The sequence below is a fragment of the Choloepus didactylus genome, chromosome 1, assembly GCF_015220235.1.
Source record: "Choloepus didactylus isolate mChoDid1 chromosome 1, mChoDid1.pri, whole genome shotgun sequence".
Taxonomy (NCBI): Eukaryota; Metazoa; Chordata; class Mammalia; order Pilosa; family Megalonychidae; genus Choloepus; species Choloepus didactylus.
Window position 1 is genome coordinate 3,911,415 of NC_051307.1, and position 144,179 is coordinate 4,055,593.

Genomic DNA, 144,179 nt, shown 5'->3' on the forward strand with positions numbered 1-144,179 from the left:
TAAAGGTCTAGGAAGAGTATTCAAAGAAATTGTTGGGGAAAACTTCCCAAATCTTCTAAACAACATAAATACACAAATCATAAATGCTCAGCGAACTCCAAATAGAATAAATCCAAAAAAACCCACTCCGAGACATATACTGATCACACTGTCAAACATAGAAGAGAAGGAGCAAGTTCTGAAAGCAGCAAGAGAAAAGCAATTCACCACATACAAAGGAAACAGCATAAGACTAAGTAGTGACTACTCAGCAGCCACCATGGAGGCGAGAAGGCAATGGCACGATATATTTAAAATTCTGAGAGAGAGGAATTTCCAGCCAAGAATACTTTATCCAGCAAAGCTCTCCTTCAAATTTGAGGGAGAGCTTAAATTTTTCACAGACAAAGAAATGCTGAGAGAATTTGTTAATAAGAGACCTGCCCTACTGGAGATACTAAAGGGAGCCCTACAGACAGAGAAACAAAGACAGGACAGAGAGACTTGGAGAAAGGTTCAGTACTAAAGAGATTCGGTATGGGTACAATAAAGGATATTAATAGAGAGAGGGAAAAATATGGCAAACATAATCCAAAGGATAAGATGGCCGATTCAAGAAATGCCTTCACGGTTTTAACGTTGAATGTAAATGGATTAAACTCCCCAATTAAAAGATATAGATTCGCAGAATGGATCAAAAAAAATGAACCATCAATATGTTGCATACAAGAGACTCATCTTAGACACAGGGACACAAAGAAATTGAAAGTGAAAGGATGGAAAAAAATATTTCATGCAAGCTACAGCCAAAAGAAAGCAGGTGTAGCAATATTAATCTCAGATAAAATAGACTTCAAATGCAGGGATGTTTTGAGAGACAAAGAAGGCCACTACATACTAATAAAAGGGGCAATTCAGCAAGAAGAAATAACAATCGTAAATGTCTATGCACCCAATCAAGGTGCCACAAAATACATGAGAGAAACATTGGCAAAACTAAAGGAAGCAATTGATGTTTCCACAATAATTGTGGGAGACTTCAACACATCACTCTCTCCTATAGATAGATCAACCAGACAGAAGACCAATAAGGAAATTGAAAACCTAAACAATCTGATAAATGAATTAGATTTAACAGACATCTACAGGACATTACATCCCAAATCACCAGGATACACATACTTTTCTAGTGCTCACGGAACTTTCTCCAGAATAGATCATATGCTGGGACATAAAACAAGCCTCAATAAATTTAAAAAGATTGAAATTATTCAAAGCACATTCTCTGACCACAATGGAATACAATTAGAAGTCAATAACCATCAGAGACTTAGAAAATTCACAAATACCTGGAGGTTAAACAACACACTCCTAAACAATCAGTGGGTTAAAGAAGAAATAGCAAGAGAAATTGCTAAATATATAGAGACGAATGAAAATGAGAACACAACATACCAAAACCTATGGGATGCAGCAAAAGCAGTGCTAAGGGGGAAATTTATAGCACTAAACGCATATATTAAAAAGGAAGAAAGAGCCAAAATCAAAGAACTAATGGATCAACTGAAGAAGCTAGAAAATGAACAGCAAACCAATCCTAAACCAAGTAGAAGAAAAGAAATAACAAGGATTAAAGCAGAAATAAATGACATAGAGAACAAAAAAACAATAGAAAGGATAAATATCACCAAAAGTTGGTTCTTTGAGAAGATCAACAAGATTGACAAGCCCCTAGCTAGACTGACAAAATCAAAAAGAGAGAAGACCCATATAAACAAAATAATGAATGAAAAAGGTGACATAACTGCAGATCCTGAAGAAATTAAAAAATTATAAGAGGATATTATGAACAACTGTATGGCAACAAACTGGATAATGTAGAAGAAATGGACAATTTCCTGGAAACATATGAACAACCTAGACTGACCAGAGAAGAAATAGAAGACCTCAACCAACCCATCACAAGCAAAGAGATCCAATCAGTCATCAAAAATCTTCCCACAAATAAATGCCCAGGGCCAGATGGCTTCACAGGGGAATTCTACCAAACTTTCCAGAAAGAACTGACACCAATCTTACTCAAACTCTTTCAAAACATTGAAAAAAATGGAACACTACCTAACTCATTTTATGAAGCTAACATCAATCTAATACCAAAACCAGGCAAAGATGCCACAAAAAAGGAAAACTACCGGCCAATCTCCCTAATGAATATAGATGCAAAAATCCTCAACAAAATACTTGCAAATCGAATCCAAAGACACATTAAAAAAATCATACACCATGACCAAGTGGGGTTCATTCCAGGCATGCAAGGATGGTTCAACATCAGAAAAACAATCAATGTATTACAACACATTAAAAACTCGAAAGGGAAAAATCAATTGATCATCTCAATAGATGCTGAAAAAGCATTTGACAAAATCCAACATCCCTTTTTGATAAAAACACTTCAAAAGGTAGGAATTGAAGGAAACTTCCTCAACATGATAAAGAGCATATATGAAAAACCCACAGCCAGCATAGTACTCAATGGTGAGAGACTGAAAGCCTTCCCTCTAAGATCAGGAACAAGACAAGGATGCCCGCTGTCACCACTGTTATTCAACATTGTGCTGGAAGTGCTAGCCAGGGCAATCCGGCAAGACAAAGAAATAAAAGGCATCCAAATTGGAAAAGAAGAAGTAAAACTGTCATTGTTTGCAGATGATATGATCTTATATCTAGAAAACCCTGAGAAATCAACGATACACCTACTAGAGCTAATAAACAAATTTAGCAAAGTAGCGGGATACAAGATTAATGCACATAAGTCAGTAATGTTTCTATATGCTAGAAATGAACAAACTGAAGAGACACTCAAGAAAAAGATACCATTTTCAATAGCAACTAAAAAAATCAAGTACCTAGGAATCAACTTAACCAAAGATGTAAAAGACCTATACAAAGAAAACTACATAACTCTATTAAAACAAATAGAAGGGGACCTTAAAAGATGGAAAAATATTCCATGTTCATGGATAGGAAGGCTAAATGTCATTAAGATGTCAATTCTACCCAAACTCATCTACAGATTCAATGCAATCCCAATCAAAATTCCAACAACCTACTTTGCAGACTTGGAAAAGCTAGTTATCAAATTTATTTGGAAAGGGAAGATGCCTCGAATTGCTAAAGACACTCTAAAAAAGAAAAACGAAGTGGGAGGACTTACACTCCCTGACTTTGAAGCTTATTATAAAGCCACAGTTGCCAAGACAGCATGGTACTGGCACAAAGATAGACATATAGATCAATGGAATCGAATTGAGAATTCAGAGATAGACCCTCAGATCTATGGCCGACTGATCTTTGATAAGGCCCCCAAAGTCACCGAACTGAGCCATAATGGTCTTTTCAACAAATGGGGCTGGGAGAGTTGGATATCCATATCCAAAAGAATGAAAGAGGACCCCTACCTCACCCCCTACACAAAAATTAACTCAAAATGGACCAAAGATCTCAATATAAAAGAAAGTACCATAAAACTCCTAGAAGATAATGTAGGAAAACATCTTCAAGACCTTGTATTAGGAGGCCACTTCCTAGACTTTACACCCAAAGCACAAGCAACAAAAGAGAAAATAGATAAATGGGAACTCCTCAAGCTTAGAAGTTTCTGCACCTCAAAGGAATTTCTCAAAAAGGTAAAGAGGCAGCCAACTCGATGGGAAAAAATTTTTGGAAACCATGTATCTGACAAAAGACTGATATCTTGCATATACAAAGAAATCCTACAACTCAATGACAATAGTACAGACAGCCCAATTATAAAATGGGCAAAAGATATGAAAAGACAGTTCTCTGAAGAGGAAATACAAATGACCAAGAAACACATGAAAAAATGTTCAGCTTCACTAGCTATTAGAGAGATGCAAATTAAGACCACAATGAGATACCATCTAACACCGGTTAGAATGGCTGCCATTAAACAAACAGGAAACTACAAATGCTGGAGGGGATGTGGAGAAATTGGAACTCTTATTCATTGTTGGTGGGACTGTATAATGGTTCAGCCACTCTGGAAGTCAGTCTGGCAGTTCCTTAGAAAACTAGATATAGAGCTACCATTCGATCCAGCGATTGCACTCCTCGGTATATACCCGGAAGATCGGAAAGCAGTGACACGAACAGATATCTGCACGCCAATGTTCATAGCAGCATTATTCACAATTGCCAAGAGATGGAAACAACCCAAATGTCCTTCAACAGATGAGTGGATAAATAAAATGTGGTATATACACACGATGGAATACTACGCGGCAGTAAGAAGGAACGATCTGGTGAAACATATGACAACATGGATGAACCTTGAAGACATAATGCTGAGCGAAATAAGCCAGGCACAAAAAGAGAAATATTATATGCTACCACTAATGTGAACTTTGAAAAATGTAAAACAAATGGTTTATAATGTAGAATGTAGGGGAACTAGCAGTAGAGAGCAATTAAGGAAGGGGGAACAATAATCCAGGAAGAACAGATAGGCTATTTAACGTTCTGGGGATGCCCAGAAATGACTATGGTCTGTTAATTTCTGATGGTTGTAGTAGGAACAAGTTCACTGAAATGTTGCTATATTATGTAACTTTCTTGGGGTAAAGTAGGAACATGTTGGAAGTTAAGCAGTTATCTTAGGTTAGTTGTCTTTTTCTTACTCCCTTGCTATGGTCTCTTTGAAAGGCTCTTTTATTGTATGTTTGTTTTCTTTTTAACTTTTTTTTTCATACAGGTGATTTGAAAAAAGAAGGGAAAGTTAAAAAAAAAAAAAAAAAAAGATGTAGTGCCCCCTTGAGGAGCCTGTGGAGAATGCAGGGGTATTCGCCTACCCCACCTGCATGGTTGCTAACATGACCACAGACATAGGGGACTGGTGGTTTGATGGGTTGAGCCCTCTACCATAAGTTTTACCCTTGGGAAGACGGTTGCTGCAGAGGAGAGGCTAGGCCTCCCTATATTTGTGCCTAAGAGTCTCCTCCTGAATGCCTCTTTGTTGCTCAGATGTGGCCCTCTCTCTCTGGCTAAGCCAACTTGAAAGGTGAAATCACTGCCCTCCCCCCTACGTGGGATCAGACACCCAGGGAAGTGAATCTCCCTGGCAACGTGGAATATGACTCCCAGGGAGGAATGTAGACCTGGCACCGTGGGACGGAGAACATCTTCTTGACCAAAAGTGGGATGTGAAAGGAAATGAAATAAGCTTCAGTGGCAGAGAGATTCCAAAAGGAGCCGAGAGGTCACTCTGGTGGGCACTCTTATGCACACTTTAGACAACCCTTTTTAGGTTCTAAAGAATTGGGGTAGCTGGTGGTGGATACCTGAAACTATCAAACTACAACCCAGAACCCATGAATCTCGAAGACAGTTGTATAAAAATGTAGCTTATGAGGGGTGACAATGGGATTGGGAAAGCCATAAGGACCAAACACCACTTTGTCTAGTTTATGGATGGATGTGTAGAAAAGTAGGGGAAGGAAACAAACAGACAAAGGTACCCAGTGTTCTTTTTTACTTCAATTGCTCTTTTTCACTCTAATTATTATTCTTGTTATTTTTGTGTGTGTGCTAATGAAGGTGTCAGGGATTGATTTAGGTGATGAATGTACAACTATGTAATGGTACTGTAAACAATCGAAAGTACAATTTGTTTTGTATGACTGCGTGGTATGTGAATATATCTCAATAAAATGATGATTAAAAAAAAAAAAAAAAAAAAAAAAATATTGAGGCCTGCTGGCTGAGGCTAGCCCGAGGCATAAAGTCCTCCCCGGAGTCTCGAGGCAGCGGCCTGGGTATAAGCCCCTTTGCGAGCTTCTGACGTGCCCCTTTACGAGCCTCTGACGTGCCCCTTTGTGAGTGTTCTGACTTGTCCCTTTGTGAGTGTGATGAGGTGCCCCAGGCCTCTTCAACTAGCCCAGCAACCGCCAGGCAGGTGACTTCACAAGATGAAGAGTGAAAGGCCACAAACATCACCTTATTGATGAATCGTTTTCCTCATATGACTATCAAAAGAATTAGATTTATGGAAAACTTACAATGTTTTCCATAAACAACAACAAAAAAACTTTTTTTCCCACTTTTTCTTGAAAACCAATGATGAACTGAAGTAAGCAGTTTAAACTAAGAAAATATTCTTGAAAACACCAACAGATCTTAATCTTCTGATGTCAGTGTGATCCCGATTTTTACAATGTGCAGGATAAATTCTTCGAGGCACCAGCAAAACATCTCAACAATCTGAATGTTCTACTTAAATGGAAAAGCAGTGAGGGTTTTCAGTGACATGAGTTTCATAAAATAAAACATCCATAAACATGTTTCTATTTTTAATTTTTTTCTTCGATAAATCAATTGCTTCACAAAAATCCCTTTAAAGACAACAATCCATGAAAACATTGTTACAGTATTCATATTTTAAAGATTGTCAGTTTCATAGATCAAACATAACTAAAACAAAGGAAGGTTGCTGAATTACTTCTGTCACTAACTGCCAGAGATGGGCCTTTCACAACTCGGGTAAAATACCTCCCGGGTCCCTCTGAGTTTGTTTAGAAGAAAGTGCACCTGTGCTTCTCCCACAGGTGAGAAGCAGAGCTTGCAACAGATTTTACACAAATAACTCATGCAACCCTTAGGAGTAATGCAGTCTGTGAGCCACTTCCCACTTCACTTTGCATACTGGATAACTTTTTTTTTCTATCTGGAATAAAAAAAAATTTTAAGCTGAGTTAGTCCGTCAGCTGGGGCTTGTTTGGGGGATGGCAAAGCCAGGCTAGCAACCTGCTCAACAGTCAGACAGCAGGACTAACAACCACACACTCAATTTGGCTCTCAAATCACATTCTAAAGGAGCCTTTGTAAGGAAAGAATTTAACAAGAATAAAGTTGGGATTTCATTTAATCATTTAAAAATGAAAGCTCAACAGGAATGTACTTTCAGATTCTCTTGACTGAGGATTGGAAAAGAAATGTTTTGAAGGTATAAACGGACAACAACTCTGCTGGCAAATGGCTTGCCGCGTAAAGCTTATTTCAAAGCTCCTTCGTTATTCATGGGGAGAGGTTACAGGACCTCAAGCTATGCCCTAAAGTGCCCTCTCTCTAAATCTTTCTCCCATCCCCCTGACTTTGGGAAGTAAGAATCTGGGGTTAAGAAATAGATTTTGGCCATCCAGGATGCACACTGCGTCCGCCGGCGTGTTCCGAGCTCAGGTCTCCAGCCAACCCGGCCTGGGCAACCTGCAGGCAACAATACCGCTCGACCTAGCGTGATCCTGGTGGGGAGTGCACAGTCTGCTCACGTCCCCACTGACTGACGCTACAGACGGGGCAGGACAGAGGGGACGGGGAGCAGAGGGGAAGGGGCAGGCTGGCTGGCTACAGCAGTCCTAGATTTAACGAGCCCAACAAAGTTGGAATCGAAGTAAAGTAAAAATGAAAAATCATCTTTTAGACTTTTGTAAACTTGACTCAAAATATTAAAAACTGCTTATAAATAAGGAATGCAATAGTTACTCTAAAATGCTATTCTCTTCCCCAAACACTTAATAGCCAAGAACTTCTTTTCAAGTTCCTCAAGTATTTTTAAACAAATTTTTATTTATTTCTTGTTGCCTTCTAAGTTACTTATGAAGTACTTTCGTATAATTAACTTTAACATGTTGGAGGCAGAGGGGATCAGTTCCAGAAAAAATATCTGCATTAGCCTAAACTATTCCTCAGTGCAGCCTTGCTCCGATAACCAGTTACTTTTGTTGAATCTCAAGAACTGATGACCTTCCCAACCATAAACCTATTATTTATAAACAAGTCGAGGTCTGGGCATTCCATTTAAGATTACAGAAAGAAATTCTCGATGAAACAAGGTGGCCTGTTTGTTCTCTCTTGAGAAAAAGTCCCCCCTGCAAGTAAACAATGAAACCCAATCAAAAGCAAAGAAAACAGAAACCAATATACTCTTTTGGTTCATCCCGTCACCAGGGAACAGAAGTCCTAAAACTGTTCTGAATCCCTATGATCCAGAGTGAAGAGCTCTGGAAATTCCAACACGGATGGATGCCGAGAAAACCCGGCCCCAGGACCCACGGCCCATGTGTGTGGAGGGGAGGGTCACATCCTCAGCCCTGCAGGGAGACCTGCAAATCCTGGCGCGGAGGCTGGAGGCCTGGGACGGACTCCAGCTCAGAACCAACGGGACCGAGGACATTTTATGTTAGTTTATAACAAACATTCTATGCATAACATGGGGTTGATTTTAAAATTCTAAAACAATACAGAGCTACCACGGTAAAGACAAACATGCAACTGTAGTCAAGTTTAAATTAGACTGAGAGAACACAAATGCCAAAGAGCTGTTAACCGACCGTGGCTGCCGTTCTCGCTGACTGACCTGACATCCTACTGAGAAAACACTTTTAGACAGAAGTTGAGATCACGTGTAAAATGCAATCTCAGCATTATATAGAAATGAAAATTTGAAGATATCAAAATTGTGTTGGATATTTATTTTATAATAGTAAATGTAAATTACTAGCACGGGATGGTGGAGAACCATGGGTTGCTAGCTAACTTTGGGCAGGCTCATTTAAATTTGGTCAATTCAGAACATTCCAAATTGAAATACTAAGCGTGTATTGTTTCTTGTCTAGAAATTTTATCCTCAAATACAGTCGTAATCCAATTCATAACGAATTTATAAAAATAGCTTTTTATCCAATAATTCCAGCAAGGTAAAAATAGGAGTTTCTTTTATATATAGCAAATGAAACAGGCTCACTGGACATGAGAGGAATTAAACTTACTTCAAGTCGCCATACATTCACTGAGAATCACACCTGGTTTATTTCTGTGTGCTGTCGTCCACCTCACGCTGGCAGTTTAAGGTGCAGAACCTTCTCTCAAACACCGGGGGCTGTGCAGAGAAACCAGCCCACCAAGACGGGCTTGAACCCACGGAGCTAAAGGAAACTGCATCACCGTTTAGACAGCGGCAGTGGACTCCTCAGTCTACGGAGGGGCTCGAGAGGTGCCTGTCACTTGTCACACATCTAGAGTTAAACCTCATAAGAACTGTCTTCAGAAGCCCACACACACACACTTGAAAGAAGTCGCTGCAACCTGCAAAGACGTTCTTTAAGCTTACTATGAAATACAAAAAGTGCACTCTTCTATATCTACATATAAAACATATTAGAAATAAAACTGTGTAAAATGTTTGCTGTGCAAACTATAAAAAGTCAGGCGCGTCCGCCCCTCCGTGCCGCGGCGCCCACTCCTGTCCCTACTGCAGGGAGCCGCTGTTCTCCAGGACCAGCCCGCCGATGTGGGTGGCGGAGAGCTCACCGCCCTCGTCCTCCGTGCTGTCCACCGACTCGTCCTCGCTCTGCCCTGCCATCATGACCTGCTGCACGGCCAGCGTGGCCCCGTCGGATGACAGGGACTGCAGGCTGTCCACGTTCATGCTCACGGGTGCGCTGATGGTGACCACGGCTCCTGGGGAGAGGCAGGGTCTGGGTTACTCAGGTGGGTCCTCTCGGAGGGAGGCGGTTCCCGGCTCCGTGTGGAGCTGCTGGCACCTCCGACCCACCTTAAGCCCCCACTTGTGAGACGCGGTGCTCACAGGGCCGAGGAACTCTTTCTAGAATTAGCTCGGGCTGTGGCTGGTGACTTGGGTCTCGAGTGAACGAGGTCTCGGTGGAGAGGGGGCTGCTGAAGAACACAGATGCCCAGGGCACGGCAGGCAAGACAAGAACAGAGGAGAGCGGACAGCACAGGACAAATACCCCCCAGGCGGCCACAAAGGGGAGCCGAGTAAAGAGGAGACGATGGCGAGAGTAAAGAGGACAAAGCAAGAAAGGCTGTAATGAGCTGACCCCCGTCCTGCCCCAACCCTGGCCAGATTTCAGCAGCTGCTTGTGGACAGAGGATGTCTCTGGCAACAGCCATGCAAACTCTGACCAGGACGTCACCTTCCAGCCAAGAACTGCCGGCTGCTCAGCACCGGAGATCTGCAGTGAATGACAGGGAGCCTCGAAATCCTGCAACGCAGCCTCATGCCCACTGCCAAGGGCAGGGGCACAGATGTTTCCTCTGCCTGTGTGCCCGGGTAGGGTGCCTGGCATGCAAGGGATTCATGGCCCTGTCGGAAACAACCTGTCTACCCTAAAAGCCACACCTAAGATGCAAATGACCTGCATCCAATGAAAAGGATTCACTGAAATCCTACCAGGAAAAATAAACATAAACACCAAGAGTCAGTCATTCCTTCAGCCAGAGGCCAGGCCTACGGGCAAGATGGGGGCTCCAGCCTGGTGGCAAAGGGGAGCCGTGAAGGTCAGCGCCTGCCCAGGACACATGCTACAGGTCCCCTTCACGCCTTGCCACAAGCTGCAGCCCCGGCCGAGGCCTAGCCCACGCCCTCCCCTCTTCCCTCCGAGGATCAGGGCCTCAGTGAGCCCGATCCTTGTCTCAACACCTGGCTCCAAAAATCTCAGCCAAACCACCATCCATGCGAAATGACAAACTGGACGTTCCCAAGATACATGCCCCACAGTCCCTTGAGGAAGGACCTACTTGGGGGTGCAGTTCTGCAAAGAAAGACAAAGAGGGAGGAGTAAAAAAACTAGTAACACCTCAAGTTTCAGTAAGTGTGGACACGTAATCCCACAAAATTTGTGTTAAACAAGAACCTCCAGGAAAAATCTGAACCTCCCCATGGAGGGGGTGGGGTCCAGGCTTCACCCCCGCCGTCTGTCTCTTCTTTTGCGAGAGCAGACAGACACAGATCCCACCCGATAAAACCCTCACGTGCAAGAAAGAGTTAAGAACGTCCACCACAGGACTAGAGAGAGGAATATAAAGTCCCAAACCAGCACGGCGGCAAAAAGGGGTGACTAAAGCATGGTCTGCCCGATGTTGCCTCAGCAGAGGAGTCCGGTCCAGAAGGAAGGGTGGGGACGCACGGAGACTGTGGAGGTGGACGGGAACCCAGCCTGCGTCGCACCTTGGGAACGACCGGAACTTAGCAGGGCCAGGACTTCCGTAGTCTTTCAAGATAAAAGCACACTTTTTAGTTTTTAGCATATTGGAATAGCTAGAAGGAAATACTCGAAACTGCTGAACTGCAACCCAGAAGCCTTGATTCTTGAAGACGACTGTAAAACCATGTAGCTTACATGTGTGACTGTGTGATTGTGAAAACCTTGTGGCTCACACTCCTTATACCCAGTGTGTGGATGGATGAGTAGAAAAACGGACAGAAACTAAATGAAAAATAGGGTGCAGGGGTGGGAGGGGATAATCTGGGTGTTCTTTTTTACTTTCATTTTTTATTATTTTCATTTTTTGGAGTAATGAAAATGTTCAAAAATTGATTGTGGTAATGAGTGCACAACTACATGATGGTACTATGAACTATATGATTGGACACCATGGATGACTGGATGGTATGTGAATATATCTCAATAAAACCGAATTTTTTTAAAAAAAGATAAAAGCATAAAAAGAAAATATGCGGTGGGGGGTGGGCAATAGCCAAAGGCAGTCTAAATTGGTGATCACACTGCTTGTGAAAGGATTCAACTCACCTGTTAACTCAATGACCCCCCCACGGGGGTTAAAAAAACATTACTAAAAGCTATAAGAAAATCTGTATAGGGGTTTGCCTACTGAGGGAAGAACTCAGAAACTAGAGTTTATGTTGGACAAACTGCAAAATGAAATTGATCAGGAGTTGGAACATAATAATTCCCTTGTTAGAGAAGAAAAAGAGACAACTGATGCAAGGAAAAAATCACTTCTTTCTGCTGCTTTGGCTAAATCAGGTGAAAGACTGCAAGCTCTAACCCCTCTCATGATCCACTACAGAGCAGGCATTGAAGATACTGAATCTTTAGAAAGTCTGTCTTTAGACCAGCACTCCAAAAAAATAAGCAAGTACCCAGATGATACAGAAGACAACCTTGATAATGAAATAAGCCAACTAATAGACTCCCAGCCATTCAGCAGCATATCAGATGACTTATTTGGTCCATCAGAATCTGTGTAACAGTCTGTTTAAACTTCCACATGATTTTGAAAACTTGCATCTAAAATGCCACAGATATAACCATGTTTAAACCCTCTTATAATGTACTTTGACCTGCTTTTCCAGTTATTTGCTTGTGTAAGAACAAGAATCAGAGATTGTTTTCCAACAGAAACGTGACGAGCTCACTGAATTGGTTGTTTCAAATTGCATTTATAGCTATGCTTTTTTGGGTTTATACTGGGAATTTATTTTTAACTTTTTCTAATTACGTAGTTATGTAAGTTAACTTTTCATGTTTATGTATGTGTGATGTCTGTTATTTTCCTTCCTCTTAGTTTTTGAATTAGTGTTAAATATTAGGATACTGTCCAGATTCTGTCCATCATGGTTATAACATCAGATTTGCTGCATGCCCAAATTGACAACAGTAATCATTGAGGGAACAGGTTTTGAATTTTTCTTTTGTGGTATGACGTTTGTCCTTCTCTACTTGCTTCAAATTTTCATTATTTTGGGTTTGTTGGGTGCTTCCTGTTTCATTCTCTTTTTGCCAAATGTAATATGAAAGCAGATATTGAGGCTTTAGTCTGTTAATGCTAATTTAGTAAAAAAATGTACATATATTGCTTGCTTTCTATGCTTCTGTGATTTTTTTAAGTTTTTGTGATTAATTTGAAGAGCTTGCATTAAAAACAAAATGTAATAGGTAATATAGAATGTGGTTGGTCAAGAATCTTCTAGAGAGAATACCAAATTTAATTACTGAAAGCAGTAACCAGTAGGATTTTGAAATATAACTTGTGTTGATGCTTTCCTTCTAAATGGAAGTTCTAAACATTTATGATTATTTTGCATCTTCAGTTCTCCTATAGGAAATAAAGCATGTGCAAGGTTAAAGTTTCAAAAAAAAAAGCTATAAGAAAAACACACTCCAAAATAAGCTATAAATTAATTGAAGAATCTCAGTTAAAAATAAAAGATGAATAAAAAAAGATATCCCAGGACATGCTAGCATATAGAAAGCAGGCAAGAAATAAAAAGATCAGCCAAAGTAGAGTTCAAGATGAAACGCATTAAAAGGCACACAGGTGGGCACGTCACACTGATGAAGTCATAAACCTTCATGTACTTTATGGTAAAGCTTCCAAGTTATTTAGAGAACAAAGAAGGGGAAACAAATATATGCACAATTATCATGGAAGGTGATGACATATTTCTCAGACATAGATCAATTATCAAAGAAATAAGGATTTAGTGGAGCCGTATTTGATATTCACCACTGGACTCAATAAATAGTCTTTTAAGATATCCACAGACTCTTACAAGAATGGACCAGCTGTTAAGTCACAAAATTCAAGCAGATCTAAAACAACAGAAATCATGCAGGCCACATGCAGGAAAAGTAGAAATCAACAATAAAAGGAGAGTTAAAACTAAAAACAAAACAAACCGACTACTCACCCAAAAGGCCCCTCTCTATATAGACATTTTTCAGTGTTCTTCAAGATTTATGAAAAGTGAGAACAAAGTATTACAGCAGAGACTAGAAACTACCTAAAAATCCACGAGCGGGGTACACGTGAAGTTATGTTTGGCAACGGAATACTGCACAGCTACTAAACACAGCGCAGCAGATCTGTGTGAGCTACACTCTAAAAATCTTCTAGCAGTAACAGTGTGATGGAAGTAAGAGGAGACAGTATTACGTCACATATTACTATTCGGGTAAAATTCTACAAGCAACATTCACTCCTTCACGTCTGTGCACAGATTAACACTGGAAGCCTTTACGGGAAACTGGCAGTGGAGACGGTCTGGGTGAGAAGCTCGGCAGTCAGGGTGGAAGAGGGGCTTACTGTTCGCTGAATGTCCTTGATGGAACTTGTTTCCCCTATAGACAGAGGCTGTCTTTACTGAGAGAAAGAAAAAGAAGAATGCCACTCTGAAAAGCTCCTGGATTAAAAGAGAAAACAAGCACGGAAAATATCAATTATTTCAAAATGACCACCAGACCAGACAGAACCCAACCCAAATCATGAAGCCATGGCATGGAAAACTTGGCTCTAAATATATATGATATAGAGAGAGGCGGGGCAAGATGGCAGACTGGTGAGCTGTAAGTTTTAGTTACTCTTCCAGGAAAGTAGGTAAAAAGCCAGGAACTGCGTGGACTGGACACCACAGAGCAATCTGACTTTGGGCATACTTCATACAACACTCGTGGAAACGTGGAACTGCTGAGATCAGTGAAATCTGTGAGTTTTTGTGGCCAGGGGACCCGCGCCCCTCCCTGCCAGGCTCAGTCCCGTGGGAGGAGGGGCTGTCAGCTCCGGGAAGGAGAAGGGAGAAGTGCAGTGGCTGCTCTTATCGGAAACTCATTCTACTGATTCAAACTCCAACCATAGATAGACTGAGACCAGACACCAGAGACTCTGAGAGCAGCCAGCCCAGCAGAGAGGAGACAGGCATAGAAAAAAAACAACACGAAAAACTCCAAAATAAAAGCGGAAGATTTTTGGAGTTCTGGTGAACATAGAAGGGGGAAGGGCAGAGCTCAAGCCTGAGCTCAGGCCCTGAGGCGCATATGCAAATCCCGAAGAAAAGCTGATCTCTCTGCCCTGTGGACCTTTCCTTAATGACCCTGGTTGCTTCGTCTATTAGCATTTCAATAACCCATTAGATCTCTGAGGAGGGCCGTTTTTTTTTTTTTGTTTTTTTTTGTTTTTTTTTTTTTTTTTTTTAAATCCTTTTTTCTTTTTCTAAAACAAGTACTCTAAGAAGCCCAATACAGAAAGCTTCAAAGAATTGCAATTTGGGCACGTCAAGTCAAGAGCAGAACTAAGAGAGCTCTGAGACAAAAGGCAATAATCCAGTGGCTGAGAAAATTCACTAAACAACACAACTTCCCAAGAAAAGGGGGGTGTCCGCTCACAGCCACCATCCTGGTGGACAGGAAACACTCCTGCCCATCGCCAGCCCCATAGCCCAGAGCTGCCCCAGACAACCCAGTGTGACGGAAGTGCTTCAAATAACAGGCACACACCACAAAACTGGGCGTGGACATTAGCCTTCCCTGCAACCTCAGCTGAATGTCCCAGAACTGGGAAGGTGGAGCAGTGTGAATTAACAAAGCCCCATTCAGCCATCATTTGAGCAGACTGGGAGCCTCCCTACACAGCCCAGCAGCCCAGAACTGCCCTGGGGGGACGGCACTCACCTGTGACATAGCACAGTCATCCCTCAACAGAGGACCCGGGGTGCACAGCCTGGAAGAGGGGCCCACTTGCAAGTCTCAGGAGCCATACGCCAATACCAAAGACTTGTGGGTCAGTGGCAGAGACAAACTGTGGCAGGACTGAACTGAAGGATTAGACTATTGCAGCACATTTAAAACTCTAGGATCATCAGGGAGATTTGATTGTTAGGGCCACCCACCCCCCCTCCCCGACTGCCCAGAAACACGCCCCACATACAGGGCAGGCAACACCAACTACACACGCAAGCTTGGTACACCAATTGGGCCCCACAAGACTCACTCCCCCACTCACCAAAAAGGCTAAGCAGGGGAGAACTGGCTTGTGGAGAACAGGTGGCTCGTGGACGCCACCTGCTGGTTAGTTAGAGAAAGTGTACTCCACGAAGCTGTAGATGTGATAAATTAGAGATAAGGACTTCAGTAGGTCTACAAACCCTAAAAGAACCCTATCAAGTTCAGCAAATGCCACGAGGCCAAAAACAACAGAAAATTACAAAGCATATGAAAAAAACCAGACGATATGGATAACCCAAGCCCAAGCACCCAAATCAGAAGACCAGAAGACACACAGCACCTAGAGCAGCTACTCAAAGAACTAAAGATGAACAATGAGACCATGGTACGGGATATGAAGGAAATCAAGAAGACCCTAGAAGAGCATAAAGAAGACATTGCAAGACTAAATAAAAAAATGGATGATCTTATGGAAATTAAAGAAACTGTTGACCAAATTAAAAAGATTCTGGACACTCATAGTACAAGACTAGAGGAAGTTGAACAACGAATCAGTGACCTGGAAGATGACAGAATGGAAAATGAAAGCATAAAAGAAAGAATGGGGAAAAAAATTGAAAAACTCGAAATGGACCTCAGGGATATGATAGATAATATGAAACGTCCAAATATAAGACTCATTGGTGTCCCAGAAGGGGAAGAAAAGGGTAAAGGTCTAGGAAGAGTATTCAAAGAAATTGTTGGGGAAAACTTCCCAAATCTTCTAAACAACATAAATACACAAATCATAAATGCTCAGCGAACTCCAAATAGAATAAATCCAAAAAAAACCCACTCCGAGACATATACTGATCACACTGTCAAACATAGAAGAGAAGGAGCAAGTTCTGAAAGCAGCAAGAGAAAAGCAATTCACCACATACAAAGGAAACAGCATAAGACTAAGTAGTGACTACTCAGCAGCCACCATGGAGGCGAGAAGGCAGTGGCACGATGTATTTAAAATTCTGAGTGAGAGGAATTTCCAGCCAAGAATACTCTATCCAGCAAAGCTCTCCTTCAAATTTGAGGGAGAGCTTAAATTTTTCACAGACAAAGAAATGCTGAGAGAATTTGCTAACAAGAGACCTGCCCTACTGGAGATACTAAAGGGAGCCCTACAGACAGAGAAACAAAGACAGGACAGAGAGACTTGGAGAAAGGTTCAGTACTAAAGAGATTCGGTATGGGTACAATAAAGGATATTAATAGAGAGAGCGAAAAATATGGCAAACATAAACCAAAGGATAAGATGGCCGATTCAAGAAATGCCTTCACGGTTTTAACGTTGAATGTAAATGGATTAAACTCCCCAATTAAAAGATATAGATTCGCAGAATGGATCAAAAAAAATGAACCATCAATATGTTGCATACAAGAGACTCATCTTAGACACAGGGACACAAAGAAACTGAAAGTGAAAGGATGGAAAAAAATATTTCATGCAAGCTACAGCCAAAAGAAAGCAGGTGTAGCAATATTAATCTCAGATAAAATAGACTTCAAATGCAGGGATGTTTTGAGAGACAAAGAAGGCCACTACATACTAATAAAAGGGGCAATTCAGCAAGAAGAAATAACAATCGTAAATGTCTATGCACCCAATCAAGGTGCCACAAAATACATGAGAGAAACACTGGCGAAACTAAAGGAAGCAATTGATATTTCCACAATAATTGTGGGAGACTTCAACACATCACTCTCTCCTATAGATAGATCAACCAGACAGAAGACCAATAAGGAAATTGAAAACCTAAACAATCTGATAAATGAATTAGATTTAACAGACATCTACAGGACATTACATCCCAAATCACCAGGATACACATACTTTTCTAGTGCTCACGGAACTTTCTCCAGAATAGATCATATTCTGGGACATAAAACAAGCCTCAATAAATTTAAAAAGATTGAAATTATTCAAAGCACATTCTCTGACCACAATGGAATACAATTAGAAGTCAATAACCATCAGAGACTTAGAAAATTCACAAATACCTGGAGGTTAAACAACACACTCCTAAACAATCAGTGGGTTAAAGAAGAAATAGCAAGAGAAATTGCTAAATATATAGAGACGAATGAAAATGAGAACACAACATACCAAAACCTATGGGATGCAGCAAAAGCAGTGCTAAGGGGGAAATTTATAGCACTAAACGCATATATTAAAAAGGAAGAAAGAGCCAAAATCAAAGAACTAATGGATCAACTGAAGAAGCTAGAAAATGAACAGCAAACCAATCCCAAACCAAGTAGAAGAAAAGAAATAACAAGGATTAAAGCAGAAATAAATGACATAGAGAACAAAAAAACAATAGAGAGGATAAATATCACCAAAAGTTGGTTCTTTGAGAAGATCAACAAGATTGACAAGCCCCTAGCTAGACTGACAAAAACAAAAAGAGAGAAGACCCATATAAACAAAATAATGAATGAAAAAGGTGACATAACTGCAGATCCTGAAGAAATTAAAAAAATTATAAGAGGATATTATGAACAACTGTATGGCAACAAACTGGATAACATAGAAGAAATGGACAATTTCCTGGAAACATATGAACAACCTAGACTGACCAGAGAAGAAATAGAAGACCTCAACCAACCCATCACAAGCAAAGAGATCCAATCAGTCATCAAAAATCTTCCCACAAATAAATGCCCAGGGCCAGATGGCTTCACAGGGGAATTCTACCAAACTTTCCAGAAAGAGCTGACACCAATCTTACTCAAACTCTTTCAAAACATTGAAAAAAATGGAACACTACCTAACTCATTTTATGAAGCTAACATCAATCTAATATCAAAACCAGGCAAAGATGCTACAAAAAAGGAAAACTACCGGCCAATCTCCCTAATGAATATAGATGCAAAAATCCTCAACAAAATACTTGCAAATCGAATCCAAAGACACATTAAAAAAATCATACACCATGACCAAGTGGGGTTCATTCCAGGCATGCAAGGATGGTTCAACATAAGAAAAACAATCAATGTATTACAACACATTAACAAGTCAAAAGGGAAAAATCAATTGATCATCGCAATAGATGCTGAAAAAGCATTTGACAAAATCCAACATCCCTTTTTGATAAAAACACTTCAAAAGGTAGGAATTGAAGGAAACTTCCTCAACATGATAAAGAGCATATATGAAAAACCCACAGCCAGCATAGTACTCAATGGTGAGAGACTGAAAGCCTTCCCTCTAAGATCAGGAACAAGACAAGGATGCCCGCTGTCACCACTGTTATTCAACATTGTGCTGGAAGTGCTAGCCAGGGCAATCCGGCAAGACAAAGAAATAAAAGGCATCCAAATTGGAAAAGAAGAAGTAAAACTGTCATTGTTTGCAGATGATATGATCTTATATCTAGAAAACCCTGAGAAATCAACGATACACCTACTAGAGCTAATAAACAAATTTAGCAAAGTAGCGGGATACAAGATTAATGCACATAAGTCAGTAATGTTTCTATATGCTAGAAATGAACAAACGGAAGTGACACTCAAGAAAAAGATACCATTTTCAATAGCAACTAAAAAAATCAAGTACCTAGGAATAAACTTAACCAAAGATGTAAAAGACCTATACAAAGAAAACTACATAACTCTACTAAAAGAAATAGAAGGGGACCTTAAAAGATGGAAAAATATTCCATGTTCATGGATAGGAAGGCTAAATATCATTAAGATGTCAATTCTACCCAAACTCATCTACAGATTCAATGCAATCCCAATCAAAATCCCAACAACCTACTTTGCAGACTTGGAAAAGCTAGTTATCAAATTTATTTGGAAAGGGAAGATGCCTCGAATTGCTAAAGACACTCTAAAAAAGAAAAACGAAGTGGGAGGACTTACACTCCCTGACTTTGAAGCTTATTATAAAGCCACAGTTGCCAAAACAGCATGGTACTGGCACAAAGATAGACATATAGATCAATGGAATCGAATTGAGAATTCAGAGATAGACCCTCAGATCTATGGCCGACTGATCTTTGATAAGGCCCCCAAAGCCACCGAACTGAGCCATAATGGTCTTTTCAACAAATGGGGCTGGGAGAGTTGGATATCCATATCCAAAAGAATGAAAGAGGACCCCTACCTCACCCCCTACACAAAAATTAACTCAAAATGGACCAAAGATCTCAATATAAAAGAAAGTACCATAAAACTCCTAGAAGATAATGTAGGAAAACATCTTCAAGACCTTGTATTAGGAGGCCACTTCCTAGACTTTACACCCAAAGCACAAGCAACAAAAGAGAAAATAGATAAATGGGAACTCCTCAAGCTTAGAAGTTTCTGCACCTCAAAGGAATTTCTCAAAAAGGTAAAGAGGCAGCCAACTCAATGGGAAAAAATTTTTGGAAACCATGTATCTGACAAAAGACTGATATCTTGCATATACAAAGAAATCCTACAACTCAATGACAATAGTACAGACGGCCCAATTATAAAATGGGCAAAAGATATGAAAAGACAGTTCTCTGAAGAGGAAATACAAATGGCCAAGAAACACATGAAAAAATGTTCAGCTTCACTAGCTATTAGAGAGATGCAAATTAAGACCACAATGAGATACCATCTAACACCGGTTAGAATGGCTGCCATTAAACAAACAGGAAACTACAAATGCTGGAGGGGATGTGGAGAAATTGGAACACTTATTCATTGTTGGTGGGACTGTATAATGGTTCAGCCACTCTGGAAGTCAGTCTGGCAGTTCCTTAGAAAACTAGATATAGAGCTACCATTCAATCCAGCGATTGCACTTCTCGGTATATACCCGGAAGATCGGAAAGCAGTGACACGAACAGATATCTGCACGCCAATGTTCATAGCAGCATTATTCACAATTGCCAAGAGATGGAAACAACCCAAATGTCCTTCAACAGATGAGTGGATAAATAAAATGTGGTATATACACACGATGGAATACTACGCGGCAGTAAGAAGGAACGATCTGGTGAAACATATGACAACATGGATGAACCTTGAAGACATAATGCTGAGCGAAATAAGCCAGGCACAAAAAGAGAAATATTATATGCTACCACTAATGTGAACTTTGAAAAATGTAAAACAAATGGTTTATAATGTAGAATGTAGGGGAACTAGCAGTAGAGAGCAATTAAGGAAGGGGGAACAATAATCCAAGAAGAACAGATAAGCTATTTAACGTTCTGGGGATGCCCAGAAATGACTATGGTCTGTTAATTTCTGATGGATGTAGTAGGAACAAGTTCACTGAAATGTTGCTATATTATGTAACTTTCTTGGGGTAAAGTAGGAACATGTTGGAAGTTAAGCAGTTATCTTAGGTTAGTTGTCTTTTTCTTACTCCCTTGTTATGGTCTCTTTGAAATGTTCTTTTATTGTATGTTTGTTTTCTTTTTAACTTTTTTTTTCATACAGTTGTTTTAAAAAAGAAGGGAAAGTAAAAAAAAAAAAAAAAGAAAAAAAAAGAAAAAAGACAAACAAGGAAAAAAAAAAAAAAAGATGTAGTGCCCCCTTGAGGAGCCTGTGGAGAATGCAGGGGTATTCGCCTACCCCACCTCCATGGTTGCTAACAAGACCACAGACATAGGGGACTGGTGGTTTGATGGGTTGAGCCCTCTACCATAAGTTTTACCCTTGGGAAGACGGTTGCTGCAAAGGAGAGGCTAGGCCTCCCTATATTTGTGCCTAAGAGTCTCCTCCTGAATGCCTCTTTGTTGCTCAGATGTGGCCCTCTCTCTCTGGCTAAGCCAACTTGAAAGGTGAAATCACTGCCCTCCCCCCTACGTGGGACCAGACACCCAGGGGAGTGAATCTCCCTGGCAACGTGGAATATGACTCCCGGAGAGGAATGTAGACCCGGCATCGTGGGATGGAGAACATCTTCTTGACCAAAAGGGGGATGTGAAAGGAAATGAAATAAGCTTCAGTGGCAGAGAGATTCCAAAACGAGCCGAGAGGTCACTCTGGTGGGCACTCTTACGCACACTTAAGACAACCCTTTTTAGGTTCTAAAGAATTGGGGTAGCTGGTGGTGGATACCTGAAACTATTAAACTACAACCCAGAACCCATGAATCTCAAAGACAGTTGCATAAAAATGTAGCTTATGAGGGGTGACAATGGGATTGGGAATGCCATAAGGACCAAACTCCACTTTGTCTAGTTTATGGATGGATGTGTAGAAAAGTAGGGGAAGGAAACAAACAGAGAAAGGTACCCAGTGTTCTTTTTTACTTCAATTGCTCTTTTTCACTCTAATTATTATTCTTGTTATTTTTGTGTGTGGGCTAATGAAGGTGTCAGGGATTGATTTAGGTGATGAATGTACAACTATGTAATGGTACTGTAAACAATCGAAAGTACAATTTGTTTTGTATGACTGCGTGGTATGTGAATATATCTCAATAAAATGATGATTTAAAAAAAAAAAAAATATATATATATATATATGATATAACCCAAGACCGAATAAATGGAAACAGAACCAGTGGGGCACACACCCAAGCTCTGGGCAGGCCTTGCCACGGAGAGGTCCCCGGGAAGGAGGCCCCCGAGGCTGGGCACTGGGCCGTCTGGAAGGAGTGAGGAGAGCCTGGAGGACTTGGAATCCATGGGGCCCGCGGACAGCACTCAGAGGCCCGTCCCTCAGTCACGGGGATCAGTCAGCACTAGACGTGGCACCCGCCTAACAAATCGTAAAAGCAAGATCTAAAGGATCAACCTGTTTCCAAGTAACTGCAGCCCGGAACAGAGGTCAAGAAGATGTACAGGAATACAAAAACATCCTCCCGACAAGGTGAAATCATGTCTGGTGTTCAATCAAAGATCACCAGGAGGTAACTACGAAGCGGCGGGAAACAGTGCACAGTGGGAGAACAATCAGTCCACCAAAGCTCCCACAGGACAGACAGAGATGTTAGAATTAGCAGAGAAAGGCAGTAAAACAGGTATTTCAACTGTGACCTACACGTTCAAAGCTTACAAAGATGCTGAGCTAGAAGACCCGAGTGGAACCATTAGAGATGAAAACGATCACTTCCAAGGTGCAGAACACAGCGCGTGGGTTCCGAGAGCGTAGAACATTGGAGGGGAGATGCCCGGTGACGCAGAAGGCCTGCAGCGAAGCAGCGTGGTGAGCTGTAAAACCCGACACGACTGCCCACAGCCAACCAGTCCCCGAAGCAGGGGTGGCTGGAAGATGTATTTGAAGAAATAATGAATGGCCCCAAACTTTCCTAACTTAATAAAGGTATAATGCTGAGTGAAAACAAGTAGGAAACAGAATGAGATAGAACACATTTATGCCCACTTAAATACGTGCACATGAAACCAATCAAATTTTGAAGAACACAAGCAAAGAGAAAGACACTCATAAAACACACCAGAACGGTGGCTGATGCCGGGGGGAGAGAGGAACAGGAATCAAAGTGAGGAAACAGAACGAGAGGGGGCTGCACAGACTGCAAGAGACAGCATGCCACCCGCGGGGTGGGAGCACAGCCCACCCATCCTCTGCACCCAAAGTCGAGGAAGAAGAAAAGCAAAAGCAGGAAACAGAGATTGAATACATTGGCAAAGACTGTCTAACCCAAGAGATGCGATGAAAGACTATATACGTACATATGTGTGTGTGTGTGTGTGTGTGTGTGTGTGTGTATACATACATGGGGGTGTATGTGTGTGTGTTTTACAGCCCCGCAGTCCCAGGGCTAGGGCCCCTCGACCTGCCGCCAGAACGTCCCGTGACGCCCACTCAGAACGGGGCACCCCCACGCCACCTTCCTCCCATCTGAGACGCGAGCCGAGAGCACGGTGTGTGCCCTGGTCCTTGGGGAACCGCGCGGACGTCCCCGCGGTGCCACTGCTGGGCCCAAGTCCGTGCGTCCTGCCGCCCGTACCTTCCGACATGGTGAGCTCGTTCGTGGGTGCTGGTGTGACGCCCGATGCGATGGAGTCGGGCCAAAACCTCTGAACTGGTCTGTTCTGGGCAGTTTTTTTCTTTGTTTTTGGAGTCTCTGAACAGCTAGAATCTAACATTGGCTGAAGAATTCGTCGTCTGGCATTGATGAACCTGCGTATCAATGAAGGAAAACCTTACATTAAAATGGCTTTTTCAAAGACCTCCTGGAAGGATCAATAAATACTTATAATAAAAAAGCTTCTTAATAAATGGCACTATAAACAACAAAACTAATTCAAATTCCCTTTTATAAGAAACATGTGCGTAATGACAAGCGTACAATCTTAAATGGCCAGAAAAACAGGGTGATGATGTTTTTAAATAATTCATTTCAATAAGGACCAAAAATTTTGTGGTGACTTTTTTTTTTCACCTCAACTGAATTATTCCATGTTTGTGAACTCCTCAGAATCCTCCAAGGAAGGAAAACATTAAAGTACAAAAATGACAGACAGACAATCTCTTACAGTCTCTTTATGCCTGAGAATATTCTGGTGATTGGTATTTATCTGAGATTAGTGGCACGGCCATGCCTTGGGGTGTGTGGGCCATGCCCGAGCCTTCGACAGGGACATGTGCCAGCTCTTTCCAGGCTGAGCCCACCCCAAAGCCTGGCCCTTGAGTCCGGGTTTCATCTTTTCGGAAGACTGTTCCCAGTGAGGAGCTATTTCTCAGACACTGAAGTCGGGAGCTGTTGGACCGTCCTAGACACACGGCCAGCACGAGGCCTGGGTGCTCCACAGTGACAGAATCCCTGGACACCTCCAGCTGCTCATAAGGACAAAGAACTCGCTTCTGTGACATGAACCCACGGGAAAAGAGAACGGTGAACATGTGCAGGCTAGCAACTTAGGCTAGACGTGGTTTCATATAAATAAAAGTGGGCAGTGAAGTTAAAACACATGGAGAGAAAGACGGCTTCTCCACTCTCTACTCCTCCCAGAACCCCCGGCTTCAGCCTTCAGATGTGACAAGAAGGGAAGGGGAGCAGCGGGGGGGGACACCTGGCCGGGCCCCCCGTCCCGCCGCTGGGTGCGCGGGGCAGGCCCTGGCCGGGCACCCTCACGGGGAGGGAGAGCAGCAGGTGTCCCGGAAAGCTCGGCCACCCCCGAGGCCAGGGCCGACCACACTCATTCCTTCACAGGGCAGGACGGGCTGTCCGTCCCCCAGGCCTTGCAGGCCAGCGCCGTTTCCTCGGCGGCGTGAGGGGTAAGCCTCCTGCCGGATTCGTGCCTCTGAACACTCAGAGCTGGCCCTCGGCGGGTAACCAAGGAGCCACGATCGAGGCGTGACGGGAACACACTCCTGGCTTTCAGAGTCAGATTCTCCTCCTGGCTTCAGCACTAACTTTTTTCACTGTTAAGGCCCTCACCTGCAAGCAAAAGAATCAGAACTGGACCAACTCCACGGCTGTTCAGCCTGAGAATACAAGATCGAAGCAAGTCTAAAAGTTTATTAGGACATCTTCTCACCACAAAAAGGAACTTGACTCATACCACCAGCTTCACTTAAATTCCTAGTACCTATAGCACAAGCACGGCCTGGAAAACAGGCTTCTAGACTAGAAGAAATCATGACAGCCCTACCTCCCAATGACCATACCTCGGAAGGGCAGCCCCACTGCTGTTTTTCAATATTTGTTGAAATATCTCTGTCTTTGTCATTCAAAGGTGCAACTAGGCAGAGGCAAACGCTAATGACAGTGAGTTCAATCTTATTCCAAGATGGAATCGTTGTGAATGTAAAAAGAAAGCAAGCCACAAAAAGTAAAGGTAGTTGCATATATAGAGTTTAAGATTTTAGAACTTAGAGAAGTAATGTTATTCAATTGTTATGAATTATAAAACTTATCAGTTGCTGTTAACCCTTCTAGATAAGACAGCTCTGTTAACACAACGCAGCAGCAAGTCAGGGAACTCAAGAAGTCGTGAGTGAAGACAAGTCCCGAGAATGCTGAACGGTGACGGGAGCCTCAGCGTGTCTGGGGGTTGAACCCAGCCGGCCCATCTCCTCGACGGACAAACCAAAGCGGGAGGCGTCACCCCAGACCACACGAAAACATCCAAGAACACGCTCAGTTATGAGCACACGGCGACAACACGCTGAAACCTTTAAATGGTGGCTATCCAAATGGAAAATAACAGCTCCAACGCAGGAAAACAGAGACAGTCAGTACAACTTGAGCGTACCTCCTCCATATGTAACTGCATAAATAGGAAGATTTCATCATTTATACTGGAATTTACCCCACCTCCAACATAAAATAGATGAGGAGGCTTAGAGGTGGGTGGGACGTGTGCTTTTCTCTCCTGTCACGAGCACCAATGCTTTGAGCTGAGAGTGCTTCCTGCGTGTGAACAAGTAATCAAAAATCAGACAAAGGATTACAGGACAGAAGGTGGGGCCACCTCAAAACCACAAGAGCTTTCAGGCAGGGAAACAGAGAGCTCGCGCCCCAACTGTTCCCCACAACGGGGCCAGAGCCAGAACACGAGGCCAGTTCGCCCGCGGGCAGGGTCTCTGGCGCTTCTCTGCCAGGCCTCCCGACCCCTGCTGCGGAGCGGGGACCCCGCACACATGGCAGGGGGCCTGGCCCCCATCAGCAATGGCCTGGAAGGTGGGCCAGCAGCAGAGGACCCCCGAGCCCAGGAGCACCGGTTCCCAGTGGCCCACCCCTCGGAGTGAAGGCCCCCGGGGGCAGGAGTGCAGATGTACCCCACAAACGCTTTTCTAACCATCAGCCCACCTGGACACAGGTGGGAACCCCACAGAGAGGCACTGATAATTAAAAACTGAAGTTCAGGGTATGTGTTGATTTATTCTTAAGTATCCGGCCACCAATTCTGGCATTCTATTAACAGTGTTGCTAGTTAAAAGGACTAATTTATTTTCAACCAAATTTCACTATTACTTAGCACTGGCATTTCCAACTGTCCTACTATAGCGACAGGCTAGCGCATCTTACCAGTTGTTAACTTGGAGTAGTGTCAAATTTGTCTGAGCAGCAATCTGCTTTTTTTCATCCTCTGTTGGGTACGGATGCTAAAAATAAAGAAGAGGGGTTGCATGAAATTCAGTTTTTAAAAAGGATATCGAAATTATCCAAGCAAAACAGAAGCATTCAAATAATCAATAGTAAAAAACTGACACATGTCAACAGGGTTTATAACCAAAACCCAACTCCAATCTTACAAGCAGCCCGCCATCGCTGTCCTGACTGGCTAACGCGTAGGGAAGACATGCTTAGTCTAGAGGTTTAAAACGAGGACTGTGCCAGGCTCAGTTCTGAGCACTGTGGCCTCTCTGATTCTGTGCCAACCTCACCGGGGCATGACTTATTAGCAACAAACTCTACCCGACCAGAGTGCACCAGCTGATGAGTTCCAATCTGTGGAACTTCTGCACAGGAGAGACACGGCCCGTTCCAGCACCCTGCGTGCCGTGTTGGCACCTCGACTCCCTGCGATGGGCAGCTGTAGCAGGAGCTGCCATGCTCCCTACCTTACAGGTAAGGAAACCGAGGCACAGAGTCTACTGACACCCCCTGCCCCCACCGATGGCCAATGGTGGGCTGCTCCAGGCCTGTCCCCACAGGTGACAAGCTTCTACCACCTGGGCAGCAGCAGACACTGACACCGACTGCCACTGCCCTCCAGGCTCCTCGGCACTTGATAAATACGGTTTCTGCCCTTTAAAAAGCTCATAACCTAGGAGAGGGTGACGATGAAAAGACACAAACCAGAGAAAGAAAAACAATGACACAGCCCTAGAGGATTCAGAAAAAGGGGGATTGACGTTTTTCAGGGAAATGAGTGTAAGAAAACGCTGTATGAAGAAAATGGCATTTTAGGTTGAACCTTATGAGCAGGGTTTATTATTTTAGAAATTAGTAAAACATTAACAGAAATTTAAAAGGAAATAACTTTGCCCAATTCCAGCACTTAACTGTGTTGTATTCTAATCATTATATCACACACATTTGTCAGTTTTAATAATCACAATATATTTAAAAGTATGTAGGATCTACCTTTTTTACTTATCATTTACCTAAAGTTTCTTAGTGCTTACAGCCTTCATTCATCTAAATAGCTGTGCAACAGTTTATAAAATTGATAGACTCTAATTTACCCTAAACCAATTGATTTTGTTATCATAATGAACATGCAATATTTCTTTTTAATTAGAGAAGTTGTGGATTTAAGTCATGCTAAGATACAGGGCTCTCCAGGGGCCACCCTTTTATTAACCCCTCACATGGGTGCAGAACATTGTTACATTCGATGAAAGCACCTCTTTGTAACGGCACTATGTCATCATCTGTGAATCATCTGTCTCTGGAGGACCACTTCCGAAGTGGTCACACTGGCTCAAGGTAACACTGTCACCTCCCTTGACAGGTACTGCTGAATCCTGACGCTGGAGGGAACATTCTGGAGAGGAACAAAGCCCAGGGTAGGGGAGAGGAGAAAAGCTGGAGGGGGTCTGACGCTGAGCAGAGGGGCGTCCTCTGGCGGGGGGGGTGCAAAGCAGCCTGCAAGGCTCCCTCACCTTCCACCCCAGGAAAGGGGGTCCCAAACCCCCACCCCGGCTGCTCAGCAGTATGGCCTGCCGGTGGAGAGCCTGCAAGCCAGCCACTCCCTCTGAACCTGCCCCTCCACAAAGGAGCACGACTCCACTTAGAGGGGCTGCCACTCAACAGCAGTGGGAAGGGGACGCCCAGAGGGACAGGAGATGCACAAGCAGGACGGGGCTCCAGGAGCTCAAAGCTGGAGAGAGGACAGAGATCAGGCACAAACTCACAAACGGGCTTCCTGGCCCAGGCGTGAGGGACTAGGGAAAGGCTCAAGCAGAGAAGCACGGTCAGAACTGGACAGAAAGGATACTGCAGGCAGTGCACCTGCAGACGGAGAGAAGCAGGAAGACAAGACTGGCCTGGAAGTGACTACAGTGGCCCAGAGAAGAACTGGGGAGCCAGGGCAGGGAGGAGCCAGTCTGGGGCGGGCCCAGGGCACAGTGCCTGCAAGCAGACCCTGCAGACCAGGCTGATGGGACCGGCCAACTACAGCCGCCCAGGTGCCTTCAGGGGAGAGGGACTGCTGGGCTGGAGGCGCCGGCAGAACGCTGGCCAGGAGAGAGGTCACATCGACGTCCACGTCTCGGGTGCACCACGCCGTCCTGCTCAAAGCTGTCCTGGCCATTTCCAACCCTGGCTGCCTGGCAGAGGTGGGGGGTGGGGTCACTCCTGAAAGCACCCGCGGGGTCAGAGGGCTGGAGGGACCACGTCACCCACCCTCCCAAGCCTCTACCCACTCTGTGCACGTCTCCCTCACCGTCGGGGCCAGGGTCACACAGCATGACAGCTGCCCGGCTCAGCCAGGCCACGAGCAAGGCTGCCCGGCAGCTCCAGCAGCAGCACCGACGCCATCCTCGCCCCCCGAGCTTCAGAGACGTCAATGGCAAGGGCACACCTGACTCCTCCATCACGGGCAGCTTAGGTCCCGGCATGGGATGAGGTGGATGCAGGCACAGCCCCTGGGCCAGACTGGACTGCCAGGGAAGCCAGCCCACCCGCCTATCCCTCTGCCAATATGCCCCAGGCCACAGCTGCCTCTTCCGCCTACCACGTCTTCCTTCAAATCTAAGACCCAAAAACATCACCACTTCCCAAGGGTGAGTTCACATGCATCTTTTTACCCCGCTTCTCTAACCGACCTGCCCCTGGCCACCTGGGCATGTCTCTCTCATGTGCACTGACACAAACCTGCTGAGCCCTTCGTCCCCTTCTCACCAGTGGCATCCCTCGTCACATTGTCAGTTTCATGAAGCAGTGTCCTCCCTGTTCCCATGTGAACCCCTTATGGACACTCAACAAAATGCAGTAAGTTCAAGGGGCTGCCAGCCCACATAGGAGACTTTTTCCACCAAACATAAGCCAGAAAGAAAGCAACTCAGAGGTTCTTGCTAACTGCAAAACCACTTTTGTTCTTACCCCTATGTGCTGAAAGAGCCAAGACCTCATCACATTTGTGGCATGCTTCGGCAGAACTCCCCTTTTATTCTTAGATGAGCCATCATCTTGATGTAAGATGCTGAGATCTTGGTTTAACTGTAACTGAAGCTTTTAAACAATTGAAAAATAACGTTAGAAAGCAGTAGAACCACATGACATACCCAAGTAGCTTACAACTTCAACTGGAGAAAATAACCAAGGCACACACAGTGGACACCTGTAGACAGGCTTTTCCAGGACACGGTTCCCTTGGCACTGTAAGTTCTCACAGGAGGTCCCAGCTGGTCAGAGGCCAATCTGGCAAGGCAGACGGAATGGGAAGGACAGATGGACACGAGGGAGGCCTTGGAGTCCCCAAGTAGAGACCAACACTCCAGCCCTCCACTCTGCACACTGGGGGTCCCACAGCCCTTTTGTTCATGGCCCCTTCTCCCTGTGCCCCTTCAGTGAGGTACATGACAGCACCCCATGCCCAGGCTGAAAGAGACGTCAGGCAACAGCGAGAAGGGAAAGGGAGACCAGAAGGGGACGCAAACCAGAGCAGGACGTGCCAAGTGAACAGAGAGGAAAGAAACAAAACTAAAAAGTAGAGAAAAAGGGACTAAAAAACAGAGGAGGCCACGGCTGGAGTCCAACGAGATGTCTCAGGGGTCTCCAAGATGTAGACCTCTCTCAAGTCACTGAGAAAAAGACAAATCACATTCTGCCAATTCTGTAATAGGAAAGGACGTGGATCACACTCTAGGTAAAAGACGCCTGGCCTCAGCCAGCCGAGTGTCCTGGTGGGGCCACGTCCTCGCTGTCCCCTGCGACAGGTGAGGAGCCCATTTCCTCTCCTGGGACCCTCAGCACAGACAGGACTGGGGCACTGCTGGCCATTACCCAGGGTTCATTTCAGAATGTGCCCAGGAGTCTCACTTTATAAATAAATGAACTTCAAGTTCCATAGGCCAATTTCATATAACACACTCATGCACATGGCTGAAAGGATTTGGAAATTTATTTTGGAGAGATTTTTACTGTATTATTTTATCTGTACTTCCTTTGGATTTATAACTTTCTGGAAATATTCTTCAAAATTTGAACACCAGCATGCAAACAGCTAGGGACTGGAGTGTAAGCCTGAAGGGAGACTTAATGATCACCAACCGACATCAAAACATCAGAACTTGCAGGACCATGGCCAAGGGCATGCTATGTTTCTCAAGATATTTACTCAGTTGTTTAAGGACTGGGAGCAAATGTTTGTAGTATCAAGAACTGCCTATATGCTCAAATTAGTGTCCACAGAACAAAGAATGGAAATGAACTTTAAAAAACTAGTTCTGAAGAATCAGGGCCAAAATTTAGCTCGTTTGCCTGATTTGCCCAAATTCAATATAAGATGTTCTTAATAAATTTGGCACGTCCCTGGTGACTTTTTTGTGCACGGTTAAAGCAGAGGTGGCCTTACCAATAAGAAAGTGATAGTGGCCATGCGGCACAGCCACAGTGCCAGGAAGGGGAGTGTGGGGGGGTCACCGAGCTGAGGGTGGGATGGGGGGGGTCATGGGGCTGCATGGGAGAGGTCACTGAGCTGAGAGGGGGCAGCAGGGAAGGGGTCACTGGCCAAGGGAGAAGAGTCTGACACTGGGGAGGTGATCAGTCAACCTGCCCCACTGAACTCCAGAGAAGCTTGGGAATGGGTTGAGGCAGGGGGTTTAGAAACAGCAGACGGGGCTGACAGACCACGTAAGAAGCAGCCATACTCCCAAGTCCCCTACCCCTAAATTCTCTGCAGCGAGGTGACTGATCTGCATCTACCTGTGCAGAAAATTAGGGGGTTATTTCCCCAAAGGTGGAACTAGAAAGAGCGGACGTGGGGACAGGCACACAGAGCTCAGCGAGCAGTGGGCTCCGGGCAAGGCTGAGAGGCCAACAGCAGAACCTCCCCACACAACAGCAGCCCCAGCCAGACACCCCCAGCTGCACCCGGGCTTATATCCGAGGGGGAAATCAGGGAGTCCTCCTCTGGAGAAGGTATGGGAAGACCAAGGCTGACTGATGCTAGCGTGTGGAGGTCGGCAACAGAAAAGGTGGCCATCCCTGGTCCCACTGCAAGCACCAGCTTTCTGGGGGCTCACGTCTAAACAAAAAAGGACAGCCCAGTGTCCCCAAACACTTGAAAGGCTCTGTCAGAAAAAGCAGAGACCAAAGTGAATGAACTCCAGGATGCAGAGGAAACAGACAATGCAGGAACCAAAAGACAGCTCCTTCCACCCATGAAATAAGAAGAGGATGTCATTTAAAAGAAACAAAGCAGAGAGGGCAAAGATGGGCTCTTAGAAATTAAAAATACACCTGAAGTTTTAAAACTCAATAGAGGTGTGCCAGTTTGAATGTACTGTGTCCCCCAAATGCCATTATCTTTGATGTAGTCCTGTGGGGCAGGCGTTTTGGTGCTGATCAGATTTGCTTGGAATGTGCCCCACCCAGCCGTGGGTGATGACTCTGATGAGATACTCCCATGGAGGCGTGGCCCCACCCATTCAGGGTGGGCCTTGATCAGTGGAGCCATATAAATGAGCTGACTCAGAGAGAGGGAACTCAGTGCAGCTGTGAGTGACATTTCAAAGAGGAGCAAGCTTGCTAGAGAGGAACGTCCTGGGAGAAAGCCATTTGGAAACCAGAACTTTGGAGCAGATGCCAGCCACGTGCCTTCCCAGCTAACAGAAGTCTTCCGGACGCCATTGGCCATCCTCCAGTGAAGGTACCCGATTACTGATGTGTTACCTTGGACACTTTATGGCCTTAAGACTGTAACTGTGTAGCCAAATAAACCACCTTTTTATAAAAGCCAATCCATGTCTGGTGTTTTGCATTCCACAGCATTAGCAAACTAGAACAAGAGGATAGAGAGAAGAAGATGGCAGAAGATAGACAGGAGTAGAAGTTAGTCCCCCCGGAGCAACTAACAAACAACCAGGAAAAACTAGTAAATGATCCTAAAAAAGTGCTGGGGGACAAGCATGACTGTCCACACATCACGCACACACCTGGATTGGGAGGAATGCCTGAGATCACAGTGTGGAATCTGTAAGTAGAAACTCACTGTGCTAGAGAGCAGCACTCTCCGAGCAAGCGAATATACCTCAGTCCAGCTCCAACTGGGGTTTTAATTGGCAAACATGGACTGCTCAATACTAGCTACGAATCCCCAACAAGCAGACAGAGGTTTTTAGTGATGACTGACCTTAAAGGGCCAGGGGACTTCTTTGTCTCGGGAGGGGGAGCCCAGAGGACCAGGTGCTATCTCTGGCCAACAGGTGAAACTGGAGGCTGTAGATTGACCCTGAAAGGGGGCTTTCTGTCCCTTTTTCTCCTTCTCAACCTGAGCGGCTCAGTGGAGAAAACCCCAGCCATATTCAGTTCACAGCACTCTGACCCAGGCAAGGATGGAAATAGCAGAGTCAGAGAAACAAAGAACCTACTTACATGCAAATGAAATCTCCCTAAGGGGGGTATCTTCCCTAAGAGGAAAGAGGTGGGGCCCAGCTCTACTAACCGCCTTCCATTCAGAACCAGACCCCAGAGCCTGGGGGAAAACAGCCACGGGCCACATCTCCTTATACCAGTCGGGAGCTACAGGCTGACAGGCACCACCTGCTGGGCAGATTAGGAAAAGCACAGTGACCTGAGGCCTCACCGGGTGCAACACTCTTCTAAGACACACCCTCAGGAAAACGGAATACTGAATATTTCCTCCTTTTGGGACCTGAGCCTGTTCTGGTCTGGGAAGACTTGACTGCGGTAACCAAGGAAACCAGATGCCTTGACAACAGAAAACTACAACCTACATCAAGAAAAAAGAAGTTATGGCCCAGTCAAAGGGAAAAACCTACACTTCAACTGAGATACAAGAATTGAAACAACTAATGCTAAATCAATTCAAAAAGTTTAGGGAAGATATGGCAAAAAAGATGAAGGCTATAAAGAAAACACGGAATATATAAGGTAGAAATCGAAAGTTCGAAAAAACAACTGGCAGAATCTATGGAAATGAAAGGCACAACACAAGAGATGAAAGACACAATAGAGATATACAACAGCAGATCTCAAGAGGCAGAAGAAAACACTCTGGAACTGGAGAACAAGGCACCTGAAAGACTACACACAAAAGAACAGATAGGGAAAAGAATGGAAAAATATGAGCAACATCTCAGGGAATTCAATGACAACATGAAACTCATGAATGTACGTGTTGTGGGTGTCCCAGAAGAAGAGAAGGGAAAAGGGGCAGAAGCAATAATAGAGAAAATAGTCAATGAAAATTTTCCATCTGTTATGAAGACATAAAATTATGGATCCAAGAAGCACAGTGTACCCCAAACAGAATAGATCTGAATAGGCCTATGCCAAGACACTTAACAATCAGATTATCAAACATCAAAGACAAAGAGAGAATCCTGAAAGCAGCAAAGAAAAGTGATCGATCACACACAAAGGAAGCTTGATAAGACTATGTGCGGATTTCTCAGCAGAAACCAAGGAGGCAAGAAGGAAGTGATGTGATATATTTAAGATACTGAAAGAGAAAAATCACCAACCAAGAATCCTATATCCAGCAAAACTGTCCTTCAAATATGAGAGTTTAAAATATTCTCTGACAAACAGACAATGACAGAGTTTATGAATAAGAAATCTGCTCTACAGGAAATACTAAAGGGAGCACTACAGACAGATAGGAAAAGACAGGAGTGAGAGGTTTGGAACACAATTTTGGGTGATGGTAGTACAGCAATGTAAGTACACTGAACAAAGATTGTCTGTGAGTAGGGTTGAAAGAGGAAGGTTAGGAGTATGTGGGACACCAGAAGGAAAGACAGAAGATAAAGACTGGGACTGTGTAACTCAGTAAAACCTGGAGCACTCAATAATTGTGATAAAAGGTACAAATACGTTGTTTTCATGAGGGAGAACAAATGAATGTCAACCTTGCAAGGTGTTAAAAATAGGAAGGTATTTGGGGGAAAATACAGTCAATGCAAACTAGAGACTATAATTAACAGAATCATTGTATTGTGCTTCCTTTAATGTAACAAAGGCAATATACCAAAGCTAAATGCATATAAGAGCGGGGCATAAGGGAGGAGTATGGGACTCCTGACATTGCTGATGTTGTCTGACTCTTTATTCTACTTTAGTTTAATGCTGTCTCTCCTTGTGGTGCTTCCTAGAGGTCATGTTTGGGGTTTTTTTTCCTTTTTTTTCTCTTTCTTTTTTCTTTTTCTGTTGTCTCTCTACCTTTTTTAACTCTTCCTCCTGCTTTGTGGAAGAAATGGAGATGTCCTTATATAGATAGTGGTGATGGTGGTGAACACATAAATACATGACTATACAGGGAACCAATGACTGTTGACTTAGGACAGAATGTATGGTGTGTGAACAAAACCATCTTAAGAAAAATGGGTTGATGAAGAAACCTTGAGGGCACTATATTGAGCGAAATAAGACAGACACATAAGGACAAATATTGCAGGGTCTCACTGATATGAACTAATTATATGTAAACTCATAGACATGAAATATGTTACCAGGATATAGATAGAGGCTAAAGAATGGGAGCAGTTGATTATTATGAGCAGAATATTCAACTAGGGTGAACTTAGATGTTAATGAAACAAAGGTGATGGTAGCACATTGTGAGAATAACTAACAGTGCTGAATGGTGTATGAATGTGGTGGAAAGGGGAAGCTCAGAGTCACATATGTCACAAGAAGGAAAGTTGGAGGTTAAAAGATGGGAATATATAAAACAGTGACTCTGTGGTGGGCAATGTCTGTGATTAACTGTACAAATATTAGAATTCTCTTTCATGAACCAGAACAAATGTATGACTCTATAAATAGAAGTTAATAATAGAGGGGCTTATAGGGAAAAAAATATACCTATTGCAAACTATATACTACACTTAGTAGTATTTTAACATTCTTTCATCAACAATAACAAATATACTATACCAATACTACGAGTCAACAATGGAGGGGGGTGGTTAGGGGTATGGGAGGATTTGTGTTTCCTTTTTTTGTCTTTATTTCTTTTCTGGAGTAATGAAAATGCTCTAAAAGTTGAAAAAAAAATTAATTGTGGTGATGGATGCACAGCTATATGATGGTACCAGGAGCAATTGATTGTACACTTTGGATCTTTGGATAATTGTATGGTATGTGAACAACCTCAATTACAAAAAGAGAAAGAGAGAGATAAAAAAAACAAAAACTCAATAGAGGGATTGGAAAATAAAAGAAAACCTCTCAGAAAATAGATAAAAAGTAGACATTGGGAAAAAACAAAAATCAAGAGAATTAGTTCAGGAAATCCAACGTTCTACTAACAGGCGCTCCAGAAAGAGAACCTGTGCACGGTGGGGGTGGGGGTTTACAGAAACAAATATGGGAAAACTCCCCAGAACTGAAGAAAAGAATCCAAATCAAAGGGCCTGGAGCCATCAGTGGACAAACGAAAAAGGAATAACTGACTCTCAAAAGCAACACCGGCTACTAGAAAGCAAGGAGGTAATGCCTTCCCAACTGGGTGAGAACAGTTTTCAATCTGGAATTCTGCACGTAAACAGACCAAAATAAGACTTTTCTAGTTTTGCAGCAGCTCAAAAAATTTTACTTCACATGAATATTTTCAAGTTGCAAAGCTGTATCCCACCTGAACGAGGAAGTAGAGCCAAGAAAGCAGAGGACCTGGGCCCCGCCTCAGCAGAAAAGAGAAAGAAACCCCGAGGAGGACCCCGAAGTGAAGCCCAAGGGCGTCAACTCCGCCGTCTGGAGGGCAGGGGAAGGGCCGAGAGCCGCGGGGAGCTAAGGCAGAGCCGCCAGGGTGCCCACAGTTGGACTCGAGGAAGACGGCTCCGAGGCTCTGGGAGAACATTCCACCACTGAGTCAGTGAAAATTTTAGAAGCAAAGAAAAAAAAGAGGCAAGTATTAGCTCCAGTAGAAACCAACACTTCAACGGGAAAAGCCGCGTAATCGTGGTCAGCAGCTTGGCTTGGCCCTGCCAGCACCCACGGTCACACTGCCACCGAGCCCCGGCTGAAGGGACCGCAGAGGCCACCTCGGGACGGAGGGCGAGGGGTGGGCAGGGACGGTTCCGACGGGCCACAAGCCTGCTGGCACCACGCAGCCTAAAAATTTCTAAATATAACTGCAAAGAATAAAACAGAGGCAAAAACCTTGTGTCAATGGCCAAACTGAACCCAAAAACAAAATATATGAGTGGCAGTTATGCAAATAAGACAGGCAAGAGTTGGGCAAAGGAGCTGGGGAGGGGAAGGGGCATCAGTGAAATGTCACCTTCTTTGGTATTACTCATTTTCTCAAAAAAAAAAAAAAATATTTTTTTATCGGTTTGTACTAGAAGAACCAAAGACTTGCCAATAAAGATGCTCTAGAAAGAGAGGGCCCAAGCCCTGTTTCTGACGCACCTCAGGCTGGAGAGGCCTATGCCGGCCGCTGACACCTCTGGGACAGCAAGCCGACCCCAGGCTAACCTCTCCCCACCTGTGTGACTTCAGGTGACCCAGCCAGACCCGGAAGGACCAGCCCGGGGGCAGGACGAAAGCAGCAGGGGCCGAGGTGAGAGGGCTTCACATGCGATGGACACCCCAGCCTGATGCGGCCACCACTACTAGTAAAACCCACCTGGGGCCCAAAGCGGGAAGTTAAACAAACAGTGGCAATGGCATCTGTAGTGGACAATCACCAATTTTCTTGCTAAAAGCAACTCTGACAGCTTCCGATCCCAAAACACAGAAATCCATCATTGGCAAGACATTCACCTTCATTATTTGAAACGCAGCAAGGACCCAAACTTTGGCCAAAAAAGGAAAAAAAAAAAAAAAAGCCAGGATCAGCCCAAACAATAAAAACACATACAAAATATATCTTTTATTCAAAACAAGCCCCCTAAGGCCCTCAGCCGTGCCGGAGAGGCTGTGCCGCGCTCTGTGCCGCCCCAGCCCGCAGCACCAGGGACAGGAGCCCGGGCAGCTGTCACGGGAGGGACAGGTGGCGTGGGGACCAAGCAGAGGGGCTGTCGGCAAGCAGGGCGCGTCCACCAGGATGGGGTCCCGCAGGTTATGTTCAGGAAAATGTTCCATTAAAATAACTCAAACTTCTTAGGTTTGCTATTTAAATTAGTAAGCTTTGTTTATAAGAAAACTCAGTTAAGTAGAAACTCCCTTCTTAAAGAAAAGGGCAATTGAACCATCACTGCATAAGTAAGGCACCTGTCTTTGAAATGTCTCCCCCCAACAGTGTGCTCTGAGGCTCAGAACTCTTCCTGAAGGCCAGACACTGCTTTGCCATCAGAGAACGTGGCTGGGAAACTGCGGGAAAAGAGGCGGCCTCGGGGGCCAGCTCTCCCCTCCTGGGCCAGGGCCACCACCTGTCTCGGGCCTGCATGGGCTCCAGTGACCTCGGAGCTCCTCCAGCCCTGTCTGGCACCCTGCCCGCCCCAGCCCCTGCCTCCTTTGGTGGAGTAGATGCCCTCAACTCAGCCTTTCGTAGTCAGAGACCATGGCCCCCAGACCTCCCGCAGCCGGCCAGCACGGTTCCAGTGCCCACCCATGCGCTCGCTCACGGTGGAAAACACCGGCTTTCCCAGTAGTTAATGAGGAGATAGAAACCCCTGTGTGGCTAAAGGCAAAGAACTAAAATAAAGAATGAACTAAAGCTATTAAAATAAGAACCAATAACATAAATGTTGTCTTTAAGAGCAGAATTTAAAGGAGGCCAATCTCAGTTCAGCACAAATGCACAGCAAGCAGACAGAACCATCCGAGGGCCCAGGCATTCTACAGCCCTTGCCCCCGCCCGCTGGGAGCACTGACTTTTGGGTGCCTGGACACAGTGGGACATAGTGGGCTGGGTGAGAGGAGACCCTGGGCCACAGCCCCGTGCTCAGCAACACGGATGGGGGGTGGGGAAGGGCTGAGGGCCACTGCTTTAAACTTTCTGTGAGCACACCCAGGAAGTCTCTGGAACACACCTAGAACCAGCTGCTCGCCATGCTCTGGCTCAGCAGATGCATGTCAGAACGGCCTTGGGAAGTTCTTCAAAGCACACAGGCCCTGCCCCAGCCCGACACTCCCACTCTGCTTTGATGACCAGCCTGGCGGACCCTCTGTGAGTCCTGAAGAGGCCGCTATAAAGAGCCCATTTTACACAACCTCAGACCTCCTGATCGACACTCAAAACAGTGCACAACTTAAAAACTAACACATTTTAAACAGGAGTTACTTCTGGTTAGTGAACTTATGGGTGATTTTTTTTTCCCTGCTTCTTTTAGACTTTTCTGAACTTTGAATACTTCCTGCAATGAGAGAGATGAAGAAAAAAATGAAATAAAACATCACCATCCAGCTTCACCAGAGACGGCTACATGAAAGCAAGTCTGAGACGCAAGCAGCTCAAGGTTGGTTCTCCCTGTGCCTCCCAGGGGTGCGTGCACCGGCAGGCACACGCACCTGCACACACACACAGGCATGCAGGCACACACACCTGCACACACACATACAGAAACATGCACACCCACAGGCACACAGGCACCTGCAGGCACCCGCACCTCCACACACGCACCCACCCGCACCCCCAGGATCCCTCTGCAGCCACAGAAGCCACACCTGTGAGTTCTGGATCCTGATGGTCCCAGGTGACAGCGCCTGGGTCACCACCTGGCCTTGGGGAGTGACCACTGTCACAGGCTGGTACACGGTGCCACCTCAAAAGAAATAAGAAAACGTTAAATGACATTTGGGGTATGGTGTGGTGATTTAAAACCCATTCCTCTCAATATACCAATGGAGATGAAACCTCTAGCTTGATGAGCTTTCTAGATCGCTCCAAGTGATCAACAACACTCTGCCAGGTTACCGGTCAGTCCTGCCACCCAAGAGGCAGCCCCCAAGAGCCCCTGAGGGGTGAGGCCCCACACAAGACCCCGGGCCGGCCCCTCCTGGATGTGGGATGTTGCATCTCCTGCCTTCTGTGTGCCTCTATTTTCTACTTTTCCCTTCAATTAGCACATAGTAAAGGGTCTGGCCAAAGGTGTTGGATGATAAATATTTTTATCATAGTTATTCTTTTTGATCAACTGTGCTTTCTTCTTCCTGTGGAGATTTCCCTTTGACCTACTGTCTTATTTTTTAGCGTAAATTGCCATCCCTTCTTCCCTCCCCCATTCCATTTTCATGATAGTTTCATATTTGCAACATTCTGGGTACACCAGGAAACTCTGGAATCTGTCTCCTTCCTACAAATTAATTTTCTCATACAAGTAATACTAAGATTGCATTTTTATCCAACTAGCATTGAGTAACGACGCAACCTAAATTTCTTAATTGTTAATAGCACAATTAAAAACTATGTCATTTGAACCCTGGCACCAAGGGACTGAGAATGCCTTTTCGACAAAAAGGTGGAAAAGAAAAGCAACAAAATTAAGTTTTATTGTGCAAGAGAATTCAAATAGAGTCAGGAGGTTTTCCTGAAGGTTACTCCTTTGCAAGCCTCACCTAGATAAGCCAAATGATCACAGTAGGATAAGCCCACGTCAGCAGTAGTCCCAGAAACCTTAAAAAAATACCTGGATCCCTATCCAAGACTCTGTAAAAGTTTCACTCACTAAGTTTATTCTTCAGAAACTTAAATCCTTCAGAGAACTCCTAGGCCAGCTAAGTCCCAGAACCCAGAGGTAAGAGCCTCTTCAAGAACATCAACCAGATGTGTTCCTTTTTCCCATAACGTTGACACCCCTTTTCAGCACGGACAGGTTAGGGTGGTCACTGCCTAGACATCCCTGAAGATCAGGAAAGTGATTAAACTAGAGGAAGGGGAAGCAACAGACAAGATGGAATTTAATAAAGGATTATGAATACTGAATTTTTATATAATTTTCTTTTTCTTAGTTGCTAGGGTATTAGAATAGCTAGAAGGAAAGAATTGAAATGGTGGAACTGTAACTCATAGCATCCTTTGACATTTGTTCTCTAGCTACTTGTTAAAAGGCAATTTGAAAGCTATACCTTTTTGTATGTATTTTGTATTTCACAATAAGGAAATAACTGAAACTATGGTACTATAACTCATAATAACTTTGGAAATTTCCTATATATCTACTTATTAAATCTATTCTTTGAAAGATATTACCTTTTTGTATATATATTTCAAAATAAGGAAATAACTGAAACTGTGAAATTGTAACCTATAATATTCTTCGAAATTACTACTTATTAAATTGTACTTGGAAAGTTGTCACTTTTATGTATATATGTTATATTCTACAATTTAAAAAAATATAAAAAAATACAAAAAAAAACCTATGTTATTTGAAACTTACGTTAGTTTTGGCTATATATTCTCAATTCTACTATAAAAGCTTTTTTCTTCCCAATATTTTTTTAGTAGAGAAAAAACAATTTGAGAATTAACAATAAATAGGCACTCTCTACCTGCTTTACTGGGAATGGGTGACAAGGTATTGTTCAAAAATCATATGCATGCACATCTTATAGAGAATTTTTCTCTGCAAAAGCTCAAGGAAAAAATATCCATTTTTTCTTGGTCCATACCTGCCACCGTTGCCATAGCGACGTTTCCCTGCTGTAGCGCTGATGCGGGCACGACGATCCCCGGGGGGCTGAGGGTGCCCGTGATGGCATTTTGAATCTGCTGTGCGTCGCAATGGACAAATGCAAGAAATTAGAAAAAAGGAAACACATGTTGAAAAACTCAAAGTAAGTGGTTTACTGACATCATTTATAGGAAAGAGATGCTTGAGGCAAAGAGTATGTCAGACAACAAGCCTTTCAAACAGCGTACTTGCAGATACGAAAACCAAGAGAGGTGAACTTTGGTCCATGTTAAATACGATGACCAATGATGAAATACTAGCTTGCCACGTGGCTTCACCTCATCACTCATTAAAAACACCGTAAAGCTCCGGGAGTGGGATTATGAAGACTCAGCTCTCTGACCAAAACCGCCCATCTTACCACACGCCTTTTCCACTGGTTTTGGCTTGGGTGTCTCTGGAATTTTCCAAGAACCCAATCTTCCTGACAGGACGAAGACACATCACTGAGCACACGGGAAGTCTGTGCTCTGGGCTCCGGAGGCGACCGAAAGTGACAGGCCCAAGTGCTCTGCGTGGTGCTGGGGAGCCCCCTGGCACCCATCACAGGTCACCCGCCAGCCGCCCGCGCGGCCTTGGGAAGGGCCCAGCCTGCAGCAAGCTCCATGTAGCAGGGAACAGCAACGGCTCTCTCCATCCAAAGGCAGAGCCGATGAGCTGCATTCTCCCCTTGCTGCTGCTAGGCCGGGGCTATTGGGGGACGGTCCCCACTGCGGTCCCCCCTGCACCCCCTCTCACGCAGAGCAGGCATCTGCGTGCTTAAAGTACCCAGTGCGGGCTGCACGTCAACTCAACCGTATAGGTTTGGGTAGGTATGTTCAAAATTTGCCACGTTAATTTGGTCATAATAAAAGTTAACCATCCAAATGAATCATCTAAGCTTCCGCCTCAACCTAGAAAAAGAAGAGCAAAATAAACCCAAAGGAAGCAGAAGGAAAGAAATAATAAAGGAGCAAAAATCAGTGAAACAGAAAAGAGAAAACAGCAGAGAAAAATCAACAGAACAAAGAGCTGGGCTCTTTGAAAAGATCGATTAAAATGGATAAACCTCTAGCAAGACAGAGAAAAAGAGAAAACACAACTTATCAACATCAGGAATGAAACAGGGGATATCACTACAGACCCTGCATTCGTCAACAGGATAGGAAGGGAACACCACAAACGCTTCGACACACATACACTTGACAGCTTAGAAGAAGTGGACCAATTTCTCAAAAACACAAAGTATCAAAATTCACCCAATACAAAATCATTTGAATAGCTCCATAGATATAGAAATTGAATTCATAATTTAAAAGTATCCACAAAAGAAATCTCTAGGCCCAGATAGTCTCACTGGAGAATTCCACCAAACATTTAAAGAAGAACTAACACCAATTCCACACAATCTTGTCTACAAAACAGAAGAGGGAATGCTCCCCGATTCATTTTACGGTGCTTGCATTATTCTGAGTCCCAAACCAAAGATAGTACAAAGAAGAAAACTATAAACCAAAATCCCTCATGAAGAAACATAAAAATGCTTAAAATACTAGCAAATAGAATTAAATAATGCATTAAAAAATTACGTTCCACAACCAGGTGGACTTTATTCCAGAGATGCAAGGCTGGTTGAATACCTAAAAACCAATCAATGTAATCCTCCACATTCACAAGCCAAGAAGAAGAGTCAGATGACCACATCAATCGATGCAGAAAAAGCATTTGGCAAAATTCAACACTCATTCACAATAAAACTTTCAGAAAATTAGGAATAGAGGGGAACTTCTTCAACATAAAGAACACCTACAAAATACTTACAGTTAACATTATAATTACTGGTGAAAAGACTCAATCTTTCCACCTAATATCAGGAACTGGGAGAGGATGTCTGTTCTCATCACTCTTATTCAAGATAGTGCTGGAAGTTCTGGCCAGTGCAATAACACCAGACAATAAAATTAGACACACAGATCAGAAAAGAAGAAATAAAACTGTCTGTATTTGCAAAGGACATGACTGTCTAGGTAAAAGGAAAAAAAAAAAATCCCAAGGAATCTAAAAAAAAAAACAAAAAAACTCTTGGAACTATAAAGCAAGTTCAGTGAGGTGGCAGGATGCAACAGAAACACACCAAAATCAACTGTATTTCTATATACTAGCAATAAAGACATGGACACCAAAATTAAAAATTACAATCACTAGAAAAAAAAAAAATGAAAGACTTAGGTGTAAACCTAAAACCACGGGCATGGGGCCGCTATGTTGAAAACTATAAAGCACTAATGGAACAAATCACAGAATCACAGCTCTCATCACGGCCTGAAGGACTCAACACAGCAGTCAACTGTGCCCAAATTGGTGGACGGGTTTAACGCAAGGCCTACCAAAATTCCACAAGACTTTCTACAGATACAGACAAGATTATTCTAAAACTGACATCTAGAATCGCTAAAACAATCTTGAACAGAAGGAGGAGAGGTTGGGAGGAACCAGCCCACCTGATCTCAGGCTTGTTCATGCAGCTGCGGCATCAGGGCTGCCCGGCCCTGGCAGGAGGGACGGCCCCGTGGACCAGCAGCACAGGACAGCAACCCCAAGGTGGACCCCAGGGTTACACCCAACGGGTTTCTGACAAAGGCACAGAGACAACCCAGTGGGAAAGGATGGGCTTTTCAGCAAATGCCGCTGGAGCAGGTGGGCATCCAGAGGCAAAAAAAGACTGACCCTCAACCTCACCCTCACACTTCACACAACAATGCATTCAGAATGAATCACAGGTTTAGACGTAAAACGTAAAACTATAAAACTTTTAGGAAAAAACATAGGAGAAAAGGATCCAGGGCTAGGCAAAGAGTTCTTTCACTTGACATTAAAAGCACGGTCCAAAAAGGAAGCATCAATACACTGGACTTCATCGAGACTGAAAACGTTTGCTCTGCTACAGCCTCTGTTAGGAGGGTGAAAAGACAGGAAAAGATAGTAAAAAAGATCAGTGGTTGCTGGGGGAGGGGGAGGGAGAGGACGGGGGGGCACAGGGCACCTTGAGGCTGTGACACGATCCTGTGGGATACCGTGATGGGGGGTGTGAGACATTAGGCATTTGTCAAAACCCAGAGCAGGACCCAGCATAGAAACTGTGGGCTTCAGTTACTAGTAAGGTATTAACATTGGCACATCTACTGTAAAGAACGTGCCCCTCTAATGTGGGATGTTAATAACAGGGGAATCCATGGGTGGGGGTAGGTGGGGAGAAGGGAGGCTCATGGGGACTCTGTCTTTTCTGCTTGATTTTTCTGTAAACCTAAAACCGCTCTAAAAAATAAAGTCAATTTAGAAAATGGACAAAAGGCACAAGGAGACGTCTTCCCAAGGAGGAGATGGCAAATAAGTATACGAAAAGATGCTCAACATTATTAGCTGTCTAAGGGAAATACAAATTAAACCCACAATGAGATATCACATCCATAGTTGACAAGAAAATAGAATTAAAATTAGAGGAAAAGGCCAATTTGTATACTCAACTTTAAAAAAAAAAAATCTACAGCCTCAAGTTTTGGTTGTCAGGTCAGAACTCACAGGAAATGGTAACCAAGGGCCTGAGTTCATATCTGCAATCACAGTTAGCTGGAAGGGCCTCGGTGCCAGGCCTGCCAGGGTGGCGAGCCCCATACAAAGAGAGCTGAAATCACCTTGTCTCAGCTTCTCAAAACTAACTGTAAGAAGAAACATGACAAATTCCACCTTCCAGAAAGTGGGGTCCAGGGCCCCAGGGACAGATCAGGGTTCACGTCATTCAAGGCAGGACCCAAAATCTTCCTCAGAAGCCCAGAGGATGGACTGTGCCTCAGGCCAGAGGGAGCTCGCTGCCAACCAGGCCAGGCTCAGAGCCGCAGAGGACCCTCCGGGGAGAACCTTCCGGCCTACGAAGGGCTGGGGTGCACGCCTTGTGGCTGGGATGGTAGTGGGGAGGAGGCAGTGCCCCAAACAAGACTACCTGGGACTGCACGGGGGAGTACGGACTTCCGGGCTCTCCACTCAACAGGGTTTCACTGTTCATCTTCGTCTTCAGACAAGCAATATATCGGCTGCAGAAATCTTTGCAGAGCTCATTAACCTTTTCCAGCTCAAGAAGGTGGATACGCAAAACCTGGATTGCTTTCACCATCTGGAAGAGAGAGAGTGGACAAGAAACAGGTGGCATGGCTGTGGGTTATGGTTAGCACCACAGGGCAGTTCTTATTTATATCAGCCATCTCCGTTGCCAATTAGAAGTGGATCGTCCAAACTCGCACGCACACGCACAGTCCCAGCGCCACCGCACGTGGGTCAGTACTTCCCTTGCGTGTGCGCCTGTGCGTGGCCTCGGAGGATGTGCTGGGAGCACAAGACACCATGTGCTAGGCCCGGCGTGGCACCATGTCGGGGTGCGGCCCACATGCCCCCGGACAGTCCACACGCCTGGCTCTGCCCCGTGCCCTCGTCGATACACAGGGACACATCTGCAGCCACTGCAGAGGAAGGGCGGGAGGACCCACCCACTGGAAGGGGCCTTCCCAAGGGGGTGCCTGGTGGGGACCGAGCTGTGCTGGGTTGGGGCTTGGGAACGGCGTCTGCGAGGACCACCTGAAGCGATCACTGCAGCCCCCAGCCGCAGGCCTCTGGGGGTCCACAGGCCCCGCTCCCGAGGGCAGACGTGCCGCTCGGCTGGCCCCGAGGCATGGGCCCCGCTCTTTGCCCATCTCGCCCAGGACCTGGGACTGGCAGTCGTCCAGGGCAGACTTGCCAATCTCAATACACCAAAGTGAACCCAAATCCTGCGTATAGCTGGGGTAAAGCAGATTGGAGTATAATACATATGTCAAAGGGGGACCTGCAGAAGGGCACAAAGCCCCCACAAATGGCATGTCTACATCTGCAGCAAAGTGCTCACAGAGCACAACAAGAGGAACTTGGAAAAGCACAGAGCAACAACTGCTTATTTTAATCCTTAGTTTGAATTCCTAAAAAACTAATGGTAAAATTAATAACTGTGACCAAATCATAAAAATAAAAACCAGCAGCTATCACATAAAAATCATATATATATATATAATACATAAAATCAGCTTACATGTAGGTATGTAAGCTCAGTTTTTGGTTTGCTTCCATTTCACTCAGGCCCTGGACATGCTGCAACGAGCAGACAGAAAGCTCCCTGCCAGGGGCCTGCCTCTCAGCAGCCCACCCCCACTGGACGTGGCCTGGAAACCCCTCCACGGTGACTGTCCCCACTGGATGTGGACCCTCCACGGTGACCGTCCCCTCCCAGGTGTGGACTCTCTGTGGTATACAGCAAGCTTAAAAATGTTGCTGGATGGAAACAAAACACACAGCCCCCTCTGCCATCGAACACGCCCCTAGAAAGAACACCCCTGAGGCCAGGGAATTACCACACGCCGTTCCCCCTGAGCTGCCTTAGATGCACGGGTACGCCTGCTCTGGTCGCGTGCCCACTCACACCTCAGGCCCCCAGGAGGCCACAAGCCCTCGGGCGCTCCTCATCTGGGAGGTGAGCGCAGCCTCCCCTGGAGGGTGGCTCGGACCTGGCAACTCACCGCCAAGGGAACCCGACAGAGGGGACGGGGCGCGACATCCAGCCTGTGCCACGAGAGGCTGGGGGGAGGCACGGAGGCCCCACGACGTCCAGTGCCGGCCGTCGCCTGCCAGGACCCACCTTGGAGCAGACCCTCAGTTCAGCCCCGCCGGCACTGCGCCATCGCCCAGCTGGCCGGTCTGGAACCCCCCACAGGACAGCGAGCAAGGAGCCCCTCTAACTGTTCTTGGGTGTCACCCGGCAGGGGCCGGCTCACCCACAGGCCTCCCCTCTCACCCACCAGTGAGACTTCTCGTCGGCGTGGCCTGTCCAACACCCGCTGCCTCCACCTCTGCACTGGGGGCTTCCCCTGCTGCGCCTTCTGAAAGCCGCGAACACCACGCTCTCGGACCCCACCCAGGCCTCACCCACACCCCCACTGGGGTGGTCGTGATGGACGGACGCAGCAGCCCAAGGAAGGCAGCCTTCGCCGACTGCCCCTCAGGCTCCCAGAACTGCCCACGGCACGGAGGGCACGGGAAGAGGAGGCTCCCTTACAGCCCGGGACAGCGCCGAGCTGCTAGTGGACTAGCAGGACCCTGGCCGGCACCTGGGGAACAAGCCCACGCGGCCCCCTTCTCCTCCCGGGACCCCCACCAGGCTGGGGGGGCAGGTGGGCACCGCTCCCAAGCCAGGAGGAGCTGACCTTAACGCAGCCTGAAGCACAGCAGGGGCCCAAAGGAGAACGTGCCCACCCGCCTCACGTGTGCGCAAGCATGTGAGAAAGGAAAGCCCCCTCCAGCCCACCCCGCCCCGCCGGGCCGCTCCCCTTCCGCACGCTGCCACGTGAGGCCCTCCACAACCTCCTCATCTGCTCTGCCCAGCTCCACCTCCTCAGCCCCGCGCCCGGCGTGTCGCCAGCAGCACGTGGAAAGGGTGCTGCCCAGTTTACGAATCCCAATGCCATCTCTAACAACAGCCAATGCAAGGTCCACTCTCCTGTGCGGCATCCACGGCATCTCCAACAAGCTGCTCAGCACGGCCTGCCTGCACCGTTTCTAACCAGGCTGACGACAACAAACTTCTCAGCACCCCGGGGGACAGCTCACCTGGCCTCTGTGATCTCACCGTGCAGGCCGGGCCTCCTGGCCCAAAACACAGCTCTTTGTGTGCTAGGCTAGGAGAGCTGCAGGCGGCACCCAGCACAGATACCAGCTGCCCCCGGCGGGTGGCTGAGGACTCGGCCATGTTGGCTTCCCTCCGGGACACTGCAGGTGGCCTGCGCCGAGGGTGGAGTGCGGGAGAAGAGAGGAAAAGGGGGAGGGGGGGAGCTGTGCCCCTGCCCAGGTGGCCCTGGCTGCACTGCTCACTCTTCTGCTCACGGATCACCCAGAGGTGAGCCACAGTGATGCCCAGGGCCGTGCAGGCAGGCGAGGATGCTGACCGCTGCCCTGCCACCCCGGCTCCCACCCCAGCCTTCCCCGCAAATACAGCCTCTTACAGGACTAACTCCAAAACCCTCACCAGTCTGCCCAGCAGCTAGGACCTCAGCCTCAGCATCACCTAGGGGTGTGTGGGAAATGCAAATTCTCGGGCTCACCACCGACAGGACGAATCAGAAAGCAGGCGACACTGCTGAAGTTCAGGGGGGCACGACAAAGCCATGGCCCCAAACTTAACCACCCCGAAATCCACCAAGGTCCTGACCCTGCTGACCTGCGTGGGGTCTGGGCTCCGGGTTTTTTCAACCCTCCCAGGCACTTCTAACGTAGAGCCAATTGAGCTTTCCCAACCCCTGCCTACAAGGCTGTCCCCTTCTTTTCACGCCATATCCAAATCCTACTCGCACTTCAAAGCTCAATTCAAGTCACCCTCCCCAAGAAAGTCCCCCCGTTCCTTCTTCCCTCTTTCCTCCACCACTGAACAGATTCTCTCAGGGCCTGCTCTACGCCAACCAGGCTCCCGGGCTCCGGGGGTGCTGCCATGGGCAAGACAGAGAATGCCCACCCTACCGCCACAGGGCCCTCAGCTGAGGGGTGGGGTGTGGGACAAACACGGGGGAACTCCCCTTCAAATACATCAAGAGGGTGTTTCTTCAGCTTCCCTCAGAAATTAACTTCTGGGTGTTTAACAGGAAACACGTTCACAGACAAACTCTTAGTGACAGCAATACTCCATTTCCCCCTTGCGCAGCCAGAAGCCGGGGAGGGGCCCCTGGCTCCTCTACCCCTCACAGCCCACTTCTCCCTGCAGCAAATGCCCCTCTGCACCTGCCCCAGCTCTCCCCGGCCCCGCACCAGCCCCTCCACCTGGATGGGCCTGGGGCCGCTGGGCCGAGCTGGCTCCTCCGCCGGCCGCCCAGCCTCCTCGGACAGCAGCCCCTCTCTGCCCTTGGCTGCCACCCGGCCCAGACACCCTGCCCCTCCTAGCGGTTTGCCCTGTGCCTCGGGACTGTGGCACATCCTGGTCTCCTCCGGGAATACTGACACCCCGATATCCGCCTGGCTCCTTGCTCCCTGAACCCGTCCAAATGGCTGCCAGCACCCCTCCAGCCCCCAGCCCCAGCTCCAGCCCTTCTCCCCCTTAACCTGCTCTGTGCTTTCCAAGTCCTTGCCACCATCTGACGTATCAGACGTGCACGTTTCTTAGCTTACAGGCGGCCTCCTCCCGCGGGGACGTGCGCTCCAGGGAAGGCGGAGCAGATCGGCGTGGAACGGCGCCTCAGTCCCGTGCACCGTGGGACGGACGCATCAGTCCCTCAGTGACAAGACTTCCCAAGCGGCGAGCTCTGCCGGGCCCTGGGCTGAGCCCTCAGCGCCAGCACCACCAGGAGCGCCTGGGTCCTGCCCGCCTGGGCGCAGAGAGCAGAGGGGGCGGAGGGCACCTACCTCCCTCATGAGCAGCCACGCACGGGGGCACCGAGAGAGCTGCCCCTCCTCACCTCCACGGGGCGGGCCCTGCCCTCCCACTCGAAGATGAGGAAACAGGCTCAGAACTCGGCTGTGAGCGGGGACCGTGTGGCTCTTGGAGGAAGTGCGAAGCACGGTAGACATGCTTGCAGGGCGTGATCAAAAGTGCTCCCCTGAACTTGACAGGAAAACGCCTGCCTCCGCTCAGGCAGATCCAAAGGTTAGACGGCGCCTCCAGGGGAAGGGGCGCTGGGCTCTCTGCACGTGGACGCCGCCGTGTCCACTCTGACACACGCCCCACCCCGCACTGGAGCCTGGGCCTGCGGCCGGCAGCTTCCGGTAGAGGCCGAGAAGGCAGTGGGGACGAGGCTGCTGCCCAGGCCGCTCACAGCCCTCGGGGGTCCCCTGCCCCACCCCAAGCCTTCAGCAGAGCTCTGCCGACCACCATGCCAGCGTGGGCCCGGGACAGGGTGAGGCCAGAGTCACGAGCGCGTGATGAGGGTGAGCCCCGCGCTCCGCGCCCAGAGGTCCTTCAGACATCCTTAGGACAGAACTGGACTTGCCTCAGCCCGCTTGGCATGGAGGCCCCACACGTCACCTGCAGAGAGGTGACTCGTGGAGGCTGAGGTCACGCAGTGCCAAGAAACTGTTCTGCGAGTAACACAGCTTGCTCTCCCAGCACAACCAGAGCACCTCGGGTTTCAGCGAGAAGTCTAAAATCTCACCAACAGAAACAAAAAATAGAAGTACATTAGTTTTACTTACTAGATTGTCGGTTTCTGGATCTTCACAAAAGAAGGGTTTCCCTTCCTTCTCCTGCTTCCGCACAAAGTTCTCGATGTCCACATCGAAGCTGGCCGAGGTCGTGCCTTCGGAGCCCTGCGTGGACTGCTCACATTTTTCAAACAACAGAGCTAATAACGGAAAGAGTGGATGCCTGGGAAGCAAAAAGCAGAGGCCAGGCCTCCGTGAGAGCATGTTGGTGTGCACCTATGTAGGTTTTATGTAGCAGCTTTGCTGAGATGTAACTCACATGCCACCTTTTAAAGTGCTCAACTCGGTTTTTAGTGTATTCACAGAAGTGTACAGCCAGCACCACTATCTAATTCCAGATTTTCGTCACCCCAGAGAGAAACCCCCTCCCCAGCAGCCGCCACTCCCCAGCTCCCCTCGCCCGCTCCGGCAGCCGCTCATCGGCTCACTGTCTCCACAGATTCCCCTATTCTGGCCATTTCACTTTAACGGAATCTTTGCCCACTTGTGTCTGGCTTGACACTCGGCATCGTGTCTCCAAGGTTCACTCATGTTACAGCGGAGACCAGAACTTCACTCCTTTCCACAGCCAGCACAGGCCACCGCAGGGACAGACCAGCTCTTGTTCATCTGTTCATCCTCTGATGGCCACTGGGGCTGCTCCACTTTGGGGCTCTTAGGAATAATGTAGCATGAACATCTGTGCACAGGTTTTTATGGGGACCTGTGCCTGCAATTCTCCTGGGCACATACCTGGAGCAGAAAGGGTGGGTCACACAATAACCCCATGTTTAGCACTTTGAGGACCTGCCAGGCTGGTTTCCAACACAGCTGTGCCATTTCGCAACCCACCACCAGGTGTGAGGCCCCTTTTCTCCACATCAACACAAACTGTCTTTTTATTACAGCCACCCTAGTGAGTGTGAAGTGGTATCTCTGGCACTCAGTTACACAACAAATAAAAGAAAATATTCCTCTTCCAAAAACTTTGGCCCATACAGATGGAGCAAAAATCCTCTGGGATATTACACAGAACCCCACCTGCCCCCCTAGGTTTGGAGGGCATCCTCTTCCAGAGAAAACTGTACACTCACAGGGTTCTGTTACTTGTTTTGCTCTTTAAAATACGTCATACACGCAGGGCTGGCTTCATAGGCTTAAGACCCGGCAGCTGCTCAGGGCCTCACAACCGGTTTAGGGCTCAGCTGCAGCCGCCTTACAGTCCTTGGTACTTGGTAAGCAGTGCTGCAGTCGAGGCCACTAAAGGGAGCGTCCACACCGGCACACAGGAGGAACACAGCCTCTCTCTGCATGCAGCCCATGGTGTGGCCACTGCCCTGCTGCAGCCACGGGCTGTTAGCAGTGGATGGCCGTCTCCCGGCCGTCTCCGAGGAAGCTGCGGTGAGCCCTCCCGTGGCATAGCTTCGGGAAACACCCGCAGCCGTGGCTGGAGCACGCCCAGGGTGGCACAGCGCACGCGTCAGCAGGGCTTTAGGAGTCAAGTGACAGAGCGTGACCGGCCCCAGCCCTGGCCACCACCTCTGAGCTTTTCCATCAGGGCCCATCTGATGGGCCGAGGACACAGCGCATGCTGAAGGCGTCTTCAGGTGTGGCTGTTTCCTGCCCTCCTTGGGGACCTGCCATGTCCTTTGTCCACTTTTATTTTAGCCTTTTCATCTTTTTCTTATTTATCATTTTAAAATTTTAAGATACTAATATTCTGTCTCTATTTACATTATGCCATTTTTCTCCTAGTCGATCTGCATTTTAACCTGTTTATGGTATTTTTGTCATATAAAAATGTTTCATTTCTTTGAGGTATTCAAATTTTTCATTCTTTTCTTGTTTTTTGAGTTTCTACCTCATTTAAGAAGGCCTCCTCAACTCAAGGTTATACATATGTTCTACATTTCCTTTGAATTTCTTATATAAATTTTTAATTTTATAAACATTTAGATCTTTAATCCAACTGGATTTATTTTTGGAGGCAAACTGAGGTAAGAAACTCACTTTTTTTTCCTCCAAATAACCAACAGTTCCTATAACACTTATTTATTCATCTTCTGTCTACTGATTTGAAATGCCCCATTTATCATATAGCATATTTTCAGATGTACATGGCTCTGTCTTGACCCTCGATTGTTGCAATGATCTATGTATTCCTATGTTAATATCACACTAACTGAGTGACTGTGGTTAACAGACTTAAAAATCTGATAGCTGGAGTTCATTCACAGTGTTCTTTTCTCAAAAGTTCTCAGCTATTCTTACAACATTTGTCTCTTCCAGATACATTTTAGAATCAGTCTGTTCTTTCTAAAAATTTTTTTTAAATCCTATTGGGCTTTGATGGGATAGCATTAAATTTGTAAACTGACTCAGGAAGAAGTAAAACCTCTACAACAGTAAGTGTTCTCCTCTACAGACACGAAACACTTTCCATTATTCAGGTTTTTGTTCACATCCTTCATTAAAGTTTTTTACAGTTTTCTCTATGTAGAGTTCTGGCATACTTCTTGTTAAAAGATTATTCCTCTTATTGTAGAGTTTTTATGGCGATTATGAGTGTGTTTTTGAAATTTTTAAAATCAGTGTCAAGATACATGAAATCCCCTGATATTTTATTCAGCTGAATTTTATTATTCATATTTTTTAATTATCAAAGAGTAAAATTTACTGTTTTTGGTATACAGATCTAAGGATTTTAGCATGCAGATAGCCCCACCACCCCAAAACAGGCCTCCGCATGCATCCCTAGTCGTCACGCCTTTCCAGCCGCCGCCCTGGCGGCTCCCCTGTTCTGCCTGGGACCTGTGGACTGGCCGCAGAACACAGGTGAGCTTCACCGAGGCTGTCGCGCATGCCCATATTCAGGCCTTCCTACTGCTGAGTAATAGTCTATAGTGAAGATATACCACCATTTGTCTACCTGCCCACTCTGATGAGAAACATCTTTGGCTCCCCAGTTTCTGACAATTATGAACAAAGCCAACATAAACACTAGCACACAGGATTTCATGTGAACCAAAACTCTCATTTCTCTAGGGACTACTGGGTATTGCTGGTGGTATAAGTGTATTTAAATTTGTAAGAAACTGACAAACTGTCCACACTGCCACCAGCAATGTACGAGTTCCAGTTGCTCAGCACCCTTGCCAGCACTTGGTGTTCTCTTTTGTCGTTTAGCCATCTGAATAGCTGTGTAGTGGTAGCGCACTGCAGCTTTCATTTGCATTTTCCTAACGGCTGACAACACTGAACGTTTTTTCACAAGCTGAAGTATCCGTTCAAGTCCTTTGCCCATTTTTTATTGGACTGCTCATCTTACCATTGACTTTTGAAAGGTCTTTAAATATCCTAGACACAAGTCCCTTGTCGAACATGTGATTTCCAAGTATTTTTCAGCTATTCAGTAGCTTGTCTTTTCCTTCTCCTAATGTTTTTGGCAGGGCAGAAATTTTTAATTTTGTTTAGCTCCAACTCATCAACTTTTCCTTTTATGAATCATGTTTCTGGTTTCCTGCCAAAGAACTTTGCCTAACCCCAGGCCATGAAGACTTTCTCCTATTTCTCCTAAAAGCTTTACAGCTTAAAGTTTTACACTTAGATCTGTAACCAATTTTGGTAAATTTTTATGTAAGATGTGAAGTTTAGGGCTAGGACACTTTTTTTTTGCACAGTTATGTCCAATTGTTCCAACGCCATTTCTTGACAGTCTGTCCTTTCTCCCATAAATTGCTTTTGCACCTTTGCCAAAGATTAAATGGGCAGTGACGCAGCTGTATCTATGGACTCTCTATTCAGTGTCATTGATCTGTGTCCAACCCTTCACCAACACCACAACGTCTTAATGACTAACTTTACAGTAAATCTTGAAACCAGGTATATGATTCCTCTAATTCCCTTCGCCTTTCTTCAAAATTGTTTTAGTTGTTCTAGCTCCTTTGCCTTCCATATAAATTTTAGAATCAGCATCTAAAGCTATCACAAATCCTGCTGAGACTTTAACTGAAATTGTGTTAAATCTATAGATCAATTTGTGGAGAACATCCTTATAGTATGTTGAGTATTCCAATCCATTAATATGAAACGATTCTCCATTAGGTTTTCTTTGAGTGCTTTCATCAGCATTTTATAGTTTTTAAGTTTTCAGACTTTGTACGTGTTTTGTTAGATTTATCTCTATTATTCTTTTTGGCAATTACCTCTATTATTTTTTTTGTTATTACCTTTTTAAATTTCAGTTTCCAACTGTACATTACCGATATAGAAATAGGATCGGTTTCTGTCATCCTTGTATCTTGTGAGCTTACTAAACTCACTTATTAGTTCTAGAAGTTTCTGGGCAGACTTCTTGAGATTTTCTATGTAGAAAATCATGTTGACCATGCTTAGGGCCAGTTTTGTTTCTTCTTTTCTGTGCCAGTTTGAATGTACTATGTCCCCCAAAACGCCATTATCTTTGAGACAATCTTGCGTGGGCAGACATTTTAGTGTTGATTAGATTGTAATTCTTTGATTGAGTGTGTCCATGGGATGTGCCCCACCCAACTGTGGGCGAGATCTTTCATTGGATAATTTCCATGGAGGTGTGGCCCTGCCCATTCAGCCTGGGCCTTGGTTAGTTCACTGGAGCCCTATAAAAGTTCAGACAGAAGGAGTGAGCTTGCTACAGCCAAGAGGGACACTTCGAAGAATGCACAGGAGCTGAGAGAGTAGCTGCAGATGAGAGACAGTTTGAAGACAGCCGTTGAAAGCAGACTTTTGCTCCAGAGAAGTCAAGAGAGGAAAAACGCCCGAAGAGTAATTAAGAGTGACATTTCTGAGGAACTACAGCCTAGAGAGGAGTTACTATTCACTGGTGAAAGACCAAATGCTTTCCCCTGCAATCCAGGAGAAAGCAACTTTGAAACCAGAACTCTGGAGCAGACGCCAGCCACGTGCCTTCCCAGCTAACAGAAGTTTTCCGGACACCATTGGCCATCCTCCAGTGAAGGTACCCGATTGTTGGTGACTTACCTTGGATACTTTATGGCCTTCAGACTGTAACTGTGTAAACAAATAAATCTCCTTTATAAAAGCCAATCCATTTCTGGTATTTTGCAGTCTGACAGCATTAGCAAACTAGAACACTTTCTATCTGGCCTGCCTTTTATTTCTTTTTCATGCCTTATTGCAATGACCAAAACTTCTATTACAGGGTGAAGAGAAGTGAGAGTGGACCTCTTTGCCTTGCTCCTGGATTGCAGGGGAAAGCATTTGGTCTTTCACCAGTGAGTAGTAAGCCATCCACAGGATTTTCTGTAAGTGCCCTTTATCAAGTTAAGGAAGTTCCCTTCTATTACTACTTTGCTGGCAGTTTTCAGGCATAATTGGATGTGGAATTTTGTCAAGTGCTTTTCTGAAGCAACTGATACGCTCATGTGGCAGACCTCATTGACCAAATTTTGAATACTGAACCAGCCTTGCATTCCTGGGAAAAACTCCACTTGATTACAACATATTATTCTTTTTAACATATTGCTGCATTTGATTTGTTAATGTCTTATTGAGGATTTTCATGTCTAAGTTTGAGGGATATTGATCTGTAGCTGTTTTCATGGGTTGTCTTTTTTTTTGGTGGGGGGACTTTATCTTGTTTTAGTAGCAGAGACATGCTGGGTTCATAAAATGAGTAGGAAGTATTCCTTCCTTTTCTATTTTCTGGAAGATATTGCACAGAGTTGCTGTTTTTCTTGCTTCTTTATATATTTGATAGATTTCTCCAATAAAACCATCGGGCCTGAAGATTTTTTCCAGAAGGTTACCTAAGATGCAGATTTGTATTCCAAGACTTTCTCTCTTACTGATATTAGAAATAACATTTTAATTTGAGAAAATGTTCCCCAAGTACAGTTATCACATCATAATGGCACCTGACTACTCTGCCTAGCTGACAGCCCCTGTGTCCCATGTAGCAAGTTTCCCACCCTCTCTATTTCTCTGGGACCCACATGCATCACAGCTCCAGAGCTACCTATAGATGGCCTGCTTGTCCGCATCCATGGGTGTCTGAGACTCCACAGGGGGAGGGCTCACTCCTCCAGCATCAGGCTCACAGCAGTTGGGATCTTGTTCAGTCTTTAACTCCGTTATGACTTGCATCTGTAAAAAGAGAAGATCATTTTTGTTACCAAACCCAAAATACACTGCTGCTGAGCATTCTATTTCAAACAGGAATACAATGGTGATGGCAAACTGCCGGACAGTTACATGACTGGTAATAAGGCAGAGAGAATAATGCCAGCAAAACTTATTTGAATCTAATATGCTTTTAAAACAAACAAACAAAAAAATGTCAAATTTCTGAACTATTTAAAAACCAAGATAAGCAACAGCTCTGAGAGTCTTCTGATTTTCAAAACCCTAACTAAACACGGTCCAAGAAGCCGTGCTCACACTCTTGCTCCCATCTCTTCTAACCAGGCATCTTCCCAGCTCATAATGTTGCAATAACTGAAAGGTAAACAAATCATCCAAGTCCTCCCCATCAGAGGAACGACTCAAACACAATGTGCTACATGTGTGTGACGGGGCTAAAATTCCAACTTGTCTACTAACAAATCTCAGGAACAAATAAGCGGTAAAAAAAAACTTTGTTTCCGCATTCCAAAGGTAAAGACCAGCCATATTTAAAGGAACTATTAAAAAACAGCAGTCAGAGTAAACATAAGAGGAAGCCTTAATGATACTGTCATTTAAACAAGTTGTATGTTACTTGGGTAAAAATTACTTAAATCCTTAAACTGAAGGTGTTAGGTTTACCAAAAACCCTGCTGCGGTGAACTTCTCACCGTTCGGGCGCAGAGCACCCCCCCACCCGGACCCGGGGCGTCGGCCGGGGGTGGGGGTCACCCTGCAGGCCCAGGCTCCTGCCCCTTTGCTCTCTTCTCTCCCACAGACCCCAGTGACCCAAGACAGCTTCCGATCTGTGCTGGAAGAGGTGCTGCTTTCTGATACTACCATATACTTGGGAAATTCTTTCTCTTCCATAAACTAAAACTAAAGCAACTAAAAAGCACAATCTTTCTGGAGAGCAATCTAACCATATATATAGAAAAGCCTTAAAAGATGTCTTTCCATATTTTTTTAAACGACTGTGAAAAAAGAGAAACCTCAATGCTCAACTCGGAGGAATGGGTAACCAATTATGATCTATCTATTCTCTAGAAGAGCATTTAAAATAACAGTCACAGGAAGTTGTCCATGTCCTGGGGAAACCCACCCTCGCTGACCCTGCGTGGGGGGCAGACCTGGAACCAGGCACGTCAGAAGGTGGCACTGCTATGGGAAGGGGACGAGATGGGGGGTGCAGGTGGCAAGACGAAACAGGGCGGGTTTAAGAAAGCCTGAAGGGCTCGGGGAAGGAGAGTGAAAAAAAAAAATGCAGTCCCCAAAGGGAAGGGTTTGGGGGGCCCGTGCACTTCAGTGGGAGCTGCTGTCAACCCGCGGGTCAGGGAGACAGGCGGCCCCTTCTGAGCGGCGGCCACTGCATGGGGGTGGGACAGGGTCCTCGGAGGACCTGGGGTGAGGGCGTGGGGGCAGGGTTCCAGGTGAGATGGCGCCTGTGAGCTCCTCCACGTGGACCCTTTTTTGCTGGAGTACTACTTCCTAAAATGCAAATCGTTATGTTTGGAAATGGACAGAGGTGACGGTAGCCTGTTACTGTGAGAATAACTAACAGTGCTGAATTACCATCATCAGTGGGTGAATGTGGTGGAGGAGGGGGGTTTAGAGTCACGGCTGTCACCAAAAGGAAAGCTGGAGGTTAAAACATGAGAATGTATAATACAGTGAATCTTGTGGTGGACAATGTCCACAATTAACTGCACAAATATAAAAAAGTTCTTTCACAGGAGATGAAATAAGCTTCAGTGGCAGAGAGATTCCAAAAGGAGCCGAGAGGTCACTCTGGTGGGCACTCTTACGCACACTTTAGACAACCCTTTTTAGGTTCTAATGAATTGGGGTAGCTGGTGGTGGATACCTGAAACTATCAAACTACAACCCAGAACCCAAGAATCTTGAAGACAACTGTATAAAAATGTGGCTTATGAGGGGGGACAGTGGGATTGGGGGGGCCATGGGGATCACACTCCCCTTTGTCTAGTTTGTGGATGGATGAGTGTAAAGGTGGGGGAAGGAAACAAACAAACAGACAAGGGTGCCCAGTGTTCTTTTTTACTTTAGCTGCTCTTTTTTCACTTTAATTATTATTCTGGTTATTTTTGTGTGTGTGGTAATGAGGGTGTCGGGGATTGATTTTGGTGATGAATGAACAACTATGTAATGGCACTGTGAACAATCGAATGTACAATTTGTTTTGTATGACTGCGTGGTATGCGAATATATCTCAATAAAATGAATATTAAAAAAACAACAAAAAAAGTTCTTTCACGAACTATAGCAAATGTACGACACTATTACAAGAGATGTATACGGGGAAAATGTACCTATTGGAAACCATGGAATATCATTAACAGTAATATTTTAATACTCTTTCATCAGCAGTAACAAATGTACCACATGGGAGGATGTGCCAGTTTGTATTATGTCCTCCAAAATGCCGTTATCTTTGATGCAGTCTTGTGTGGGCAGAAAACGTATTGGTGTTGATTGGGTTGGAGACTTTTGATTGGATGTTTCCGTGGAGATGTGATCACTCAACTGTAGTTGAGATCTTTCATTGGATAGTTTCCATGGAGGTGTGGCCCCGCCCATTCAGCATGGGCCTTGACTAGTTTACTGGAGCACTATATAAGCTCAGATAGAAGGAGTGAGCTTGCTACAGCCAAGAGGGACATTTTGGAGATGGCCCTTGAAAGCAGACTTTTGCTCCGGAAAAGCTAAGAGAGGACAAACACCCCACTAAGAGTGACATTTTTGAGGAGCTGCAGCCTAGAGAGGAACATCCTGGGAGAAAGTCATTTTGAAACTAGAACTCCGGGGCAGATGCCAGCCATGTGCCTTCCCAGCTAACAGAGGCTTTCTGGACACCATTGGCCATCCTCCGGTGAAGGTACCCGACTGTTGACACCTTATCTTGGACACTTTATGGCCTTAAGACTGTAATTGTGTAACCAAATAAACCCCCTTTTATAAAAGCCGATCCATTTCGGGTGTTTTGCAAAAAGGCAACATTAGCCAACCAGAACAGAGGATTTGGATTTTCTTTTTTCCTTTTATTTCTTTTCTTGAGTAATAAAAATGTTCTAAACTTGATGTGTGCAAAACTATGTGATGATACAGTGAAAACAAAACAAAACAAAAACACAGTGCATTGTTTTCAAAAAAAAAAAAGCAAATCATTAAATATAAATTATGTTGTTTGGGGGGGTGGGTGTGCCGCGCAGATGCGCGCGCACAGGGAAGGCTGCCGGGCAAGGCCTGTGGGCCCTGTGGGATGGAGAGCAGTGCAGTCCAGACGCCCCCGATCCACAGGGGTCGCTGCAGGGTCCAGGCAGAGGAGACGTTCACAGACTCACATTTCAGAAAAAAAAAAACTACTGGGAAATATCAGACTTCCAAGGTTAAAGAGCAGGCTGAAACCACACCACAGAATTTCCCTCCCTCAATTCCTATTAAAAGAAGCAAAAACTACTTAAAAAAAAAAAATGCCAACACAAACACACAGAAACCTCTGTGGCAGGAAGCAAACAAGGGTCGGGGGGTAGACTGGCAGCCAGAGGAAGGGACACAGGGAGCTGAGTGGAGGGCTGCCGGCCCCCACTCCACACGGGAAGCCCAAGTCAGATCTCAGCTGGAAAAACAGAGCCACACTGGGCGTCACCAAAATCCTCAAGCCTGGAGAGACGGGACTGGGCTGCGGTCCCTGGGGCTGACCCTCCTCCACGGACGAACTGCTCCAGGGCTCCGGTGAGGCGGGAGGGTAGGGGTGAGGGTAAACCAAAACCTGGAGGCCGCCCGCCCCGCCCAAGGACAAGGAGCCCTGAGCCAGGACACCCACGACAGGGAGCGACCCCAGATGTGCCAAGGACTCCTCCCGCTGCTCAGGGCACAGCACAGGCCCCCAGGCCCCCGTGCAGCGTCAAGAGAACTCTCACACGCAGCGGGAGAACAGTCACAACGCCACCCTCCAAGCATCGGTGAGCTGGGGGTGATGCTGGCACCACACTGCGAGTGCCACAAACACTCGGAATTGGACCCTTGAAAGGAGTTAAAATGGGAAATGTTACATTGTATCTATGTGACCACGATAAAAATTTCCAAAAAAAAGGAACCCCCCTCACTGTATTAAGAAAGCAGAATGTCGAGGCACAGCCACCCAGCATGAGCAAGGGTGGGGTGGAGGAGGGACACAGCCAGTAAGAGACCAAAACCAAAACAGAGAAAACAAAAACAAAGCAGCCAACATAGAAGAAACCAGACACGAACAAGCAAACAAAATTCCTCGTGATTGCCTCATTCCATTGCTATTCAATTTAAGTTGATAAAAGAACTGACCAAGATTAAAAAGGGGTTAAAAAGAAGCAATTTACAGACCTAAGAGAACACTAAGGCCCATGCATCATTATAGAATGGACAAATTAGATACAGCGAGCAAACAAACAACAAAAAAACCCAGAAAAGAGGCCAATAAAGAAGCAGAGGAAACGTCTGAGACAATCACAGCATGTGTGGATGGAAAAGTCAAAGAAATTAAGGTAAGTGAAGAATAGGTAATTGATATGGAAGACAGAACAAAACAGCCCAACCTGAGGATAATCATGTGTATGAGGCAGAGAATTCAACGAGCACAACAAAAGGAACTCTGTTTTTCAAAGATGCACTAGAAGAGAGGTTTCCTGAAATGGAGGAAGAGTTAAATCTACAGCTCCGAAGGCGTGGTGCACTCCCGGATAACCAGACAGAGAATGCACAATGCAAGACACATCCCAGTTCCATGATATTCGAGGGATTAAAGACAAATGCCTCAGTTCTTCAGAAAGATAAAACATATCACCTAGAAGGGGGAAAACAGCCTGGCCTCAAAATTTCCCATGGCAGCTTTGGGAAAAGGAAAAGGGGTGAGTCAGCATATTATTCCCAACCCAGAATCACTTGAGTGTAAAAGCAACAGGAAGACGTTTTCAGAAGTGAAAGAACTCGAGGGTGATCCATCCTGAGAGCACTGCTCGATGCCCCAGCCCAGCTGGCCACCATCGCCGTCCTGCTCTCTTCCGGGACATAGGGGAGCACCGCGGGAAGGCTGGAGGTCGGGAGCGTGGGGTGGGGGCCTGGGCCTGGGGAGGCTGAGCTCACAGCCCCTCCTGGGTCACTCTCATCCTACTGCCACCACATGACCCTCCTTCCCCCCTACGGCATCTCGGGCACAGCCTCACGCCTTAGCAGACTCAATACCTCTTGGCTGGATGGATCAATGAATGAGGTGAAATAAGAGTGAAGCAAACAAAGCAAACAAAATGGAGAAAGTGCCTATTTCTGCTATTCTTACAGTTGAGTTTTATTTTTCTATAAATAGGGCACCCACAGCACTCTCCTGCCAGCAGCTCACACACCCCAGGACTAGTAATACCAGTCTGGTAACAGAAAGAATATTTTCCTTGATTGGAACAAATACAACTCAGTTTTCTAGTTGTAGCTAGAAAATAGGATAAAGAAATTAGTTTTACAAATGATACTGTATTTATCTATAAAACAAGGGGTCTCTTTATGACTTATTCTGTGCATGGGCAGACCAAGTTGACTAGCTGGTCAAGTCTGCATGAGTGACAGAACCATCTAGGCCTGTGTGCAGCCCACAAGTTTCCCAACCCCAGCCCCAGCCTGGTGCTGAAAGCCTGAGCCCCATGCCCCAACCCCAGCCCTGCAAGGCTCTGGGGGCAAGGATGATTCATGCCTCTTCAGCTCCCGAATAGGACAGGAACACGTGTGCGATGAGCCACACTTAGTGCCAAGCACGATGATTGTCCCCATTTGAAGGAAAAGAAAAACAGGAAGTAATCTGCCTCAGGAAGGAAAAAAGGGTAACACTTTTTATATTATGCTTGTCAAAAAAAGTTAAAATTCTCTTAGCTTGAAATCCAATCAGGTGAAAATAACTACACCGTCGACGGAGAAGCATTCAGATGTGCTTGGGGGAGACGTGTAAGCGGCAACCTAATGACCGCCATGATACTGCTTCCCGTTCCCCCACTGGGGACACGGAGCCACAGGCTCCGCCAAAGCGGATCACGCAAGCCCCTCAGGTTAGCACCGGCAAGGCTATAATTATCAGAACCTACAGCTTTTCTTTAAAAGCAACAGGAGGAGGGTGATGTCATCAACATGGCAATGTAAACAGCTACTGCAAACTTATCTTCAGACATTCAACAAAAAAAGGACAATTCTAAATTGTATGAAACTCTAGAGGAGAAAGCAGACTGGAGAAGGGCCAAATTGAAGAAAGAGAAGAAATATCAGGTAGGAATCTTCAACCCAGACCAGCTGGTCCTCTCCACCCCCCTCAGTCTCCATGTGGGAAGGGTACAGAATCAGCAGACAGGAACCCACCCACCAGGGATACAGACTTAAGCTCTTACAACAGTCACATCTATTCTTGAATTGTAATGCCTATCTCCAAACTCTGAGATGTTGATCCCTTGTGTATAACCTGATCGGTCTCTGGAACTTTGGGTATCTCTGTTACACCTGAAACTCAGAGCCAGAGCTCAGGAGATATGAATGTCAATATTAGCACATACAGCATCTGTTAAAAAAAAAAAAAAAAAAGCTGAAAAAGAGTCCAGACTTCAATTAGAGATATGAATGAAGCAGATCTGGTTAAGACTAGGGCAAATCGGGCCAAAGGGTAAAGGTTGAAACTGACTGTGTGTTAAAACTTCAACTTCCATGTGAGACAAAGGGAAGAGATGTTTCTTTGGTATGGGATCTATAGTTTTTAAACAATATAACTTCTACAGTCAGTTTGTTCAAACACTACAATTACATGGAACTTTGAATAGGAAGTGAGATATGGTAGGTCTGTATAGGTTAAAGTGAAATAGTAACACATCCCAAAGTAATTTGGGCAGAGAATAAAAATATGTATTTGGGCCCCCGCTGACAAGCTGGGGGAGGATGTGGAGGTGCTGGACTTCCTCACCTGGATTGTTGCTGATGTTCTCACAAACACTGGGGACTGACAGCTTGACATGTTGAGCCCTCTGTCTTGGGGCTGGCCCCTATGAAGCTTGTTACTGCAAAGGAGAGACTGAACCTGTTTATAATTGTGCCTAAGACTCTCCCCCGAGTGCCACTTTTCAAATGGAGTTGAGAGGTCACTCTGGTGGACATTCTTACATACTATATAGATAACACTTTTTAGGTTTTATTGTAATGGAATAGCTAGAAGTAAATACCTGAAACCACCGAACTCCAATTCAGTGGCCTTGACTCTTGAAGACAATTGTATAAAAATGCAGCTTACAAGGGGTGATGGTGTGACTGAGAAAACCTTGTGAACCATACTCCCTTTATCCAGTGTATGGATGGATGGTAGAAAAATGGGGACAAAACCTAAATGAAAAATAGGGCAGGATGGGGGGGATGATGTGAGTGTTCTTTGTTATTTTTATCTTTTATTCTTATCCTATTCTTTCTGTTATAAGGAAAATGTTCAAAAATAGATTAGGGTGATGAATGCAAAATTATATGATGGTACTGTGAACAATTGATTATACACCACAGATGACTGTATGGTATGTGAATATATCTCAATAAAACTGAATGAAAAAAAAAAAAAATCTCTCACAATGAGACATAGCCCCACCATTTGAAGACCCGGGGGACAGGGGAAGACATTTCAAGGCCCAGGTCAGTGAGGAAAAAAAGAGATGAGAAAATGTGGACAGAGACTGCATTTCCAGCCCTGGGTCTAAAAGCCCTTCTCCCACCCTTGAAGAAAGCAGCAACCAGCAACCGTTTCCTTGCCTTGGGGATGGCTGGGGTACTGGGTCAGCTGAAGGAGTCCTCGGCCACAGGTGGAGCCCCACATAGAGCCAGAGGTTGGCTGGCAAAGTGAGACCATAGGAATCCCACAGTTTCAGCTCACCTGTGTACATGCACGCTGTGCTCGCAGGCAAAGCAGCCTCAGAGGACGATTAAGTTACTGAACAGCACCATCTGCTGGACAGTCCAGAAGATGCAAGGGAATTAAAACACTTAAAAAGATGCTCCAGATCCTTTCTTAGGACCACAGGAGCTGGTCTGTATGGAAACCCAGCCTGGTTTTGGCTGAGAAATATGGACAATCCAACCTTCAAAGCAGGGCTCTAAAACAAATCCAGGTCTTGCTGGCAAGTAGAAAACAGAGCACCACTGGAAGCCAGCCAATCTATATTACCACACACAGTGAACCTGCTTGGGTGCCCAGTGCCCACCTCCCATCCGTGTGGCAGGCCACAGTGGGTGCCTGATTTTGGGGGGAAGACTGGAGGGCAGAGCCACTATGACAACTGGCCAGTGAGAGAAACAAAGAAATATAGAGATCAAGGAAAACCCAAGGCAAAAGAGAGAAAACAACCTCCAGAATAAACCAGTCAAGAAAATCAGATGCCTAGACAGCAAAAAATCACAAGCCACACCAGGAAATGGGAAGATATGGCTCAGTGAAAGGAAGAAACTAACACCTCAACTGAGATTCAGGAGTTGAAACAATTAAAGATGTTCAAGCAAATCTTCTAAATCAAATCAACAAGTTGAAAGAAAATGTGAAAAAAGAGATGAAGAATATAAAGAAGACACTGGGTGACCATAAGGAAGAATTCATTAGCTTGAAAAAACAAATGGCAGAACTTATGAGAACGAAAGGCAAAATAGAAGAGATGAAAAACACAATGGAGACTTACAACAGCAGACTTGGAGAAGAAAGGATTATGGAACTAGAGGACAGGACATCTGAAATCCTACACACAAAAGAACAGATAGGGAAAAGAATGGAAAAATATGAGCAGGGGCTCAGGGAACTGAATGACAACATGAAGCGCATGAATATACATGTTATAGGTGCCCCAGAAGGAGAAGAGAAGGGAAAAGGGGTAGAAAACATAATAGAGGAAATAATCAGTGAAAATTTCCCATCTCTTATGAAAGACATAAAATTACAAGTCTAAGAAAGAAACGCAGCATACCCCAAACAGAATTGATCCAAATAGACCTACTCCAAGACACTTACGAATCAGATTTTCAAATGTCAAAGACAAAGAGAATTCTGAATGCAGCAAGAGAAAAGCAATCCATCACATAAGACGAAGTGCGGATCTCTCAGCAGAAACCATGGAGGAAAGAAGGCAGTGGTACGATATATTCAAGATACTGAAATAGAAAAACTGCCAACCAAGAATCCTATATCCAGCAAAACTGTCCTTCAAAAATGAGGGAGAGTTTAAAATATTTACAGATAAACGGACACTGAGAGAGTTCGTGAACAGGAGACCTCCTCTACAAGAAATACTAAAGGGAGTGCTATAGACAAATAGGAAAAGACAAGAGAGAGAGGTTTGGAGAAGAGTGTAGAAGTGAAGATATCAGGAGATAGAAAGAGGGTAGAGATCAGGCATTTGATGATGAAGAAGTATAGAATGTTCAGCAGGATTGATTGTACAGATCCAGAAATGGCTAGCACAATACCGTGTGATGATAACAGAATATTGTAAGTACCCTGAACAAAAATGACTGTGAGTATCGCTGAAGGAGGAAGATTAGGGGTAGGTATGACACCAGAAGGAAAGACAGAAGATAAAAACTGGGAGTGTATAACTTAGTGAAACCTAGAGTAGTCAAGATTGTGACTAAATGTACAAATATAAGAATGTTTTTACATGCAGGAGAACAAATGAATGTCAACTTTGCAAGGTGTTGAAAATGGGATGGTATTGGGGAAGAAATAAAATCAATGCAAACTACAGTCTATAGTTAACGGTAACACTATAATATGCTTTCATTAATTTTAACAAAGGCAATATACCAAAGCTAAATATCTATAAGAGGGGGATATAAGGGAGGGGTATGAGATTCTCAACGTTGGTGGTGTTTGACCTTTTTACTATATTTTCATTTTTCTTTTTTATTTTATTAGTCATCTTTTTTTTTTCTTTTTTTCTTTTTTCTCCTCTTCCTCTTTATTTGTGGAAGAAATGGAAATGTCCTCCTATAGATTGTGCTGGTGAATGTATAACTATGTGATTATACCGGGAACCTGTAATTATTTACTTAGGAGGGAATGTATGGTGTGTGAATAAAATTGTTAAAAAAAAAAAAAAAAATCAAGGTGTGAACTCAGCTGGGCTCTTAGCTGGGGGTAGAGGAAGAATCTACTTCCAAATGCATTCACATTGTTTTGATTAAAAATCAAAAAATCAAAACCAAGTAAAAATATTACCATATCCTTTTCTCAACACTGTAAGCTCATTCTTTAAATATTTTTTATTTTTAATTGCTTATGTATTTGCGTGTCTGCTTGGACTTAGCCTAATGTCATTATATGAAAAAAACATCTCTTTAAAAAAAAAAAGCAACAAGACTTGTCAATACTGACATTAAAAAAAGGCAAATTCCCAAGAGACGCTCATGATTTGGAGGAGGCAAAATCAGTGACCATCCTGGGACCACTGAAGGAAGTCATTTGAGTAGTCCCATAGTTTGTCTTTCTGAACACCAACGTATACCAAATACATAACATACTCTAAATTGAACCTGCAACCTCAAGGAAACTGCATCACAGCTTCGCAGAGCATCTGTCAGCCACAGCTAATGGGTCAAAAACACAGTCAGCACTCGCACCTGCTGCCCGTCTTGATAGCTGTCGACACTCAGTCTCTGTGTAGCCATCATGGTTAACGAGGGTTTGATGCTAAGACATCAAATCATCCTGATCAAAAGCAAATGTGGTCTGGGAAAACAAAAGCAGGAAAACATCAGTTAACAGCTATAGAACATTTTTTGCCCCTTCTTCCATAGCATCCCTACCATTAAAAAAAATACCTATTTTTCTATCTTTGTCAACCTCCCTTATATAAACCCAAACCTCCTCAGCAGCACCTCCCTCATTAGTGACTCCCGGACCGACTTGTCCTGCCTTTGTCGGTGTTCGGATTTATTCACTCCCTCACCAACATACTCTAGTAAATGACTTCCACGTGCAAAAAGCTGCCCTGGACCCTGGGGTGCAGCAGCCACCCAGACAGCGAGACCCTGCTTCCCGGAGCAGACAAGATGGGTTTGTGTATGGGGGGGTGACAACCAGAGAGCACAGGCAGCGCCTCGCACCTGAGGGGAGTGGGGAGCCGCCCCAGCAGGGCACCCGGCCTCTCCAGGCAGGCGGCGTCCAAGACAAGCCCCGAGTCACTAGCTGAGAGAAGGAGCCGGGTGCTCGGAGGATGGGGCCAGAACTGGTCTGAGCAGGGGCCAGCCCGCATGCCCCCCAGTCGTATACGATATGGGCACAGGAGCAATGGCTCGTCTGCCTATGAGAACGTGAAACTTCAAAATAACCATGAGGAGCTGGGCTGCTGGACCAGAAGGAGAGAGCCCACCCGGGGCAAGGAGCCACTACCCAGACTCAGAAGAGGCACCACCTACACGGCACAGGAGGGCGCTGGGCTGGCTGCAACCACACAGGGCCAGCGAGCTCACGGTGGGCCTCACGAGGGGAGGTCACGGCCATCATGCCACACATTCCGGAGCAGCGAGACCACCCAGCATCGCTGGTGGAAGCAACGCCTTAACAGATTGCACTGAATGGAAGCAAACTGAGTCCTGACAGGCAAGAGGCAGGGGCTGAACCCCAGCGGAGGGCAACACTCTAAGGAACTGGGTGTCCAGCCCCATGGTGGCGGCAACAGCCAGCCATCCTCTGGGGACTTGGCACAACTCTTCAACTGGTCCTTGCTCAGACCCGGGAGGAGGCACCCACCCTACACGGGGAGCCTGGGTGACAGGCCAGGGCCGCGGAGTGGCAGGAGGCAGAGCGGGGACAGCAGCTTCTCTCTGGAGCCACCTCACTGCCGGAGGGGCTAGCCTGGGCGCCTGAGGGGCTAGCCTCGGGGAGGACTAGTAACATGAGCTCATGGAAAGACATGAGGATGGTGACTCATCCCTCCCTTCACACTTGGGCGAGTGTTTACCACGTGTCAGACACTGAGCCGTGCCTGGGAATTCAACAGAGAACCCAGGGTCCTGTCCTGCCGGAGCCTAGATGAGGAGGGTCACCTGGTGACAGGAACACGCTCGAAGGTGAGGAGCCAAGGGAAACGGCAAGGCAGGGACAGGAAATGATGGGGGTGGGGGTTGGGGCGCCTCCAAGGAGAGACCTGCAGGGAGGGCAGGACTGAGCCGCCTGGCTCCCGGGGCCTCGGGGCTCGCCTGTGAGTCTGCAGGGGACCGGAGAGACGGGGCAGAGCAGTGACGGAAGTGGGGAGGACAGAAGACAGAGAGTCACGGGCTCTCGTGGGCCCTGGTGAAGGCTGCTGGGGTGTGCTGAGGAGGGGCGGGGCACGACTTACGCTTCAGGAGGCCCCTCCGACAGCTGTGCACAGAACAGCCCGCGTGACGGCCGGGGGCAGCAGAGCAGGTGGGGGGCTGCTGTCCCAGAGCGGGCAGGATGGTGTTGCGGGCCAGGGCAGGCGAGGTGCCAGATGGAGGAGCGGCCAGCGGGTTGGAGGTGGGGGCGGAGGAGCTGGGGGGCTCCAGGGGCCCCGCCTGAGCAACCAGCAGAGTAGCACTGTTTTTCCCCCAACGGAGCTGGCTGTGCAGAACAGGTTCTGTGGCCTGGGGGAAGAAAGCAGGAGTCCAGAGAGTTTAGGTTTGAGATGTGCTCAGACCTCCAAGTGGGAACTGGGAATGAGGTGGGTTCCAAACAGGGACTTGGTAATCAGGGTGCGGTGGAACGTCATCCCCCAAAAGCCCCCTCCAGGCCTAGCCCTGGCACCTGTGGAAGTGGCCTGACCTGGACGTAGGGTCTTGCAGGTGTGATTAAGTTAAGGATCCTGGGACGAGAGCATCTGGGCTTAGGGTGGGCCTTGAATCCACAGCGGGGTCCTTGTGAGAGGAAAGGGAGCCGGTTCGGCACATGCAGAGGAGATACCACGTGGAGACAGAGGTGGAGACGGAGGTGGACTGCAGTTACATGCCCGCCACCACCGAAAGCCAGGACGGAGGCCTGGGCCAGTCACCTGCAGAGACTCCGAAAGGAAGCGCCCCTGCCAGCACCTGACCTCAGCCACCTGGCTGCCGGAACTGAGAGGAAATTTCTGTTGTTTCAAGCCCCCTGGGTTTGTGGTCATTTGTCCCAGGAGACCAGGACAGCAAGTGGAGCCACCCGACGGGGTGAGACCCCCAGGAAAAGGCAGGAGGTCACACGAGCCGGCATCTCAGCAAGGATGCGGAGAGCGGCCACGGGAGGGGGCGGGAACCAAGAGCGCCCCAAGGGGTGGTCAGCTGTGTGGACGCAGTGGGGTGGCCATGGGGAGGCCTGGCCCAGAGTCGCCCTGGCTCGGCAGTCCTGCTGCTGGTGCTGGAAATGACCCCACAGTGCACACGATACACCCAACGTGCTGGTAGAGAGGGTGGCACAGCAGATAAGACACACCTGTAAACCAGGCTGAGCGCCAGCAGGCAGAGATGAAGCAGCTCTTCATAACCACCAGCGCTGTGCTCTGTGGCTCCCTGGGCACCCCTTTCTTGAGTGTGTCTAACACCCTGTACATCTGTGGACTCTTCCCGGAACATCCCCTAACAGGCTCTGCCCTGCCCCCACCCTGGCTCTCCTCCCGTCGCCACTCCCCTCCTCCCCGGTGTGGGGTCTGCATTCCAGGGCTGTGGGAACCTCGGGGCAGAGCCCGCCGTGCACCCCGAGCCAGCAGCACCCGCACACTGCCCCAGCCCTCCAAGTTGGACCAAGCAGTCGCAGTACCTCCACATTGCCCCTGGCCCTCCCCAGCCTGTCAGCTCAGCCCAAGCGCTCTCCCCACCCTGGGCACACCCGTGATGCACCTCACCTTCCCAGGGAAGCCTTCCAGAACCGTGCCCCCCACCCAGGCCTCCCAGCGCACCTGCACATGGCCCACGCACACCTCAAGGGCCAAGGGCGCATCCTGCTCCAAACCCCCTACAAATAGCACAAGACTAATGTGTCACAGATAAAAACAGGTTTTCACAAGAATGGATCGAACTTGACCGGAAACAAATCACTGCTCTAACAGGTTATGAACTCATCGTTTACAACAGCTTTGCTCATCTTGACACACACGTCTCTCCGTTTCACTGGCGTTTTCTAGTCTCCAGTGCTGGTATCTAAACTGTGGCTGGAATGCAGGCCTCTCGGGGCCAGGATCTGCGTCCGAGGCAGCCGTGTGCCTCCACGGATATGGACAGCAGCTTGCTCACAGCCTGGGGGGACTGACTCAGGCCCCCCGTAAAGCCGTGTCCGAGTCCTGACCCTGGTCCTGTGGGGCCGTCCCCTCTGCCAACAGGACCTCAGACAAGGTCATCAGGAGCTCAGGTGGGCTCCATGGTGAAGAGGGTCTCCAAAGGTCCCATTTAGATGAGGCCAAACAGTCAGGGAGGGCCTGACCCAGAGGCTGGGGGGCCTGAAAGCAGCAGAAACACAGCCTCAGTCCATCAGGAGAAGCCAGGAGAGAGGGCTCGCATGCGGAGGGCCAGCAACCTCGGCCCCAGGAGAGCCATGTGAGCCACCGCCTCAGGTGTCCATCAGAGCAGCCCGGAGGCAGAGGCCAGGCCCGTCCAGCAGGCGCCACCACGAAAGTGACAAGCCGGGGACGATCTACAGTCCCTCGTCTACTCAAGGAAAAAGAGAGAAAGAGGGAGGTGAAAGGAAAAAGTCCTTGTCTCCATAAAGGTCTGGGTAACGCACAGCTACTCAAGCCCACTCTCGCACCCTCCTGGCTTCACTCTCGCACCCACAGTGGGCCACCAAATACAGGCACGTGGCACGTGGGGAGCTCCTCTGTGCCCGAGAGACTCTTTTATGTGTGCCATTTCACAGAATCCCATAGAAACGCAGCCAGAAGGCAGTCCTAGCTGCACCACACAGGGAAGGCAACCAGGCCGGGCGGCAGGGCCTGGAGGAGACGGTGGCAAAGTGGAGTCCGGAGCTCGGCTGCCCTGAAACTCCTGGGCCAAGGCTGCACCAGCACAGACGGAGGCTTCTAGCCCTCAGCCATCTACCCAAACCTCTGCAAGTCTGCACACTGGTCATGACAGAAAAGACAAACCTTTTATAAAAGTTCTCTTCAAAAAATAGACCCCACACACACACACACACACACGGCACTAAACTCCCTTGCATGAACAATCCCTCCCAGACAAGGCTGGAGAAACAGAGCCACGTGGTGCCTTGCTGTGCTACCCTCCCCGACGTCAATCTTCTAGGATACAGCCCAGCACGAAACCTGAAGTGAAAAGCCAGGCCAGTCTAGAAACGTGTCACAGCAAGTCTAACTCTGCTACTTCACAGGCTTCAAAACCTTCCAGTGTTTGCTATGCAGTTATGCTCTAACCCAAACAGCTGCAAAGAGACCGAAAGCAAAGCATCAGTGTCTGCGTGGTTAGATGAAGTCGACAGAGCCTCGGCAGGGTCAGAGCCGCGGGGCAGCAGCCAGTTCTCCACGAATGCTTTCAGGTCCCTCACCGTCACAGCCGGTCAAACGGTGACCGAACTGCACTTGGGCCTTGGAAGCTAGAGCCGGGTATGTCCTCCTAGCGACTTGGAGACGTCGCCAAGGCCACGTGTCTCATCCCAGAACAGGGAGGGTGGAGACGTCTGCCCCTCGCCCCTGGAGAGACTGTGCTTACGTTCCAGAGGAGGGGTCCCTCCGATGGGGGGCCGGGCTGGTGCCCAGCTCTCTGTGAGCACCCAGTCTCGAGTACACACTCCTGTCCCCGGCCTGTGGCGCAGTAAACAGCTGGACCTCACAGGACCCCTCCCGGGGGAGCGGCAGGGAGAACTGCGCTGACCCAGAGGGGTGCGCTTGCTCTCGGAGTGCTCACACTCACACACTCACACCACACACTGTACACACACACCACTGCCATGTCATGCCACACACTAGACACATACACACACCACACACTAGACATACACACACCACACGCTACACATACACATACATACACATGCTACACACATACACACACAACCACAAACTACACATGCACACACATACTGACATGCCACACTACACACACCACTGATATGCCGTGCCACATACTACACACATACACATATACACACACACGAAACTACACATGCACACACACTGGCATGCCACGCTACACACATCACTGACATGCCACACCACACACATACACACACCACACACTATAGACACACACATACACACACCACATGCTACACATACGCATACCACATGCTACACACATACGTGCACACACACCACAAACTACACATGCACACACCATATACTACACACAAACATGCACGCACACTGCACATTACACAGACATCCACATATACATATCACGCACACACCAAATGTCCGGCCTTTTAGAAACGGATGTAATATTCAATTTCAAAGCAAAAGCATGGAGAAAACTGGGCAGCCAGCTTCAATTCCACTCTATTCCCCCACAACTGAATATAGAGCATCAAGCTCAACTCTGAAATCACTTCTTCCTAAAGTGGCGGGAGCAGCGTTATCCCTTCAGTTAGGCACTAAATCACAAGCAGGCCTAAGGGACAGTACACATTACCCACAGCTGTGCTGGCAGGACACCTCCAAAGAGCTTCCCTTAGCAATCAAGTGACTTCTAGACTTTAAAGGGATGCTTCCTTGGCTTTGCTTTCATTTTTAGTTTTTTAAAAGTTAAAATATGCAGGGCGGTTTGGTTTTTGCGGTTGTTTTTAAGGTTGGAGGAGCTGTTCTCCTTTGAGAAATCACAAATAAGTGACAGATCTTGAGAGAGGGCTCAGCTACCAAGAAGGGAGCCCAGGCATGGAGTGGGGGGTGGAGTTTGGGTGAACGGAGGGGCCGGTGTGCATTCATGACTTTATATTTAATATACAGAGTCAGAGAAGGAGGCAGAGGTGTGTGTGCCTCGTGTATGCACATGCATATGCACACACACGTGCCTGTGTACACACACAATCTCCAAGCTCTGTCCACTGCGGACCCGAAGCTGTGACGCCCCAAGGGTGCTGACATCAGTGTTTCAACATTTCAACATATTCTCCCATCAAAGTAACCAGAGCTCCCTAGAGAAATGGCCACACTGATTGCACGGCCAGGGAAGAGAAAGTACAAGATGAAGCCCGGAACTCATTGTGCCAGAAAATAAGGAAATGCTCAAAAAATATGAGGACATTTCAAAAGGCAGAGGAACCAGTTTGCAGGAGTTCTCCTGGCCAAATCTGGGACAACTTGAGCAACAAAATAAAGGACAGTAACAGGAACTAAAATAAGAATCCTTGCATCCAAACATATAAAGACAAAACAAATTTTTAAAATATGAGAAAGGGGAAAGCTCTAAATTACAGTAGAGTTCCAACTGAAACGTAGAGAGGAAATGATGGAAATCCAACAGCACCATTTGGCAACCACCACAGGAGTCACGGATTCAGGCAAGAATCATCACTGGATGCTAAAACCTGTGGGTGCAAACATGATGAGAAACAGGAAATGCACAGTGTTTCAAAATATATCTAACAGAGTTACTAATTACAGAGGTAAAAGAGGGCCTAGGTTTTACAGTGCTGTGCAACAAAGGGTAAAACGCAGCATCACCAGGAATGAGACAAATCGACACCAGCAATACACTGAAAAGAACGTAACGGCATCACTTCTGCATAGTCCTGCTAAAAACGCAAAGCATGAATCTGAGCCTGAGCAAGTCTCCAACAAACCCAGATAAGGGACATTCTACAAAATAACTGTCCAGGCTCTTCAAAAGCATCAAGATTATTGAAGACAAAGAAAGACTAACGAATCTTTCCAGATAAAAGAGATTGAAGAGAAATGACATGTAAACAAAGGGTGATTCCAGATTGGGTTCCAAGCCTCCCAAAAGTGTTTTTTTCTTTTGCTAGAAAGCTCATTAATGACCAATTGGCCAAAATTTGAAGACAGAAGATTGGATAATGGTATTGTATCAATGTTAGTTTCCTGATTTTGAGCATTGCAATATAACTAATTAAGAGATTATCTTCTTTTGAAATACGTACTGAAGTATTTAGCAAAAAAGAGGACGCATGTCTGCAAATTTCCCTCTCAAATGTTAAAACAAAATAGAGATGGAAACATTGATATAGATGTATAGATATGGTGTTCTAGTTTGCTAATGCTGCCGGAATGCAAAACACCAGAAATGGATCCGCTTTTATAAAAGGGGGTTATTTAGTTACACAGTTACAGTCTTAAGGCCATAAAGTTCCAAGGTAAGTCATCAACAATCGGTTACCTTCACCGGAGGATGGCCAATGGTGTCCGGAAAACCTCTGTTAGCTGGGAAGGCATGTGGCTGGCATCTGCTCCAAAGTTCTGGTTTCAAAATGGCTTCCTCCCAGGACATTCCTCTCTAGGCTTCAGCTTCTCTCCAAAATGTCAAATCAGTTGCTCTTGGGGTGTTTGTCCTCTCTTAGCTTCTCCGGAGCAAAAGTCTACTTTCAAAGGCTGTCTCCAAAATGTCTCTGTAAGCCGAAGCTCCTCTCTCAGTTCCAGTGTGTTCTTCAAAGTGTCCCTCTTGGCTGTAGCTCCTCTTCAAAATGTCACTCACAGCTGCACTAAGTTCCTTCTGTTTGTCAGCTCAGTTATATGGCTCCAGTGATTTAATTTAGACCCACTCTCAATGGATGGGGTAACACCTCCATGGAAATTATCCAATCACACTCATCACCCACAGTTGGGTGGGGCACATCTTCCCAGGAACACTCAAAGAATTACAATCTAATCAACACTGATATGTCTGCCCACACAAGATTACATCAAAGATAATGGCGTTTGGGGGACACAATATATTCAAATGGCACTTATGGAGACAGCAAACATGATAAAGCAAGTATGGTAAAATATCAACATTTGGAGAAGGTATATGGGAAGTCTGTACAATTTTTGCAACTTTGCTGTAAGTATGAAACCAACGTAAAAAGTTTTTTAAAGTTTAAAAATACTTTAGAATTGAAAACAAAATTTAAGAAAAAGCTGAGAGTTCTGGTTACAGGATGGTGCCATTCCTCTATAGAATCTCTGAACAAGTAGCAAAAACTGGCAGAGCCATTGTTCTAGTTTGCTAATGCTGCAGAATGCAAAACACCAGAGACGGATTGGCTTTTATAAAAAGGGGGTTTATTTGGCTACACAGTTACAGTCTTAGGGCCATAAAGTGTCCAAGGTAACACATCAGTAATCGGGTACCTTCACTGGAGGATGGCCAATGGCGTCCAGAAAACCTCTGTTAGCTGGGAAGGCATGTGGCTGGTGTCTGCTCCAAAGTTCTGGTTTCCAAATGGCTTTCTCCCAGGACATTCCTCTCTAGCAAGCTTGCTCCTCTTCAAAATGTCACTCACAGCTGCACTGAGTTCCTTCTATTTGAGTCAGCTCATTTATATGGCACCACTCATCAAGACCCACCCTGAATGGGTGGGGCCATGCCTCCATGGGACTATCTCATCAGAGTCATCACCCACAGCTGGGTGGGGCACATTCCAAACAAATCTAATCAGCACCAAAACATCTGCCCCACAAGACTACATCAAAGATAATGGCATTTGGGGGACACAGTACATTCAAACTGGCACAGCCGTCTTCCTCAAAACTCCAGAAAACAGTTAAAGGGTTATAGTAACTGGGCAAGTGCCAAACCAAGAAAACACAGCTTTAAAAATGGCAGGAGAACAGTGACTGTATACTTCGGATGGGCTGTATGGTATGTGAATATATCTCAATAAAACTGCAATTTCAAAAAAAATGGTAGGAAAAGCTCCTGGCACTGCAGCTGTTGCCACCCCCAAGCCCCCCACACACATTGTGGAGCTGGCCTGTCCTCCCACCGTAGGTCCCTGGCCCTGTTCCGGAAGGAGCAGAAAGACCCTGCGCACACACCAGAGTGCCTGCCCATTGGTGCCAGTGTATCTGGTGGCAGCTTCGAAGACTGAACTGGAAACTTCTCTGGTTCGCCCTCCCCTAGTTTGCCCTGCATGCAGAAGTATCTTCCTGACAGTAAGCAGTGTAAGAACCAACTAAGTCAAAGCAGCACAGGACAAAGCATTACCTGCTTTAGGTCTGTTCCAGTTTGCTAATGTTGCCGGAATGCAAAATACCAGAAATGGACTGCTTTTATAAAAGGGGGTTTTATGGTTACACAGTTACAGTCTTAAGGCCATAAAGTGTCCATCAACAAAGGGTACCTTCACTGGAGGATGGCCAATGGCATCCAGAAAACCTCTGTCAGCTGGGAAGTCATGTGGCTGGTGTCTGCTTGATCCCAGGTTGTGTTTCAAAATGGCATTCTCCAAAATGTCTGCATCAGCTTCCAACGGCCGTCTTCAAAATGTCTTTCTCAGCTCCAGCTTGCTCCTTCTGTCTGAGCTTATATAGGGCTCCAGTAAACTAATACAGCCCCAAACTGAATGGGTGGGGCCACACCTCCATGGAAATTATCCAATTAGAGTCATCACCCACAGTTGGGTGGGGCACATCTCCATGGAAACACTCAGAGGATTACAATCTAATCAACACTGATACATCTGCCCACACAAGATTGCATCAAAGATAATGGCATTTCAGGGGACATAATAAATTCAAACTGGCACAAGGTCCTACAACAGAGCACTCAGGCGGGGGATAAACTCTATTTCATAGGGAGGAGAGGGGATGCTCAGATTCCTGAAAATGGGGAAAACCTAAAGCCAGAGGCATGAACAAAACCAGGGGAAGAGGCAGGCTCAGAAAAGACTGAGACAATCCTGCACTTCACATTTGCCTCCGGCTGATCTTCTTGACAGGAAAGCTGAACTCTGAAGGAGGGCACTAGCCAATGCAGAGCCAATTCTCAACAACTGAAAAGGTGTTTTTTTGCTTTGTTTTTGTTTGCTGCTGGCACTTAAGGAAATCTCTGTCAAATCACAAACTGGATACAAACTTAAGAAACAGACAGTTCAGGGACTAAGTCCCAGGGTTAACACTTTAAATATTAAAATGTACAGTGTGCAAAAAAAGATACAGGACAAAGAAAGGAAATGATGTCCGATCCAAGGAATAAGATAAAAACACAGAAACCATCAATTAAGAGGACCAGACTTTGGAAATACTAGACAAAGACTCTAAAAAATTAATCCTTACTATGCTCAAAGAGATAAAGGAAAACACAGATAAAGACCTAAAGGCTACCAGAAAATAAGACTGAACAATATGAAAGTCTCAATAAAGAGAGGGAAATTTTTAAAAGGAGCCAAACAGAAATAATGGAATTGAAGACCACAATCATTGGAACAAAAAAATTCCCTAGAGTGTTTCAACAGCATTTGAGAGCTGGCAAAAGAAAAAAAAATCAGTGAGTTTGAGGACAAGACAACTGAAATGATTAAGGCTGAGGAGCAGAAGGAAAAAAGAATTTTAAAACATGAACAGAGTCTATGAGACCTGCTAGATGGCTCCAAACATGCCTAAATAGGCAATAAGAGGGTCCTGGAATGAGAAGAAAAAGGGAAAGGGCAGGAGGAATATCCAAAGAAATGATGGCAGACATGCATATGCACATTCGAGAATCCCAAGGAACCCCAAACAGGATAAACTCAAAGAGAACCACACCAGACGCACAGTAATCAAACTGTCCAATGCCCAGGAAAAGGAGAGAGTTCTGAAAGCTGCAAGATAAAAGCAACATGTTATATATATATACAAGGAGTCTCAATAAAATTGTCAACTCCTTATGGAGGCAAAAAGGCAGTGGGTCAAACTACTGAAAGTGCTGAAAGAAAACAACTGGCAAACGGATTTTATAGACACTGAGACTGCCTTTCAAATATGAGGGCGAGATTAAGACATTCCCTACCTAGATAAAAGCTGAAGGATTCCATCACCTCTAGACCTGCCCTACAAGCAATGCTAAAGGGAATTCTTCAGACTGAAAGGAAGGGACATTGTACAATGGTTTAAAGTAGCATAAAGAAATAAAGAACACCAGTAAAAGTAACTGTGTTAGGGTTCTCCAGGGAAACCAAACTGACAGGACACACACACACCCACACACACGTTTATTATGTAAATATTATGAGATTTATTACAGGAATTGGCTCACATGACCGTGGGAATGGGAAAGTCAAAATTCCACAGGGCAGGCCTAGGCAAAATAGGAACTCCGATGACAGTTTTCAATGAATTCCCCAGGATAAGCTGGCTGGTTGAAGCAAAGATGGAAATTCTGCCTTCTGACTGTTGAAATCATAAGTTCTCCTTTTAGGGCCTTCATCTAATTGGATGAAACTTCTCTCATTCTTGAAGGCAATCTCCTCAGTTGACTGTAGATGCAATCAGCCATAGAAGCAATCAACTTATGATTTAAATCCACAAAATGCCCTCACAGTAACAATCAGGCCAGTGCTTGCTTGACCCAACAACGGACATCATAACCTATAAGTGGACACATGAACTTAACTATCACAGTCCACCTTTGTCAACTTGGCACCCATTAACATCTCCTTAAACCATACTTAATCTCTAAATAAAAACAAGTCATATTTTCACCTAACAATACTCAGTCATCCTGCATTTAACCAGAAAAGCAGTAACTCTTTCCCAAGAAGAGGATGCAAGTCCTTGGGTATTCGTCACTCTTAAACTTGATACCCTTTAAGTTAAATACTATGACATAAAGTTAAATCAACTTATGTTATATGATAAGGGGATAAATTAGGAGGGAAAGTAAGATATTTTTTAAATATACACACATATTCACAACAAAACAATGAAGAAATATTCATAACATTGTTTCTGTAACTGGAAATGTGAACATAGCTCATATTTATGACTACTTTCTTCCACTACCCACTCCATATTCCCTTTACCCTCAACACACACATCAGCTGGCTGTCGTTCTTTGCCTGGTGGGGTGACCCAAACCTTCATTCCTGACGTTTCTGGGCAACTGGTAGTTCTGCCTGGATTGCGCTGTTGCAGTTTCCATTGATGTTAACCACAGGGCCTGGTAGTACTAAGAGATGCTCTAGGGGATCTCCTGTAGTCCAGGAAAACTCTTCTTTACCTCCACTGTGTAGTTGTAGTCCTATTTCCCCTCAATAGTCAGGATCAATCACACCAGCCAGTATAGTAATCCCCTTCCTTGCCTGTTGATTTAGAGGCATGAGAAGCCCAAAGTGACGAGGTGGCAGTTTTAACTTACAGTTCAATGGAATTATTGTTGTGTTTCCTGGTGGAAGCACTCTTCCTTTTGGAACTAAAACTTGTACACCAACAGAGCTTAAGCTTGCAGGGACAGGAAGCAAAAATTTACCTAGTGGATCACTAGGAGTGATAGTGAGTTGTGCCACTCCCATTTCCACACCTCGATTCTGGACCCGTGAATCCCGGCTATGGAAGAAACAGCACCATAGAGTGGATGCCAATTCTGAGGATACACGGCCTCCTGGAGAACACTGCCCCAGCTCTGCAAGGTACTGCCACCTAGTTGGTGCTGTAATTGAGCCTTCAAAAGGCCATTCCACCATTCTATCAACCAGCTGCCTCTGGATGATGGGGAACATGGTAAAACCAGAGAATTCCATGAGCATGTGCCTATTCTTGCACTTCATTTGCTGTGAAGCAGGTTCCTTGACCAGAACCAATGCTGTATGAAATACCATGATGGTGGATAAGGCATTCTATAAGTCCACAAGAGGTAGTTTTGGCAGAAACATTGCATGCAGAGAAGGCAAACCCACATCCGGTATATGTATCTATTCCAGATAAAACAAAACACTGCCCCTTCCTTAATGGAAGTGGTCCAATGTCATCAACCTTCCACCAGGTAGCAGGCTGATCACCTCAGGGAATGATGCCATATTGGGGACTGAGTGTGGGCCTCTGCCGCTGGCAGACTGGGCACTCAGCAGTGGCTGTAGCCAGGTCAGCCTTAGTGAGTGGAAGTCCATGTTGCTGAGCCCGTGCATAATCTCCATCCCCACCACCATGACCACTTTGTTCGTGAGCCTATTGGGCAGTGACAGGAGCGGCTGGTGAAAGAGGCCAAAAGGTATTCATAGAATGGGTTGTCCTATCCACTTGATTATTAAAATCATCCTCTGCTGAAGTCACCCTCTGGTAAGCATTCACATGGGACACAAATATCTCCATGTTTTTTTGTCCACTCAGAAGGATCTATCCACATATCTCTCCCCACACCTATTTATCACCAATTTCCTAAGGATGTTCTTTCCAAGTCCCAGACTACCCAGCCAAAACATTGGCCACAAACCACAAATCAGTATACAAACACACCTCTGGCTATTTCTCCTTCCAAGCAAAATGAACAAGCAGTTGCACTGTTGGAAGCTCCACCCACTAGGAGGATTTCCCTTCACCATTGTCCTTCAGGGATGTCCCAGAAAGGGGCTATAGTGCTGCAGATGTCAACTTTCAGGTGGTACCTGTTTATTGTGCAGAACTGTCTGTAAACTAGGTGTGATTTTTCTCTTCTTCACTCAATTGATTGTAGGAACTCCCCAACAGGACATAGCTCTGGGCTGGGAAAGAGAAGAAAAGGTGGCAGGAGTGGGGGCCATAGGCATTTGGGCCACTTCCTCATGTGAATTACTTGTGTTTCAGGGTCTGCTTGAGCCTGATCTTGTATATAACACTTCCATTTGATGATGGAGTGCTGCTGTGCGTGCCCAAATTTATGGCTTGGTGAGTCAGACAACACCCAGCTCATGATAGGCAACTCAAGCCTCACTGTAACTCAGTGGCCCATGGTTAAGCGTTTGGTCTCTATTAAGGCCCAGTAGCAGTACAAAACCTGTTTGTCCAAAGGGGAGTGGCCTTTTTCTGAAGAGGATAGCCAAGCTATGCTCCAAAATCCTAAGGGTCTTCACTGTGACTCTCCCACAGAGTTCTGTCAAAGGATCCATGCAGCATCTCTATTTGCCAATGATATTTCCATCACCATTGGATCTGCTGGATCATACAGCCCAAGTGACAGAGCAGCTTGCATAGCAGCCTGGACCTGTTGCAGAGCCTCCTCTTATTCCAGTCCTAACTCAAAACTAGTAGTTTTTTTAGGTCACTTGGTAAATGAGCCAGAGTAGCACACCCAAATGAAGAATATGTTGCTTCCAAACTTCAAAGAGGCCAACTAGGCATTGTGCCTCCTTTTTGGTTGTAGAAGAGGCCAGATAGAACAGCTTACCCTTCACCATAGAAGGGATATCTCAACATGCCCCACACTACTGGAAACCCAGAAATTTTACAATGGTGGAAGGCCCACGGATTTCTGTTGTATTTATCTCCCACCATCTAGAGCAGTTGCTACTTCTTGCTCACTAGGACCAATCAGCATAATGTCATCAATATAATGGATCAGTGAAATGTCTTGTTGGATGAAGAGAGGATCAGGGTTCCTATGGACTAGATTATGACACGGGGCTGGAGAGCTAATATACCCCTGAGATAGAACAGTGAAGCTGTACTGCTGGCCTTGCCAACTGAATGCAAACTGTTTCAGGTGATCTTTACTAACAGGTATTGAGAAAAAAGCACTTGCCAGCTCAATAGCTGCATATCAAGTATGAGGGGATGTGTTGATTTGTTCAAGCAATGATACCAAATCTGAAATAGCAGCTGCAACTGGGGTCAACACCCTCTTAAATTTACAATAATCTACTGTCATCCTCCAAGATCTGTCTGTTTTCTGCACACACCTATGCATCCTTCAAGTCCTTGATGGTGGTACTAATCACTGCAATCCCTCCAGGAATACAGTAGCAATTTTGGTTTACTATTTTGCTAGGTAGCAGAACTTTTAGTGGCTTCCACTTGGCCTTTCCTACCATAATAACCATCACTCCATAAGTCAGGGAACCAATGTGGGGATTCTACCAGTTGCCAGGTAGGTTTATTCCAATTATGCTTTCCAGAACTGGGTCAATAATCACAGAACGGGTTTGGGGACCAACTGAATCTACTGTGAGATGGACCTGAGCTAAAACTCCATTGACCACCTGACCTCCATGTGCCCCTCCTCTTGACTGGTGGACTACAGTGACGTTTTGGTCTTCCTGGAATTAATGTCAGTTTAGAGCCAGTGTCTAATAATCACAGAAACATCTGATAATTTCCTTTTCCCCAATGCACAGTCACCCTAGTAAAAGCCGTAGGTCTCTTTGGAGAATGCTGGGAGAAAGATTAACAGTACAAATTTTTGGCAGTGTAGCAGGGTCCTTCTGGAGCCAAGGGGACCCATCTTCCTTTCATTCAAGGGGTTCCGGGTCTATAAACTGTCTCAAGTCTGGAAATTGATTGAGGGGCTATGACTCTGTTTTTGTGATTCAAGTTAGACTATTGTTCACTTGACCTAGAACTCTGCTTATAGAGATCAAGTAAAAATTTAGCAGAAGAATGCCCATCTATTTTACTTCTAGGTACCCCATGATCTACTAGCCACCACCATAGGATCCGCAAGTCAGACTATAATTATGGCTTTGACTTTGCTGCCCCTTATGGTAGCCATGTCCACCCTGTCTTTGGTGATTAAGTGCTGCCACTTTGGTTTCTGCCAATGCAGGATTTGATCATCCCCACTATGTTTAAGGATCCAATTTCAGTGGCAGAACTTCCTGCAGTGACCATCTAGCTCTTCAGGGATGATGGACTTGCTGCCACAGATTTATTCCTCACAGTCCTGCTGAAAGGTGTGCCCTCTGGACATTCCTGTGGTGGGTGAGTAGGTCTTCCATGATAAATCCATTCTAACATTCCAATCTCTCTGAGCCTTCTAATCCCCTTATCTACATTATACCAGGGAAGCTTGGGCATTTGGACTTCAGGCAATAAGGGCTACCTTTTGGTCCATGCTTCAGCAAAAGACCTAAATGAACCCTTTCTAACTCTTTCTAACCATTCAAGCTACAACACTGAATCCAGAATCTCTGCTTAAGGGGCCCATATTATGAAATTCAGTCTGTTCCAACTTTATATGTTCCTTCTACCATTTTCCCATACCCTCAATATCCATTCCCACACATATTCCCAATTTCTGTCTCTATAAACTGGAAATCCATGCAGTTCTTTTGAAGTGTAGTGCACCTCCTCATGGGTCATGCTCTTTTCCTCACCTTTCAGGGCCTGTTGGGACTTCAGTCTAGTTACAGGTCTGGAAAAAAGAGGGGTGGTGGGGGTGGGCCATGAGACTCTTCATGAATTAGAAGTGACTTGCAAACCAATTCCTCAGGGCATTCCATGGCAGTTTCATCTGATGAAACAAGATTAACCTCTCAGGGGAGGTGGTTAGAGGTTTATCAGGCAAAGGAGGGTTAATCTCTTCAGGTGGAGGTTAGGTGGCTGTTTCCTCAGAGCAGGCCATGACAGGTTTGTCTGGGAAAGAAGACTCAGCAGAATCTAGGGTTTCAATGTCCCCACCACAGTCATCATCAATCCACATGTCTCCATTCCAATTCTCAGGATCCCGTTCCTTCCCAATCAATGCCCTCACTTTAACAGAAGACACCATCCAAGGTCAGGAATTCAATGTACATTGTAAATTCAACCACTCATGCAACGAGACTCTGGGTCTGATTTTCCTAAGTGTCAAATCTCCGGCTATATGAAATAAGAGTTTCTTTCAGGGCACACATATAAACTTGCAAGTCTTTCATGTGCTGCTTGAGGTGAGAATTTGAAGCCTTGAGCTCATCCATTTCTTAACAACTGTATCCACTGTATTAGGAATAACCACCCAACATCTTTATACTTTTTAATTCCACAAAATGCTATTAAGGTGTCAAATAGACTATCACCCACAGCCTTGCCTCTTATAAGCATTTGAGTGGCAGTAACCAATGGTGATATTTTGTGTATCTCTATTGCCAATTCAAACTGGAATGCCAGTTTCATCTTGATCATTTGAAATGGACTCATTAGTGCATTTGAATCTACTCAGATTAGAGAACCATTTCCAAAAACCCCAGAAGCAACTCAGCAATCTTATCCTTAAGATTCTATTTCTCAAGAACGATTCCCAGTACCAAATCTGTATTAGTCAGGGTTCTCCAGGGAAACAACCAACAGGAAATATATAAATATTTCACGTAAATATTATGAGATTTATTTTAAGAATTGACTCAGATGACCATGGGGATGGACAAGTCTGAATTCTGTAGGACAGGTTGAAAGCTGGGAACTATGATGAAGGTTTTCAATGAATTCCCCAGAAGCTGGCTGGCTGGCTGAAGTAGGGCTGGAAATTCTTCTTTCTGACAGGTGAAGTCATCAGTTCTCCTTTTAAGGCATTCAACTGACTGGACGAAACATCTCTCATTGCTGAAGGCAATCTCTTTTATTGACTGTAGACGGCATCAGCCATAGATGCAATCAACTGACTAATGATTTAAATCCATGAAATACCCTCACAGTAACAAACAAACCAGCAATTCCTTTACCAAATAACTGGACACATTACCTGGTGAAGCTGATGCACTAAGTTAACCGTGACAGTAACCACATGGGTGCTTATAAATCCAGGATCATGGTGTATTTTTTGGTATGTAACTCTACTTTTTACTTACCTCTTACAGGTTCAAAAATGCAAATGCATAAAAAGCATGATAACTCTATGGTTTGGGACATACAATGAATAAAGATATAATTTGTAACAAGTACAACCAAAAATGGGGGGATGCAGTGTGTTCTAGTTTGCTAATGCTGTTGGAATGCAAAACACCAGAAATGGATTGCTTTTATAAAGGGGGGTTATTTGGTTACAAAGTTACAGTCTTAAGGCCATAAAGTGTCCAAGATAAGTCATCAACAATCAGCTACCTTCACTGAAGGATGGCCAATGGTGTCCGGAAAACCTCTGTTAGCTGGGAAGGCACGTGGGTCATGTCTGCTCCAGAGTTCTGGTTTCAAAATGGCTTTCTCCCAGGATGTTCCTCTCTAGGATGCAGTTCCTCAAAAATGTCATTCTTAGTTGCACTTATTTGTCCTCTCTTAGGGTCTCCAGAGCAAGAGTCTGCTTTCAATGGCCATCTTCAAAATGTCTTTCATCTGCAGCTCCTATGCTTTCTTCAAAATGTCCCTCTTGGCTGTAGCTCCTCTTCAAAACATCACTCACAGCTACACTGTAGCAAGCTTGCTCCTTCTGTCTGATCTTATATAGTGCACCAGTAATTTAATTCAGACCCACCCAATGGGTGGCCAACACCTCCATGGAAATTATCCAATCAGAGTTATCACCCACAGTTGGGTGGGGCACATTCAAAAGAAACACTCAAAGAATTACAATCTAATCAACACTGATAACGTCTGCCCACACAAGATTACATCAAAGATAATGGCATTTGGGGACACAGTATATTCAAACTGGCACACAGTGGTACAGGAAGAGTGTTTATGTAGGCTATTAAAGTTAAGCTGGCTTCAAATTAATCTTAATTAAGTTGGTATCAAATCTACCAGATCTTATATTTAAGCCCCATGGGGCAAATGATTGTCGTACACACTTAGAACCATTTTGCATGGTCTCATTTGAGATAAGTGGTGTAAGAATCTTGATTTTTTTACATTTGGAAAAATTGAATAAAAATGAAAATAAATTGTTTTGTTTTTTCCTAAAAAAATAAAAAAAAAAAAAAATAAGCCCCATAGTAACCACAAAGAAAATATATATACAGAAAGAAAGGAGAAGGGAATCAAAATGGTACAATACAAAAAGTCAAATAAATATGAAAGCAGGAATCAACTGCTTGACCAAGAGACAAAAAAGGTATAGGACTTGCAAAGATCTCAGAGCAAAATGCAGAAGTCCCACATTATCAGTAGTTACTTTAAATATAAAATGGGTTAAACTCTCCAGTCAAATGGCAGAGTAGATAAAAAGCATGACTCAACTATGTGCTCTTTCTAAGAGACTCATCTTAATTTCAAAGACACAAGTAGGTTGAAAGTCAAAGGATGGAAAAATATATACCACGTAAATAATAACCAAAAGACAGCCAAGGTAGCTATATTAAAATCAGATAAAATAGACTTTAAGTCAAAAACTATCATGAGGGACAAAGAGGGTCACTATATACATACTGATAAAGGGGCCAACTGAACAAGAAGACATAACAATGATAAAATATATGCACCTGTGTTGGTTTGAATCTATTACACCCCCACAAAAGCCATGTTCTTTAATGCAATCTTGCAGGGGCAGACTTATTATGGGTGGGATCTTTTGATTAGGTTGTCTCCATGGAGATGTGACCCACCCAACTGTGGGTGAAGCCTTTTGATTGGATTATTTCCATGGAGAGGTGTGTGCTGGTTTGGATGTATTATGTCCCCCAAAATGCCATTATCTTTGATACAGTCTTGTGTGGGCAGGAAATGTATTGGTGTTGACTGGGTTGGAGACTTTTGATTGGATGTTTCCGTGGAGATGTGATCACTCAACTGTGGGCGAGATCTTTCATTGGATGGTTTCCATGGAGGTGTGGCCCCGCCCATTCAGCATGGGCCTTGACTAATTTACTGGAGCACTATATAAACTCAGATAGAAGGAGTGAGCTTGCTACAGCCAAGAGGAACTTTGGCTTTGAAGAACACACAGGAACTGAGAGAGGACCTTTAGCTTACAGAGACATTTTGAAGATGGCCTTTGAAAGCAGACTTTTGCTCTGGAGAAGCTAAGGGAGGACAAGCACCCAAAGAGCAACTAAGAGTGACATTTTTGAAGAGCAGCTGCAGCCTAGAGAGGAACGTCCTGGGAGAAAGCCATTTTGAAACCAGAACTTTGGAGCAGACGCCAGCCACGTGCCTTCCCAGCTAACAGAGGTTTTCTGGGTGCCATTGGCCATCCTCCAGTGAAGGTACCCGATTGCTGATGTGTTACCTTGGACCCTTTATGGCCTTAAGACTGTAACTGTGTAACCAAATAAACCCCCTTTATAAAAGCCGATCCATTTCTGGTGTTTTGCAAAAAGGCAGCATTAGCAAACTGGAACAAGGAGTGACCCAGCCCATTCAAGGTGGGTCTTGATTAGATTAGTGTACTAGAGCCCTTAAGAGAGCACAGGGGCCAACACAGACTCAGACGCTTGGAGATGCAGGCAGAAAGACATTTGGAGATGCTAAGCTAAGAGATTGTGCCAGTTTGAACGTATTGTGTTCCCCAAAACGCCAGTATCTTTGATGCAATCTTGTGGGGGCAGACGTACTAATGTTGATTAGATTGGAATTCTTTGATTGAGTGTTTCCATGAAGATGTGACTCAATAAACTGTGAGTGAAACATTTGACTGGATGGTTTCCACGGAGGTGTTGCCCCGCCCATTCAGGGTGGGTGTTGACTGGATCAATGGAGTGCTATAACAGAATTCTGAGACAGAAGGACCAGAAAGCAACTGAGAGTGACATTTTGAAGAGGAGCTGCAGCTAAGTGAGGACAAAAAGCCCCAAGAGCAACATTTTGGAAAATGCCATTTTGAAATCTAACTAGGAGCAAGTGAATGCCAGCCACAAGTCTTCCGAGCTAACAGAGGTTTTCTGGATGCCGATGGCCATCCTTCAGTGAAAGTACCCCCTTACCTTGGACACTTTATGGCCTTAAGATGGTAACTTTGTAACCAAATAAACCCCCTTTATAAAAGCCAATCCATTTCTGGTATTTTGCATAACAGGCAGCATCAGCAAATTGGAACAGAGAAGAAGTGCATAGTTTGCCCCAGAGGAACTAACAGAGGACCCCTAGATGCTGAGAGAGAAATGCCTTGGGAGAAAAAGCAAGGATGCACAGGAGCTTAGAGAGAGAAGCTAAGAGAGACAGAAGCCCAGAGACATTTTGGAGAAAGCCATTTTGAAACCAGAACCAGGGAGCAAAGGACCAGCGGACACCAGCCACATGCCTTCCCAGCTGACAGAGGTGTTCCAGATGCCATTGGCCTTTCTTCAGTGAAGGTGTCCTCTTGTTGATGCCTTAGTTTGGACACTTGTATTGCCTTAGAACTATAAACCTATAACCTAATAAATCCCTTTTATAAAAGCCTATCCATTTCTGGTTTTTGCATAGCAGCAGTTTTAGCAAACTGGAAGAGCACCTAATCGCAGAGTCCCCAAAATACATGAAGCAAATATTGACAGACTTGAAGGGAAAAGTAGATGGTTCTACATAAATAGACTTCAATAAACCATTTTCTATAATGGATAGAACATCAAGACAGAAGATCAATAAGGGAACGGAAGACTAGAACAATACTCTAAACCAGCCAGATGCAGTATACCTACATAGAACACTTCACTCGACAGGAGCAGAATATACACATCCATCTCTAGTGCATACAGATCATACATTAGGTCACAAAACCATCTCAACAAATTTAAAAATATTGCAAAAGTAATTTCTCAAACACAATGGAAGGAAGTTAGAAATCAATAAAAGGGAAATTAGGAAATATCATAAGAACGAAAATTAAAACACAACATACTGAAACTTATGGGATGGAACAAAAGCAGTGATGAAAGGAAAATTTATAGCTCCAAATGCTTAAATTAAAAAGGAAGAAAGATCTCAAATCAGAGACTTAACCTCAGAAGTGGAGGGCCTGGGGAAAAAAAAAGAAACTAAACACAAAGTGAGCAGGACAAAGGAAATAACAAAGATTTGAGCAGAATTAAAGAAATGGAGAATTTTTAAAGAGAGAACCAACAAGACCAAAAGTTGATTCTTTGAAAAGATCAAACCTGTAGCTAGACTGATAAAAAAGAGAGGACACAACTAAAGTCAGAAAGAAAAGGGGGGACATTACTGACCCCACTGAAATAAAAAGGATTATGAGAGGATACGATGAACAACAGTACAGGCCAACAAATTAGACAACCTAGATGAAATGGACCAATTATAAGTAAAGGGATTGAATCAGCCATCAAAAACCTCCCAACAAAGAAAAGCCCAGGACCAAATTGCTTCACAGGTGAATTCTACCAAACATTCCAAGAAGAGTACCAATCCTGCTCAAACTTTTCCAAAAATCTGAACAAGAGGGAACACTACCTAACTCAAATTATGAAGACAATATCACCTTAATACCAAAGCCTGATAAATATACTACAAGAAAAGAAAACTACAGACCAATCTCTCTAATGAATATAAATGCAAAAATTCTCAAAAAAAATTTTTGAAATATAATCCAACAGCACATTAAAAGCATTATACACCATGACCAAGTGGATTTTATTCTGGGTATGCAAGAGTGGTTCAACACAAGAAAATCAATTAATGTTATATACCACATGAGCAAATCAAAAGAGAAAAACCATGTGATCATCTTGATCAGTACAGAAAAGGCATCTGACAAAATCCTGCATCCTTTTTTGATAAAAACTCTTCAAAAGGTAGGAATTGAAGGAAAATTCCCCAACATGATAAAGGGCATCTATGAAAAACCCACAGCAGCTAACATCTTACTCAACAGTGACAGACCGAAAGCTTTCCCACTGAGACTGGGAACAAGACAATGATGCTCACTGTCACCACTATTACTAAGCATTGTTCTAGAAGTTCAAGCAAGAGCAATTAGACAAGAAAAAGAAATAAAAGGCATACAAATCAGAAAGGAAGAAGTAAAATTTTCACTATTTGCAAATGATATGATCCTGTATTTAGAAAGTCCCAAAAAATCTAGGACAAAGCTAATAAATGAGTTCAGCAAAGTGGCAGGATATAAGATCAACATTCAAAAATCTGTACTGTTTCTGTACACTAGTAATTAGTTATCTGATGAGAAAATCAAGAAAAAAAATTCCATTTACAATAGCAAGTAAAAGAATCAAATATTTTGAAATAAACTTAACCACGAATGTAAAGGATCTATATTCAGAAAACTACAAAGCATTGCTAAAAGAAAGCAAAGAACTAAATAAATGGAAAGACATTCCATGTTCATGGATTGGAAGGCTAAATGTCATTAAGATGTCAATTCTACTCAGTTGATCTACAGATTCAATGCAATACCAATCAAAATTCCAACAGCCTACTTTGCAGAAATGGAAAAGATAATCATCAAATTCATCCGGAAGAGTAAGGGGCCTCAAATAGCCAAAACCATCTTGAAAAAGAATGAAGTGGGAAGACTTATGCTTTCTGACTTCAAAGCATATTATAATGGGACCCTGTTCAAACCAGCACGGTACTGGCATAAAGATAGACATGTGACCAATGGAGTTGAATTCAGAGTTCAGAAATAGACCCTCAGATCTATGATCAATTGAGTTTTGACAAGGCTCCCAAGTCTACTCAACTGGGACCAAACAGATCTTCAATAAAAGGTGCTGGGGGAACTGGATATCCATATCCAAAAGAGTGAAAGAGGGCCCTGATCTTACTCACCACACAAAAATTATTAACTCAAAATGGATCAGACAAAAACATGAAATGGGCAGAATCTAACAGGCTGGCATTTTAGTATTTTTGAGCATTCTAGCCCAGGCAGACTTGAAGAATGGGACAATTTGTCAGAAAAGACCCCGATGTGAACAGATCAGTTGAGCCCAGTCCGGACTCAGCAACCACGGCTGAGTCTGGGGAGGACACGACGACTTCAGGACGGTGGCCGGCTAGGGAGGCTCTCCCAGCTAGAGCTCCCCTAGGGTATGTCCTCAGAGAGGGGGTTCCCAACTCACCAGAGATGATGTAAGTCCTGCCTTAGCGGTGATCTCTTCAACCCCGCCATGCTAGATTTTAATATTTTTGCATTTAGCTTCAGAATAATCTATGTATGTGGCATTTCAGGTGTCTGCATTACTAAGAAAAATTGGCAAATTAGTCTTAGATTCCAATTTAAAATATATAATTGAGTTATTGCTTTTAGACATGATTTTTTGTGTTGAAATGTGTAAGAGATGTTTACTAAGATTATAAACATTCCTTCAGGTGTTCAAGTTTACTGATCACCGGGCACTCTGCCAGGCCCTGGGGATACAGCAGAAGCCAAAACCCAGTTCTCTGATCCCACAACACCCACTTCCTAAGCACTGAGATTCACTGCATGCGTAATGTTCGTTTATTAAATCTACTAGCTAAGGAATTACTCAAGATGGTTTTATTGTTTGGTTCGATGTTTCAGGTACTAGAAAAGATAACTGAATCTACCAAATTTAAGACCATGGTTCAAAATGGGCAAGTTCTGAAACTAGACAGAGGTGGTGATTGTACTCAATGCCACCAAATTGTACACTTGAAAATGGTTTATTGCATATTAAGTGAATTTCACCTCAATAATTTAGGCTGTAAATAGGACAGATCATTGAAGATGGGACATTTAGTCATATCAACTTGAGCTGACCAAAGACTGTATTAAAGGGGAGGGCTACACTTTATTAAACTTATAAATAGTATAGCAAGATTTGTAAAATCTACATAAAAGCCTAGAGAATGACCAGGACTGGGAATGTGGAACTTTAATAAATGTCATTTAAAAGGTAATAACTTCAAATAATCTTTTTTGTGCACAAAAGTCTCCCTTTTCAAAGGCAAGAAACATTAGAAGCTAATGATGCTTTTTATCCACAATAATTAAAAATGGAAACAGAACCTAGATGTGCAATCACAGGGGTACAGTGAAATCAATCACAAGTATCCATCACGCAATCTTTAACCATGATGGCTCAATTCAAAGGCAGCTGGAAAAGAGCCCACGGTCGAATGTCAAATGGAAAGGTGAGGAACACAATTTCACAGGCATGTGACTGGGCCAGCCAGCCGTCTGCTCCACAGATGTTCACTGAAGGACTGCTCCATGCCAGGCTCTGTTCTGAGTGATGAGGATGGAGGAGCAAATACAACCACGTCCCCGCTGCCGAGCAACAACTGTATGAGAGCTTTGTGAAGTACTGTGGACTAGTCTGAGGAGAAGAGACATCTCTCCTGGTACCAGGTCATCTAACCCAAGAGCATGGGAGCCTCTTCATTTGTTCAGATTCTTTTCCAGGTCCTTTATTTAGTCTCACCATCTTCTTCATATAGGCCGTCTGTATTCTTGGTTAGATTAATTCCTAAACATTTTATGGTTTTTCTTGCTACTGGCAAAAGTATCTCACTGTAAGCTCACTTTCTGGTGGATTACTGTCATACAAAATGACACTGGTTTGTGTAGAGTGAACTTATACCTGCCAACTTTGCTGGACTTTCCTAAGTTCTAACAGTTTATGGCGATTAGGCTGGTTTCTCTTGGTGGAGGTCTTCATCTATAAACAATGCAGGTGGTAAAAACCTACTCTCAAGTGTAGATGGAGGAATAAAGGTCCATCAACAGCTATAATACCCTGAAGAGTCATGAAATACCCAATTTCAAAATACTCCAAGAGGCCACAGTGACACTGCCACAGAGGGCACCAGTGCGTGGGCAGGGGTGCAGGCCGGTGACCAGAAGAAAGCAGGTGCTGGACTTGCAGGGCCTAAGCACAACGCGAACGACATGAGGCCATGGGCTTCAGACACTTTTACAAAGCATCTCTGAACAATCAAATCCTGAACAGATTCGAAGTGCTGGTGGTGTCTTGGTGCTGCTCTCCCAACGCCTGCTAAGTGTAATCATCATGTTTTCTGTTGTCTCCCATGGGCAAACAGACTCTTTGTCAAAGCGACAAGTGCTCCCAAAACCCAGCCTCTAGAGGGCTGGCACCACCAGCGCCTGAAGGTGCTCTGTCAGTGCTGTCTCCAGTTGGTACCATCAGAGCAAGGACAGGAAAGTGTGTGTGGGGGGGATCCCTTCTAGTGTACAACACATGCCAGGACCTCTCCGGGGCACTTTTAAAACAGGTCCGTAAATCCTCAGACGCTCTTTCCACCAGGAGCAGGGGTCTCTGTCACAGTAGGAAGTGATGAGGTGCGGCTCCCTGGCTGAGTCCTGAGTGGCGGAGCAGCTGTGGCCTGGAGCAGGGCACTCCTCCTGCAGCCCTGAGGTCCTGCGAAGAAGCGCGAGGACCCGGAAGCCTCCAGGAGAGCCCACAGTCAGGGGTGCCCATCAGCTGTCCCAGCATCAACTGCCAGAGAGGAGAAAACGCCTCCGGACGCCAGGTCCCGGCCATCCAGCCACCCCTGTCCCCAGGCCTTCCCAGCTGAGGACGCGACATTGCAGGGCAGAGGAGGCCTTCCGGCTGCCCTGGGCCCAGGGACCTGGGAGCACAGGAGCCACAGGGAACCTCGGGTCCCACCAGCAGTGACAGAGCCCTGTCACAGGTGCTCCGTAACAGTGAGATAAGGTTCTCCATCCTCACCTTACCAATGAGAAAACAGACGTACAATGAGGCTAACCAACTCTGTGGGATCCACCTGTCAGGCTCCAAAGCCCTGCTGTTTCTTCTACATAACCTCTTTTCTGATAATAAAATGGCTCTATTTATATGATAACTATAAAACTCATAAAGAAATCAGGACACTGTTTGCCAACTGGACAGTTTTGGTGTCTCCAAATGCTGATTTCATCGAGTCAATCTATGAGTTCCAGTGCTCTTCAAACATGAAACACTACTTCGGCCTCGAGGAGAAATGAGCCCCCCAGGTAAACACGGCCAGCAGCTTCCAATCAGGACAAAGGGGACCACGTGCGAGTCTGCTCTGTAACCGCTGACAAGAGGCTAAAGAAATGCTCAAGGGTTAGAAGTCAGCATCCCCAAAGTGCCTTAACAAACTATCGGGGAGAAAGGACACTGCTCTTTTGTGCCCCATTAGCAACTGTAAGAAAGATGTTGCACACATATGGATAGAATATTAAGGACCCTTGATAGTATCCCCAAGCAAACAAGGGTTAAAACATTAAAAAACAAAGATACTGGTTGCAGTGGTAAAGATCATTTTCCTAAATTTCACTTTGAAAAAGAGTCATTTAGCTTCCAATCCCACAACTAATTTTACAGAAAGACCAGCTGCCTCGCTGGCGCGTGGGTACCACACCTCCCCACAGCCACCATTCCCAACCTCCCACCCCTCAGGTCCATCCTCCACAACTGCAGCCCCAATGATTTGTTTGAAACTTGCTTCTTTCCCTTTATTGCCAGTTTTCAGAATTACACGTTGATTCCTAGTGTCCTCCAATAGTCAACCAGCAAGGCTGTCTTTAGTACATTATGATCTCATGGATTTGGAAATGTTTTTAACAAGTACAAATGGATGGACAGACAGGCGGATGGCGATAAACAGATGGGTAGGAAGACAGATTTAATGTTCCAAACTATTCCATCTTTGGCCAACGCAAGCCATGTCGGTTGGCTCCTATATCATTTTAACACAACCCTAGTAATTTTTGGTAGTTTTCTCACATATTCCAGGTTTGTGTTGTTTATTTCCTGCCCCAAACCCGGAATTTGCCATTTATCCAAGGGGCTCAGATTCCCTACAGTGGGAAATGCTGTAGACCCCAATCTACATGCTACGTGTGCTCATGGCAACAGCTGGTCACTGTTGCCAGGACTTTTTAATGAATAGAAGTAGGAAATATTTTCTCATAAAAACTTGAAAAAAGTAAAGTTAACACTGACGTCAATTCAAATTTAGTATTGCAGGGCATTTATTAACCTCTTTGATGTTTGCCTGTCTTTTCTCACCCTGAAAATCTTGTCTCCTAACGACAATGACACAGGTACGACGTGTGCAGTCGTTTCAAAATAATTCAAAATGTGAATGCTGTTAGTAACAAGAGTACTAAAAATGGTTTAGGATTTCTCTGTAGTTCCTTTGTCATCAGGATTTATTCCACTAGGATGTACAATCCAATTTGTTTTAAACTCACGTGAAATAATTCCTCCGTGTAGAGACGCCAACAAGTCAATGCATCTAGTTAGGTTCTTTTGTTTCACTTTGCTTCAAGTTTTTAGGGCTGTATCCCATGCCCCGCCCCCTCCACTTTTATTTAACTTTTAGAATATATAAAACATTCAAATGGTTCCATGATCAAAACTATACAAGGTATCTTCAGAAAACCAGCTCATACATAACCCTGCCTCCTCCTTCCACCACAGGGAATCGGGTACCCCATTACCCGATTGGGGTATAGCCTTCTTTTTTCATATAAATATCCACACACCGTTCTCAGAATAAAGTAGCATACTCTACACACAGTTCTGAACCTTCTTTATTTCACTCTCTATACCCTGGAGAGGGCCCTCAGCAGGCTGCAGAGGGCGCTCCGGGGAGACAGACTACAGCTTACTCTCCCATCCCCTACTGATGGACAAGGGGACTCTCTCTAAGTCTTCAAAGTGATCTGTGCAAATCCACATTTGACACGACACACCCTTGTTTAAACCTTTTGGGGGCTTCCAGTTAATTTGCAACCTAGCCTGACTCTTGGGCATGACTGGGCTGTGCCCTCCCCTGCTGTCCTCCCTCCCACCCACCCACTGCAGTCAAACCAGCCCCTTCAGATCCCCCCAAGGGGCTGTGGGCTTTAAGTGGTCCCAGCAGGTCTCTGATGAGGGTCCCAGCAGGCAGGGACCTGAGGAGGCACCCTGCTTCTGCTTACCCTTGTATTCTCAGCAGCTATCACAATGGTTGGTATGCAGCAAGTGCTCAATAGTTGTTTGTTTAATGAATCACTGAATCAACAACCAATCCAGGAATTATCCGTTCCATGAAAGTTTGGCCTAACTCACCCATCCGTGCCTACTGCCTATTTAAGAGAGAAATCTTTGGCTATTTATTCAATATAGTCAATACAGTCAATACAGATTGTCTACCTCAAAGGTCCAATTTGGTCATCTACATGTTCTTCATAAACTACCCATAGCTTTTCAAATTTATTGTGATCAAGTTGCACATGGTGTGTTGCTGTTTAAAATCTCCATCTGTGTCCTGACAGCCATTTTGAAAATACTGTGTTCTCATTTCTTCTTATCAGACTTGCCAAAAACAAAACTAGCTTTGCCTCAATTTTCTTTGGGTTAATTTTATTTTTCTGGTTTGAGTGGAAACCTGAATTCATTTATTTTTCATGTTGTCTAATAAATGCACTTAAGGTTATCCACTTTCTTCTGAGAACCGTTTTTGCCTCATTTCTTACTGCCACTCGTTTACACATAGCCTGAAAACAGTTTCTGATCTCCTTTTCAATCCCAGAGCTATGTGTCAAATTATGTTCATCATACTCCCTAACAGGAGCTTGTGCTCGTGAATGGTGGGGTCTGGGACTTGACATTTTCAGCATCAGTGGTGAGTGCATCACAATTTCAAAAGGCCCTTTAGAAACATTTTGTCAACCCTTAAGATGAATTTTAGGGCATTTGAAGGTTAAGATTGAGGATTCCTGGAGTGCACTTAGCCATGATGCTTCACTCCCAATGATGCCATATAATCTACACACCACGCCCATGCAGGCACACGCACCCACACTTAACACCCTACCTGTTCTCAACACGGCATTACAATGCCTCCTTTCATAGGAGTCACATCAAACTCAACAAAGCATCTTACACATGGACATTAGTTTTGAGCATCTCAATATTTAGACAAGTCTAAAAAAGAACTGAAATTATTTTAATGACACTCTATCTGGAATACAATTAAAAAATATTAAATGGTTCTGTTTGCACCATAGTACAAATACTACATGAGAAAATTACATTAGAAAAAAAAATTTTAAGTTGCAAAGGCAGAGATACTGGGAACATCCTGTCATGTGTGTTCCCCTCCATGAAAATAAATTCAATGGCCCAGTTCTCTACTTGGAACATAATTCAGGTAAGATCATTTTTTTAAAACAAGAAAAAGAAACATACATAAAAACGGAGAAAAATTTCAAGTTCAAAATCATTACAAGTTATATTGTTAGGATATGGCAGGCTGCCATCAAGATGGAGGCGAAAACAAACATTTGAACGAGCACTAAGGCAGGTGTGGCCTCAGGCAAGCGAAGGAAGCTTTATCCAGGGAGGTCACAAGGTCCCTGAGGGTGCCTCTGTGACAAGAGGACCAAGGGAGGCTGGGGAACAGTCAGGACCTTTGCTTTTAATCCTGGGAGAAACGTCAGAGAAAGGGGGAATGCAAATTCTGGAAAGAAAGAAGCCCTGCTAAGCGGAAGATGGGCGAGGGAAGCCCCAGGCCAGCCTTCCCAGGCCCCCCAGGTCCCTCCACCAGCCACCCCGGGGAGAGCAGCAGCTCTCCTGGCTGTCACTGCGGGGTGCCCGGTACCCAGGCCACCCAGAACAGCTGCTGCAGGGGGAGGGGGCCTGGCCCAGGCCAAGAACTGCCCTCCATTCCCTACTGGCTCCAGCAGCAAAGCAGGGCTCCCGGGTTTTTTCCGAGGCCAATCGAAGAGCACAAAAGAGCAACGAGGCAGTGGAACGACCCACTGCAGCTCGGTCTTCTAGGCTTCCTTCTACACTCGTGCACAGGTATTCCTTCAGGCTTCTGCTCAGGTCATCACAGCCATCCGTGCGGGCTCCACCGACGCCGCTGTGATCGGCCCAGCAGGGCTGGCACCGTGCAGGGACCAGCTTGCCTGGTCTCTGTTTCTCACTCGGATTGTTTTCCAAAGCTGTGCCATCAGAGCCCATCCAGACCCAGACCCACTTCCACTTGTCTCGGTCAAGAGCTGAACCCGGGTCCAGGGCTGGACAGGAAAGCCTCAGGCTTCGGGGGCCACATACTTTTCAGGCCTCTGTCTTTTCCCACTGCCTTATGGAAGCGCATAAATCATTCTTAGCTCTGGGTCCTGTACACAAAAACAGGCCGCAGTAAGATATGGCCCAGAGTTTGCCAGTTCCTGGCCTGAAGTCCAGCTGTACTTTAAAATTGTAACTAAACTTCTTTTAATTCACTTACAATTTGCTCTCTAATTCAATTCTGGTGATATCAAGTCTTTTGCATTTTTACTTTAATATCCTAAATCCTCCCCTGTCTGGGGCAGGTAAGTGGTTCCACCCAACTCTCAAGTTACCAAACCTGGTGAAAGTTTTATTTTTCCCAGCAGTGTACCTTCAGTGTACCTTCCTAATTGCCATCAAAACTAATGAGCAAGCACAACTCCACTAACAAAAAAAAAAAAAGGGCACAAAATTCTAGAGTATTTTCAGTATTAGTATCTCCAGGGAACAAAAGGTGGCATTAAAAAACAGATAAGAAGCCAGAAAAGGATTGGGGACAAGAGTCAAGAGACTTTTGCAAACTGTATCTCTAGTTTTTTTTTTCCCAAGTTACTCATCTTTCAGAAAAGCAAACATTTAATCAAAGATCCTTTCCCAAACTAAATCTGTTTATTAATAAACCCAAGAAAGCTGTCAAAGTAGCCAAGAAAACTGCCAAGACCTTATATTCAAAAAAGATACCTTCTCCAAGATACTAACTACACTCACTGCAGTTCAAGAAGTTTTCATTCTGTGTGAAGACGTTCAGGCGAACACCACACAGACAACGGAGACCTCCCAGCCTGTCTTCCAGCCTGGACTTCATACCCCTTTCCCGGAGAGATGTGTAGAAAATAAGCCATTCTGAGGAAAACATTTGCCAAGAAATCACTTTATTTTTTAAACAAGTGGGGGGGGGTGCCACAGGAAGTTTAATATTTCAAACAAAATCAGATATCGAATCTATTAAAATTAAATCTCTGTACCAAAAAAAAAAAAAAAAACTATTTCTAAGCTCCAAAGGTCTACATATGTCCATAAAAGATAGCACAAAATTCTAATAGCAGAGACATTCTAATGTTTTAGAATTTGTTTTTAAGATTCTGAACTGAGCTGAGATTACAGCAGGCAGAATTTAAATTTAAATACAAACTTTTTAGGACCATGCCTGTCACTGGCATCAGTAAAAACTGACCTTTGAAACTTTCATTGCGTCCTTGCTAGTAAGGGTACTGGACCCGGTTTACGAAACAGGAGCCCCCGGCCTTCGCAACGGGGCCCCTTTTCACATGGGCCATCTTTGTTTCCAGGCACCATCTGTGCGGGGGACAAAGCCAGCAGGAGTGGCCACCAGCGGGCCGCCCTTCCCCACAGCGGATACCCTCCTCCCTCAGCCCCCAGCCCAGCAGGCCAGAGGAAACCCAGCTTCTAGATGTAAACTAAACAGAACCACATCTGCCACAGCCATAAAGGGACACGAATACAGGAGAATCACAAGATGGTTTGAGGTCTTAACAACATTTCTTAAATGACAAATGGGTGGCTTACATAAATACATGAAAATATACGTAATAACTGTAAAAATGCCACACAGAGCTTAACTGATTATGTCTGTAAAAACTTATCTATAAACACAGAACTAAATTTAGAGGAATGTAAAGCTTAACAAGATTTGATGTTGATTACATTCCTTTCTTCCTGTAAATTCTTAATTTTTTTCAACACAAACCTTGAGAGAATGTGTCAAATGACATGGAGCGACATACACTGAGAGCCAACCACGCCCTCAGGTGAGGCCTCTGGGGCCCGGCCTGTCCCGCCCTGGGAACCTGGAGCCTGCGGGGTCCCTGGGGGCTGGGAAGGCCATGGGGGCCACTGGCGTGGGAGGCAGAGCTCATGCAATCACAGTGGCAGGAGGCAGCAGCCTGGGGGGGCCGTGGGCTAATCCAACACAGCCAGGGGCTGGGGTCCTCCCAGAGCCCGGGGTCCTCCCAGAGCCCACCTGGCTCCCAGGCCAACAATGAGGAGGCCTGTCCCTGGGATCCCCGGGATGCTTTTTCCTTATCCCCGAGTGATCCTAACCTCCAGGTTCTGAAGAGGGCCTGCTCCGTGCGCCTGGAGAAGCTGATGAAAGGGCAAGTCCTGTGAGGGTCCCTTGGGGTCCCTCAGTGCCAGCCTCTGAGCGGCCTCCCCAGGACGGTTTGCAGTTTGCTCGGCCAGAGGCTGAGCCCAGGGCCGCCTGCCTTTGGGGTGAGCGGCTCCCTCCCCCTGAGCAGAAGTGATCGCACACAGAGAGGGGCACCAACCACCCCCGTTCCGTGGTGACCCCCAGGAGGGGAAGGGAAGGCCTGGACGACGGTCCCATGAGGGGACCCATTTTAGAGAAAGTCCTAGGACAATAAAGAGAATCCAAAACTTATTAACGCAAAGACCCTCGATCTCTCAGCCTTAAATCACTGGTCTTCAAGCTGCTGAAAAAGCTGCAGAACCTTTTCCCAAAGAAATCTTACAGGGACCACCCCCTGCTAAATACAAAATGGGTAAAATAGAAACTGCGTCTGTCCCCTCCCAAAGTCCCTGAGGTGCGTTCTGTGAACCAGAGTTTCAGAGAAATATGAGTTCTAAGCCACCACGTCAGACTACCCATCCGCTGTGACAGCAGGCTGCCTTTCACACGTGGATTTTCCAGAAACCCTCACTTTAAACCACGGAAACAAGGAGCTAGTGTTTGCTGTGGGCTGGGTGCTCGGAGTGGCAGGACGACAGGGTGGGTACAATTAGGCGCATTTGACAGATAAGAAAACCAAGGCCCTGGGCCAGCATTTGCAGCCAGGCCTGCTGGCTAATTCCACCAAAAGACCAACCCTCCCTGCCCGGAAATGTTTTACAATGTCCCCATTGAACTTTTCCTAAAATGTATTACCACCTCCGGGACTTCTTAAAGAGCTTATGCAAAACCCAGAGTCGGCACTATGGGGAATCCACTATTCCCCACGTGCTTATGCTGCTCCTGCACCGGCCGTGCTCACCTGTGCCATCTGTGCCATCAGTAGAGTCATTTGAGGAAGGGAAAAGAGAAGGGCACACACATTCCAAAAGTGAGTAAATGGACTTCTAGCGCAAGGGCTCCTGACTTGGCGCCTGTGATCCCGAATGAGAAAAGTACCAGCTCTCTCTATGCACTAGTCTCCAGCTGAAAGGCTGCGTTCCTCCAATTACAAATGTAGACTGTAAACCCTGCAGCTTTAGGACCTGGGACTCTTTCCCCAACAGAAACCACAAGCATTTCCACAAAACATTAAGTTACTACAGAAATCTCAAAATATCAGTTATGCTCTCCAACTCCAAAATTACCAGACCTGCTGCTAGATCTCAGCACTTAACGAGAGCACACTACAGGACTTTATCACCAGTGTGTTTTCCAACATTTTGATAACTATTTTTCAGTGTAAGTGGTTTCCTAGATCCCTTTCATTTTACAATGTTACTCTGAGGGTAACACCGCCTGGGTGGTGGGGGTGGGGAGAAAAGGTTAGACATCCCAGAGTTGGAACACTTGGCATCACTTAGGCAGTTTCAGGTCTTTCCTTCTATGCTGTTTCAAATAAGTCATGATTTTGCAACAAAAGTGAATGTCACAAGTAGAAAATTACTATCCTAAAAAAGTCACAATACACTGCAAGAGCTGTAAATAAGAGTAAACCAGACAGAAATCCCAACCAAATACTTTGGCTCTGGTGTCATTAGCAAGTAGCCTGTTTAATCATAAGCAAAAAATGCAAGTAATCTTTCACCCACCATGATTCATCAATCTCCAAAGTGGGAAGCATCCTTCAAATACTATCCTAAGAGAGCACCGCGTCAGCTGGCATCCGCCTTTTCGTGGCAAACACGCGGGCACACTGTAGACTCAATGAAATGTGATCCAGGTACCACTCCCCAAGCTAAGCAAATTCAAGACAGAAGTAAAAAGGGTGGGGGGCAGATTGGAGGCAGCCTGCCTCTTCCACATCACCACACTCAATCCTTGCTCTAACATTTAGCAGAAGCCCCTTTATCAACACACCAGGAAAATCATAAAATTACACTTAACTCAAGTTTTTCTGCACGTTAAAGTGGAAAATAAACACTTCATACAGAAATTCGGTCACTTTTATAAAAAATGAATTCTTACACACTAAATAATTACGTTACCCCCCTACATATGACAAATTTATTCTCGATTGTTACAAGTCTGCCATCAAATTTACCCAACGTACGACTGCTGACGTTCGGCTTCTACCTCCCTCCCCCGCACCCCAAGCAGCTGCGACTCCGGCCCGGCTCCTCGGATTTGGGATGTACTGCAGGAGTCAAGCATCATCACAAAGGACCTCCCCCGCAGGGTCTCGGAGCCACCGCCAAGAAAGAGCATTTTAAGAGCCAATGGGATGACATAAAGCAGACTCGCTCTCTGCAATTCCTCTCAAGTGACTCACGGTTCCTCCCCGAAGGGAGGCCGGCGAGCCGCGCGGCCGGACCGTCCCAGACCCTCCAGTCATCCCCCCCGACCCGGCTGTCGCAGTCGAGCCTCTGTAACTAATGCAGGAAAACCGGCGCCCGGCGCTGCAGCCAGCGCGACCCCCGCGCCCCGAAAAAGCTCGGACCCCGAGGTCGCCGCAAGCTTCATTCCGCGCGCTCCCACCGCCACAGGCCGGATGTGGGGAGCGGGAAGAGGGGGAGCTGAGAGGGGGAAGCTGAAAGGAGGAGTGACTGAGAGGAGGGGGAGCTAACGAAGAAGGGGTTCTGCCAGGAGGGGAAAGCCGCGGAGAGAGGGGCACCGCGGGGGCGCGGCCCGCCCTCCGCCCGGCGGCCGCCATCTTCCCGCTCCCCGCCCCCACGCGCGGCCCCGCGCACCCCCCGCCGCTGCGGGCCCCGCGACGCGCCCACACCCAGCCCCCGGCGCGCGCCCCCGCGGGCCTCTCGCCCAGGCCCGCCCAGCCCGCGCGCCCCCGCCCCCCGCCCCCGCCACGCCCCGCGCGCCCCCGCACCCCACCCCGCGCGCCCCCGCGCGTCCCCCTCCCACCCCCGCAGGGGCGCGCGCCAGGCTCCGAGGGGACGGTTAGGAGTGCGCGCCTCGCAGCGGGCCCAGCGTGGCGGCGCCTTCCAGAAATTTCCTCCCGCCTCAACCCACACTTAAAAACAAACTCGGCGCGACCCCGCGTGGGTGCCGGCGTGGCCGGCGCCCCCGCCCCGCGGCCTCCCGCGCCCCTCCCCCACCGCGCCCCCTCGCCCCTGCCCCGGGGCGGCGGGTCAAGTGCCGGCCCCGCTGGGCGCCCGGTCCCGCCGAGAGCCGGGCGGCGGCGGGGCGGCGGCGGCCGGTGTGATTGATAGGGACGGCGGCGGCGGCGAGCGGCGGCGGCGGCGGAGCGCTTGAGTGACAGCTTACCTGGGTGCCAATCTTCATCACACTGACAAGCGGCTGCAGCAATCGGGACCCGCAGTGCCGCGCCCGCGTCCAACCGTCACGCCGACGCCGGGCCACGCGACACAGCCTCGCTCAATGGGAGGAGGGCGACGCCGACGCGCGCCGCATCAATATTCACAGCGGGGGCGGGGCCTGCCGGCGACGCGCCCCGCCCCGCGCCCTGCCAGGCGGCGGGAGGGGGCGGGGCCTGCGGCAAAGGGGCGGAGAGCGCGCCGGGCCGGGAGGGGGAGCCTGGTAGGCGCCGGCCCCGCCCCAACTGGCACCGGCAGCCGGGCCACGCCCCCTCCGGCCCAGCGAGCGCGCGGGAAGGCCCGCCCCGCCCCGAAGGCGGAGATCCCTGGCTCATGACTATGCAGATGAGGGCGTGGCTTGGAGAGCGCGCCGCGCCCCTTCGCTTGCCACCGCGGCTCTGTAGTCTACCGCCGGGCCGAGAGCGGCGGGCGGGGCAAGGGGTGGGCGAGACCATCCTGCACGGTCGGAGAGGGGGGCAGGGCCGCACCGCGCGGTCCCGAGCCTCGGCGGACAGGGGCCTCTTTCCCGGCTGCGGAGAGCGCGAGCGTCTGGGCGAGGTCCCTCACCCCGCGTCGGTCCCCGCGGACGGAGGCCGCGCACCCGCGCCCTGGATCTGGGGACCGACGGAGTGAGCGTGTGCGCGCTCCCTCCGGAGCCGGGCGTGCTCGGAGCCTGGGCCGCTGCCCAGGGTCGTGCGGGCTCGCGGGGCAGCCTCGGCCAACTCGGGCGCGCGGGGCTCAGGGACCCCGGCCCCGAGCCACGTCTGACCCCCTAGTCCGGGGGCTTCAGGCCGGGAACGTGCGCGATCCCCCAGGTGACAGCTGCCGCCTCAGGTCCGCCCAGCGGGCCCGCACCCCGTGCCTTCCAGCGCAGTGTCCGTGCAGCTTCCCGCCCCGGGGACCAGGCAGAGCGGGAAAGGGCTGCCTGTAATGCAAGGTGTCTTTTCAACGACGATGCAGCGGGTGTGCAGGGTGCCCGCAGGGCCCCGGCGTATCCAAGATCGCAAGGCAAGGGCGCGTTCCCCAGTGCAGAGGGTCTGACCGGACATGGCTTTTGAGAGACGTGCTTTTATGGAAGGGCCTCGGATGGATAGCGCAGAGTGCAGACCCAGCCGGGGAGGGGGGTGGCCCGGTTGCACCCACCTCCCCAGGGAACAGGCCAGGTCCAGAGGCAGAGCAGGTCCACCCTGAGCCCTTAGGAGGAGGTCTTGAGATGGCTTCAGGGTTCCACACCCAGGCGTCACTTCTCAGAGACAGGGTCTGTGGCCCGGGGCTGGGAGAGCAGGGCGGGGGCGGGGGTGGGGTGGGGTGGGTGGGCGGAGGCACCCTGGCCCCTTGCAGCTCTCCCCAGGCCTGGCCCTCGGGACTGTGAGGCAGTGGCTGCTGGAGAGTCAAGAGGTGCCTGAGGCCCAGGTTCTGGTTTTGTGGGGCCTGAGGCTTATACATTGGGGGGGAGGGGGAGGCCTCTTTAAGTAAATAACTCAAAATTAGGTACCAGACCTTGGGGAAGAGGGGCCAAAGCTGAATTCTCTTCCCCGTGAACCATGCTTGTGCCCCGCCACACCTCAGGCAGTGTTGACCACCAGGCTGATTAATGTAAAAATAGACAAACAAAAAACCACGCACACCTTTGCGCATTTTAATTCAAATAGCCAGCCATTCTGTCTGCTGTCTTTTCAGTATTTTTTCCAAAGATTTGTTACTCTTTTCCCAAGGACCATGTTCAGGTGTGTGAAATAAAAGAGACAAATATAAGTATTGATGGAAATAGGTGAGTAGACTTCCTTCCCGAAGTCAGTTGTACCAGGTACAAATTAGGATCTTGCACTTAGATTTGCAAAGTGCTTTCACCATTTACAAAGCATGTTGACGTGCCTTCATTTGGAGATAAGTTGCAGTCACATCATGGGTCTCCTTAAGTTTGTCTTGATTTTTCTAACCTTTGCCTCACCTCTGGTCCTCATTAGCACAGAGGGGGATCATAATCCTACCTGTGCTGGGCCAGGTGAGTCTGCCTGGTAGGTGACACCTAGAGAGAGCAGGCTGGGCGCGTGGTCCTGGGAGGAGGGGGGTGGACAGGGAGGCAGAGAAGTGCTTCGAGGCGAGCCCTAAGAGTGGCAGAGCTCATGGCCTGGTGCCGGCCTTGGCGACGGAGCACCTGCTGTAGGCCCAGCCTGTCTCAGATATTGGGGACATAGAGAAAAGGGAAGACTTGGGCCCTGCCTGGCAGAGCTGATCACCCAGTGCTCAAAGCAAGCGGCGACCCAGTCCCAGCCCGTTGCCCCATGTGTTGCGTGGCAAGCTGGAGACATGTGACGGTAAGGCCAGAGGGGCTGGGAGAGGGCAGGGCTTGGCTTGTCCCTAAAGGATGGTTAGGAGCTGGGGTGAGGGGCTTAGAGAAGAAAAATGAGCAAGATGGCCAGTTAAAAGGAAGGGTTTCGTCTCCTGGTTCTCAAGGAGGCCACTTTAGCTGATGTCTAAAGGCCTTCCATGTGCAGAGGTGGGTGGGGGCAGGAAGTCATCAGCCATGAGTGGGGGGATGATCCTTTAAAAGTATGAGTTATGAGTTAACCAGAGAGCAACCCAGGGAATCTTATGAATTGCCCAAAGCTTAAATTAGACTTGCCAATTCTGTATTTCATTACAGTAACTCAGCGCCTGCTCACCCACTCTGCTGCTCCTGATCGCACCAGGCTTGCTTCAGCCACTGGGCCTTGGCACTGGCCGTTGCCTCAGCCTGAAACGCGCTTCCTGGAGATACCTGCGTGGCTCCCTCCCTCGCCTCCCCAAAGCCTTGGCTCCAGTGTCACTTTCTCAGAAGATGCTTGCTTGAATTTCCTAGGCATCTCAAGCAAACACCAGGAAATGGATCAGGTTTAAACAATGGGAATTTATTTGCTTAGGGCTAAATAGAGGCTAAAAGAAAGTCTAAGTCAAGGCATTGTCAAGGAGATGCTTTCTTCCTGAAGACCGGCTGCCAGCCATCCTTGGCTCCTCTGCCACATGGCAAGGCACACAGCAGTGGCAGCAGCTGTTCTCTCCCTTCTCTCCCAGGTTCCATTGATTTCAGCTTCTTGCCTCCCATGGCTCTCTCTCTCTCTCTCTCTCTCTCTCTCTTTCACTCTTTCTCTGATATTCATTCCCTTATAAAGGATTCCAGTACTGGGATTAAGACCCACCCTGATTGAGGTGAGTCACACCTGATTGAAGTAGCCTCATCAGAAGGTCCTACATACAATCGGCTCACACCCACAGGGATGGACTAGGTTTAAGAACATGTTTTCTTGGCGTACATAGGGCTTCAGATGACCACAGTGCTTAAACATGCAAACTCCCAACACATTCCCTTCCCCCCTCACTCTTCTTTCTTCCCCTCGGCCCTTGTGTGGTCCTTCTAGCGCCCTGTGCAGCTACCTAACCATATCATGTTTATCATGTCTGTTGTCCAAAACATGCACCTACACACGTCCGTAAACATTATAACAACACTCCCAAAGAGCAAGAATTTGACTCTTTTGTTCACTGATGTGGGCCCAGTGGCTGGCCTAGCTGCTGGAAGTAAATATTTGTTGAATGAATGAGTGAGTGTTTCTAGGGCATGGTTTGTATAGCTAGTGCTACTACAGGGGTTAGAGAATCACAGACTCAGTGGCTTGGAACATCTCACACTAATGACCACAGCTTCGCCAAGTGCTTGGCTCAGGGTCTCCCAAGAGGCTGCGGCCACAGTGCTGGCCAGGGCTGGGGACTTGCGTGAGAGCTCGACCAGGGAGGGATCCGATTCCAGGCACACATGTTGGCACCCGTGGGCCATGGACCGAGGCCTCCTCTCGCCTGGCCGTTGGCTGCCGGCCATCCTGAGGTCCCCATCGTGTGGCCTCCCCAGCACGCATCTCACAGCATGCAGCTGGCAGCGTCCCAGCCGGCAAGGGAGGGCGTCTGCTGCAGGACAGAAGGAACAATCTTACATGATCACGGAAGTGACAGCCCATCCCTTTTTCCATATGCTGGTTTAGGAGTGAGTCACACACAGGTCATGCCCACACGCAGGGGGAGGGGCGGCCGACAGCACAAATGCCAGGGAGAGCAGACCATGGGGGTCACCTCGGAGCCCACCTGCCACACGCTTTTCTCTGCTGTGTGGGAGAGGCAGTTGTGCTGGAGCCAAAAGAGCCCTGGGCCTGGAGTCAAAAGTCCTGAATGTAAAGAGAGCCTGGCTTTGCCGGTTACCGTGTGGATTTGAACAAGGCTCTTTAGCTTCCCTGAGATCCAGTTTCCTCCTCTTGCAGTGAGGGGAATGGTGCAGGCATGTAGGATCGCGCAGGGCAGGGAATGAACAGGCAGGAGACCCTCGAGGGTCCCGGAGCCGCTGCCACCAGCTCCACCTCCCCGGGGATCCCAGCAGAGCACAGCCGGGAAATGGCAGCTGCAGCCAGATTGGAGGTCTATCCACGTTCAAAGACAGTTAAAAAAAAACATGCCTCTTATACAGATATAATATCAACACGAGGCACGAATTTTAATGACTTCATTAATTAGATGAGGGAACTGGAAGACGTTAGAGCCGACTCAAAGGAGAATGCAAAGAACAGTAACATTTATGGATCAAAATATTGGTGTGAACTTGCAAATTGTGCAAAACTTGGCTTTGGGGTGGGAGGTTGGTGGGGCAGGGCGAGGAGGTTGTCCGTCTCCATCCAGAACCCATCTGGAAGTCCACAGACAAAAATGATTTGCATTATTGTCGGTTCTCTCCAATACACAGATTATAAAATAGCCCAAAGTCAATGAAAGGCAGAGACCCCAGAAAGGGGGGTGGGGGTGGCGCTCAAGACTGTAGGGTTTCCCTTTCTGTTTGGGAGAGAAGGAAATGTTTTGGGAATGGATGATGGTGATGTTAGCACAACAATGGGAATGTAATTAACGCCACTGAATTGTATACTTGAAGGTGATAAAAATGGGAAATGCTATGTTGTGTAGAGATTACCACAATAAAATCTTTTAAAAAGAAGAAGAATGCATAGTTCCCCCATTGGAGACACTCAGTAATCTTTTTTGCAAACTCCAAATTTCCCTGCAGCAGGAAATTGGGGCTAGTGCTTGAGGAAATGCCAACCTAGAAGCACAGCGGGCCAGGCGGGACTGTCGGGAACCGAGGGCCTGAGCTTTGCTCAAAGCATCAGATGCACAGGTCCTTGCTTCAGAAGAATTCTCAGTGTGTTCCTTTCCTTCCCACAGAGGCAGACGGGCCTGCAGGCCATTTGGGGGTGAGGCTTTATGACTAGTCAGCACAGGTCCACACACGTCCACACCAAGGACACTCAGAACCAGTGGGCTATAGCCTTAACCCCAGAATTACCCAGCTTATTAGCAGTGTCCCCTGATCATCAACTTAAAATCTGCTCACTGGTAAAGCGTCTACCCTGGAGACAGCTTGATGGTGGCCCCTGGTCTCCCGTGGTCACTTGCCGACAAGGCTTGTTTTACCCGAAGTTATAATCAACAATTCAAAACACCACCATGGAGACAAAGAACCCCTGGCATTCCACTGATTGTGCAAGACTTTCAGTAACTTTCCCAGTGAAAAAAAGAGTTTGAGCCCAGAACTCCCCAGAACAGCTGGGTGGACGGCTAGAAGCTTCTCTTTGTGTCTCTTGTTACACAGCAGTTGCTTCTTTGTGGTCCCAGCCACCAAGTCCCACCCCTACCAATTGCTGCCCAAACCTCAGACAACAGGTTCCTAAAACTGGGGCCTGTGGAGAGCAGGAGGTTTTCTTTTTTGGACCAGAGCAGGTGTCCCCAGCTGTGACAGCTACAAATGACAGAGCAGCCACGCTGTCTTCTTGCAACCAGCAACTTTTCTAAACAAACTGCCATTTCAAGTCCTTTTTAAGATTGAACCATCTTCTATATGGTTCCCAGGCAAGGGAGGTTGTCTATGTCATTTTTGTAAAAAATCTTTTTCCTGTCAAAGCTACAAAAGTAACAACAGCAAAAACCTTTGCAGGGCTGAGCAGACTGGGTCCCCCACCCTGCCTCGCAGAGTCGGGGGCCAGGGAGGTCGGTAGACAAAGCCTTGCTCTCCTTGAAGCTTCCAGTCTGCCTGGGCACCCCCTTACTGATCTGGGAAAGAAAGGGAACTAACCGTCAGGGGCACACTCTGCTGTTTGTAGGGAGCCTAGGGAGTGGAATGAAGACTGTCCCCCAAAAGATACGTCCTCCTGGAACCTCAGTATTATGACTTTATTTGGGGAACAGGTCTTTGGAGATATAATTAAGGAAAGGACCTTGAAATGAGATCATCCTGTGGACTCTAAATCCAGTGACAAGTGTCCTTAGAAGAGAAGACAGAGGAGGCCATGTGATGACAGACGAGAGACTGAATCACCAGGGATCACCAGCAAACACAGACACTGGAAGAGGCCAGGAAGGTGTTTTCGTTTCTTGGGCTGCTCAAAGCAAATACTATGAATGGGTCAGGTTGAACAACGGGAATGCATTCGCTCACAGTTTTGAGGCCAGAAAAATGTCCAAATCAAGGCATCACCAAGGCATCACTTTCTTCCCAGCTGCAGTGATCCTGGGCTCCTCTGCCACGTGGCGAGGCACATGGCAGCGTCTCCTGGTCTCTCCCTCCTCTTCCGGGTCTCATTGATTTCAGCTTCTTGTTTCCGTGGTTTTCTCTCGTGTGTATTCGTTCCGTTTATAAAGGACTCCAGTACTAGGATTAAGACCCATCCTGATTGGGGTGGGCCACACCTTAACTGAAGTAGCCTCATCAAAAGGTCCTGCTTACAGTGTGTCCACAGCCACACAAGTGGATGAGATTTAAGAACATGTTTTTCTGGGGTACACACAGCCCCAAACCACCACAGAAGGATCCTCCTCTACAGGTTTCCGAGGGAGCTCCTTGATTTCAGACTTCTGGCCTCCAGAGCTGGGGGACAATCGATCTCCTGTTTGGAGCCCCTCACTTTGTGGTGCCTTGTTATGACAATAATACGAGGGGCCATCCAGTTTAAACATTGCTGAAGGACACTCGCTAGAAGGAGGAAACAGGAAGAAAAGAAAGGCCTAGAAAGGGGGTGGAACAGGGGCGAGGGCAGAGTGGGCTTGATAAAAGAAAAACTTCCTAGGCAGTTTAGGGCGTCGCAGCTTTCTTGAGTGATTCAGGGAGTAGAAGGGGGCTCCCCGAGAGGACGGGAAGAGGGTGCTCAGAGAGGGTGGATGCGGAAGCAAGTGAGGAAATGTTGGGATTGGCTGACATGGCTGTAAGAAAGGAATAAGTTTCGTTTTCACATAGAGACAGCATGGAATAAGGGAAATGGAGGCAAAACCAGTTTAAACAAGCCCCAGACAAAGAGAAGAGAGAATCTGCCTGATGTAAAGAGACATGAGGTAGTATCAGAGGTGGGAACTCACAGCAAAAAAAATAAAAATTTGGGGGGGCATTGGCTAATCAGTTCAAAATCTCAATAATGAGCTAGTTGGCTCTCTGGGATTGGCTGTACAAATTAAAATCTCAAAAGATGAATTAGTTAGTGTTCTCGGATAGGCTGTAACCTCTGTAGTACCCAGTCAATGGGGAAACAGGGGAGGGACTTGCGAATTAGGAGTAGGGGATTTAAACATCGCCATTCTCTTCCTCTGGCGCGCCAGCCTCCCGCGTGTTTGGCTGGACGCCCCATCTTGCAAGATTGTAAATAAATTCTTTTCTCCTCCAGAACCGAGAGAGCGTTTATTCCCTTACAGGCACCGCTTTATTTCCGACAACTTGGGGGCTCGTCCGGGATCCAAAGCTTCGGAGGGGGACCCCCGAGGTGGACAAAGGGAAGGCGCGCCCCGCTGATTGAGCGGTCTCGGACTCCGCCATTGGGGGCCCATCTCCGGCAGCTAAAGGGCCCGAGACCAGACGCTTGGATCTGCCGGTTGTGGATGAGAAAAGGGGGAAAGGGCTTGCCTCTGTTTGACCAGGCAACTCCGTGCACGGACCAAGGTAAGGAAAGTAATATATTGCCTTGGTGGTCGGGAATTCCTGATGAGTCTGGAGCTGCTTGTGTGTGACTGAGACGTGCGACATACTGCACGAAGCGAGTGCGGAGTCTCAATCTGCGGTTCCCTTCTCCCGCGAGGGAAAGGGCCAGAGACAGACGAAGCGAAAGGAACTGAGAGAAAGAAGCCCAGACAAGACTCAGGATGGGAAATAGAGGCAGTTGGCCGGCCGGGGAAGAAGAAAAGGGGGCACCTATAGAGTCCCTCGGGGACATCCCTCCAGATAGCCCACTAGGTAGGATGTTAAAATATTGGACCGATAGCGATCGGACCAAGGGAAAGGACAAAAAGAAAATGATTAAATACTGTTGTTACATTTGGACTGAAGAAAGCATTTCACCACCAGACGTATTCTGGCCAAAGTATGGGTCAGAGGAGGACTGGCTCTGTGCCAACCTTGTAATTTATGTTAATGAGAAGAAACCCTTTTCTAAGGAGGAGTCTGATTATGCCACGTGCTGGCTAAAGAACAAAAAAACTCCCCTTTACCTTGTGAAAGATAAAAACCCAAACTTGGAAGATGAGTTGGTAGAATCTAAACCCTGGGACCCCTTATTAAGCCTTCCTCCTCCCTACTATTCCCCTCCTCCCCCAGGGCAGAGATTGTTAGAGTCTGAGGACCTAATAAGGTCCGCACAGGTTCCAGGGGAATCAGGAGGCCCATCGGCGCCAACTGCCCCACCAGATATGACCCATCAATGGTTGAGGAAAGAATTAATACAGTGCAAAAAGGATGTACAGAATTTTCCATTTCCAAAAACTCTTGAAGGAAAGAGAGTAAGGGAACATCACCCCGTTAAATCCCTTTACCCCTTGAGGGAGGTGCCTATGGGGCCAAAGGAAGTCGGGTATGTAAATGCCCCATTAACGAGTGCAGAAGTAAGAAATTTTAAGAAGGAGATGAAATTGCTAATAGAGGACCCAATGGGGCTGGCTGAGCAAATAGATCAGTTCCTAGGCTCTAGCCTATACACGTGGTCTGAACTTATGTCCATATTAAACATCCTCTTTACAAAAGAGGAGAGAGGAATGATAAGAGGGGCTGCTATGAAAGAATGGGAAAGGCAACACCCGCCAGGGCAAGGGGTGATGGCAGCAGAGCAAAAATTTCCAAATACTGACCCTGATTGGGATAATAATGATAAAGAGGATAGAGCACAAATGAAGGATCTCAGAGACCTCATTGTAGAGGGAATAAAATTGGCGGTACCCAAATCTCAAAATTTGGATAAGGCCTTTGAGGTAAATCAAGAGAAAGATGAGTCTCCCTCTGCTTATCTACAAAGATTGAGAGAACAAGTAAGGAAATATTCAGGTATGAACCCTGATGACCCTGTAGCCCAGGGAATGTTAAAGGTCAGCTATGTGAAGGGATCTTGGCCTGATATTCGGAAAAAGATTCAGAAAATAGATGGATGGATGAATAAGCCATTGGAGGAGTTATTAAGGGAAGCACAGAAAGTATTTGTAAGAAGGGAGGACGAAAAACAAAAGCAGCAGGCTAAAGTCATGATAGCCACTGTTGACCACTTGGTCAAGAAAAGATTAGAAACAGGAAATGGGGGATGCAGACAGAGGCGAGATAGGGGAGGGGGCTGGGCTGATTTAAAAAAAGGAGCAAGGAAAATGCAGAACTCTGCAGGGTGTTATCATTGTGAAAAGCCTGGCCATTTCAAAAGGGAGTGCCCAGACTTACAGAAGGAGGGTCGAGTTATACCGCTAATGAATTTTGAAGACTAGGAGAGTCAGAGGCTCCTCATCTCAGAAGCCCACCGGGAGCCTTTAGTAAATTTAAAGGTGGGCCCATATCAAGAGGAAATTACATTCTTGGTAGACACTGGAGCAGCTTGCTCCTCTGTAAATCATCTTCCAAAGGGGGCCAGGCTCTCTGGCAGTTCCCTCACCATCACAGGGGTAAAAGGGGAGGGATTTGAAGTTCCCATTCTTGAACCTACTAACATTTGTTGGGAAAATAATCAAATCATAGCTCCCTTGTTGCACATCCCAGAAGCTGGGAGTAATTTATTAGGAAGAGACCTAATAATACCTATGGGACTGGATTTAGAGGTAAGGAATGGACGGATTGAGGTTTTGGCCCTGCTCACTGAAGAAGATGAAAGAGACATTAAGGAGGAGGTATGGGTAAAAGAAGGAAACAGGGGAGGGTTGCAAATTCCCCCAATTAAAATCAAGTTAAAAAAAGGAAGGGGAGGTCGTGTGCCAGAAACAATATCCTATTCCTCTTAAAGGAAGACAAGGACTCCAACCCATCATTGAGGGTCTCCTTCGGGATGGACTCTTGGAAACCTGTATGTCCTCTTTTAATACTCCCATTCTCCCCATTCAGAAACCAGATGGTAGCTGGAGAATGGTGCAGGATCTAAGGGCCATTAATAAAATTGTCCAGGTTCGACACCCTGTAGTTCCTAATCCTTACACTCTCCTGAGTAAAATTCCCTTCCATCATAAGTGGTTTAGTGTAGTAGATTTAAAGGATGCCTTCTGGGCCTGTCCCCTTGATCCAGAAAGTAGAGACCTGTTTGCCTTTGAGTGGGAAGATCCCTTCAATGGGCGAAAGCAGCAATACAGATGGACGGTCTTACCTCAGGGTTTCACGGAGTCCCCCAATCTCTTTGGGCAAGAGTTAGAGAGGGTACTGGAAAAATTTCCAGTCCCACCTGAAATCACCCTTCTGCAATATGTAGATGATCTATTAATATCAGGTAAAGAAAGGCAAGTGGTGGCTCAAGCTACGAAAAATCTACTGAACTTTTTAGGGGAACAAGGATTAAGGGTATCTAAAAGTAAACTGCAATTTGTAGCAAGGGAAGTTAAGTACCTAGGCCACCTCATAAGTGAAGGAAAAAGAAAAATCCATCCAGAAAGAATCCAGGCCATAGTAGAGTTGCCTCTTCCTCAAACAAAAAGAGAGCTAAGAAAATTCCTGGGATTGGTAGGGTACTGTAGATTGTGGATAGATTCTTTTGCATCTCGAACTAAAGAGCTATACCAAAAATTACTAGAGGAAGAGCCTGACAAGATAGAATGGGAGGAAGTGGAAATAAAGGCATTAAATGAACTCAAGCAGGCACTGGTGCAAGCTCCTGTTCTAGCACTTCCTTCCCTCGAAAAACCCTTTCACCTGTTTGTTACAGTAGATAAGGGAACAGCTTTGGGGGTCCTAACCCAAATCTGGGGAGGCCAAAGAAGGCCGGTGGCTTTCCTTTCGAAGGTTTTAAATCCAGTCTCTAGGGGGTGGCCTGGGTGTGTTCAAGCCATTGCAGCAACTGCCCTTTTAGTAGAAGAAAGCAGGAAATTAACCTTTGGAGGGGCATTAGTAGTTAGTACTCCTCATCAAGTGAGAACTATTCTGTCTCAAAGGGCAGGGAAATGGTTAACTGATTCTCGAATCTTAAAATATGAAGCAATCCTAATGGAAAAAGATGATTTGGTCTTAACAACAGATCATAGCCTAAACCCGGCCTCCTTCCTCTGGAAGGGGCCTGAGCAAGTAGAGACCCCTGAGCATGACTGTTTAGACCTAATTGAATACCAAACTTGAGTCCGACCTGACCTAAGGGATCTTCCCCTGCACTCGGGGGAAAGACTGTTCATAGATGGATCCTCCAAAGTCCTAGAAGGAGAAAGGCACAATGGCTATGCAGTTGTGGATGGGATAACTTGTGAAGTAAAAGAAGCTAGCCGATTGCCCAATAAGTGGTCAGCTCAAACTTGTGAATTGTATGCACTAAATCAAGCCCTCAAATTATTAGAAGGAAAGGATGGTACAATATACACTGACTCTAAGTATGCCTTTGGGGTAGTCCACACCTTTGGAAAGATCTGGGAAGAAAGGGGATTAATCAATAGCAAAGGAAAAGAACTGGTTCATGGGGAATTGGTGAAACAAGTATTAACCAATCTACTCTTACCTAGAGAAATATCAGTGGTGCATATAAATGGACACCAGAAGGGACCTACTTTTGAGGCAAAAGGCAATAGGTTGGCTGATGAAAAGGCTAAGGAGGCCTCTCTCTACCCCCCTTTAAAAATAATGATCCTAATACCCTCTATCCCTAAGGAATTTGGGGTCCCTACATTCTCTGCCAAAGAAGTAAAAGAGTTGAAACAGTTAGGAGCAACCTTAAATGATCAGGGGAAATGGTTTCTCCCAGATGGCAGACAAATGTTAAATAAACAAATAATGAGGGAGATATTAGCAGTCCTACACCAGGGGAGTCATTGGGGGGTACAAGCCATGTGTGATGTAGTACTTAGACAATTTGGATGTGTAGGCCTTTATACAGTTGCTAAACAAATCTGTGAGCGGTGCATAATTTGTCAAAAAATTAATAAAAAGGTTTTAAGAAAACAGGTACAAGGGGGAAGAGAGCCGGGCCTGAGACCATTCCAGAGCATTCAAGTTGATTATACTGAAATGCCACCAATCGGTCATTTAAAATATATTTTGGTAATTGTCGACCACCTCACTGGATGGGTGGAAGCCTACCCTCTATCCTCAGCTACAGCATTGGGAACTTCTAAAGTTATCCTTGAACAAATCATTCCCCGTTATGGGTTAGTGGAAAATATAGACTCTGATAATGGCAGTCACTTTACCTCCTGTGTGTTGCAGAATGTCATGAGAAGCCTGGGTGTCACTTGGGACTTCCACACTCCCTGGCATCCACCATCCTCTGGGAGAGTGGAAAGAATGAATCAAACCATAAAGAAACATCTTTCTAAATTAGTTTTGGAAACAAAGTTACCTTGGATCAAGTGCTTACCTATAGCTCTACTAAGAATCAGGACTGCCCCTAGAAAAGAACTGGGAATTTCCCCTTATGAAATGCTTTTTGGTTTGCCTTTCCCCAGGTGGACTGGAGAGCTCCCCTCCCTAGACACAAAAGATCTTTTTCTTAAGAATTATATACTGGCCTTGTCTTCTACTTTATCATCTCTCAGGCACCGTGGACTGCTGGCTCAGACCCCGCCTCTTGAATTTGCTGCCCATCGACATCAGCCTGGCAGCTGGGTTCTGATCCGGTCGTGGAAAGAATCCAAACTTCAACCGATCTGGGAAGGACCCTATCAGGTCTTGCTGACAACTGAGACGGTAGTCCGAACGGCAGAAAGAGGCTGGACTCATTACACACGAGTGAAGGGACCGGTGCCTGAACCAGACGATAAGTATCCAGCAACTCAACCTGAATCCTGGAAAGTGACTCCTACCTCAGATCCCCTAAGGATCACTTTAAATAGGCAACAGTTGAAAGAACATACTAGGAGGGAGGAAGGGCTGAATTAAACCCTATGTTTGCATTGTGCTCTGTGTATAGCTTAATGATGAAATTGCTTATACTGATCATAATGTTCTATATTCAAGGAGTAACAGGTTCTGCTAAGCTGGTTATAAGTGTAGTCAAAGGCTTAAAGTCTCAAACTGTACAATTTGATGTTTGTCAAGTAATGAGCTGTAAAAATCTAAAACGTCAGCAACAACTGAGTGAGGAATATAAGCATTTATGTAAGCAGACTGTTCAAATAGAAAGCAAGATTGTTGGGGGGCGAACATTTGAGAGTATAACTTATGAGACACCTAACCCCTGTTATTCTTGGGACACTGCTTGGTGGACCACACAGTATGAGGGATGGGTCTTACCCAGGTTGGAGGAAAAACCATTAAGGGAAACTTGGCTGGAATTTAACTCTCCAGTTCAAATTGACCCCAAGGTCATTAGAACACTTAAGACCAAAGACTTAAAGCAAACCACAGAAATAGAGACAGGTTATGGAAATACAAATGCCTGGGTAGAATGGGGCAAACATACCATCCAGAGTCTAAACAGAAGTGACTGTTATGCTTGTACAACCAAACAACCCACTGTTCAGATTATGCCCTTCCCCTTGGGGATGAAAAAGCATGAAAGGGAGTTTAAATGTATAACACTCCTCTTTCAAAATGCTACTCCTGGTGAAAGTTGTAGTACGTTGTCCTCCCTTTTCCCTCCAGTCCAGAAGGGAAGTGTCAAAGCCATACCAGCGTCTCACCTCGGTCCCGGAAACCACTCTGCCTGTCTCTCCAGATGGGAAGAAGGGCTCCAGGATCTTGGTACCATGGCTCTGTGTACACAGGTGTGGAATGTGAGCAAGGATAGTACTGGCAACTTCTCCAGCCTAACTATACCCCGAGCAGGCCTCTGGTGGTACTGTGGGAAGGGCATCCTCTGGCCAACACTACCTGAAAGGTGGGGAGGAACCTGTGCTCTGGTTCAATTGGCTATCTCATTTACCCTGGCATTTGAAAGTAATAAAAAAGTACCAACCCAAGGCAAAGGAGAAAAGAAAAATGTACAAAGTGTACCTAGTTCCTTCAATAAAAAAAATGTTTGTAGATAGTATAGGGGTTCCCCAGAAAGTTCCTAATGAGTTTAAAGCTAAAAATCAAGTAGCTGCAGAATTTAAATCGTCCTTATTCTGGTGGGTCACCATCAATAAAAATGTCAATCATCAGCTAAAATTTATCAACTATACCAGGGATGTCATTAAAGAAATAGCAGAACAGTTAGATGCCACTAGCCGAATGGCATGGGAAAACAGAATGGCCCTAGACATGATGCTAGCTGAAAAAGGAGGCATCTGTGCTATAGTTGGGGGAAATTGTCGCACATTCATCCCCTATAATACCGCGCCTAATGGAACTATCACCAAAGCCCTACAAGGCTTAACAGCCTTATTTCAGAAACTAGAAAAGAATTCTAGCATTAACAACCCACTCATAGAATGGTTGGAAAATTGGTTCGAGAAATGGAAAGGAATTGCAACATCTATTTTAATTTTCCTTATCATTCCAGCCAAAATGTTTATAACAGCTGGGTGCTACATAATCCTGTGTGCTCAAAGGCTAGTTCAAAAACCCATCAAAACCACTAGAATCAAAAATAAGAAAGATCCGTATGATGAGGAATGTGAAAAAGCCCTTAGCAAATTTGAGAATCTAAAATGTGAAAACTAAAAGTGTTTAAAAAAGAAAGAGGAGGGAATCTGTAAGAAAGGAATAAGTTTCGTTTTCACATAGAGACAGCATGGAATAAGGGAAATGGAGGCAAAACCAGTTTAAACAAGCCCCAGACAAAGAGAAGAGAGAATCTGCCTGATGTAAAGAGACATGAGGTAGTATCAGAGGCGGGAACTCACAGCAAAAAAAATAAAAATTTGGGGGGGCATTGGCTAATCAGTTCAAAATCTCAATAATGAGCTAGTTGGCTCTCTGGGATTGGCTGTACAAATTAAAATCTCAAAAGATGAATTAGTTAGTGTTCTCGGATAGGCTGTAACCTCTGTAGTACCCAGTCAATGGGGAAACAGGGGAGAGACTTGCGAATTAGGAGTAGGGGATTTAAACATCGCCATTCTCTTCCTCTGGCGCGCCAGCCTCCCGCGTGTTTGGCTGGACGCCCCATCTTGCAAGATTGTAAATAAATTCTTTTCTCCTCCAGAACCGAGAGAGCGTTTATTCCCTTACAGGCACCGCTTTATTTCCGACAATGGCGTTCCCTTCTACTTAGGGGGATCTTACAAAAGTGGGGAGCAGATGTGCATGGATTAGTATGGATGCTTGTCCATTCTGATAAGTTCTCTCTACTGGACTGAAACTACTCTTATCACCAGGCCTTGCTTATCAACAACCCCGTAGGGTATTTCATTTTCTCAGAAAACCCCTGCGGGTCAATTGTTTTTGTCCTCTGGAAAAGGCTTCTCAGATAGGGGCCTTCTCCCAGCAACGCCCAGTGTGGGCAGCCATTTTATTTTACTTGACAGGCTATGGGGCCCAGATAACTCAACCTCATCGATCACTGCCTCTAACACAAGGGGCCTAAGATGCTAAAAATAAAAATCCCAGTAAGTAATCAGCATCTCAGCCCACCTGTAAGGTGCCTCCATGAGCCACATTCCCACAGCCACACACTAAAATTATCCAGGAGAGGGCCTGGGCTCTGACCCCACAGCCTCTGACCTCGGTTTCCAGGCCGTCCCGGGTGACCTCAGCAAACCCCGCACCCAGCTGACTCCGCTTTCTCCTTGAAAATTTCCGCGTATAATAAAGGTCTTTGTCCCCAGTTCCAAGGAAGTAACCTGTAGATCTTTGGAGTCTCCCGGGAGAGGAGTGCCTAGAGGGCCGGGACCACGCCTGACAGTTCATCACCCGAGGGGACCTCAGGGTGGGCCCGGCCACGCTGTGGCCTTAGGGTGGGGGCAGCTGCATTGAAAGACCCACCTCATAATTAGGGATCTGGAGGTGGCTTCAGCCTCTGGGCATGGATTCCACCCGTTACACCTGTGTAAAGAGACCCCATGGAAACTCAGGGCCCTCGAGCTCAGGGGCCTTCCACAGCTGACCAGACGACTGAGAAGACACATCCCGGGCCAGAACGGGGACACTTTCCCTCTCCACCCGGAGCTTATGGTTGAGGACCCCACCCCCGCCTCCGCCTCTCTCCTTTGGCTTCTTCTGATTCATATCCTTCTTTTTTTTTTTTTTTTTATTGAGAATGTTCACATATCATACAATTATCTAAAGATCCAAAGTGTACAATCAGTACCCCCGGTACCCTCATACAGCCGTGCATCCATCACCACACTTATTTTTTGTTCAATTTTTAGAGAGTTTTCATTACTCCAGACAAGAAATAAAGCAAAAGACGAAGGAAAAAAAAAAGAAAAGGGAACTCAAATCCTCCCATATCCCTAACCAACCCCCCTCCATTGTTGACTCATAGTTTTGGTATACTACATTTGTTACTGTTTATGAAAGAACGTTGAAATACTACTAACTGTAGTATACAGTTTGCAATAGGTATATATTTTTTCCATACATGCCTCTTTATTATTAACTTCTAGTTGTATTGTCATACATTTGTTCTGGTTCATGGAAGAGTTTCTAATATTTGTACAGTTAATCACGGATACTGCCCACCATAGGATTCAGTTTTATACATTCCCATCTTTTGACCCCCAACTTTCCTCCTGGTGACATATGTAATTCTGAGCTTCCCCTTTCCACCTCATTCACACACCATTCAGCACTGTTAGTTATTCTCGCATCTTGCTACCAACACCTCTGTTCATTTTCAAACATTTAAGTTCATCCTAGTTGAACATTCTGCTCATACTAAGCAACCGCTCCCCATTCTTTAGCTTCATCCTATATCTTCATATCTTTTATTTCATGTCTGTGAGTTTACATATTATAGTTAGTTCCTATCAGTGAGACCCTGCAATATTTGTCCTTATGTGTCTGGCTTATTTCACTCAGTATATTGCCCTCAAGTTTTCATCATCAACCCTTTTTTTTTTTTTAAGATGTTTTTGTTTACATCATACATTCCATCCTAAGTAAACAATTGATGATACCCTGTATAGTCACATATTTATGGGTTCATCACCTTCACCACTATCTATATAAGGGCATCTACATTTCTTCCACAAAGCAGGAGAAAGAGTCAAAGAGTGTAGAGAGGCAAAAGAAAAAGAAAAAAGAAAGAGGAAAAAAAAATGACAGCTAGGAAGCAGCAAAAGGAAAGATAACCTTAAATCAAAGTAGAATAAAGAGCCAGACAACACCACCAACGTCAAGCTCTCACACACCTCCCCTATCCCCCCCTCTTATCTGCATTTACCTTGGTATATCACCTTTGTTACATTAAAGGGAGCCTAATTCAATGATTCTGTTAGTTACAGTCTCTAGTTTATGTTGATTGCATCCCTCCCCCAATGCCTCCCCATTTTTAATACCTTGCAAGGTTGACATTTGCTCGTTCTCACTTGTGAAAGAATGTATTTGTACATTTTATCACAATTGTCAAACACTCTAGATTTCACCAAGTTACACAGTCCCAGTCTTTGTCTTTCCTCCTTTCTTCTGGTGTCCCACATGCTCCCAACCCTCCTCTCTCTACCATATTCATAGTTATCTTTGTTCAGTGTACTTACATTGCTGCACTACCATCTCCCAAAACTGTGTTCCAGATTCACTCCTGTCTTCTCCTATCACCCTGTAGTGCTCCCTTTAGTATTTCCTGTAGGGCAGGTGCCTTGTTCACAAAGTCTCTCATTGTCTATTTCTCGGGAAATATTTTGAGCTCTCCCCCATATTTGAAGGACATTTTTACTGGATATAGGATTCTTGGTTGGCGGTTTTTCTCTTTCAGTATCTTAAATGTATCACACCACTTCCCTCTTGCCTCCATGGTTTTTGCTGAGAAATTCACACATCGTCTTACCGAGCTTCTTTTGTATGTGATGGATCGCTTTTCTCTTGCTGCTTTCAGGATTCTCTCTTTGTCTTTGATGTTTGATAATCTGATTATTAAGTGTCTTGGCGTAGGCCTATTCAGATCTATTCTGTTTGGAGTACACTGTGCTTCTTGGATCTGTAATTTTATGTCTTTCATAAGAGATGGGAAATTTTCATTGATTATTTCCTCTATTATTGCTTCTTCCCCTTTTCCCTTCTCTTCTCCTTCTGGGACACCAATGATACATACATTCTTGTATTTTGTTTCATCCTGAAGTTCCCAGAGACCTTGCTCATATTTTTCCATTCTTTTCTCCATCTGCTCCTTTGCGTGTAGGCTTTTAGGTGTTTTGTTCTCCAGTTCCTGAGTGTTTTCTTCTGCCTCTTGAGATCTGCTGTTGTGTTTCCATTGTGTCTTTCATCTCTTGTGTTGTGCCTTTCATTTCCATAGATTCTACTAGTTGTTTTTTTGAACTTTTGATTTCTACCTTATGTATGCCCAGTGTTTTCATAAACACTGCCTTTATCTCTTTTGCCGTATCTTCTCTAAACTTTTTGAATTGATGTAGCATTAGTTGTTTAAATTCCTGTATCTCAGTTGAAGTGTACGTTTGTTCCTTTCACTGGGCCATAACTTCGTTTTTCTTAGTGTAGGCTGTAGTTTTCTATTGTCTAGGCATCTGATCTCCTAGGCCACCCCAATCAGGTTTTCCCAGATGAGAACAGATGAGAATTTCCCCTTTTAGCCATATTCAAATATATAATTCAGGGCTGTTAATTACATTCACAATGTTGTACTACCATCACCATCATCATCCCAAACTTCTCCACCATCCCAAGTGGAAACTGTACAATTTAAGCATTAACTCCCTATTTTCTATACCCACCTGTGCTGGTTTGAAACTGTTATGGACCCCAGAAGAGCCATGATCTTTTAATCCTGTCTTGTGGGATGGGACCTTTTAATTGAATGTTTCCATGGAGATGTGACCCACCCAACTGTGGGTGAGACCTTTTTATTAAATTATTTTCATGGAGGTGTGGACCTGCCCATTCAGGGTGGGTCTTGATTAGTTTACTAGAGTCCTTTAAGAGCTCATGGAGAGGAGCTCAGAGAAGCTGAGAGACATTTTGGAGAGAATCTAAGAATTTGCTCCCAGGAGAAGCTAAGAGATGACACAGACCCAGACACTTGGAGATGTGGACAGAAGGATGTTTGGAGATGCTAAGCTAAGAGATGAAGCCCAAAGTTTGCCCTGGAGAAGCTAAGAGAGGATCACCAGACACTTAGAGAGAAATGCCCTGGGAGAACAAGCAAGGATACAGAGTAGCTGAGAGAAGCTAAGAGAGACAGAAGCCCAGAGACACTTTGGAGAAAGCTGTTTTGAAACCAGAACCCAGGAGCAAAGGACCAGCAGATGCCAGCCACGTGCCTTCCCAGCTGACAGAGGTTCCCAGCTGACAGAGGTGTTCCAGACACCATCAGCCTTTCCTCAGTGAAGGTGTCCTCTGGTTGATGCCTTAGTTTGGACATTTTCATGGCTTTAGAACTGTCGATTTGTAACCTAATAAATACCCTTTATAAAAGCCAATCCATTTATGGTATTTTGCATAAGGGCAGCTTTAGCAAACCAGAACACCACTTGTTTCCTGGTAAACTTTAGTCTAGATTTTGACTCTATGAATTTGCTTTTTCTAATTATTTCATATCAGTGAGATCAAACAACATTTGTCCTTTTGTATCTAGCTTATTTAACTCAAGGTGTCTTCAAAGTTCATCCATTTTTTATTCATTTTTATTGAGATATATTCACATACCATGCAGTCATACAAAGCGTACATTCAGTTGTTCACAGCACCATTATATAGCTGTCTTCTTTACTTTTTTTTTTTTACTTTAATTTTTATTCTTATTATTTTTGTGTGTGTGGTAATGAAAATGTTCAAAAATTAATTTTGGTGATGAACGCATCCATGTTTTTATATGCGTCAGAACTTCATTCACTTTCATGGCTGTATAATATTCCATTGTGTATATATACCACATTTTTTTTTAAATTCATTCATCAGTTGAGGGACACTTGGTTTGCTTCCATCTTTTGGCAATTGTGAGTAATGCAACTATGAACATCAGTATACAAATATCTGCTCTGGTCTCTGCTTTCAATTCTTTTGGGTATATACCTAGCCGTGAGAGTGCCAGCTCTCTTGGCTTTTTCTGTCCTTTATCCTCTCATAAAGGACTCCAGTAGAAGGATTAAGACCTACCTTGAATGAGGTGGGCCACATCTCAATTGAAATAACCTAACCAAAAGGTCCCACCCACAACAGGTCCACACCCAAAGGAATGGATTAAAATAACATGACCTTTTCTGGGGTACATAACAGCTCCAAACTTCCACACTCCAACCTCTGGACCCCCAAATCATGTTATTTCCATATGCAAAATCCCTCATTGCATCACAGTATCACAAAGACTTCAATCATTTCAGTAACAGTAAATAAGTGCAAAGTCTCATCAAAATCATTTATAGGTGTGGTCTGTCCCTGGGGCAAATTCCCCTCCAGGTGTGAACCTGTGAAACTTAGAACAAGTTATCTGCTTCCAATATACAAAGGAGGGACAGTCATAGAATAAATGTTCCCATTTCCTTAGGGAGAAATCGGAAGGAAAACAGGATCACCAGACCCAAACAGTTCTGAACACCTGCAGCGCATACTTCATTAGATTTCAAGGTCTGAGAATCATCTATTTCAGGAGAGGATAATCTCAGTATTTTAAAACCAGCTAATTAGCAACTTTAATTCCTCTTTGCCATGTAATTTAACATGCTCACAGGTTCTGGGGATTAGAAAGTGGACATCTATGGGAAGCCATTGTTCTGCCTCCCACAAACATTTTTTGTTTGTTTTTTGTTTTCGTTTTTGTTTTTTGTTTTGTTTTGTTTTTTGGAAAAGAAAAAATAAAACTATATTTGCAGATGACAATTTTCTATGTAGAAAACCTGAAGAAATGTACAAAAATACTCCTAGAACTAAAAAGTGAGTTCAGCAAGTTCATAAAATACACAACCAAAAGTCTATCACATTTCCACATGCTAACAATGAACATACAGAAATTGAACTTCAAAACCTAATGCCACTTAAAATCCCTTCGAATGTAACAAAATACTTACATTTAAATTTAGCATACACAGGATATTTATGATGACAATTACAAAGTGCTGGTGAAAGAAATCAAAGATGACAAATAAATGGAGAAACACGTCATGTTCATGAATTGGATGAGTCAACATAGGAAACTTGCCAATTCTCCCAAAACTGGCCCACATTTTTATGCAATTCCCATTAAAATTCCAGCAGGCTTTTTGTTTGTTTTTTGTTTTTGTTTTTTTGTTTTTTTGTTTTTTGTTTTTTAGGCATAGACAAGCTTACTCTAAAATTCTAAAATTCATATGGAAAGGTATAGGATAGTTAAGTAATCTTGAAAAAGAAGAGTAAAGTGGGAGAAACCACAACACTGGATACAGCTTCAGAAATCAAGACAGGGTACTGGCAGACAAACAGACATGAAGAACAATGAAACAGAATAGAGAACCATAAATAGACCCACCACACAAATATGCTCAACTTGTTTGTTTACTTATTTTGGTTATACAAACATTTTTAGACCAAAGAGCTGAAGAGTATAGAGCACCAAAATTAAAAATTTTTAGCAAAATTGATTTTAATCATCAGTTAGTGAGGCAAAATTTTCTATTAGAATGACAGAAATGTCAAAAGATGACTGCTAAAAAGGAGAACTTTATCTAGATTTTGTTCAAGCGATAAAACTACAGTCTGGTACCTGCATGCAGTGGACTACTCGGCAGCCAATAAAAACAGCAAGGCAGGTCTATACAGACATGAATAGAGAGAGAATGGCATCATTGGTATATTACTAAATGAAAGAAGTAAGCATAAAACAATCTACAGCAAAGTCTGGAAGCACCACACACCAGAATGATAGCAGACACGTGGTCTGGTAGATTGAATTCTGGTGGGATTTGTTGATGTTCCTATATATGTTCTCCTTACTACTTCAACAAGCAATACATTGCTTGTATTAGGAAGGAGGGAAGATGGGAGGGAGGAAGAAGGCATGGAGGGGAGGGTGGGAAGGAAAGAGAGGGAAGGGGGGAGAAGCCTGAGATCAGTTTGAGAACAAAAATAGAGTAGAACTCATTGCAAGTAATGTGAAAATCATCACAATATCCCAGCCCGTGACCAAAACGCAAATAAGAAGTGGATCAGGATAACCTGTGGCCTTTGTGATTTTACAGCCTGAGCGCTCTTTCACCCTCGATTCTTCCTAGAGAGACTCGCCAGCTGAGGATGACCCCGGAAAAGTTGCCTTCACATTCTCAGTGTCCACACGACACACTGTTGCTTGGTTACACTCCATTTACAAGTGTGTGCGGGTTTGAAACTGTTATGTACCCCACTAAAGCCATGCTCTTTTAATCGAATCTTATGGTTGCAGACCTATTGTGGGTGGGATCTTTTGATCAGATTATTTCCATGAAGATGTGACCACACCCATTCAAGGTGGGTCTTAATTAATTTACTGGAGTCCTTAAGAGAGTTCAGGGAGAAAGAGAGCTCAGAACTGACATAGACCCAGACGCTTGGAGATGCAGACAGAAAAACATTTTTAGATGCTAAACAAAGAGATGAAGCCCAGAGTTTGCCTCAGAGAAGCTAAGTGAGAACCTACAGGTGCTTAAAGAGAAAGTCACTGGAATCAGAAGCTGAAAGGAAAACAACCTGGGAGCAAAGGACCAGCAGACACCAGCCACGTGCCTTCCCAGGTGACAGAGGTGTTCCATTTGCCATCAGCCTTTCTTCAGTGAAGGTATTCTCTTGTTCATGCCTTAGTTGGGACACTTTTGTGGCCTCAGAACTGTAAATTTGTAACCTAATAAATCTCCTTTATAAAAGCCAATACGCTTCTGGTATATTGCACTCCAGCAGCTTTCGCAAAACAGAACAAACTGTATTATCTAGTGTCCTATATCATCCTAAGAATGTCATGTATAAAGTCTTGCACACTAAAAAGATTCTAAGCATTTAAACCTGTGTTGTCCGATATGGTGGTCATGGACCACACTGGGCTTTTGAGCACTTGAGCTGTGCCACAAGTGTAAAATACTTACTGGGTTTCTTAGATATAGTAACTCCCCCCCCCCAAAAAAAAAAAGGAATAGAAAGTCTCTTAATTTTTATATTGATTGCATATTGGAATGATAATATTTTGACAAATAAGGATAAATAAAATTGTATTAATATTAATTTCATTTGTTTCTTTTTAATTTTTAATGTGGTTACTTGAAAATTTTAAATTATATATATATATGGCTTGCATTATTTTTCTTTTTTTTCTTTTTTTTTAATAGAGCAGTTGTAGGTTTACAGAAAAGTCATGCAGAAAGTAGAGTTCTATAGAGCTCCCCTCTCAGACACACAGTGTTTCCTATTGTGGTACTTTTATTACAATGGATGAAACAATATTATTACAATTATGCTATTAACTATAGCCCACTGTTTACATTAGGGTTCACTCTTTGTTACATAGTTCTACTGGTGTGTGTATGTGTGTGTGGTAACTTATATACAACCTAAAATTTCCCCCTTTTGAATATATACAATATACACAATTCAGTGGTGTTAATCCTCACCACCACCAATTACCAAAACTTTTCATCACCCAAACAGAAACTCTGTACCTGTTAAGCAATAACTTCCAATGCCCTCTCCCTCCAGCCCCTGGTAATCTCTAATCCACTTTCTGTCTCTATGAATTTGCTTATTCCCTTTGCTTTGTCCTTTTCTATCTGGCTCTTTTCACTCATTATGTCTTCAAGGTTCGTCCACGTTGTAGCGTGTATCAGAACCTCATTCCTTTTTGTGACTGAGTGACACTCCACTGTATGATTAGGCCACTTTTTTGTTTATCCCTTCACCTGTTGATGGACACAAGGGTTGCTCCCACCTTTTGACAGTTGTGGATAATGGCAGTAGGAACACCGATGTGCAAATATCCCTGCTTTAAATTCTTTTGTGCATATCCCTAAAAGTGGGATTGTCAGATCACATGGTAATTTTATACTTAACTGTTTTCCACGTAGTACCTGCACCAATTTACGTTCTCAACAATAAAGTATGAGTGTTTCTATTTCTCCACATCCTATGCAATGCGGGTTCTTCCCTGTTCTATTATTGGTTAGTAATGGCCGTTCCAGTGGGTGTGAAATGGTATCTCATTGTGGTTTTGGTTTTCATTTTCCTGATGGCTAATGATATTGAGCATGTTCTCATGTATTTATTGGCCATTTGTACATGTTCTTTGGAAAAATGTCTACTCAAGTCTTTTTTCCCATTTGTTAATTGGGTTATTTGTTCTTTTTGTTGTTTTGTTGTAGGAGTTCTTTATATATTCTGCATATTAAACCCTTATAAGATACATAGTTTCCAAATATTTTCTCCTATTGAGGGGGTTATATTTTTACTTTCTTCTTAAACTCCTTTCATGTACAAAAGTGTTTAATTTTGTTGACATTCCATTCATCTATTTTTCTTTTGTTGCGTGAACACAAGGTCCTGACATCTCCCCATGGTTTCATCGAGGAGTTTTAGGTTTTAGTTCTTATATTTAGGTCTCTGATCAATTTTGAGTTAATTTGTGTATACCGGTTGAGGTAGGGGTCTGCCTTCATTCTTTTGCATAGGGAGATCCAATTCTCCCAGCAGCATTTACTGAAGACACTGTTCTTTCCCTGCTGAGTGGACTTGGCAGTCTTGTCAAAGAGCAATTGGCCAATGTGGTGAGGGTTTACTCCTGGGCACTCAGTTCAATTGCACTGATCTATACATCTGTCCTTGTGCCAGTACCATGCTGTGCTGGTTACTGTGTGTGATGGTTAGGTTCATGTGTCAACTTGGCCAGGTGATGCTACCCAGCTGTCTGGTCAAGCAAGCACTGGCCTAACTGTTGCTGTGAGGATGTTTGCAGCTGGTTAATAAACCAGAAGTCTGGTTTATTAAATCATCAGTCAATTGATTGCATCTGTGGCTGATGACATCAATGAAGGGCTTGTCTTCTGCAATGAGAGAATGCGGTCAGCTGGATTTAATCCAATCATTTGAAGACTTTTAAGCGAGACGGAGGACCTTCGCTTCTTCTTGGGCTAACCAGCGAAGTGTTTCTGAGGAGTTCCTCGAAGTTGCCAGTTCATTCCTGAGGAGTCCATTGAACATCTTTATTGGAGTTGCTAGTTTGCTGCCTGCCCTATGGAATTTGGACTTGTGCATCCCCGCAGTTACATGAGACACTTTTATAAATCTTATGTTTATAGATAATCTCTAATTGATTCTGTTTCCCTAGAGAATCCTAACTACAACACTGTGGCTTTGTAATAAGTTTTAAAATCAGAAAGTTTGAGGAGTCCTCCAAGTTTTTTCTTCTTTTTGAAGATGTTTTTGGCTATTCAGGGCTGCTTAGCCTTCCATAGGAATTTGATGATTGGCTTTTCCATTTCTGTGAAAAAGGCTGCTGGAATTTTTTTTTTTTTTTCTGCTAGCTTTTCACTTTGAAAAGTTTCAAACCTACATAAAAGTTGAATGAGTTGTACAATAAATACCCAGTTACCTTTCACTTAGATTCATGAGTTGTTTTTATTTCACCACTTTGTCTTCTCTCTCTCTGTGTGTGTATATATGTGTACACATACAAACACACTATGTATACTTATATATATATACACACACAAACACACTTTTTGTTTTGCTAAGCTCTTTGAAGTGAGTTGCAGACGTCATGACACTTTGCCCCTAAATACTACAGTGTACATCTTTTAAGAATGAGGATATTTTTCTAAATAGCTAAAGTACCATCAACCACCTAAGAAAATTAAAGATTCTGTAATGTCATCTAATACATGGTCCATATTTACATTTACCCAATTATCCCTGCTAAATACATGAAATAGTGGTTGTTTTTTTGGAGAGGTATACTTAGGAGGAATATAATTAGTTATAGAAGAGTTCTTATTTTTAACATGGATCTAAGAATACAATTTTTTAGGGTTTTTTTGTTTGTTTCTTTTGTTTTGTTTTGTTTTGTTTTGTTTTGTAATGGAATCAGGTGTGGAATTAGAGTAAACTTGGAGTTATGGAAGTTCACTGGTGTCTTCTATTCCATCTAAACTGTCTAAGAAATAAGCTAATGTTTACATTCATTTTAACTATAGAGCGAGTGAAATTTTTAATGATAATAAAATTATAAGTACAAGGGTAGCTTCACATTCTTTATAGTTCTCTTGTCTGACTCAGGTTAGCATGTATTCTGTTGATGTGTAGATCCAAAAATAGGTTTCAAAAATTCCTTTCTTTGGTACTAATTTCCTTACTGTCAGTATCAAAGAAGGGAAATTTTTAATCATTTCTTAAGCCTTTTGAATTGATGGGGCCTCGTTAGGAGTTGCACTTGTTTGCTGTGTCAAGTGGCCAAGGGTTTATATCCCTCTGCATTTTTGTTCCTCTGTCTCCATATTCATTAACACCATTAAGCAGGTAGAAGAGGAAGCATCTCATCTCTGCTACCGCTCAGGTCTGTTTTAGTGAGGCCACTGCCTTTGGAGATTTCTCATTTAACATTTGGAATTTTTTTTGATGATAGTTTTTTTTTTTTCTTTTTAATTTTTATTGGGATTCTTCAGATACCATACAATTATCCAAAGATCTAAAGTGTTCCAATACAATCAGTTGCCCCTGGTACCCTCATACAGCTGTGCATCCATCACCACACTTAATTTTTGTTCAATTTTTAGAACTTTTTCATCACTCCAGACAAGAAATAAAGTGAGAGATGAAAAAAGAAAAAAAAAAAAAAAAAAAGGAAACTTGAATCCTCCCATATCTCTAACCAACCCCCCTCAATTGTTGACTCGTAGTGTTGGTATAGTACATTTGTTACTGTTTATGAACGAATGTTGAAATACTACTAACTGTAGTATATAGTTTGCAATAGGTATATATTTCTTCCCTATATGTCCCTCTATTATTAACCTCTAGTTGTATTGTCATACATTTGTTCTGGTTCATGGAAGAGATTTCTAATATTTGCACAGTTCATCATGGACATTGCCCACCATGGGATTCAGTTTCATACATTCCCATCTTTTGACCTCCAACTTTCCTTCTGGTGACATATATGACTCTGAGCTTCCCCTTTCCACCTCATTCACACACCATTCGGCACTGTTAGTTATTCTCACATCTTGCTACTGACACCTCTGTTCATTTCCAAACATTTAAGTCCATCCTAGTTGAACATTCTGCTCATACTAAGCAACTGCTCCCCATTCTTAAGCCTTGTCCTATATTTTGGTACCTTGTATTTCATGACTATGAGTTTACATATTATAATTAGTTCTTATCAGTGAGACCCTGCAATATTTGTCCTTATGTGTCTGGCTTATTTCACTCTGTATATTGCCCTTGAGGTTTTGTCATCAACCCTTTTTTTTTTTTTTAAGACGGTTTTGTTCACACACCACACATTCCATCCTAAGTAAACAATGGATGGTTCTCTGTATGGTCACATATTTATGTGTTCACCACCTTCACCGCTGTCTATATAAGGGCATCTACATTTCTTCCACAAGACGGGAGAGAGAGTCAAAGAAGGTAGAGAGGCAAAAGAAAGAGGAAAAAAAATGACAGCTAGGAAGTAGTTCGCTAAAATTTTGATTGAAATTGTATTGAATTTCTTTTTCACTTTGGGTAGAATTAATATCTTAACAATAGTGTTCCAAACCATGAACATGGAATATCCTTCCATTTATTTAGGTCTTCTTTAATTTGTTTCAGCAATGTTGTCTATTTGCTGCTTACAAATTCTTTACGTCCTTGGTTAAATACATTCCTGTATATTTTATTCTTTTAGTTGCTTTTGGAAATGGAATTTTTTCTTGATTTCCTCTTCAGATAGTTTATTACTAGTGTATAGAAATATCACTTTTTTGCATATTGATGTTGTACCCTGCACTTGGCTGAATTTGTTTATTAGCTCTAGTGGCTTTGTTGTGAATTTTTCAGAATTATGTATGTATAGGATCATGCCATCTGCAAATAGGGAGCATTTTACTTCTTCCTTCCCTGTCTGGATGCATTTTATTTCTTTTCCTGCCTAATTGCTCTGACTAGAACTTCCAGAACAATGTTGAATAACAGTGGTGGAAGTGGGCATCCTTGTCTTGTTCCTGATCTTACAGGGAAAGCGGTCAGTCTTTTACCATTGAGCATGATGTTAGCTGTGGGTTTTTCATATATCTCCATTATCATGTTGAGAAGATGCCCATCTGTTCCTATTTTTCTAAGTGTTCTTATCAGAAAGGGGCACTGAATTTTGTTAAATGCCATTTTTATCTTTCTTTTTTATCTATGTTAATTGAGATGATCATTTGGTTTTTTTTTCCCCCTTGTTCTATTAAAGTAATGTATTACGCTAATTGATTTTCTTACATTCAACCACCCCTGCATATCTGGGAAAAATCCTACTTGCTCATGGGGTATAGTTTTTTTAATGTACTGTTGGCTTCAGTTTGTTAGCATTTTGTTGAAGATTTTTGCATCATATTTATAAGGGATAATGGCTGGTAATATTATTTCCTTGTGATATGTTTATCTGGCTTTGATATTAGGATGATGCTGGCCTCATAGTATGTGTAGGGAAGTGTTCCCTGCTCTTCAATTTTTTGGAAGAGTTTGAGCAGTATAGCTGTTAATTTTTCTTTGAATATTTGGTAGAATTCACCAGTGAAGTTGTCTGGTCCTAAGCTATTCTTTATTGGAAGGTATTTGATTATTGATTCAGTCTCTTTGGTTATAATTGGTCTGATTGAGATCCTTTATTTCTTCTTGAATCAGTGTAGGTAGTTTGTGTGTTCCTAGAAATTTGTTCATTTCATCTAGGTTATCTAATTTGTTGGTATATGTACCAGTTTGTATAGATCATGTCCTCCAGAAAAAGCCATGTTCTTTGATACAATCTTGTGGGGGCAGACATATTAGTGTGGATTAAGTTGGAATGTTTGGATTAGGTTGTTTCCGGGGAGATGTGACCCACCCAACTGTGGGTGATAACTCTGATTAGATAATTTCCATGGAGGTGTGGCCTTGCCCATTCAGTGTGGGCCTTAATGATTAGTTTACTGGAGCACTATATAAGCTCAGACAGAAGGAGCCAGCTTGCTACAGCCAAGAGGGACACTTGGAAGAATGCACAGGGGCTGAGACAGGAACTGCAACCTAGAGAGGAGCATCTTGGGAGAAAGCCATTTTGAAACCAGAATTTGGAGCAGACTCCAGCCACGTGCCTTCCCAGCTAACAGAGGTTTTCTGGACACCATTGGCCATCCTCCAGTGAAGGTACCCGATTGCTGATGTGTTACCTCGGACACTTTATGGCCTTAAGACTGTAACTGTGTAACCAAATAAACCCCTTTATAAAAGCCAATCCATTTCTGTTTTTTTGCTAAACAGCAGCATTAGAAAACCATAACAGTATATAATTGTTCCAGTTTGCTATGCTGCCATTTTGCAAAACACCAGAAATGGATTGGCTTTTTTTTATAAAGGGGGTTTATTTGGTTACAAAGTTACAGTCTTAAAGCTATAAAGTGTCCAAGGTAAGGAATCAACGATTGGGTACCTTCACTGGAGAAAGGCCACTGGCATCTAGAAAACCTCTGTTAGCTGGGAAGGCACATGGCTAGCATCTGCTTGCTCCCAGGTTGTGTTTCAAAATGACGTTCTCCAAAATGTCAGCGTCAGCTTTCAACGGCCGTCTTCAAAATATCTCTCTAAGCTGCTCTCTGTGTTCCTTCTGTTTGTCAGCTCTTACATATGGGTCCAGTGATTTAATTTACCCTGAATGGGTGGGGTTAACACCTCCATGGAAACTATCCAATCAGAGGTCTTGCCTACAGTAGACTGAGTCACATCTCCATGGAAACACTGAACCAAAAGGTTTCAACCTAATCAACACTAATACGTCGGCTCCCACAAGATTGCATTAAAGAACATGGTGTTTTGTGGGACATAATACATCCAAACTGGCACAACAATTGCTCATAGTATCCTCTCATAGTCTCTTTTATTCATGTGAGGTCGGTGGTAACGCCCTGCCCTTTCACTCCTGATTTTAGTCATATGAATCTTCTGTCCTTCTTTGTCAGCCCATTTAAAGGTTTGTCGATTTTATTGATCTTTTCAGAACAAACTTTTGGTTTCATTGATTCTCTTTATTGTTTTTTATTCTCTATTTCATTTATCTCAGCTTTAATTTTTATTATTTCCTTCATTCTGCTTGCTGTGTGTTTAGTTTGCTTTCCTTTTCCAGTTCCCCTAGTTCTGTGATTTGAGCTCATTCTTCTTTTGTTTTTAGTTAAGAAAATTTTGAGTGTGTTATTAGAGTGGTTGCAGATTTTCAGAAAAATCAGGCAGAAAGTACAGGGTTCCCATATATACCCCTCTCACACACACAGTTTCCCTATTATTAACATTTTGCACTAGTGTGTTACTTCCATTACAATTGAAACAATATTATTACAATTATGCTATTAACTTTATCCCACTGTTTGCATTAGGGTTCACTCTTTGTGTTGTACAATTCTATGGGTTTTGTGTTTGTGTGTGTGATAACTTACATACAAACTAAAATTTCCCTTTTTCTCCCTTTTCAGATATAGAATTGTCATATTACTTATTCACAAAGTTGTTCCTCCATCACCTCCTTCTTCTTTTTAAATGTAAGCATTTGTAGCTACGTGCTGATTTGAAACTGTTATGTGTCCCATAAAAGACTATGTTCTTTTTTTAATAATATTTTTTATTGTAGCATATAACATATATAGAGAAGTGATAACTTTCCAAGTGCAATTTAACAAGTAGTTAGAGAGCAAATTTCAAAGAATGCTATGGGTTACAGCTCTACAGTTTCAATTATTTCCTTATTGTGAAATGTAACATAGATGCAGCAGAGACTGCAAAAAGCAGAGAGAAGCAAACACACTTCCGCACTTGGGGCCTCCATACCTACCTGAATCTCTGCAGCACTGTAAGTGCCAGCTCTCCCCACCCTGGATTAGGCTCTATGGCTGCAGAGAAAAGAGTCTCAGGAGAAAACTCAGGGATAAAAATGGAGGAAGTGATGTTTCAGCCTGAAATTACTAGAAATCTCCAGGAAGCAGAGGAAGAAGACACTGAAGAACCAGAGAAGCCCTCAGGCCAGCTAAATACTCCTTGGAGTGATGAGGAAATCAGGAGTTTCCTTCAGGAATGGGAATCCCTTGAACATGTGATGTATCCCATTCAGGAGAAAAAGAATTATGTGCTGTCGAAATCAATTGCCCAGGGGCTCAGGAAGAGGGACATAAAGAAGAGCTGGAGACAATGCCTCCACATGTTGATAAGTTTGACGGACTTATATTGGACTATACATGAGGCCAACCGGAAGCCAAGGACTGAACCCCTGCCTTGTCCTTATGGAGAGGCCCCACACAGGATAATGGAGTATAACCAGGAGGACAGCATCTCCACAGGTTGCCCCCATGCAGACATGGCCAACCTTCCACCTCCCAAGTTCCAGCTCCAGGCCTGCACCATCTTCGTGTGCCCTGAAGAGCTGATGTGGACTTCCCCACATGTGATTTACATGGAGAACCCTCAGGTACCAGGATGGGTGCCCTGGACTCCAAGCCCTCCATGGTCACCTCCATACCTGTATCCTGTTGTTCTCCCGGAAGACCCCACACCCCAGCTGCAGTGGTCGACCGCCTCTAACTGATGCAGATCCTGGTCTTTACTAAAACTTAAACCTGGATCCCAAATCTGTTTAAAGAATAACAGAATATCACAGATCCATGAACTCATTCCATCTTAATGATGTTTTTCTTCCAATCTATTAACGCAAAATAGTCTATTATTTATTTTGGTTTTCATTAATTCTTTTAGCAATATTTTTTTTTTATTTTCGGTGTACAAGCACTTTATATCTTGGTTGGATTTATTCCTAGATTTTTTATTATTTTAGTTGCTCTTGTGAATGAAATTTTTTCCTTGATTACTTCTGATTATTCAAAGTTCATGTATAGAAAGAGTAAAGATTTTTAGCTGTCGATCTTGTACCCCACCACTTTTCTGAACTCATGTCAAGTGCCTTTCTATATATAGGGTCATGTCATCTGCAAATAGTGAATGTTTTGCTTTTTCCTTTCCAATTTGCAGGATTTGTATTTCTTTTTCTTGCCTAGATGCTCTGGCTAGAACTTCTAGAACAGTGTTGAACAGCAGTGGTGATGGTGGACATCTTTGTCTTGTTCCAGATTTTAGAGGGAAAGCTTCATTCTTTGACTACTAAGTATGATGTTAGGTTGGGTTTGTCATTTATGCTCTTTATTAGGTTGAGGGAGTTTCCTTCTATTCTTACTTTCTAAGTATTTTTATCAAGAAAGAATGCTGTGTTTTGTCAGAAGCATTTTCTGCATCCATTGAGAGGATCATGTTGTCTTTTCCCTTTTTGATATTGTTGTGCATTATATTCTTTGATTTTCTAATGTTGAACCATCTTGCATGCCTGGGATAAAATCCACTTAAATCTTGTTTTTCTTTCATGCACTGTTGGAGTCAATTTGCAAGTATTTTGTTTAGGATCTTTGCATCTATATTTATAAGAGAAATTGGTGTGTAATTTTATTTTCTTGTAGTATCTTTGTATGGCTTTGGCACGGAATAATTTTGGCCTCATACAGTGAATTAGGGAGTATCCCCTTCTCTTCAGTTTTTTTGGAAGGGTATGAACATGATTCATATTAATTTTTCTTGGAATTAATGGTAGAATTCACCTGTGCAGACATCTGATCCTGAGCTATTAGTTGGGAGATTTTTGAAGACTGATTCAATCTCTTTGCTTGGAATTGGTCTGTTGAGATATTCTATTTGTTGTATAGTCAGTGTAGGTTATTCGTATGTTACCAGTAATTTGTCCATTTCATCTAGTTTGTCCAATTTATCAGCAGATCTATTTTCATAGATTCTATTTTTTTTTTAATCATCATTTTATTGAGATATATTCACATACCACGCAGTCATACAAAACAAATTGTACTTTCGATTGTTTACAGTACCATTACATAGTTGTACATTCATCACCTAAATCAATCCCTGACACCTTCATTAGCCCACACACAAAAATAACAAGAATAATAATTAGAGTGAAAAAGAGCAATTGAAGTAAAAAAGAACACTGGGTACCTTTCTCTGTTTGTTTCCTTCCCCTACTTTTCTACACATCCATCCATAAACTAGACAAAATGGAGTTTGGTCCTTATGGCATTCCCAATCCCATTGTCACCCCTCATAAGCTACATTTTTATGCAACTGTCTTCGAGATTCATGGGTTCTGGGTTGTAGTTTAATAGTTTCAGGTATCATAGATTCTATTTTGATAAGAGATTCTTATGATCCTTTTTTCCCTATGGGGTCAGTAATATGCATAGAGGTATGACAAGTTCAAGGATTATGATACATGTAACCTACTATAATTTTTTTGAAAATAGGTATATATATATGTAATTAGATATAGACATATATGTAATTAGATATGGATAGATAGACACACATATAGATAGAATTATACAAAACTGTGGCAAAATATTAAAGGTAGACAAATAGGGTTTGTGGGTATGGGGTATATTGGGGTTCTTTGTATTATGATATAATTTTTGTAACTGTCCTTAACTTTAAAGTTATTTCAAAATAAAAGTTATAGAAATGAAAAAAAAAAAAAACATGCAAAAAGGTAACATCTTTCAAAGTGTTTTTTTTTTTCATTTTTATTTTTAAATAATTTCAAACATATAGGATAGTTGCAAATACAATACAAACCCCATACAGAGAACTCCAACACCCCCCCACCCCCAGATATCCGTATCTACCAATTTCACATTTTGCTCCCTTTGCAGTACCTTTCTTTCTCTTTCCTTCTTTCCTTCCTTCTTTCCTTCCTTCCTTCTCCCCCCCCTTTCTTTCAACTATATCTATTATCTTTCTATCAATTATCTGTCTACCCATTTATCATCTTCTGAACATTTGAGAGCAGGTTGCATACATTGTACTCCTTGAACTCATAACACTTCCATGTACATTTCCTATGAACAAGGATATTCACTTATGTCATTAACTTAACTGCAGTTAATTCAAGAAAATTAATATGGATATAAAGCTTAAATTCTGTATTCCGATTTTTCCTTATGCCTCCTTTGAACTTTTCTCCTCCATGCTTAGATCCATTCCAGTATCATATATTGCATTGCCATTAACTCTTAATTAACTCTTTTTTTAAATTAACTATATCAAAAAAAAATTTTTAAAGATATACAATAAAAAAACATTTCAAACAAACCATAACAAAGGAGTAAGAAAAAGACAACTAACCTAAAATAACTACTTTACTTCCAACATGTTCCTACTCTACCCCAAGAAAATAACCTAATATAGCAACATTTCTGTGAACTTGTTCCTACCACACCCATCAGAAATTAACAAACCATAGTCATTCCTGGGCATTCCCAGAACGTTAAATTTACCCACGATAGCTTATCTGTTCTTATGGGGTTATCGTTCCCCCTTCATTAATTGCTCTCTATCACTAATTCCCCTACATTTTACATTATAAACCATTTATTTTAGGAGTGTGTTGTTTAACCTCCAGGTATTTGTGAATTTTCTAAGTCTCTGATGGTTATTGACTTCTAATTGTATGCCATTGTGGTCAGAGAATGTGCTTTGAATAATTTCAATTTTTAAAATTTATTGAGGCTTGTTTTATGTCCCAGCATATGGTCTATTCTGGAGAAAGCTCCATGATCACTAGAGAAGAATGTGTATCCTGGTGATTTGGGTTGTGATGTTCTATATATGTCTGTTAAATCAAATTCATTTATTAGATTGTTTAGGTTTTCAGTTTCCTTATTGGTCTTCTGTCTGACTGATCTATCTATAGGAGAGAGTGATGCATTGAAGTCTCCCACAATTATTGTGGAAACACCCATTGCATCCTTTAGTTTTGCCAGTGTTTATCTCATGTATTTTGTAGCACCATGATTGGGTGCATAAACATTTATGATTGTTATTTCTTCTTGTTGAATTGCCCCTTTTATTAGTATGTAGTGACCTTCTTTGTCTCTCAGAACATCCTTGCATTTAAAGTCTATTTTATCTGAGATTAATATTGCTACTCCTGCTTTCTTTTGGCTGTAGCTTGCATGAAATATTTTTTCCAACCTTTCACTTTCAATTTCTTTGTGTCTCTGTGTCTAAGATGAGTCTCTTGTATGCAACATATTGATGGTTCATATTTTTGGATCCATTCTGCCAATCTATATCTTTTAACTGGGGAGTTTAATCAATTTACATTCAATGTTATTACTGTGAAGGCATTTCTTGAATCAGCCATCCTATCCTTTCCGTTGGTTTATGTTTGTCAGATATATTTTTCCCCTCTCTCTCTTAATGTCCTTTATTGAACCAGTATTGAATCTTTTTAGTACTGAACCTTTCTCTATATCTCTCTCTCCTTTCTTTGTTTCTCTGTCTGTAGGACTCCCTTTAGTATCTGAAGTAGGGCAGGGCTTTTATTAGCAAAATCTGCCAGCATTTGTTTGTCTGTGAAAAATTTAAGCTCTTCCTCAAATTTGAAGGAGAGCTTCACTGGATAAAGTAGTCTTGGTTGGAAATTTTTCTCTCTCAGAATTTTAAATATGTCATACCTTCTCGCCTCCCTGGTGGCCGCTGAGTAGTCACTACTTAGTCTTATGTTGTTTCCTTTGTATGTGGTGAATTTCTTTTCTCTTGCTGCTTTCAGAACTTGCTCCTTCTCTTCAGTATTTGACAGTCTGATCAGAATATGTCTTGGAGTGGGTTTATTTGGATTTATTCTATTTGGAGTTCGCTGGGCATTTATGCTTTGTGTATTTATATTGTGTAGAAGGTTTGGGAATTTTTCCCCAACAATTTCTTTGAACACTCTTTCTAGACTTTTACTCTTCTCTTCCCCTTCTGGGACACCAATGAGTCTTATATTTGGATGTTTTATTTTATCTATCATATCCCTGAGGTCCATTTCAATTCTTTCTTTTTTTTCCCCCATTCTTTCTTTTGTTCTTTCATTTGCCATTCTGTGGTCCTCGAGGTCACTGATTTGTTGTTCAGCTTCCACTAGTCTTGTACTATGAGTATCCAGAATCTTTTTAAGTTGGTCAACAGTTTCTTTTATTTCCATAAGATTATCTATTTTTTTTATTTACTCTTGCAATTTCTTCTTTATGCTCTTCTATGCTCTTCTTCATGTCCTTTATATCCTGTGCCATGCTCTCATTGTTTGTCTTTAGTTCTTTGATTAATTGCTCCAAGTACTGTGTCTCCTCTGATCTTTTGATTTGGGTGTTTGGGTTTGGGTTACCCATGCCATCTAGTTTATCATATGCTTTAAAACTTTCTGTTGTTTTGGGCCTCTTGGCATTTGCTTTACTTGATAGGGTTCTTTTAGGATATGTAGGATTATTCAAAGACGAATCTCTAATTTTTCAGATCTACAACTTGGTGGCGTACACTTTCTCTAACTAACCAGGAGATGGCATCCGTGAGTTACCTATTCCCCTCAAGTCAGTTCTCCCCAATTTTGTCTTTGTGGTGTGTGGAGGTCTGATTCTTGTGGGGTCCAGTTGGTGCACCAAGTTTGGGTGTGTTGTTGGTGCTGTCCGCCCTGAATGAGGGGCATGTGTCTGAGCAGTTGGGAGGGAGAGCAGCTTTAATAATCAAACTTCCCAGGTGTTCCTGGAGGTTTAAGTCTTTTGCAAGAGCCTAAACTTTCATTTCAGTCTCGCCACAGATTGTCTCTGCTGCTTACCCACAAGTCCTTGGTATTAGCGTATGGTCCCTGGGATTTCTGAGTGGGTCCCTCTTCCAAACCATGCCTGTCTATGGCCTCTGCAGAGGGAAGGTTGTGCTACATCACAAGTGCGTGCCGTCCCTCAAGGGAAGTTCTGGGCCACCAGGCTGTGTAGGTGTGTTCCCAGCCTGCTGTAAGGATGGCTGCATGGGGCTTGCCATTTCCCCCCTTTTCGCACAGCTCCACCTTCCCAGCTCTGAGACAATAGCATGAAAGGCTATTGTCCACACCCAACACTGTGGCATGTGTGTGTACCGCTGGAAACACCCCCATCACCCTGGGTTTCTTGGCACAGCTCTGGGCTGTGGCCCCGGTGCTGGGCAGGAGCATTCCCAGCCCACCAGGAAGATGGCTGCAAGGGGCGTGGTTTTTTTCCCCTTTTGGCTCACCTCTGCCTTCCTTGCTCCAAGACGATTAGCAGCAGATGCGTGAAAGGCTATCTTCCACACCAAATATTGAGGCATTTGCTCAGCCTGTTCCTGCCATGCTTCACTGTGCAGTTCTCACTGCTGTATCTGCAGCCGCTTTTGTTTTTTTTTTAAAAAAGAACTAGTCCATCTCCAAATGCCAACCCTCAGTTTCCCCACACCACAGCATGGCTGCTGGACATTCAGCGGCTTACTCACTCGTTTCAGAATGCAGACTCCCAGTTTCACCAAGTGCATGGTCCCTGTGGATTTAGCAGAACTTGTGCAGCTGGTGCATTGCTGGAACTGGTGTTCTGGGTCACTTTCTGGCTTTTATCTAGTATTTTTCAAGGAGGTGTTTTTTTGCTGTCTCTCCTAGCCACCACGTTAGGATCTCCCTCCTTTCAAAGTGTTTAACATGTAATTATATAGGAAATTTCTAAAAACGTTATGAGTTACAGTGCCATAGTTCCAGTTATTTCCTTATTATGAAATATAACATATATACAATAGGTGATAACTTTCAAATTACAATTTAACAAGTAGCTATAGAACAAATTTCAAAGGATGCTGTGGGTTACTGTTCCACCATTTCGGTTCTTTCCTTCTAGCTATTCTAATACCCTAGCAATTAAGAAGAAGAAAATTTTGTAGATTCAGAATTCAGAGTCCTTTGTTAAATTCCATCTTGTCTGTTGCTCCCCCTTCCTCTAGTTTAATCTCTTTCCTGATCTTCAGGGATGTCTAGGCAGTGACCACCCGGGATATCAACATTATGGGAAAAGGGGACACATCTGGTTGATGTTCTTGAGGAGGCTGTTGCCTTGGGGTTTGGGGACTTAGCTGGCATAGGAGATGTCTGGAGGATTTAAGTTTTTGAAGAATAAACTTAGTGAGTGAAACTTTCATAGTGTCATATAGGGATCCGGGTATTCTTTAGGGTTTCAGGACTACTGTTGACTTGGGCTTATCACACGTGGTTATTTGGGAAATCTAGGTAAAGCTTGCATAGGAGTAACCTCTAGGACAGCTTCTTAACTCTCTTTGAAATCTTTTAGCCACTTGTTCTAGTTTGCTAATGCTGCTGGAATGTAAAACACCAGAAATGGATTGGCTTTTATAAAAGGGGGTTAATGTGGTTACAAAGTTACAGTATTAAGGCCATAAAGTGTCCAAGGTAACACATCAGCAATCAGGTACCCTCACTGGAGGATGGCCAATGGTTTCCAGAAAACCTCTGTTAGCTGGAAAGGCACATGGCTGGCATCTGCTCCAAAGTTCTGGTTTCAAAATGGCTTTCTCCCAGGACATCCCTCTCTAGCTGCAGTTCCTCAAAAATGTCACTCTTAGTTGCTCTTGGGTGTTTGTCCTCTCTTAGCTTCTCCGGAGCTAGAGACTGCTTTCAACGGCCATCTTCAAACTGTCTCTCATCTGCAGCTACTCTCTCAGCTTCTGTGCATTCTTCAAAGTGTCCGTCTTGGCTGTGACAAGCTTGCTTCTTCTGTCTGAGCTTATATGTGCTCCAGTAATTTAATTCAGACCCACCCTGTATGGGTGGGGCAACATCTCCATGGAAATTGTCCAACCAAAGGACTTGTCCACAGTTGATTGAATCACACCTCCATGGAAACACCCAAGGGATTCCAAAATCTAATCAACATTAATATGTCTGTCCACACAAGAGTGCATCAAAGATAATGGCGTTTTGGCGGACAATACATTGAACTGGCACACCACTGAAACCTTATTTTGTTGCCTTTCTTTTCCCCTTTTTGATCAAAAAGGCATTGTCAACTCCTCGATGCCAGGGTCAGGCTCATCCCCAGAATCCATGTCCCATGTCACCTGGGAGACTCAGTCATCTTGGGGGTCCTGTCCCACGCTGGGGGTAGGGTAATGAATTTATTTGCAGAGTTGGCTTAGAGACAGAAAGTCCACATTTGAGCAATAAAAGAGTTTCTCTGGAGGTGACTCCTAGGTATAATTACAGGTGGGCTTAGCCTCCCCTTTACAGCCATAAGTTTCACCCAAGCAAGCCTCAATATTGAGGGCTTGACTTATAAAGTAGGGGGTTCCTAAGTTCACATTGCATATATTATGTCCACAATAATCCATCCATAACTCACACTATCATCGCTTAGTTGTACAATCCTCATCACTCTCCATTTTAAACAATTCTCATGACCCCAAACTATGTTCTTTTAATCCACTCTTGTCCAAGTAGATCTATTTGGGTGGGATCTTTTGGTTAGGTTGCTTCCATGGAGATGTGACCCCGCCCATTCAAGGTGGGTCTGAATTAGTTTACTAGAGTCCTTAAGAGAGCTCAGGGAGAGATAGAGAGCTCAGAGCCAACACAGACCCAGATGCTTGGAGATGCAGAGAGACATTGTAACCAGAACCAGGAGAGAAGCTAAGAGATGAAATTCCAAGTTTGCCCCAGAGAAGCTAAGAGAGGACCCCCCAAATGCTTAGAAAGAAATACCCTGGTAGAAACAAGCAAGGACACATAGGAGCTGAGAGAGAAGCAAAGAGAGACAGAAGCCCTGGGACATTTTGGAGAAAACCATTTTGAAACCAGAATCCAAGAGAAAAAGGACTAGCAAATGTCACCATGTGCCTTCCC

At 44.9% G+C, this 144,179-nt stretch overlaps 1 protein-coding gene across 4 annotated transcripts; it reads right to left on the reverse strand.

Annotated features, from left to right (window-relative positions):
- Positions 1-6,333: 6,333 nt before the first annotated feature.
- PKNOX1 (PBX/knotted 1 homeobox 1) lies at positions 6,334-103,805 on the reverse strand. 4 transcript variants are annotated; one of them, XM_037831088.1, is made up of 12 exons: positions 103,697-103,771; positions 68,993-69,257; positions 67,272-67,380; positions 56,467-56,594; positions 50,463-50,634; positions 45,211-45,381; positions 41,173-41,269; positions 39,226-39,323; positions 29,530-29,658; positions 26,506-26,582; positions 23,479-23,651; positions 6,334-9,510 (listed from the first exon to the last, which is right to left on the reverse strand). In XM_037831088.1, exons 3-12 carry the CDS (start codon positions 67,320-67,322, stop codon positions 9,299-9,301), a joined length of 1,308 nt encoding a protein of 435 aa, XP_037687016.1. In that variant the 5' UTR covers positions 67,323-67,380; positions 68,993-69,257; positions 103,697-103,771; the 3' UTR covers positions 6,334-9,298. The 4 variants fall into 4 exon arrangements, with proteins under 4 accessions (XP_037687016.1, XP_037686987.1, XP_037686997.1 ...); XM_037831059.1 differs by having other exon boundaries at positions 41,173-41,272; XM_037831069.1 differs by lacking the exon at positions 103,697-103,771 and adding an exon at positions 70,078-70,316 and having other exon boundaries at positions 41,173-41,272.
- Between the last annotated feature and the right edge of the window lie 40,374 nt (positions 103,806-144,179).

Bases quoted from the DNA above. Each gene is read 5' to 3' on its own strand.
- PKNOX1 (XM_037831078.1), bottom strand. From the start codon at position 67,322: ATGATGGCTACACAGAGACTGAGTGTCGACAGCTATCAAGACGGGCAG. The intron at 41,273-45,210 runs GTAGTCTTGTTT...TGCGACGCACAG, and splicing joins ACTCCCCCGTGCAGTCCCAG to CAGATTCAAAATGCCATCAC. The intron at 39,324-41,172 runs GTATGGACCAAG...ATTTCTTTTGAG, and splicing joins CGCTATGGCAACGGTGGCAG to GTGGCACCGTGTACCAGCCT.